Source organism: Rhinoderma darwinii, chromosome 7 (genome assembly GCF_050947455.1).
Source record: "Rhinoderma darwinii isolate aRhiDar2 chromosome 7, aRhiDar2.hap1, whole genome shotgun sequence".
NCBI classification, from domain to species: domain Eukaryota; kingdom Metazoa; phylum Chordata; class Amphibia; order Anura; family Rhinodermatidae; genus Rhinoderma; species Rhinoderma darwinii.
In genome coordinates this window covers 46,433,430-46,569,778 of record NC_134693.1, presented here as the reverse complement: position 1 = coordinate 46,569,778, position 136,349 = coordinate 46,433,430, and the positions used below count along the sequence as shown (strand labels likewise).

General features: G+C 43.0%; 1 protein-coding gene across 5 annotated transcripts; it reads left to right on the top strand.

Moving 5' to 3' along the window:
- The first annotated feature begins 55,439 nt into the window (after positions 1 to 55,439).
- LOC142657851 (carboxyl-terminal PDZ ligand of neuronal nitric oxide synthase protein-like) lies at positions 55,440 to 124,077 on the top strand. Of its 5 annotated transcripts, none has more exons than XM_075833316.1 (12): positions 55,440 to 55,765; positions 68,948 to 69,019; positions 90,513 to 90,605; positions 96,299 to 96,357; positions 97,204 to 97,312; positions 106,178 to 106,334; positions 106,622 to 106,785; positions 107,109 to 107,255; positions 107,352 to 107,517; positions 108,144 to 108,284; positions 121,526 to 121,826; positions 122,774 to 124,077. In XM_075833316.1, exons 1-12 carry the CDS (start codon positions 55,661 to 55,663, stop codon positions 123,282 to 123,284), a joined length of 2,025 nt encoding a protein of 674 aa, XP_075689431.1. In that variant the 5' UTR covers positions 55,440 to 55,660; the 3' UTR covers positions 123,285 to 124,077. The 5 variants fall into 5 exon arrangements, with proteins under 5 accessions (XP_075689431.1, XP_075689430.1, XP_075689429.1 ...); XM_075833315.1 differs by having other exon boundaries at positions 90,513 to 90,623; positions 106,622 to 106,779; XM_075833314.1 differs by having other exon boundaries at positions 90,513 to 90,623.
- The last annotated feature ends 12,272 nt before the right edge of the window (positions 124,078 to 136,349 follow it).

Sequence of the window (136,349 nt, the reverse complement as noted above, 5' to 3'; positions counted from 1 at the left end):
AACGAAAAGCTATGCCAGCATCGCTATTTTTTTGGTCACCACCCCTCCCAAGATGTAGAATAAAAAGTGATCAAAAAATCACATTTACCCCAAAATAGTGCCAATAAAAACTACAACCCGTCCCACAAAAAACAAGACCTCCCACAGCTTTTTTGACTAAAAATGTTACGGTTCTTATAGAAACGTAATTTATTGTGCAAATGCTGCAAAACGTAAAAAAAACTATATACATATGGTATCGCCGTAATCATACTGACCCGCAGAATAAAGTAAAACGTAATTTATTGCGCACAGTGAACGGCGTAATAATTTAAAACACCAAAATCGCAGTTTTTTTTGTTTTCTTAGCTCTAAAAAAAAATATGTAATAAGTGATTAAGAAGTTGTATGTACCATAAAATGAAACCAATAAAGGCTACAGCTCGTCCCGCCAAAAATAAGCCCTCACACCGCTCAATCGACCAAAAAATAAAAAAGTTCTGCCTCTCAGAATGGGATAATACAAAACAATAAAAAAAAATTAACAAATAGTCTTTTCTTTGTAATAGTAGTAAAATATAAAAAAACCTATATAAATTTGGTATCACCATAATTGTATTGAGACGCAGAATAAAACTAAAATTGTCGTGAAAGACGTAAAAAAGACGTAAAAAAAAAATGGTGTCAATAGAAACTACAACTCCTTCCGCAAACAATAAGCCCTCACACCGCTCTATTGATGGAAAAATAAAAAAAGTTATGGCTCCTGGAAGGCGGGGAGTGAAAAACGAAAATGAAAGCAAAAAAGGATCAGTCCTGAAAGGGTTAATTAATTTCTAATTAAAAAAACATTTATGACCACATGTGGGGTATTGCCGTACTTGGGAGAAATTTCTTTACAAATGTTGGGGTGCTTTTTCTCTTTTATGCCTTGTGAAAATTAAAAAATGCAACATTTTAGTGGACAAAAATGTTGATATTCATTTTCACGGCCTAATTCCACTAAATTCTACAAAAAAACCTTTAGGGTCAAAATGCTAACTATACTCCTAAAAATTTCCTTGAGGGGTGTAGTTTCCAAAATGGGGTCACTTTTGGGGGGTTTCCACTGTTTTGGTCCCTCCAGGGCTTTGCAAACGCGACATGGCACTGAAAACCAATCCAGCAAAATCTGCACTCCAAAATCAAAAAGGTGCTCCTTCCCTTCTGAGACCTGCTGTGCGTCCAAACATCAGTTTATGACCACATATTGGGTATTGCTGTAATCGGGAGAAATTTCTTTACAAATGTTGGGGTGCTTTTTCTCCTTTTATTCCTTGTGAAAATGAAAAAATTCTATGTGTTCGCAGAAAAAAAAAGGTGATTTTTCATCTTCACTGACTAATTCCACTAAATTCTGCAAGAAAACTGTGGGGTCAAAATGCTAACTATACCGCTAGAAAAATGCCTTGAGGGGTGTAGTTTCCAAATGGGGTCACTTTTGTGGGGTTTCGATTGTTTAGGCACCACAAGACCTCTTCAAACCTGATATGGTGCCTAAAATATATTCCTAAAAAAAGGAGGCCCCAAAATCCACTAGGTGCTTCTGAGGCCTGTGCTTCAGTCCATTAGGATACTAGGGCCACATGTGGGATATTTCTAAAAACTGCAGAATCTGGGCAATAAATATTGAGTTGCGTTTCTCCGGTACAATCTTTTGTGTTACAGAATTTTTTTTATTACAAATGAATTACAGCAAAACAAAATTTAATTTTGTAAATTTCACCTCTACTTTGCCTTAATTCCTGTGAAACGCCTAAAGGGTTAAAATACTTTCTGAATGCGGTTTTGAATACTTTGAGGTGCAGTTTTCAAAATGGGGTGATTTATGGGGTCTATCTAATCTATAAGGCCCTCAAAACAGAACTGAACTGGTCCATGAAAAAATAGCCTTTTGAAACTTTCTTGAAAATATGAGAAATTGCTGCTAAAGTTCTAAGCCTTGTAACGTCCTAGAAAAATAAAAGGACATGAAAAAAACGATGCAAACATAAAGTAAACATATGGAAAATGTTAACTAGTAACTATATTGTGTGGTATTACTATTTTTGAAAAATGCTAATTTTTGCTAAAATTTGAAGTTTTTCCACAAATAAATATTGAATTTATCGACCAAAGTTTTTCACTAACATGAAGTACAATATGTCACAAGAAAACAGTCTCAGAATCGCTTTGATAGGTAAAAGCATTCTGAAGTTATTACCACATAAAGCGACACATGTCAGATTTGAAAAAATCATCTGTGTCCACGAGGCCAAAACTGTGTCCTAACGGGGTTAATACCAGGGACGTAACTAGGAAAGACTGGGCCCCATAGCAACCTTTTGACTGGGCCCCCCTCCTCCCCTGGGTATCACACAACCCCCCCTTGTAGAAAGTGCCTCCCTATAGATTCCGCCACACAGCGCCCCCTATAGATAGCACCATACAGCCCCCTGTAGATAAGGCATATCAGCCTTCCCCCTGTAGATAACGTCATACAGCAATCCCCCTGTAGATAACGCTATACAGCCCTCCCCTGTAGATAACGCCATACAGCCCTCCCCTTTAGATAATGCCATACAGCCCCCTGTAGATAACGCTATACAGCCCTCCCCTGTAGATAATGTCATACAGCAATACAGCAATCCCCCTGTAGATAACGCCATACAGCCCTCCCCCTGTAGATAACACCATACAACCCTCCCCCTGTAGATAACGCCATACAGCCCTCCCCCTGTAGATAACGCCATACAGCCCTCCCCCTGTCGATAACGCCAGATAGCCCTCCCCCTGTCGATAACGGCAGACAGCCCTCCCTTGTCGATAACGCCAGACAACCCTCCCTTGTCGATAAAGCCAGACAACCCTCCCTTGTCGATAACGCCATACAGCCCTCCCTTGTCGATAACGCCATACAGCCCTCCCTTGTCGATAACGCCATACAGCCCTCCCCCTGTAGATAACGCCATACAGCCCTCCCTTGTAGATAACGCCATACAGCCCTCCCTTGTCGATACCGCCATACAGCCCTCCCTTGTCGATAACGCCATACAGCCCTCCCTTGTCGATAATGCCATACAGCCCTCCCTTGTCGAAAACGCAATACAGCCCTCCCTTGTCGATAACGCCATACAGCCCTCCCTTGTCGATAACGCCATACAGCCCTCCCCCTGTAGATAACGCCATACAGCCCTCCCTTGTAGATAACGCCATACAGCCCTCCCTTGTCGATACCGCCATACAGCCCTCCCTTGTCGATAACGCCATACAGCCCTCCCTTGTCGATAACGCCATACAGCCCTCCCTTGTCGAAAACGCAATACAGCCCTCCCTTGTCGATAACGCCATACAGCCCTCCCTTGTCGATAACGCCATACAGCCCTCCATTGTCGATAACGCCATACAGCCCTCCCTTGTCGATAACGCCATACAGCCCTCTCTTGTAGATAACGCCATACAGCCCCCTGTAGATAACGCCATATAGCCCACCTGTAGATAACACCATACAGCCCCCCCCCCCCCCCGTAGATAACCCCAGACAGACCAAAACCCCCCTGTAGGTAACGCCATGCAGCCCCCAACCCCCCCCCCCCCCTATTGCTCAGTAGGGACATACTATGAGAGTTCTTTTTATACTCTTTGTGGCATTTTTAAATGTAATGCAGTAAAATACAATTGTGTCATGTCTTTGGAGAGAAATAAATGAAGAAAAACAATTTGAGTAACGTCTAGGAGGAAAAATTAGGATCTGAAATGAAAGACACAAACAACATTATGTACTCCGTAAATCCAAGGGCTGTATGGGATGAATGAAGCTTTATGCTTTACTGCATTGCAAATGTAATAGATTTAGAAGTCAATCAAGCTTTTCTTGGTAGCAGTCAGTGTTGTACAAAAGATAAAGCCGTCCACAGTGTCATTGCTGCTGCCTCAAAATATTTATGAAAACCACAATAGATAAGCTCCCCACCATTTATTACTAAGCACGGTGGAAAAGTTAATCCTGTGGTGTTTATATTCTAGTATAAACCACATGACTGTCTCTGTAAATCATGGCTAACCATGGGAATAGACATAAATTAAGGCAAGTGAGTTAGCTGGAAAGTCCTTATATAGGAAATCTATATATGCAACCAACCTTAAAGGCTATGTACACCTTTGAATGGATTTTTTAAAATGAAATTAACGTTTTTTTGTGTTCTTAAGTACTTTTTTAAATGACTTTTATAAAAATAAATTTGACTTTTTACGATACAGCTATACAGGATACATAGAAACTGTATCGTTCTCTCTCAGTTGATTTGGCTCGACTGAGAGTGGGTCCTGTGTGTCTGACACACAGGATCCACCTAATATCGATCACATCTAAGTTGATGAACTGTAAAATTTGGTGGAGGAGGGATAATGGTGTGGGGCTGTTTTTCAGTGTTTTGGACTAGGCCCCTAATACCAGTAAAGGGTAATGTAAATGCTACAGCATACAAGGAGCTTTAAGACAATTGTATGCTTCCAACTTTGTGGGGCAACCGTTTGGGGAAGACCCTTTCCTGTTCCAGCATGACTGTACCCCTGTGCACAAAGTGAGTTCCATACACACTATTTGACAACTTTGGTGGAGGAACTCGAGTGGCTTGCACCCTCAACCCCAGCATCAAAAAACTTTGGAATGAATTGGAATGCCGATTCTCGTCCAACATCAGTACCTTACCTCACAAAACCTTTTTGGGCTAAATGGGCACAAATTCCCACAGACACACTACAAAATCTTGTAGAAAGCCTTCCCAGAATGCTGTCGTAGCTGTAACTCCCATGATTTTCAGAACGGGATGTCAACCAAGCTCATATACTGTAGGTGTGATTGTCAGATGTCCACGTACTTTTGTCCAGATAGTGTATGTTAGCTACATCTTTCATTTCTCTCTGTATGATTCTTCTTCCTCCTACGTCTTAAGATGATATCGTCCTTGCAAATGGTTTTACATTCCTGCTCTCTGCCACAAGCAAATGTTGGTATAAAATCATTAGAAGACATTTGTTGGTATAATTTGCTACTAACATCTACCTCTTGGTCCTGATATATGAAATAAAAGCAGAAAGCAGCTCCGTTCAGCCATGCTAGGTCCATATGTTAATGTTTGCTTGCTTGCCGAGCAGCTGTCCAGAAACACTGCAAATAGAATAATAAAACGTTATGTGTCCCAGCAATATTTCTGCATAAATAAAGCTCATAAAAAATTTTTTTCATCATATGTAGTAACTAATTAGCAGCATTGTATTATGGATTATTAAATACTCCCGCTAAAGGAATCTAGGACAGCTGCAGCAGGAAAACCACTTGAAATTACGTTTATTGCAGATTTTCTGGAACCCATTGGTAGTCTGCAGACCATTTATGGAGGTCTGTAGTTTGATTATAGGCTCCAAGGACAAACATAGGGAATTGGGTTTTTCTCGAGCTACCCTCCCTTCTGTAAATTGGGATACACTTGCTTGCAGGTGGTACACTTTAAATACACAATGGGGCAATGTACTAGTTCAAAATGACATCACATCATGTTGTATCCCAAAACCATAGCATTGCTGAGCAGAAGTAATGTAATGGGCAATGATATTGTGGGCAGAACAACTCAAGACACTCTCACACCATTATGGCAGCATCGCTTTACAGTGATGTTACCATTAAGGCTGTAGGACTCATTTGTCGTGATCTGCTTTTACACCGTGAGATTCCTTCTTCAAAACTCATATAAGTATGTCAAATTTGTGTTCGAAGCATTGGCCTCAATCACAAGGGGCATCAAAAGCGGCATAATCATTGGATTTAGCAGCAGTGCACCGATGTGATCTACTTATTACATATTAAGGATGTATTTACAGCAGCCGGTGTCATCTATTTGTCAGAATAATAGCAAAATCTCAGAAAACAAATGCACAAAACAGGCACGTGTAATAACACCATAAACACACCTGATAAACCCAATGATCTCAGGGGGGAGAGACCAGCGGTTGCAAATAATCACATTTCACTATGCAAAGTGGTATGTATAATCCCAATTACTGAACTTGGGTACCTTGCAGATCTTATGAAATACAGAAATGTTTTTTTGTTTTCTCTTCTTACTGAATCTAATATTAAAGCAAATAGTTTTCTTTCATTTGCTGCCTAATAATATAATAGTCTAATACATGTCAAGACTATTGGTACAATTATTTTAACTAAAGAGTACAGCAAGAGCAGCTTTAGAAAGAACCATTAAAAGCTTTTGTATTTCAAAATTATTTTATCTTTTTTAAAAGTAGATAATTATATTTGCCTAGTACTTGTAGCAAAATAAGCTTTGGGGAGCACTCCAAGTGAAGAGGTTAAAAGGTTTGCAGATCTGAATTTACTGCCAATGTATTATTGGCTTGCATGCACCTGCTTGCCCCCTTGTCTGTATTATACTCTCCTATGGGACATCTGGTAATTGTGTCAGAGTCAGAACATGAGTTCATGCAAGTGCAATAATGAACGCATATGTTCAATGTATCATCTGATAAACTGAGGGTATACAATGATCAGCCATAACACTGAAACCATCTGCTTAATGTTGTGTTGTGTAGATCCCCCCTCGTTCTGACAAAACAGTTCTTATCCTTCGAAGCACAAAGGCTTGATCGGAATGAGTTCCGGGAAATTTAGAGGCCAAATCATCGCTTTGAGCTCTTTGTCATCTTCCTCAAACCATTCCTGAACAATTTTTGCTTTGCGGCAGGGCGCATGATCCTGCTGAAAGAAGCCACTGTCATTAAGGAGTACCATTGCCATGAAATGGTGTACTTGGTCTACAACAATGTTTAGGTAGGTGGTACATGTAAAAATAACATCCACATGAATGTCAGAACCCAAGGCTTCCCAGCAGAACATTGCTCAGAGAATCACACTACCTCTCTCTTCTTCCCATCCTGGTGCCATCTCTTCCCCAGGTAAGAAACGCACATGCACCCGGCCATCCACATTATGTAAAAGAAAATGTGATTAATCAGACCAAACCACCTTCTTCCATTGCCCCATGGTCCAGTTCTGATGCACTTGTGCCCATTGTAGGTGCTTTCAGTGGTAGACAGGGACAGCATGAGCATTCTGACTGATCTGTGGCTACGCAAGCACCAGAGCGTTACGCTGATATTTATTGTGTGTTCTGACACCTTTCTATCATAGCCAGCATTAACTTTTTCAGCAAATTCTGCTACATTAGCTCTACTGTGGCATTGATCTGGACAAACTATCCTTCATTTCCCACATGCATCAATGAGCCTTTGGCGCTCTGACCCTGTCACCAGTTAACCAGTTGTCCTTCCTTGAACCTTTTGGTAGGAACTAAATACTGTATACTGCGAACAGACCACAGGACCTGCCATTTACGAGATTCTCTGACCTAGTCGTGTAGCCATAACAATACTACAGATTATTTATTTATTAATATCACACTACAGAAGGCTGAATATGTGCCACATCCCATAATTAATTCTGAAATATTTAGGGCCTGTTCACACAGAGTTATTTTGGCACTGATTTTGGCGCAGAAACCGCAATGGAATCAGCGCCAAAAACGTCTGAAACCGCCTCCCATTGATTTCAATGGGAGGCGGAGGCGCTGTTCTTTCTTGCATGTTCTTGGGAGACATGTTCTTTCTTGCCACGGTTCCGCATCTAACCTCCCATTGAAATCAATGGGAGGCAGAGAAAGTATTTTTGGCAGTTTTTTTCCCTCAGTGGCCGCAGGGGGAAAAATGCTGTGAAAGCCGTGGCAAGAAAGTGCAGGTAGGTCAAAATCTGCCTCAAAATTCCCGAAGGAGTTTTGAGGCAGATTTTTTTCTGCCTGCAAATTCCTCCATGTGAACTAGGCCTTACAATAAAGTTCCACATTTGCAGACATTTTAATGTCTACAATAGGGTTTTTTTTTGTCTTTAGCAATTCTCAAACAATTTTGTAATTAGAATTGCTCCTTCTACAAAGATGCAATGAAATAAAACCCTGCAAGGGTTATTATCAGAATACAGGTGGTCATTCATCTAGAGGTTATAATCTTTATGTACTGCAGACACAGCTTGTAGTAATCCCGCAGAATCCTGCTTCCCTGGTGTTCATCATTGGATCTAGAGGCCACACTTGATACCCTAAATTTGCAGAGATTCAGACTGCAGAGGGTCCTGTTATAGGACAGAACATGGTCTCCTTGATTTCCAACTACTAGTTTTATGAAAGCGGGGTGCTTGCCATTCATAGAGCACCTCTCTCATGGATCGCCAGAATATCCCTCATCAGTGTGTCAACCTACCAGTAATTGTGAGCCTTGGAATCAGTAACCCAGTCCCTTGCATGAAATCTATTAGACACTAGGCACAATAGAAAGGAGTTGGCACTACTCATCAGTCTTTTAAGTATGTATCAGTCCTATGAAGCAAAGATTGGAGCAGGAGTTACAGCAAAAAAGATTGAACAATCTGTGAACAGCATGTAGTGAGAGATGAAATTACGGCACTCACCCGTTTGGTTTGTATTCTTCCTTTAATGTGGCATCAAGAAAAAACTTAAAAGTGTACAAGTGAGGACATAGCAGATTGCAGTTTACAGCCTGTTTCGCGCTAAGCGTAGCGCTTCTTCTGACCTCCAGAAGAAATCCAGAAAACAATGGAGGAATCACAGTTTTTTCCAATTTCAGCCTGCAAAGAATTATTTTTTCCGTTTCCCATTACATTATATGGCACTTTAAATGGTACCAATAGAAACTACAACACCTCCCGCAAAAAATAAGCCCTCACACCACCACAAAAATAAAAAAAGGTATGGCTCTTGGAAGATGGAGATGAAAATGAAAATGAAAAAGCAAAAAATAACTCAGTCCTGAAAGGGTTGAGGCGGCAATGGCCTCCCTTGTCTACAGGGTCCCTGTGCAGCTGAACAGGTTACACATACTGTATTGTATTTCCACCCTAGAATCCTGATGTAAAACATATAACTGGGCCTTCCTCCATGGACATAACCATAAACCCACAACCATATGTGATATTGTTATTTCTTACAAGACATGAAGTATTCATCAGTCAAATTCACAGCGAGGTAGCTCTGCCTAGACTGAGAACATTACTAGCAAAATGGCAAACCATTTGCTGCAGTGTATATAAAACAGAGACATGCAGCTCCACTCTGTCAACTTTTTGCATTTAAAAGCAACTCATTTTTGTCAAGGTTCTCTTTAAACTACCCACCTACAGGAAAAGAACATCTCTTGTAAATAAGTTTCCTTTTTGGTCTCTAGATGGACTGAAATGGTTCCTGCATATCCCTAAACTAACTGTGAAATATCCCTACCTTCCTCACAAATCTTTGGATGGAGGACATTCCTGCTCTGACTTGGACTGTTGCTGAACCTCTTCCTAACGATGGACCTTGTCACAAATCTGGGGTATATGGACCCACTGGGCCACTCCGCCGTAGCAGAGTAGCAGCTGGCCAAACAAGAGTCAAAGATAGACTTTAGGACAAGAGTACCTGGATAGAAGACGTGGCAGACACTTGACTTGGCAGATGATTGACTTGACTGACACTTGGTATGGCTGACACTTGACTTGGCAGACACTTGATACAGAAGTAGCGTAGCTGTCTAGGCTCATGGGTCGGCCGGTGCATTGGGCACAGATGGTGAACTCGACTCCGACACTAGACTTCGCACAGGAACTAAACACAATTACGGGATACAGGATATGGGACAACAGATGACAGGATACAGCAAAGGAACCACCATGGTTAGACACAACAATGCTCAAGCAAGGATGAAGAGCACAGAGTCCTTTTTAAATTCCAGGGTGCGTTGGGATTGGGTAGGGACAATTTTACTGGTCTCTAGGGGAAGCAGTGGAGAGCTGCAGCCGCGTGTGTTGGTGTCTCCAGGGAGGGAGATGCCAGCAAGCACTGAGTGTCCTGCGGTCGCAGGTGCCGGTGAGTGGGACATGCCAGCGGTCAGTGACCACAGGCACAACAGACCTCACAGGCCTGATCGAGCCTCTGATGCACCCTCTAAGAAGAAAACCCATCTAAAGGCACACATACCCCCCCTTATAATTGACCTTTTCTGGCATTCCATTTTTTAGATTTACCCTCATTGCTATGTCTAGGTTTTCTCCATACACTTTAAAGTCAAATCAATGAGAAAAAAGTAAACTTTATGATCAAAGAAACATAATGTATTTTATTGTCCACAGAAAAACCCTCATCTCAGATTGTACATCCTGATTCCTTGGTGATAAGGTGCAATATGTCTTTGTTTACACTATATAGCGCAGTAGTGGTCTAACAAATTCAATATTGGATCTACTGGGTTAAGCGATCTACTATGATACCAGGGACATATGGGGCCCGGAGTAAGCACATGCAAATTTTTTGCATGCCCTATTTTCAGATGCCAATGCCCTCATAATAGCCCCTGTTCAACCAAGGTTTCTTCATACATGATCATGCTACTCCTTCCCTCTGGCCTGCTTTGTGCTAGAATGTATATTACTTTCTAGAGAGTAAGTGATCCATACGAGATAATAGCTCTGGTTAAAGCTCACGAGTACCTATATAATTTGACAATGTGCATTTCACTAGAAAAAGGTGGTAACAGGTACACTAAAATGCAAACCTTTGAGGATGTAATTTTGTTATTACTTCTGTGTAGAAGACAGCGGCAAAATAGCCTTGTGGTCTTCCATTAAGATCTACTGGTCCCCACTACTGGTATATCACGATTTACTATTTGGCCACTACTGATGGAGAGCATCAACTATACTTTAATAAAGTCAATCTTCCTTTACATTTTATGAATTACACATTTTCCTTCTGAGTTCTTCAAGATGAAAATTATTTATGCTGAGTCGACGGCCACCAAGGAATTCCATTATGGAGCATATGTGCCCTCTATTGTAATTTTATTCTTTTAGTGCCACCACATCTGTCTGATTTGGTCACTGGCTTTGGGCCTAGTTTTGGTAGTAAGAAACCAGTTTTTCTGGTAGATCCAGTCACTAATCGGATGGATCCTGCCTAAATACTAATTAAAATTTACAGACATTTTGAGTCAAACTGAATTATTTTAGAAAATATGCAAAGTAACCTTTATAACTTCAGGTTCTGTGGTGATGTTTATTAGGGTCCTTATATGTATGTAGAGCTGTTTCAGCTGTCCCTAAATATGAATTGAAATAAAGGGGACAAGGTAGTCAGGAATTAATTTATTAGGCGACTATGAAGTGACTAGCAATGACTCCCCAAGACAAGATCCCGTTCTCATTTTCAATTAATGGGTACTAATTGCTTCAATTAAATGGTGCTCCAAACTGCTCACCAGGGTCCACAATATCAGACCATGATTTGTAATGATCATAAGATCTAGAGTCCCATGTAGCCTCTAGTATATACCTATAGTCATAGCTAAAGGCTTATAGACCCTGATACAAAACGTCACCTTACAAGATAGATAAAATTGAAGCATAATACAGTGAAACTTCTCCAAAAGACCACCTCTTTGAAAAGTCCACCCATTAATTCAGACCTCATTTCCTATGACAGATTGTCAGTACAATCGTATATTATGCATATTGCCCATTTTTTTTGAGAGGACCACCCCGCTAAAGACACATTTTCAATGCAATTTTGGGAGGTCGTCTCAAAAATGGTTTTACTGTAGCTGGACGAAGCCTTGGTCTAGGCCAGATGGAAAAGACTGTGAAAGTGAACAAATACAAATATGAACAAATACGATCAGAGAAGATGTCAAACTCTGAGTCATTGGATTTTATTGTTGTTTATGGTCTGACTGATCAGGACTGTATTTAACTGTATATACCACTATATGATAATAATTGGTCATGTTAAGGCGGCATTATTTTTATATTGAGGTATGCTCTATATACAGTCTGTATGATGGCATACTTGCCAACTGTCCCGAATTTGGCAGGAGGTGCAACTGACGTCACTGCCCTTAAATGGACCGTGAAGTCAGGGCTCTCTCTATGAGCGGGATTCGGACGCTCCAGGGGTAGCCCATGACTTCACTGTCCATATGAGGGCAGTGATGTCAGGGCCACCTCCTGCAGCGGAATCACCGATCAGAGCATTGCTGACGCCTGGCTGGGGATTCCGCTCATAGAGAGAGCCACTGACGACGTCATTGTCCATATATGGACAATGACGATAGGGGCTCCTCCTGGATCTACAGGGGGACTATGTGGTACTATCTACAGGGGGAGTATGTGTGGCACTATCTAGAGGGGGAGTATGTGTGGCACCATCTACAGGGGAAGTAGGTGTGGCACCATCTACAGGGGAGAATGTGTGGCACCATCTACAGGGGAGTATGTGTGGCACCATCTACAGGGGGACTGTGTGTGGCACCATCTGCAGGGGGCTGTGTGTGGCACCATCTACAGGGGGGCTGCGTTGGCACTATCTACAAGGGGGCTGCATGTGGCACCATCTACAGGTGGAGCTGTGTGTGGCACCATGTACAGGGGGCTGTGCGTGGCACCATCTACAGAGGGGGGGTGGCACCATCTACAGAGGGTGTGTGGGGCTTCATCTACAGTGGGCATTATGGTATTATCTACAGGGAGCAGTGTGTGGCAATATCTACAGGGAGCAGTGTGCGGCATCATCTACTGGGGCAGTGTGGAGCATCATCTATAAGGGGCACTGAGCTTGGAACTATCTACGATGGTTTTTACGCTACCAGTAGTTATCAGCACATATTACCTAGCCCTAGTGATAAAGTGAGACATCACCTGCCTGTAAACAATCAGATAACCAGAGACATACCCTCCACCTAAGTAGTTGTCAGCATTACTAGTGCAGAAATTTTGTTAGTTTTTTTGTTGCAGAAATTCTGGAAAGCCAACCCCCACTGGCCACACCCACCTGATAAACCCCACCCCCATAAGACACAGCCCTCAAAGACGCCACACCCTTTCCCTGGAAAGAATTTTCAAATGTTGGCAACTATCTGATGGGGCACATTGCCTTATTCAATAGAAATGACAATGACGTGCATTGTATGCATGTCATATGTATGGGAATGGTCACAGCACTTGTAAAAAGCCCTCAATTATTAAATCAGCATGGGGCATAAAGATTCAATGGATATGCTCACTTCTGATTGGACTGGGCCCCATGGTGGAAGACTTGGTAGTGGATTGAGAGGGCAAATATCCAATTAAAATTTAAGATGGATTTAAATGGAGTAATTTAAATCTCTATCCACATGCCCTATTTGGGCATATGGACATGGTAGAGGTTTAGTCCCCTGCTTGGGACCCCCCTCTATGAGCCAGTGTGGCTCAACCATAAAAAGGGGAAAGAAGAGAGAACAAGTTCTATGTATTTCTATGAAGCCAGTTTGAATCTAAATCATAACTCCATAGCTGGTAAAATGGCTTCTGTAACTTAGACACTACCTGACCACAGCAAGATACAGCAAAGGGTAGGGGCATAACTTGCTAGCATAGGTAGAAATACACATCACCATTACTGGAAGGGTTCTCAGCACTGCTAAGTTTTGAAAGTAAAGACATAAAGTCCAGGACTTGTATAAGGCATAAAGAGCATTACCAACACTAGTACATGACTCTATATAACATTACAATAAAACATACATGGCCATCTTGTTTCAAATTCCCCCTTTCTTTTGAAATACTGTTTAATGTACATGTGTCCGAAATTGAGGTCAGCATATGCAAACGCTTCTCATCCTGAGGAACAGACAGTAGGTCAGATAAAAGAACAAACACAGCTATTCCGAAATGCATTGTACCAAAGGTGATATTTATATGAGCCAATGTAAATATCTCTTTTCGGCATGACTGAATGAATGACATTGTTTAAACTTATTATATATAAAGTAATAATGTACAATCTGACTTAAAAATAGACATATATATATATATATATATCTACGTGAAATCATAGCCATAGAATTTTGTGAATAAAGTTTTTACACAATTTGGTTGATGATTTTATTTTATAAAACTATAGGATATATCAGTTTGGATACTTGTTTTAGGCAATCCTAGAAATCTGCTTGGACTAGGAATTCAATTTAAGTGAGTGAAGGTCCAGTTAGGCAAAAATCCTAAGGTTAAACATTACAAAGGCCCCATGCACACGACCGTATTTTTCATATATCCGCAAATACTGTCATCCGTAAATCTTCTGCATATACAGAGAGGTGTCCGTAAATACGGCCTGTAATGCATTCGTGTTTACGGATCCACAAAAGAAACAGGGGGGAATGTTTGGTAATCCCCTGGTGTCGCATAGCAACGCTTCCGTAATTACGGATGGCAATGGATCCACATCCGTAGCCGTCCATAATTACGGAAGCGCCCATAGACTTCTATGGGGAGTCCATGCCGTAATTACGGACAAAAAGAAACATGTTCCATAATTTCTACGGCACAGACACCCATCCATAAAAATACGGAAAGGTGTCCATAGTCCATAGAAATTGATGGGTCCGTAATTATGGACGAAAAATACGGTCTTACTGAGGTAATAGAAAGACAGTTGTGTTCCTTTTGGAGGGGAACAATTTTGTATTGCATGTATGGAGACCTTAACAACGACTTGGGAATACGTTAATAAGGAATAGGTTAATGGGTAGTCTGAGATAGCTGAGTTAAATTACTTTGAAGCAGCTTTTGGAAGGTACTCATTCTCCTTGTAGAGATCCATCTAATATCCAGCTGGGAGTCTTAAGGCAACGGCTCCTTCACACACGGACGGCACACGGATGCCTACCGTGTGCCTTCAGTTTTTTTGACGGCCCCATTGACTTGCATGGGCCTCACGGTCACGGAATCTTGGACCAAAGTAGGACATGCTCTACTTTGGATCGCAACGGGACCGTCAAAAAAACTGAAGTGTGCATGGCCACATTTAAATGAATGGGTCAGGGTGCTAGCCGTCAGAAATGCTGAAGAAATACTGAAGTGTGCACTTAGCCTAAGGGTATGTTCACACGAGGGCGTCCGTTACGGCTGAAATTACGGGGATGTTTCAGCCTGAAAACATCCCCGTAATTTCAGCCGTACCGGCATGTGCAGGCGCTTGAACGCCGCGTCCATTATGGCCGTAATTAGCGCTGCTATTCATTGGAGTCAATGAATAACGGCTCCAATTACGGCCAAAGAAGTGACAGGTCACTTCTTTGACGCGGGCGCCTATTTACGCGACGTCATTTGACAGCGGCGCGTAAATATACGCCTCGTGTGAACAGACAAACGTCTGCCCATTGCTTTCAATGGGCAGATGTTTGTCAGCGCTATTGAGGCGCTATTTTCAGATGTAATTCGGGGCAAAAACGCCCGAATTACGTCCGTAAATAGGCCATGTGAACATACCCTAAGGGTGATGCTCCCTGAGCTGCTTCAAAGGTATCTCACTCAGCCAACTAGCACTCTAGACTGTACTAATGAGGAGCAACAACTTTAAAACAGTTCAGTCTAGAGATGGGTGTCTCAGGCTTGGCTATTAACCAAAGGCTCCATAAAGGGTTGGACATTGACTTACAGGATAGTCACCTATAGGTGGCACTAGAGAGAGAGTTGTTTTTTTCCTTCTGGAGGTGAGCTATTTTTTATTCTTTTTCCCAGGGAGTATTGCTCTTTAGACTCCCTATCAGCTGGATCTCTGCAAGGAGAATTAGTACGTTCTAAGGGCTGTTTCAAAAGCATCTCACTCAACTAACTAGAACGCTACTCTGTACTGATGAGGAGCAACAACTCAGAAACAGTGCTGTCTACAAATGGGTGTCTCTGGTTTGGCTATAAAGGAGGTTTTCTCACAATTTACATTTATCACCTGACCACAGGATAGGTGTTAAATATCTGATCGACGTGGGTCCCACCACTAGCACTACGATCCCAATTGTGCAATGGAAGGACAGTCAAGCATGTGCTGAGCCTCTCCATTCAAAGTCTATGGGGTTTACAGAAAGACAGTTTTCTTACGTTTGGAGGAGAGTTGTATTGCATACTTTTTCCCAGGGAGCATTGTTCATAAGACTCTCTACCACAGGGGTCTCAAACTCGGCCGGGTAAGTGGGCCACATATAGAAAAAATGGGAAGTTGACGGGCCGCATTACTTTCAAATTTGATACAATACAAAATTATTGTTAATCAAATAGTTATTTGAATTACTATAACACTACATTACTATAATAATAATAATAATAATACATTACTATAATAATACCGCTAGGTTTAAAATTTTTAGATATTTCTCCACATGCTTATTTCAACAATCCAGTTTTCCAGTTTAAATTTCGCTAAATGCAGTCCCGCGGTTCAGTTAGCAGCGTTTGGCAGACACACATGCCAAGATTGGGCAGCCCCTTTTTAGATAGTGCCACAGTGCCCTCTGTGGATCCTGCCGCAGTGCCCTCTTTGGATGCTGCCGCAGTGCCCTCTGTGGATGCTGCCGCAGTGCCCTCTGTGGATGCTGCCGCAGTGCCCTCTGTAGATGCTGCCGCAGTGCCCTCTGTAGATGCTGCCGCAGTGCCCTCTGTAGATGCTGCCGCAGTGCCCTCTGTAGATGCTGCCGCAGTGCCCTCTGTAGATGCTGCCACAGTGCCCTCTGTAGATAATGCCACAGTGCCCTCTGTAGATAATACAACACACCCCTAGATAATGCCACAGTGCCCTCTGTAGATAATGCAACACACCCCTAGATAATGCCACAGTGCCCTCTGTAGCTAATGCCACAGTGCCCTCTGTAGATAATGCAACACACCCCTAGATAATGCCACAGTGACCTCTGTACATACTGCCACAGTGCCCTCTGTAGATGCTGCCACAGAGTCCTCTGTAGATGCTGCCACAGTGCCCTTTGTAGATAATGCCACAGTGCCCTCTGTAGATAATACATCACACCCCTAGATAATGCCACAGTGCTCTCTGTAGATAACGCAACACACCCCTAGATAATGCCACAGTGTCCTCTGTACATACTGCCACAGTGCCCTCTGTAGATGCTGCCAGAGTGCCCTCCGTAGATGCTGCCAGTGTCCTCTGTAGATGCTGCCACATTGTCCTCTGTAGATGCTGCCACAGTGCCCTCTGTAGATGCTGCCGTAGTGCCCTCTGTAGATAATACATCACACCCCTAGATAATGCCACAGTGCCCTCTGTAGATAATGCAACACACCCCTAGATAATGCCACAGTGCGCTCTGTAGCTAATGCCACAGTGCCCTCTGTAGATAATGCATCACACCCCTAGATAATGCCACAGTGTCCTCTGTACATACTGCCATAGTGCCCTCTGTAGATGCTGCCAGAGTGCCCTCCGTAGATGCTGCCATAGTGTCCTCTGTAGATGCTGCCAGAGTGCCCTCTGTAGATGCTGCCACAGTGCCCTCTGTAGATGCTGCCACAGTGCCCTCTGTAGATGCTGCCACAGTGCCCTCCGTGGATGCTGCCACAGTGCCCTCCGCGGATGCTGCCACAGTGCCCTCCGCAGATGCTGCCACAGTGCCCTTTGCAGATACTGCCACAGTGATGTCAGGGGCAACCCCAGAGCTGGAGTCCCGGGCAGAGCGCTAGTAGGCTCTTCCTGGGACTCCAGCTGTGCTCCTGACATCACTGGGATTCCTGCTCTGGGGAAGCCCCTGACATCATTGTCGATGTATGGACACCGATGTCAGGGAATTCCACCGAGTCCCGGAGCAGAGCCGATACTAGCGCTCTGCCCGAGTCTCCGCTCTGGGGAAGACCCTGACACACTGTCCATATATGGACAGCAATGTCAGGGAATTCCACAGAGTCCCGGAGCAGAGCCTGTACTAGCACTCTGCACGGGACTCCAGCTCTGGGGAAGCCCCAGACATCGTGTGTCCAAACATGGACACCGATGTCAGGGAATTCCACAGAGTCCCGGAGCAGAGCCAATACTAGCGCTCTGCCCGGGTCTCCGCTCTGGGGAAGACCCTGACACACTGTCCATATATGGACAGTGATGTCAGGGAATTCCACAGAGTCCCGGAGCAGAGCCTATACTAGCGCTCTGCCCAGGACTCCGCTCTGGGGAAGACCCTGACACACTGTCCATATATGGACAGCAATGTCAGGAAATTCCACAGAGTCCCGGAGCAGAGCCTGTACTAGCACTCTGCACGGGACTCCAGCTCTGGGGAAGCCCCAGACATCGTGTGTCCAAACATGGACACCGATGTCAGGGAATTCCACAGAGTCCCGGAGCAGAGCCAATACTAGCACTCTGCCCGGGTCTCCGCTCTGGGGAAGACCCTGACACACTGTCCATATATGGACAGTGATGTCAGGGAATTCCACAGAGTCCCGGAGCAGGGCCTATACTAGCGCTCTGCCCGGGACTCCGCTCTGGGGAAGACCCTGACACACTGTCCATATATGGACAGCGATGTCAGGGAATTCCACAGAGTCCCGGAGCAGAGCCTGTACTAGCGCTCTGCACGGGACTCCGGCTCTGGGGAAGCCCCAGACATCGCTGTTCATATGTGGACAGCGATGTTAGGGAATTCCAAAGTCTCGGAGCAAAGCCTATAGTAGCGGCTCTGTGTCCTGCGGGCCGCAGATGACAGCCCCAGGGGTCGCATGCGCCCCGCGGGCCGCGTGCTTGAGACCCCTGCTCTACCAACTGGATCACTGCAAAGACAATCAGTACCTTCTGAGAGCTGAGAAAATGGAATGTCTGCATTTTATTATTCTCCAAAAGGTCTGAGCCTTGTTGTTTTTTCTAAAATGAAAAGGCTTGCTTAACATTTTCAAATTAGAATTGCAACACTTTCAAATAACATCTGACCATATGAATACTGTATATAGCTATTTCCACTGCTTCGTATCAATACAATGGCGTTCCCTACAGGGGGGGGGCTGTATGGCGTTCCCTGCAGGGGGGGCTGTATGGCGTTCCCTACAGGGGGGGCTGTATGGCGTTCCCTGCAGGGGGGCTGTATGGTGTTCCCTGCAGGGGGGGGCTGTATGGCGTTCCCTACAGGGGGGCTGTATGGCGTTCCCTACAGGGGGGGCTGTATGGCGTTCCCTGCAGGGGGGGCTGTATGGCGTTCCCTGCAGGGGGGGCTGTATGGCGTTCCCTGCAGGGGGGGCTGTATGGCGTTCCCTACAGGGGGGGCTGTATGGCGTTCCCTGCAGGGGGGGCTGTATGGCGTTCCCTGCAGGGGGGGCTGTATGGCGTTCCCTGCAGGGGGGGCTGTATGGCGTTCCCTACAGGGGGGGCTGTATGGCGTTCCCTGCATGCGGGCTGCATGGCGTTCCCTACAGACCCCCCGTGTAGGGAACACCATACAGACCCCCTGTAGATAACGCCATACAGTCCCCCCTGTAGATAACGCCATACAGCCCCCTGTAGATAACGCCATACAGCCCCCCCTGTAGATAACGCCATACAGTCCCCCCTGTAGATAACGCCATACAGTCCCCCCTGTAGATAACGCCATACAGTCCCCCCTGTAGATAATGCCATACAGCCCCCCCCTGTAGGGAACGCCATACAGCCCCCTCTGTAGATAACGCCATACAGCCCGCTCTGTAGATATCTACAAAGGGGGCTGTATGGCGATATCTACAGGGGGGCTGTATGGCGCCATCTACAGGGGGGGCTGTATGGCGTTATCTACAGGGGAGCTGTATGGCGCTATCTACAGGGGGGCTGTATGGCGCTATCTACAGGGGGGCTGTATGGCGCCATCTACAGGGGGGCTGTATGGCGCCATCTACAGGGGGGGCTGTATGGCGTTATCTACAGAGGGGCTGTATGGTGTTATCTACAGGAGAGATGTATGGCGCTATCTACAGGGGGGCTGTATGGCGCTATCTACATGGGGCTGTATGGCGTTATCTACAGAAGGGGGCTGTAAAAAAGGCACTATCTACAAGGGGGGGGGGTTTGTGTGACACCCAGGGGAGGGGGGCCCCAGTCAAAAGTTTGCCATGGGGCCCAGTCTTTCCTAGTTACGCCCCTGACACTGACGGTCCTTCTTGGCTTACTTATCATACTTCAGATATTTTATATATTCACATGGTTGATTTCTTCCTTAAATATGTTCATTAGACAAATGAATAAATCATGTAAATTATATGATTGCTTCTTGCTTCAAAATTTTGCTTCTAAAATTAGTGACTTGTTGGCTCACTTTTAGCGTCAGATTAGAAATCTATCCCATATCTCTTGTTTGGGGTGCTCTGTTCCATAATTTATGAGTGATCAGTAAGGCCTCATTTACACGAACGACATGTTCTAAATTTCTGCGTTTTTCGCGCATCACGCACCCATTGAAGTCAATGGGTGCGTGAAAACCACGCAGGTCGCACGGAAGCACTTCCGTGTGAACTGCGTGATTCGCGCAAGAGCTGTCAAACTCTGAATGTAAACAGAAAAGCACCACGTGCTTTTCTGTGTACTAACATCCAAACGGAGTGTCTTAGAGATGAGCGAACCGAACCGAACTTCACCGGGTTCGGCCGAACTCGTTTTGACCGAACCCGGCAAAAAATGTTCCGGTACGCGACGTCAGGAGACAGTCACTGTCCAGGGTGCTGAAAGAGTTCAACTGGTTCAGCACCCTGGACAGTGACTTCCGATCACAATATACATGAACGTGTAAAAAAAAAAAAGTAGTTTTGACTTACCGATAACTCCCGGCTTCTTCCTCCAGTCTGACCTCCCGGGATGACGATTCAGTCCAAGTGACAGCTGCAGCCAATCACAGGCCAAGCACAGGCTGCAGCGGTCACATGGACTGCCGCGTCATCCAGGGAGGTGGGGCCGGATGTCAAGAGAGGGACGCGTCACCAAGGCAACGGCCGGGAGACCGGACTGGAGGAAGCAGGACGTTCTTGGTAAGTATGAACGTCTTTTTTTTATTCATAGGTTGATGTATATTGTGATCGGAATTCACTGTCGAGGGTGCTGAAAGAGCTACTGCCGATCAGTTAACTCTTTCAGCACCCTGGACAGTGACTGACGTCGCCTAGCCTCATCTCTATGATGGCGGCTGCGCAAAAATCACGCAGCCGTGCATCATACACTGATGACACATGGAGCTGTCAAGTGCCTTTTGCGCACGCAAAACGCTGCATTTTTTTTGCGTGCGCAAAACTCATACGCTCGTGTAAATTAGGCCTAAGTCTTGGTCCAGTCCATGCAGACACGGCAAGTGTCACACAATTGGTTGGCAGGACATCCTAAGCCTCCTAACAGCGCATTCCAGTCACACTGAGTTTTTTTGCAGGCAGAAAAATCAGCTGTTTTTTTTAAGTGGCCAGAGGCAGGGCTTCATAGGAGTACAAAGATGGCGGACCTGGGGGACTTCATCAGGCTCCCAGGCTGTCATGCCAACCAACGGCACACCCCGATCTCGCCCGAGGGGGCGTTGGTACGTTACAGGCGGTCGCCCCACTGTTTTTAGTCATTTAAATGCCACGATCGCTATTGAATGCGTAATTTAACGGGTTAAACAAGAGGGATCGCTCTCAAACTGGATCCCGCTCGTTACCCGGAAGTGTCGGCTGTAACACATAGCCGACACACTCGCTCTATGGAGCGGGCTCAGCCCGTGAGCCCGCTCCATATTCCCCCACCAGGCGTGCGCCGTATATATACGGCGGATGTCGGGAAGGGGTTAACAGTGTTGGCCACCTCCCCTACCACTGCTTGCTCTTCAGCACCATGCTGCAGCCACAGGCTCTAGAACAGATACAGCCTAGTCCGGTTCTCACCAGTCCACATATGACGCCTCAGTTCCAGTTCTTTCCTCAGACTCAGCGCTTCTCTAGTCCGGTTCATCGCAGGAACAGAAATGTCAAAACGCTGACTGCCCCAAAAGCCACCACAGTCTCCTGTCTTCTCTTCACTACACACAGTTCAGGTCACTCCTAGCTCTCTCCCATAACTGAACCCAGTTTGGTGGACTCATCGCTATTTTATAGACACAGCATCACCCACAAATGTGATGATTTCTGTCATCACCCTGTTATAAAGAGCCTAACAATTGCAGACAACAAGCCAGTATCTGCCTCACATTAATTTATATCAACGCCAACATCAAACGTTGTGATACAGACAACCCTTCTTCTCCAGCTTTGTTTCCTCCCATCGTTGTCAGATCTTGGCTGGATCATCCAGGATACAAATGGCACCTACAGTGGTGGGGGAGGGAATACAACACGGCCACAACTCCAAAATAAAATACAGCAATAAAAGGACACTGAAAGATATAGTACCAAATAAATCAGTACAAGACGCCCTGAATACAACAAATCAATACACTGGCACCATATACTTGGGAATACAATCTTCATGTGTTAGGGTATGTTCACACGGCAGCGTCCGTTTCGGCTGAAATTACGGAGCTGTTTTCAGGAGAAAACAGCACCATAATTTCAGCCGTAATGGCATCTGCAGGCGTCTTTCGCTGCGTCCATTACGGACGTAATTGGAGCTGTTTTTCCATGGAGTCCATGGAAAACGGCTCCATTTACGTCTGAAGAAGTGACAGGCACTTCTTTGACGCGGGTGTCTTTTTTACGCGCCGCCTTTTGACAGCGGCGCGTAAAAAAAATGACTGACGGCACAGAACATCGTAAGACCCATTCAAATGAATGGGCAGATGTTTGCCAACGCTTTTGAGCCGCATTTTCGGACATAATTCTGGGCTAAAACGCCCGAATTCCATCCGTAAATAGTGTGTGTGAACCCAGCCTAACAGGAAAACTTGGAGTGGGGAAGCCAAAGCGGATATTGCCAACAGTTCTTGCAAGGCTGTGTCTTCTTTGCTTAAATTGATATATACTTTGTTCTTATAACCATGCCTTGTATGAGGGGAGCCTAATAAAATAATGCCAAAATTCTTTTATATAGTCTCATGGGCTTTGAGTTGAATGTTTTAAAACTGTGAATATGGAGAAAATTCCAGAGTAAGGGTATGTTCACACGCAATGTTTTCAGACATAATTCGGGTGTTTTACGCCTCAAATTACGCCTGAAAAAATGGCTCCATTACGCCTACAAACATCTGCCCATTGCTTTCAATGGGTTTTACAATGTTCTGTTCCCACGAGGTGTAATTTTACCCGTCGCTGTCAAAATACGGCACGTAAAAAGACGCCCGCGAAAAAGAAGTGCATGTCACTTCTTGGGACGTTTTTGGAGCCGTTTTTCATTGACTCCGCTCCAATAACGGCCGTAAAATCCGCAGCGAAAAACGCGAGTTGCTACAAAAAGGTCTGAAAATCAGCTCCGTATTTTCAGACATATTTTGCTAAGCCATGTGAACATACCCTAAGAAATCGTACGAGATTTAACAAGAAACATAACAGAAGTAAAATTATATATGTCTGCATATGAAATTTGTGCTTAGAACATGTTGTTCAGTACAAAAATATTCGCAGTGATTATAGTTACCCAAACATTTTTTTCCATCCTGAAACACTTTGTCCTCTTTTTTTTTTTTATCACCAATGTACTTGTACAGCAAATACCTGAGGAAATGAAAAAGGCTCCTAATTGGCATTGCCCAATGCCTTCTGCAAATATCTAATGAACAAAGTATCATTATGACAGATGCTGAAGTTTCTCGGCACCCTGTAGAGAGCTTTTCTGCAGATCATTTCTGTTTATCTGAACGTGCTGCTGCTCAGTTATTCTGTACTGGACCATCGCTGGCTCAGCAACTGACTTAACCCGTTAGGAATTTGAAGAAATATTCTGATTCAGGTGACTAGCTTTACAGATCTGAACTACAATGAAGCAACGTGATTGAATGACTAGTAAAATATGTATCTCACAGAATATCTATCTATCTATCTATCTATCTATCTATCTCCGTATGTCTAGTTATCTATATGTTTTATATTAATATATGATGGGAAAAAATAAGCAAAAATATCATGTCTCCAGTTAAAGGGGGTCTGTTAGAATCAAGATACAGTGTATCTGTCAAGGGACAGAGGTAAATGAAACCATTGACATCTTAACCCCTTAGAGCACTTAGCCCCTTAAGGGGAGATTCACACGAGCGTTGCGTTTTTGCGCGCGCAAACAACGCGGCGTTTTGCGAGCGCAAAAACCATTTGACAGCTGCGTGTGTCATGCGTGTCTGATGCGTGGCTGCGTGATTTTCGCGCAGCCGGCATCATAGAGATGAGGCTTGTCGACGCCCGTCACTGTCCAAGGTGCTGAAAGAGCTAACTCTTTCAGCACCCTCGACAGTGAATGCCGAACACAACAGCGAAAAACCTGTAAAAAAAAAAGAAAAAGTTCCTACTTACCGAGAACTTCCCGGCCGTTGCCTTGGTGACGCGTCCTTGGTGACGCGTCCTTGGTGACGCGCCTCTCTTGACATCGGGCCCCACCTCCCTGGATGACGCGGCAGTCCAAGTGACCGCTGCAGCCTGTGATTGGCTGCAGCCTGTGCTTGGCCTGTGATTGGCTGGAGCTGTCACTTGAACTGAAGTGTCATCCCGGGAGGTCGGACTGCAGGAAGGAGACAGGAGTAATCGGTAAGTTAGAACTTCGGTTTTTTTACAGGTTCATGTATTTTGGGATCGCAAGTCACTGTCCATGGTGCTGAAACAGTTTAACTCTTTCAGCACCATGCACAGTGAATCTCTCCCGACGTCGCGGACCGGAAATTTTTTTGCCGGGTTCGGCCAAAACGAGTTTGGCCGAACCCGGTGAAGTTTGCCTCGGTTGTCGGGGTTCGCTCCTCGCAAAGACACTCCGTTTGGATGCTTGGAAACAGAAAAGCACGTGGTGCTTTTCTGTTTTCATTCATCCTTTTCACTGCTGTTGCGCGAATCACGCTCGTCCCACGGAAGTGCTTCCGTGTGGTGCGCGTGATTTTCACGCACCCATTGACTTCAATGGGTGCGTGATGCGCGAAATACGCAGAGTTATTGAACCTGTCGCGCTTTTTGCGCAGCAGACAAACGCTGCGCAAAAAGCACGGACTGTCTGTACTGCCCCATAGACTTGTATTGGTCCATGCGTGCCGCGTGAAAACCACGCGGCCCGCACGGACCGAATACACGCTCGTGTGAATCCCCCCTAAAAGGCACGGTCTAGAGCGATCATGGCACCTACGTGGTTTTACAGGAGTAGGTGGCTCCCTCTGCAAGCCCATTAGTGCCTCCAAGATGCAATCACCAATAGGTTGCCATGGCAGCTGGGGGCCTAACAACGACGGTAAAATAAAAAAAGCTATGCGGCTACACAAAAGCAAATTATTTAAAAAACAAAAAAAGCCTTCAGGGTATGTTCACACGCCCTATTTACAGACGTAATTCAGGGGTTTTACGCCTCGAATTACGGCCGAAAAAACAGCTCCAAACCGTCTGCAAACATCTGCCCATTGAATTCAATGGGTCTTACGGTCTTCTGTGCAGATGGGCTTTTTTTTTACACGTAAAAAGACGCATGCCACTTCTTGGGACGTAATTGGAGCCGTTTTTCATTGACTACAAAGAAAACCAGCTCCAATTACGTCCGTAAAAGACGCTGCGAAAAACGCGTGCACTTGTCAAAACATCTGAAATTCAGGGCTTGTTTTCACCTGAAAACAGCTCCGTAATTTCAGACGTAATTGGCTTTGCCGTGTTAACATACCCTAATAGGTAAAACAATAAAAAACGTGGTTTCGCCATAGTTGTACCAACCAATAAAATAACACGTTAACACTTTATTTTATGTCACTTATACCCAATAAACAGCAATACTTATAAAAGATATTCAACACATGGTATGTTAATGAAATGGTGGCGTTAAAAAAATACAAGTAATCCCGCAAAAAGACAAGCCCTCATACAGACTTGTCAACTGAAAAAAAAAAAAAGTTATGTTATGTGGTGATGAAGAAAACAAAAAAAAAATCACTAAGTACTTAAAGTGTAAACAAGGCCGCAACCACCAGGGGTCCACCCTTTTAAAACGGTTTATTTTACATCCAACATTTAGAGTTGATTAATTTCATTTAAAAAAAAATGGGTTAAATCAGTGGCAGGTCAGTGTACATTGAACTGCTTCTCAAGGGACAGCAAATTGCTTCCACTTCTATCAGTGTATCAGTTAGCAGAGCAGGGAATGCCTATCTCCATTCTATTCTCTAATCACAAATAGTAATGTTATTTTTTATTCCAGTGCTTCCAAATCTTTGAATCTTTCCACTGGCTTTACCACATTGCGAGGGCAACCGGCATTGCCTGTCACTGCTTTCTACATCCGACTCCTAACAGAGGCTGCGTCGGCTTTAGGGTTGCCAACTTCCTCTTCAGAAATTTCTGGACAACTGAGCTAAAAATCACGGACAGATCAAAATTTTTACGGACACATTACAAAATCATTGCTTGTGCAGTGTGCAGTGTTCTAGAAGTAACTCACCAGTCACAGCTCCGCTTGTAGCTTTCCCCCCCTGCTAACTTAGGTGATGTTTTCTCTGATTAGTCGTTCACTTTCCCTTTTTTTCTCCATCCGGCCCAGACCACTGTGACGACTTATTCCAGCCACGACTTGTCTCTGCAGAATTTGACACACGGACATGTTGGTTTCTCGCTTTTTCAGCTGATTCCCCACCAATACCCCATCCTCTAAACAGACTCGTAATCCAGTGGTCAAGATGGTAATAATGATCTCTCAGTGCTCGACACAATAAAAGTGCCCCATGGGTAACCGTGCCCCCTTTGTGCCCCCTGTAGATAGCGCCACACACAGCCCCTCCTTATAAACAGTGCCACACAGCTCCCCCTTGTAGATAGCGCCACACAGCTCCCCCCTTGTAAATAGCGCTGCACAGCTTCCCCCTTGTAAATAGCGCCACACAGTTCCCCCTTCTAAATACCAGCATTGTGAGAAACTAGACATGGACCGCACAATCCACAGTATATACGTTGATCTGAGCCGCAAGGCATAATTTAGAAACATGAACATGAGGTTCTTTGTAAACATTTTGATCAAACTGTATAAGCCCACTTGCCACTTCACGGCGACCTCTTTAAAGTGGGTCCCTACTCTAGCGGTTGCAGCACCGCATGGCGGCTACCGCCACCGCAGCACCGCTCCTTCAGAGGGAGCAACCCAGGGGCCCAAAAGCACCCATGCCTTCAGACCGTGCCAAGCCTCCTTGGCTCTGGGCCACGTCCCCCCACAAGTGCAGCACTACAGCAACAGACACCACCATACAGCACCACAACATGTGAACAGATGGAATGAGCTCACCTTGCCATGCGCCCCCAGTGGCCAACTGAGAGCACAAGCAAGAGCAGGAACACTTATGAGGTCATTCTGGAATTAAAATCAGCTGGGTATTTTTTCAAATGCGTGGAGTGCTGGTACCAAGTAAAACAAAGGAAATGAGGAGGATAGACTATACAATATCAGCATTGTGAGAAACTAGACATGGACCGCACAATCCACAGTATATACGTTGATCTGAGCCGCTAGGCATAATTTAGAAACATGAACATGAGGTTCTTTGTAAACATTTTGATCAAACTGTATAAGCCCACTTGCCACTTCACGGCACACAGCTCCCCCCTTGTAGATAGCGCCACACAGCTCCTCCCCTTGTAAATAGCGCCATACAGCTCCCCCCCTTGTAAATAGCGCCACACAGCTCCCCCTTGTAAATAGCGCCGCACAGCTCCCCCTTGTAGATAGCGCAAACACGGCTCCCCCCTTGTAAATAGCGCCACACAGCTCCCCCCTTGTAGATAGCACCACACAGCTCCCCGTGTAGATAGCGCCACACAGCTCCCCCTTGTAGATAGCGCCACACAGCTCCCCCCTTGTAGATAGAGCCACACAGCTCCCCCTTGTAGATAGATAGCGCCACACAGCTCCCCCCTTGTAGATAGTGCCACACAGCTCCCCTTGTAGATAGCGCCACACAGCCCCTTTGTAAATAGCGCCAATCCCCCCTTGCTCTTAGTGCCAAACTCCCCTTTCTCTTGGTGCCACACACATTTTCTCTTAGTGCCACACACCCCCTTCTCTTATCACCATACTCCCCCTTGCTCTTAGTGCCACACTCTCCCCCTTGCTCTTAGTGCCACTCTCCCCTCCCTTGCTCTTAGTGCCACTCTCCCCCTTGCTCTTAGTGCCACACTCCCCCCTTTTCTTAGCGCCACACTCCCCCCTTGCTCTTAGTGCCACACTTCCCCCTTGGTCTTAGTGCCACACTCCCCCCTTGCTCTTAGTGCCACACTCTCCGCCTTGCTCTTAGTGCCACACACTCCCTCTTGCTCTTAGTGTCACATTGCAAACAGAGTCAAGCGGTAGCCTACTGTTACCACTCTCAATCTTTGCCTAACGTGACTCACCGTAGGAGGAGACGAGGACGTCATGCGGCGCAACGACTGAGGTGACAGGTCCACTTCTGACTGGGGTCGGTGACGGCCTGAGAGTGGACCAGTCCAGTCACCTGACCTGAGTAACCTGACCTCATGACGCTGAGGTGAGGTCAGATGACAGGTCAGGTGACTGGATTGGTCCACTCACTGACCTCACATTGGCCGTCACCGACCTCACTTGGCAGCGGCCTGAATATTTCCAGATTCCGCGGATTCAAGCGGAATCTGAAAATATGCCTGGCCGCAGCCTATTCTTCCTTTGCATTGTGTATGTACATTTCAGCGCAAAGTTCCGAAGAATGAGGCAAAAATCTCGGACGGTGTCTTTTTCTGCCGGACGCTACGGACGGCAGAAAATAACACCCATTTTTGCGGCCTGTCCATAAATTTACGGCGGTTGGCAACCCTGGTCGGCTTGTCATGGCAATCTGTGATCCTTGATGACGTATATTTAAGGCCTTATTCACACGAACGTGTAATTCGTTTTAACGTCCGTCACACAGACCTATGCAATTCAATGGGGCTATTCAGACATGCAGTGTTTTTCATGCAGCGTGCATCCGTTGCGTGAAACTCACTGCATGTTCCATTCTTGTGCGTTGTTTGCGCATCACGGACCCATTGAAGTCAATGGGTGCGTGAAAATCATGGACAGCACATGGACACACAAAATAAATAAAGAAATGTGTTCATGAAAAATCATCAACAACTGATGCCACACGGAACACACACGGATGCCACACGGAACTGCAACACATGACAAAACGGATGCAAAACTGATATGTTCGTGTGAATCAGGCCTTAGAGGACGACATAAATCCTGATGTGCAACTCCTCTGCAGCCTGTCACCAGCCAACTTTTCTATTCTGTTTTAAATACCCACTCTGGTTCTGATTCTGGTCTGCCCTTTTAAACAGGACACTGCTTCTTAGTTGAACCAGCACCAATCTGAACATGGCACAGTCCAATATACAGGTATGTATTCACAGGCATACCTAGAGGACAGAGGGGACCATAGCAGAGATCAAATTTGGCACCCCATTGAAGTGCCAAGTTTTGTAACCCAGGACAGAAAAGCCTGGTGTTTGTTTCCACTCCCACAACCTATTCATGAGCCTTGGGCGGATTTCCTACCTGTTGCTTGGATTTTCGCCACCTAATAGGAATGAATCAACCATGGCTGAGCCCCTTCTCCACAAAGACCCCATATCCATTGTCTGTGAGAGCTAAAGGAACTGACATAGGTATTAATTAAAGAGGCTCTGTCACCAGATTTTGCAACCCCTATCTGCTATTGCAGCAGATCGGCACTGCAATGTAGATTACAGTAACGTTTTTATTTTTAAAAAACGAGCATTTTTGGCCAAGTTATGGCCATTTTTGTATTTATGCAAATGAGGCTTGCCAAAGTACAACTGGGCGTGTTGAAAAGTAAAAGTACAACTGGGCGTGTTGAAAAGTAAAAGTACAACTGGGCGTGTATTATGTGCGTACATCGGGGCGTGTTTACTACTTTTACTAGCTGGGCTTTCTGACGAGAAGTATCATCCACTTCTCTTCAGAACGCCCAGCTTCTGGCAGTGCAGACACAGCCGTGTTCTCGAGAGATCACGCTGTGACGTCACTCACTTCCTGCCCCAGGTCCTGCATCGTGTCAGACGAGCGAGGAGACATCGGCACCAGAGGCTACAGATGATTCTGCAGCAGCATCGGCGTTTGCAGGTAAATCGATGTAGCTACTTACCTGCAAACGCTGATGCTGCTGCAGAATCAACTGTAGCCTCTGGTGCCGATGTGGCCGACACGATGCAGGACCTGTGAGTGACGTCACAGATCTGCACTGCCAGAAGCTGGGCGTTCTGAAGAGAAGTGGATGATACTTCTCATCAGAACGCCCAGCTAGTAAAAGTAGTAAACACGCCCCGATGTACGCACATAATACACGCCCAGTTGTACTTTTACTTTTCAACACGCCCAGTTGTACTTTTACTTTAAACCCGCCCACTTGGACTTTTGCAAGCCTCATTTGCATAAATACAAAAATGGCCATAACTTGGCCAAAAATGCTCGTTTTTTAAAAATAAAAACGTTACTGTAATCTACATTGCAGCGCCGATCTGCTGCAATAGCAGATAGGGGTTGCAAAATCTGGTGACAGTGCCTCTTTAAACTGTTGAGTGGCTCTCATAAGCATATACCGTACGTATACTATAATAATTATAAATATATACTATAAATTATAAAATTCTTTAATTGCTTTAATATTTAACCCCTTCCCGCAAAATCACGTACAGTTACGTCATGGGAGATGGACTGTTCCCGCATCTTGACGTAACTGTACGTCATGGAGATGAAGCTGGCTCAGGAGCCGAGCCAGCGACATCACCGCCGGGTGACAGCTGTATGTTACAGCTGGCACCCTGAGGTATCGGCCAGGACCGGAGCTAGCCTCCGATCCGACCGATTAACCCCTCACATGCTGCGTTGAATAGCGATCGCAGCATGTGAGGAGTTTATAGCCACCGGCGCCCCAGCAACATGATCGCTGGGTTGCCGGTGGCTGCAAAGGCGATCGGAGAGCTAATGCTTACCTCCCGGTCCGCCAGCAACGGAATCCTCCTATGCCCCGTCGTCGGCGGGGCCCAGGAGGCTTCCGGTACCATCGGCAAGATGGCGCCGGCTCAGCTTCCGGCTCAGAAGCTGAGCCGGCGTCATCAGCAGTGGGTGTCCGCTGTATGTTACAGCGGACACCCCGATCTATGGCCAGGAACCGGAGCTAGCTCCGATTCCTGGCATTAACCCCTTCGATGCAGCGATCCATTGTGATCGCTGCATCCTAGAGGTTTGTAGCAAATCGGCAGCCTTGCCACGCGATGGCAAGGCTGGCGACTGCTACCATGGCAACAGGAGCCCTAACAATGGACTCCTGTCTGCCATTACGTAAGCTGATTAGGCCCCGCCCAGAGGCGGAGCCTGATCGGCTTGCTGTCAGTGAACAACTGACAGTTCTAATACATTGCACTACATAGGTAGTGCAATGTATTAGAACATCAAACAAACTGTTGGACCTTCAAGTCCCCTAGTGGGACTAAAGAAAAGTGTCAAAAAAAGTGTCAAAAAAGTAAAAATAAAAGTTGTAAAAAATACAATAAAAGTTTCAAATAATAACACAAAACACAATCGCCCTTTTTCCCTTATCAAGTCATTTATTATTGAAAAAAATAATAAAGCCATACATATTTGGTATCGCTGCGACCGTAACGACCTGAACTATAAAAATATTATGTTATTTATTCCGCACAGTGAACGCCGTAAAAAAAATAACTAAAAAATACTGACATAATTGCTATTTTTTGGTCACTTTGTCTTCCAAAAATTGAAATGAAAAGTGATCAAAAAGTCGCATGTACCTAAAAATGGTATCTATAAAAACTATAACTCGTCTCGCTAAAAACAAGCCCTCATACAGCTCCGCCGACGAAAAATTTAAAACCGTTATGGCTCTCACAACTTGGCGACAGAAAAAATCCATTCTCTTTACAAAAGTTATTTTATTGTGCAAAAAGTTGTAAAACATAAAAAGTGCTATCAATTGGGTATCACCGGAATCGGACTGACCCGCAGAATAAAGGTAACATGTAATTTATAACACGTGGCGAACGCTGTATAAAAAGAACTAAAAAAATATGCCAGAATTGCTGTTTTTTGGTCACCTTGCCTCCCAAAAAAAAAAGGATAACAAGTGATTAAAAAGTCGCGTGTACCCCAAAATGGTACCAATAAAAACTACAGCTCGTCCCGCAAAAAAAAACAGCCCTCATACCACTACGTCTATGAAAAAATAAAATTAGTTAAGGCACCAATAAGCCAGGAAATAAAAATATGCAGTTGTGCAGCCCGAGGGGAACATTTCTTCTGTTTCAAGTGGCGAATTATCAAGGCCCCTAAAATTAGGGATCCAGGAAGGGGAGGGCCCAAACATATCTGCTGGAAGCGAGGGTGCCCGTATTATACCAGGACAACACTTCCCAGCAAAATTCCCCAAACTGCAAAGGTGCCGAGTGCGGACCAAAAGGGGGATAAGTAAAGACCATTTATTAGTGCGACACCGGCCTGTGCAGAAAGGATTGTGTCACAGCATAACACACATCTATGGATTATTTTATTGTTTTTTTTTACCCCACTATACCACCTGACTATGCCCCTTATATACTCCGCCCGCCTTACATGTACCCCCACATTATAAACGGAAACACCAGTAAGACTCCAAACAAAACTACTACAAGCAAAATCCACGCTCCAAAAGCCAAATGGCTCTACCTCCCTTCTGAACCCTACAGTGTGCCCAAACAGCAGTTTACTTCCACATATATGGCATCGCCATACCCGGGAGAACCCTTTTAATAATTTTTGGGGTGTGTGTCTCCAGTGGCACAAGCTGGATATTGGCATATCTATTGAAAAACCATTTTCACTCTGCAACATCACGTGCACACCAATTTCTGCCAATCACCTGTGGGGTTAATATGCTCACTACACCCCTAGGTGAATACCTTGAGGGGTGTAGTTTCCAAAATGGGGTCACTTCTGGGGGGGATCCACTGTTTTGGTCCCACAGGGACTTTGCAAATGCGACATAGCGCCCAGAAACCAATCCAGCAAAATCTGTACTCCAAAAGCCAAATGGCGCTCCTTCCCTTCTGTGCCCTACTCTGTGCCTAAACAGCAGTTTATGACCACATATGTGGTATTGTCATACACAGGAGAAGTTGCTTTACAAGTGTTGTGGTGCTCTTTTACATTTATTTGTTGAGAATATGAAACATTTTCAGCTAAAACTACGTCTTATTGAAGAAAAAGGATTTTTTTTATTTTCACTGCCCAATTCTAATAAAATCTATGAAACACCTGTGGGGTCAAAATGCTCACTACACCCCTAGATGAACTCCTCAAGGGGTGTAGTTTTGTGAATGGAATCACTTTTGGGGAGTTTCCACTGTACTGACACCTTAGGAGCTTTGCAAAAGTGACATGGTGTCAAGAAACCAATCCAGCAAAATCTGTGCTCCAAAAGCCAAATGGCACTCCTTCTCTTCTGATCCTTGCCGTGTGCCCAAACAGCAGTTTATGACCACAAATGGGGTATTGCCATACTCCAGAGAAGTTGCTTTACAAATGTTGGGGTTCTTTTATTCCTTTATTTGTTGAGAAAATGAAAAATTTGGAGCTAAAGCTACGTCTTATTGGAAAAAAAGGATTTTTTTTATCTTCACTGCCCAATTCTAATAAAATCTATGAAACCCCTGTGGGTTCAAAATGCTCACTACACCCCTAGATGAATTCTTCAAGGGGTGTAGTTTCCTAAATGGAGTCACTTTTTTGGTGTTTTCACTGTTTTGGTCCCTTAGGGGCTTTGCAAATGCGACGTGGTCTCCGCAAACCATTCCTGCTAAATTTGAGCTCCAAAAGCCAAATGGCGCTCTTTCCCTTCTAAGCTCCGCCGTGTGTCCAAAAAGCCATTTATGACCACATGCGGGGTATTGTTTTACTCGGGAGAAATTGCTTTACAAAAGTAGTGGTGCATTTTCTCCTTTTAGTCCTTGTGGAAATTAGAAAAAATTAGCTAAACCTACATTTTCTTTGAAAGAATGTAGATTTTCATTTTCACGGCCTACTTCCAATAATTTCTGCAAAAAACCTGCGGGGTCAAAATGCTCACTATACCCCTAGATAATTTCCTCAAGGGGTGTAGTTTGAAAAATGGGGTCACTTTTGGGGGATTTCCACTGTTTTGGTGCCGCAAGAGCCTTTCAGATCCGACATGGAGCCTAAAATATTTTCTAATAAAAAGGAGGCCCCAAAATCCTCTAGGTGTTCCTTTGCTTCTGAGGCCGGTGCTTCAGTCCATTACCGCACTAGGGCCACATGTGGGGTATTTCTAAAAACTGCAGAATCTGGGCAATAGATATTGAGTTGCGTTTCTCTGGTAAAACTTTCTGTGTTACAAAAAAAATAGATGAAAAATGAATTTCTGCAAAAAAATAAATAAATTTGAACATTTCACATCTAGTTTGCCTTAATTCCTGTGAAACATCTAAAGGGTTAAGAAACTTTCTAAATGCTGTTTTGAATACTTTGAGGGGTGAAGTTTTTAAAATGGGGTGACTTATCGAGGGTTTCTAATATATAAGGCCCTAAAATCCACTTCACATCTGAACTGGCCCCTGTAAAAATAGCCTTTTGAAATTTTCTTGAAAATGTGAGAAATTGCTGCTAAAGTTCTAAGCCTTGTGATGTCATAGAAAAATAAAAGGATGTTCAAAAAACAATGCCAATCTAAAGTAGACATATGGGTGATGTTAATTAGCAACAATTTTGTGTGGTATTACCATCTGTCTTACAAGCTGATACATATAAATTTAGAAAAATGCAAATTTTTGCAATTTTTCGCTACATTTTGGTGTTTTTCACAATTAAATACTTAATGTATCGAGCAAATTTTGCCAGTAACATAAAGTCCAATGTGTCACGAGAAAACAATCTCAGAATCGCTTGGATAGGTAAAAGCATTCCGGAGTTATTACCACATAAAGTGAAACATGTCAGATTTGAAAAAATCGGCTGTGTCCTGAAGGCCAAAACAGGCTGTGTCCTTAAGGGGTTAAAAAGGTCATTAAAAAATGCTGCCTTTCTGTACTAATATAAGCTCCTCATTTACAGTAAATAACAGTGAACAGGTGTTCGTATAATGGCGAAGAACTCGATGCATACGCGCTTGCACCATGTGTATCTGTTTTATGTCACGTTTTGTCTAAGTAGTGATTCAATACTGAATGTTAGTTAGAAATGCCCTGTTAATGTAACATTTCAGTTTGGAACACAATGCATTAGGAAACATTGTCTAGGAAAGTAGAAGCCCCATTTCTGTGCGTTTTTTACGTCCGTTTTTGGAGCTGTTTTCTATAGAGTCTAAGAAAAACGGTTCCAAAAACGTCCTAAGAAGTGACCTGCACTTCTTTTTCGCGGCCGTTTTGAAAAACGGCCCATCGGAACAGAATGGCGTTTTCCCATTGCAATCAATAGGCAGATGTTTGGAGGCGTTCTGCTTCCAATTTCTGTCCGATTTTCGGGCGTTTACAGCCAAAAAAACGTCCGAAAATAGGCCGTGTGAACATACTCTCACAGTGTTTTTCCTCGAACAGGGGGCATTATTTCCATCCAGGACACTACTGTATAAATGGTAAGTTTTTGTAGAGGGTGGGGAATAGGTGGGGAGGATACTAGAAAAGCATGGAGACAAAGATATTTGTGTTGGAAAATCTGCAGAGGCGGATCGTGGCTGGAAGACATCGTCATGGCTTTTGGGCTGGATGAAGAAAAAAGGGAAAGTGAACGACTCCAATATGAGAAGACATCACCAGTGAGTGACTATACAGTATTCCTGTACTGTAATCACTTATATGGTCTGCAGAGCGCCTGTATAGGACTGGTATCTGCCACTATATGGTCACTATATACTGGTAATATTGATCTTTGGTTTTCTACTCATGTTTTACTGCACAGTCAAAAGTGGTTGCATTATTTCTATATAGCTTAAGGTTGGGCCCCAAAAACACACATCTTCATACGTCCATGTGAATCCAGCCTTTAGGATGCAGAATTTAAAGTTGTAATTATAGTGGGGTTTATTTTCAATTTAATTTGTTTAATGTAATTAAACATGTTTTTTCACATGAACATATTTGTTTTAATTTACTGGATTGACTGAATGTGACTATGTTTTTGGTACAATATTATAAAATTTGGGGCCCCACTTGTAATTTTGCCCAGGGCCACACTTTGCCTAAAACCGGCCCTGCTCATAGTAAATCTTAGTCAATCAGTCACGCTCAGGGAAACTAAATTACCACAAAGCAGTGTTTTTACTACAAAGGAAGAGATTTATTAAAGACTGGCGTTTCATTCTTAAATCGATGTGCGTTGGGGTAAGATGCGGTAAACTTATTGAGGCATCTTAATAAATTTGGCACCTCTTGGGCTATTCTAACTACAGAAATTGAAATTCATTCCCGCTTTGAGGAGGTGTAGATTTGTGCTATAGTTTTTGGCAACTTCTGTCACAATTAATCTGGTGGTCAGATGGTGGCCCAACCGCCAACTGGTTAACCCTGCCCACTTTTCTCACCACTTTCAAAATTGTCGAGAGGTGAAAAAAGTTGCACATTTTAGCACAACTATGGCGTGCTCCAAAATTAAGCATTTTTTTATGCCAGAAAAAATCCATAAAGTTGTTAATAAATTCCCACTAAAGTTCCCAACAACTATTTGACCTATTTATCATAAGGAACTGTCTACTTAAGTTTTCTCACAAAGAAAACTCCTTTTAAAAAAAAATCCTGGTGATCAGCTGTGATCTCCGGGGAAATATGAGTCTAGCAATACATTTTCCATTCAATCCATGTAATGGTTCACTGGATAGGTAAAGGTAAAGGCTGCAATACCCCTTTAAGGGTCACATTATTTATAGTACCAAACAGAAATAAGTAAAAAAAATAAAAAAAGTTCTTTGCTTTTTCCCTTTGTAATAATTTAGTTTCACCAATAACATTTACTCGAAAATGTAAAGGTGTTTTTCGACTTATTCAAAAACGTGGCGAAGGAAGAAGGGATGCATTAAAAAAAAAGCATTACTCACCTCGTAGATCTCCTGGTTTTCCAGCGCCGCCACTCTGCTCCTTCATGCCGCTGTTTATTGACATGGTTGCAGTGATGACGTGCCTGTATACCCACGTGATCGCTGCAGCCAATCACTGGTCTCAGTGGGTATACGGCACAGAAACGCTGAGGCCAATGATTGGCTGTAACGATCAAGTGGGTATACAGGCACGTCATAACTGCAACCATTTTGATAAAGAGCAGCGGGGAGGACCGGAGTGGCGGTGCTGAAATGCCAGGGATCTGTGATGTGAGTAAGGCTTCTTTTTTTTTTTAATGCTGCTCTCCTACCTTGGCCACTTTTTTGAATAAATCAGAAAACCCCTTTAATTCTCCAATTCTCCTGTATCCATGTCATGCAGAATGTTTTACAGCCCCATGGAAACTTTATTTATTTTTTTTACACTTTTATTTGTTTTATCATTTTTCACTACTAGGTCTCCAGGTAAAAGCGGAAACATGATCTGTGTGTACCCTCCGTGTCCCTATACTGTTACCAGTGATTTGTGTACAGTACAGGGATATGCTGGCAGGGGCGTAACTAGAAAAGACTGGGCCCCATGGCAAACTCTTGACTGCCCCCCCCACCCAGGTGCCACAAGCAGTCCCCCTTATAGATAGTGCCCCCTGTAGAATCTGCCAGACAGCCCCCCTGTAGGCAGTGTTATACAGCCCCGCATATAAACAGTGTCACACCCCACTTGTAGATAGTGCCCCCACCTCCCCCTTGTAGTGTCATACAGCCCCCTGTAAATATCGCCATAAAGCTCCCACTGTATATAGTGCCACACAACCCCCTCCCTTGTATATAGTGCCACACAGCCCCCCCCCCCCTTAGTAGATAGTGCTGCACAGCCCCATTAGTAGATAGTGGCACACACAGACCCCTGTATATTGCACCTTACATAGCCCCCTGTAGATAGGGCCGCAGCCGCCCCCTTGTAAATAGTCCCATACAGCCCCCCTAGTAGATAGTGCCACACAGCCCCCCCTTAGTATTGCCACACGGCCCCTTGTATATAGTGCCACACAGCTCCCCCATGTGTACAGTGCCACAGAGCTCCCCCTTGTGTATAGTGCCACACAGCTCCCCCATGTGTATAGTGCCACACAGCTCCCCCTTGTGTATAGTGCCACACAGCTCCCCCTTGTGTATAGTGCCACACAGCTCCCTTGTGTATAGTGCCACACAGCCCCCCTTGTGTATAGTTCCACACAGCCCCCCCCCTTGTATATAGTGCCACACGGCAATGGCGCATCCGAGAACGATGTATCGGCCAGGGAGATGTCAATCAAACATGGAAAGGTGGCTTTGGAGACAGGACTATGTGACTCTTCAGGATAGCGGCACCGCCCCATTAACCTTTAATAAGTAATTAGCATATAGTGTGCGCCGTTTTAAAAGTTGATTTTATAGATTTTGCTGCATCTGAAGAAAACATACATTTGGAAATATTGTCAGGCCATGTATTACCGCATGGTGGCGGTTCAAGGGATTAAAACTACTAGACAGGTTCCCATCAAATATACAATGAATTGAGAACAATTCCATCTGCCCTGCAATTTTGTTATTATAAATATATCCTATATAATTACAGCTCCAGAACCAAGCTCATACATATACAGAACCACAACCAAGCTCAGTGCATAAATACAGCACTAGAACTAAGCTCTGACATATATACAGCACCAGAACAAAGCTCAGTACATATATACAGCACGAGAACAAGCTCAGTACATAAATACAGCACTAGAACCAAGCTCATACATATATACAGCACCAGAACCAACCTCAGTACATAAATACAGCACTAGAACCAAGCTCATACATATATACAGCACCAGACCAAACCTCAGTACATAAATACAGCACTAGAACCAAGCTCAGTGCATATATACAATACCAGAAGAAAGATCAGTACATAAATACAGCCCCAGAACAAAGCTCAGTAGATAAATACAGCACCAGAACAAAGCTCAGTACATATATACATCCCCAGAACTAAGATCAGTACATATATACATCATCACAACCAAGCTCAGTACATAAATACAGCACCAGAATAAAGCTCAGTACATATATACATCCCCAGAACCAAGCTCAGTATATAAATACAGCACCAGAACCAAACTCAGTACATATATACATCCCCAGAACCAAGCTCCTTACATATATACAGCAACAGAATAAATCTCATACATATATACAGCACCAGAACAAAGCTCTTTACTTAAATACAGCATCAGAACCAAGATCAGTATATATATACAACACCAGAACAAATACAGCTCAATTTAGTGCAACCCCTGTCGTATATGTTTGCACAGCGTAAAACTACAGCGCCCAGCATAGCCCGAACAATAGTAAGGATATGCTGGGAGATGCTGTTTAAAAAATATCATACCACCCATCATCTTGCTGCAGATCATACAGTGACTACAGTACTGATTAGAGGCAGAATAAACATTTACATTAAGTGACTCACCGGTGACGTCTCAGATTCTAGTTCTTTTCTTCTCCCTCTGGTCCAGACCTCTATGATGGATTTCTCCCGGCCACGACCCATTTCTGCAGTTTTCCACTCAGATGTCCTCAGCTTCTCACTTTTAAAACATTTCTGCACCTATAAACTAAGTTAAAATTCTCAACATCTCTAAATATAAAGCGCCATACACTACACCTCTAACTACAATAGCGCCATACACTGTGTCCCTGATTATAATAGTACCGTACACTGTGTCCCACACACTCACCGTGCCCCCTGTAGATAGTGCCCCCATAGAGCCTCTGTAGATGGTGCCCTACATAGAAGCCTCTGTAGATAGTGTCCCACATACAGCTCTCTGTAGATAGTGCCCACATATGGACTCCAGAGCTGCAAGGCAATAGTGCTAACCACTGAGCCACCGTGCTGCCCTACATATAGCTTCCCATATAGATAGTGCTCCACGTATAGCCCACCTATGTAGATAGTACCTCAGATATAGCTCTTCCTGTATATAGTGTCCCACATATAGCCCACCCCTGTAGACAGTGCCCTACATATAGCCCCCCTGTAGCTGGTGCGCCACAGGTAACCCACCCCTGTATATAGTGTCCCACATATAGCCCACTCCTATAGATAGTGCCCTACAAATAGCTCCCCTATAGAGTGCTCTACATATAGCCCACCTCTGTATATAGTGTCCCACATATAGCGCCCCTGTATATAGTGCCCCACATATACACTTCCCCTGTAGATAGTGCCCCACATCCCCACATATAGACACCCCTGTATATAGTGCCCCACATCCCGACATATAGACCCCCTGTATATAGTGGCCCACATCCCCACATATAGCCCCCCCTGTATATAGTGGCCACATCCCCACATATAGACCCCCCTGTATATAGTGGACCACATCCCCACATATAGACTGCCCCTGTATATAGTGGCCCACATCCCCACATATAGACCCCCCCCCTGTAGATAGAGCCCCCACTGTATATAACACCACTCAGTTTTAGTAGAAAAAAAAGAAAAAATGACATACTCATCCTGATCCCGTTCCCGCGCTTTCCGGTGGCAATGCAGATCCGCTCTCTTCTGAGCAGGTCGTTCAAAGGCGCTGATTAGCAGGGCAGAATGACTTGCCCAGTCAATCAGCGCCTTTCAAGCAAGGAAGTGGCGCGATGACATAATTGAAACTGAAGCTGAGCACCTCCAAACATCTGCCCATTGATTTCAATGGGAAAAATCGCGTTGTGTTCAGACGGGGCGGGTTTTTTTAAAAACGCCCCATCTGAACATAATGCTATTTTTCCCATTGAAATCAATGGGCAGATTTTTGGAGGTGTTCAGCTTCAGTTTATTTCAAACATTTTTTGAGGCGTTTACGCCCCAAAAGAAGTCTGAAAACACTGCGGTCTGTAGCTTGTGTAATGCCAAAGCAGTAACTAGGCTTTCTTTCACCCAAGCAAAGGTTAAGTTCCGTGCCCAAGGCAAAGTGACCTGTTGGCGCCCCCTGGAACCAAGCACCCAGGACACATTCCCCTGTAGCCCCTACCCCTAGCTCACACACCTTCAGAGGGATCACTAATCAGGTTTGTAATACAAACTTGTATGAAATATAGGGTAATAATGATTGGAACATTTAATTGGTTATGCTTACATAGTCTCAGAAAACCATCGCTTAACTTTGAAGGATTTTGATCATCTTAATAAGGCCTTGTTCACATCATGTTAATGGACCACGTTTGGCGTATATGCCGTGAAAAGCCCATTTTTGGCGAATATACCAGCTACATTCCTCATGACATTTATGTAATTTGTTGTGTTAAGTCACCATCTAGTGGCAAGGTCTAGATAATGCATTTTTTCCACTGCGTGTCCTGCCTGGGTTCAGATGCTGTCTTAGTGTGGTGTTTCGTTAAAACTGTGCTACAAAGCTGCACGCGTTTCACAACAAATTCTTACGGTTTTCACAGGGGAAACACGTTAAAGACATGCAATTCACCAGTAAAAAACATTCTGCTATCATTTAACTCTGTATCTATCTGCAGGAGATTTGGAGCTCTTTATTAGAGAAATGTAACATCTTAAATAATTAAAGGGGTTGTCTCTTCAGGACTATCAATGGCCCGCCCTGGTGGAACTGGCGCATAAAAGCATTTGAATGGCTGCCACATTATGCTACAAATATGGTTGGTCGTGGCTTTCCCCAGCCATAACAGCTGATCACTGGGGCGTTGAGAAGTCGCCTTCTATTTAATCCCTTCCCGACATCTGCCATGTATATACGGCGGAGGTCGGGTGAAGGAGTATGAAGCCGGTTCACGGGCTGATCCCACTCCATAGAACGGGCGTGTTGGCTGTGCGTAACATCAGACACTTCGTTTAACCCCTTAGATGCTGCAATCAATAGCGACCGTGGCATCTAAGCCATTAGATACAGGGGACAACCCGCTCTGACGTGCCATCAGCCAACCCGCAACACGGTGCGGGGTGCCGATGGTTGGCTTAGCAGACTAAGGGCCTAATGAATGTTCCCTGGTCAGCCATTTATGTACTTAAATGAAGTTATGGGTGTTGGAAGGTGAGGAGGAAAAACCTAAAGTAAAAATCCAAATGACTGCGGCGGGAAGAGGTTAAAAAGGGATTTGTCTTTATGAGAACCCCTTTAATTAGCTCAAAATTTGAACTGATACAAAATGGTGTTTAAGGGAAGACTTTAAATGTATGGTAATAAATAAGCACTATGAATGTGAGCACTATGCCAAGTATTATATAGTAACACTGTGGGAAATATGCCAGGTATTATTGGGTACTTAGTTAGGCTGGTGTTATGAAGGCACTATGGCTGAATACTCTCTAGCTCAGGGGAGCACAATTTTTGGGGTTTGAGGCTCAGATTGTACCACCCGTACCAAAAAGGGCTGCAATGCAACTTAGAGGGGTACTATTGTTTTCGGTAAAACCACAGATACCATGACAGAAACCCAACGGAACCCATTAAACTTAATGGGTTCCGTCGGGCGTCTGGTGTTTGTCATGTAACGGAACTGTTGCTTCTGGTATTTTCCAACGCAGGTGTGAAGTGGCCCTAAGACATATCGAAAGTATATGTCATAAATGTCTGATAGGTAGGGGTTCCATTTCTGGGACTTTCACTTATTGGGAGAATGGGGATCCCCTCTCCCCAGTTTGGCACTCTAGAGGAAGAGTTAAGGTGGGCACGCATAAGCACGGTCATTTCGACTGTAGTTTATGGGAGTTACTTCCATAAACTACAATGGAGAGATAGGCATTCATGTTTAGCCACCTCTCCACCTCATCTCTTGCTCTCTGAACATAAAGGAGTCACAAAATATGGGGAGCCAGAAATGGCTCTGGGCCGCACAGAAGGGCTTCACTGGCCACATGGGGGGCTCTAGCTGGTATGATGTGGGCAATTTGGCTATTGCATAATGACTGCTGTTATATGAACACTACGATTATGCACATAGTGGCTGGAGTTGTATGAACAATATAGCAGTGGCAGCGAGCGATAATGACGAGTAGTGCAGCCGTGAAGGGTGGAGTAGAGCATGGCCTATTAGATAAGACACTGGGAGAACACTACAGCAGGGGGGCTTATAGCCAACAAGGACCTGTGTCTACGCCCAGGGGTAGGGGTAGCTAAATACCGGCTTCCTGACCAATGAGCATTAGCCCTAGGGACAACAAACATGGTAGAGCAAGCCCCAATTAACCTCTTAGTGACCAGTCTATTTTAGGCCCTAATGACCAAACTATTTTATTTTTATTTTTTTTCGTTTTTCTATAGTCACAATCAAAGAGCTATAACATTTTATTTTTCCGTCGACATAGCTGTATGAGGACTTGTTTTTTGCGGGATTAGTTGTACTTTTTAATGGCACCATTTTGGGGTACATATAATTTTCTGATTAACTTTTATTAACTTTTTTTCGGGGGAATAGAACAAATCCCTGAAATTCCGCCATTGTTTTATGCGGTTTAAATGCACACCGTTCACTGTGTGGAGTAAATAACATGTTCTCTTTATTCTATGCATCGGTACAATTGCGACGATACCACATGTGTATAGGTTTTTTTTTAATGTTTTACGACTTTTGCACAATGAAAACACTTTTGAACTAAAATTATTTGTTTTTGCATCGTCTCTTTCCTAGAGCCGTAATTTTTTATTTTTTTCATCAATGTAGTGATATGAGGGCTTGTTTTTGCGGGACAAGACGTAGTTTTGATTGGTACTGTTTTGGGATACATGGGATTTATTGATTAACTTTTATTATGAATTTTTGGGGGGCAATGGAAAAAAAGAGCAATTTTTTTACTGTCATTAGTATTAATAATTTTTATTTCACATTTATTATTTCTTTTATTAGTCCCACTAAGTGACTTTACTATGCAATCTTTAGATCGCTGCTATAATGCTTTGGTATACTTAGTATAGCAAAGCATTATTGCCTGTCAGTGTAAAACTCACAGGCAATCTATTGGGACCTATTAGACCTGGGGGCTTTTATCAGGGCCCCGGCTGCCATGGCACCCCATTGGAGGCCCACGATTGCATTTGCGGGCCGCAGATGGGTAACAGAGGGAGCTCCCACCCTCTGTAAAAAAGCTAAATGCCGCGGTCACTATTGACAGCGGCATTTAACAGGTTAAAGTAAACTTCGATCGCGGCCCTTGGAGCAGGATTCCAGCTGTCATCAGACAGTCGAGCCCCGACTCCAGCCTACACGGGACACTCGTGTAGGAATTAGACCGGACCGCCGTGAAAAGGCGACGGACTAGCCTAAGGCCCCCTTAGTGACCGCCGTGAAAAGGCTTATTGGTGGTCACTAAGGAGTTAAAATAAATATTGTAAATAAAAACACAGAGACCAGTACATTTTGGATTAAAAATTGGCCGCAATGTTTATTAACCCCTTAAGAACACGGCCTTTTGACCTTGAGGACAGAACAATTTTTTTATATTTCCCTCTTTGCATCCCGACGCTCATAACTTTTTTATTTTTTGATCTAGTTGTATGAGACTTTGTTTTTTGCGAGACGAGTTGCACTTTATGTAGGTATCATTTGATACAAATACATTATCGTCTAATTTATATACATTTTTATTTTGGCGAAAATGCAGGAAAAAAAAAGCAGTTCCGCTGCAGTTTTAATATTTATTTTTTTACAATACACCGATCATAATAAATAATGAAAGTTTATTTACTGTAAAAAATTTATATTTCTGTGTATTTTTTTTACTTTTTTTTAATTGTTTTTTACATTAATTGAACTTTTTTTTTAATCCCATAAAGAGATTTTTAATTTTGATCTAGATTTTTTAACTGTAATGTACTGGCATATATCTATATGCCAGTACATTAGCCTGTGTACTGATTGTACACAGGCAGTTGTTAGGACATACCTCAGTATGCCCTAACAACAGGGAATATATTCAGACAGCCCTGGGGTTCTTCAATGGACCCTGGGCTGTCTGGCCATACAAGTTATGGGCTTTGATCTCGTCACAGGGAGTTTCTGTGACGTGATCGAAGGGCAGTCCCCCCTCCTCTGAACGCCGCGGTCAGCTTTGATCGCGGCATTCAAGGGGTTAACAGAGGAGAGAAGAGGTTTCTCTTCTCTCCGACGATAGAGCGGGGCTGTGGCTGTGTATTACAGCCGTTGCCCTGCTCCTGATCGCGCAGGGGCACTTGCTGTCACTCAGGACGAGAATGCTTGTCCTAATGCGCGAAGTACCCGCCGTTCAAGACGAGCATTCTCGTCCTGTGTCAGCAACCAGTTAATGGTAACCTAAAAATATAAATATCAATAATTTCATAATAAATATAACAAATAACTGTTAAAAGAATCAAACATAAATGACCAAGTCCTCCGACTATACCCCATCTACAAAACATTGCAACAAGTTCAGAATTCATTAAAATAAGGGAGGATGGGCAGGGCGCTAGTCCTGAAGATCTTGGAAAAAATTGGCACTCGAACAGGTCTTATAACGGAGGAATCTTCCCGCCACAAACACTGAACCACCAACCAGAAAAATTCTAGGACTGCACAAGCCACAGTCGGAACATTCTAGAACCTGCTCGTATGTTCCATACAACTGACCTGTTATTGACCTCATAAGGTAAGAACCACTGTCAGAATAAAAATGGGGGGGGGGGACAAACCAAAGATACCGAACCAAAGACAATATAAAACGTTAACAATAACTCAATTGATTCTAATAATAATAATGATGAGACTGTGCTACCATGTGTCCCCCAAGCAAATGCTCTGTGGGGCCCCCGACATTAGCCCCAGTAACAAGAAAAGCCAGTCACATCTGGGAAAGACCAAGAGCGTTACTCCCAACCATCTATAAAGGAACATGCATAAGCCCTAGAGGAGAGTTTAGACAGGTGGAGTAGCGTCTAGTAGCATGCTGAGACAGATTGGTTAGAGCTGGGTAAGTGTATGTTCACACGCAGTGGTTTCAGACATAATTCGGCCATTTTACGCCTTGAATTACGCCTTAAAAAACGCCCCTAATACGCCTACAAACATCTGCCCATTGCCTGCAATGGGTTTTACGATGTTCTGTTCCCACGAGCCTTTATTTTCCGCGTCGCTGTCAAAATACTGCACGTAAAATGACGGCTCATCAAAAGAAGTGCAGGACACTTCTTGGGACGTTTTCGGAGGCGTTTTTCATTGACTCCATTGACAAACAGCTCCAAAAACAGCTGTAAAAAACGCGAGTTGTTAAAAAAACTTCTGAAAATCAGGAGCTGTTTTCGCCTGAAAACAGCTCCGTATTTTGAGACGTTTCTGGTCACTGCGTGTGAACATAGCCTAAAGGATTTAAGGACTTTATATATAGTTTAGCAACCACTAAGTCTTAAGGTCACAGGACCAGTTTGAGACTGAGTTTGAAGACTGTGACCCTGTGCGGCGACTGGATTATTTAAAGGACCAGTACATTTATTATTTTTAAATAGTTTGGATTTATCGATTGTGTTAATATCACCAGAGATTGTGCAGGCTTGGACCCAGATTTGTATGAATCACATTTGAGCATTTTATATTACATCTACAATACTGCTAACACCATTACATATGGATTACTGCTATGACCATAATGTATGCACTATGGATGTCATTATTTGGATGGGTTCACAAAAATATTTGCTGTTTTAAAAAGAAAAAAAAAGATCCTTTGACAGATCCCAGTAATTTGTATGGGGTGAAAACTGATACTAATGGGGTGCTCCAAGCATATCATAGTAGTCATAGTCAGATCATCAGAAGTAGATTTGCTTAGCTGTTATGGGAGTGGCTAATATTGAGAAATTAAAGGCTATGTAAACCATTTTTTGTTTAAATAAAAATGTCAGTCACTGTGTTTGGTGCAACTTTCAAATTAGTTTTTATTAAAAAATCTTTTAACTTTTTGAGATACAGCTGCTCTGTATCCTGTATACAGAGCTGCTGTATTTTTCTCTAAGACCTGAATCCGTCAGTTCAGCGGACTTGACGTGTTCAGTGTTAGCGGGTACTGCATCTCTCTGACATGCAGGATCTACACATATTCTATCACATCTAAGTTATGAACTTAGATGTGATGGATAACAGGTGGATCCTGCGTGTCAGAGAGATGCAGCACCCGCTAACACTGAACACATCAGTCCCGCGGACCTGACGGGTACAAGATTCCGCGAACGATACAGCTGCTCTGTATACAGGATATAGAGCAGCTGTATCTAAAAAAGTAAAAATTATTTTTAATAAAAACGAATTTGAAAGTTTCACCTAACATACAGGTTGACCTTTTTATTGAAATAAAAATCACTTTCAAAGGTTTACATAGCCTTTAAGTTTATTACCATATATACATTGATACAGCTAGTGGCTCAGGATTGTAGGATTAGGATGGTGGAATAACACATTAAGGGTATGTTCACACGAGGTCATTACGTCCGTAATTGACGGACGTATTTCGGCCGCAAGTACCGCACCGAACACAGTGCAGGGAGCCAGGCTCCTAGCATCATAGTTATGTACGATGCTAGGAGTCCCTGCCTCGCTGCAGGACAACTGTCCCGTACTGAAGGAGTCCCCTGCCTCGCTGCAGGACAACTGTCCCATACTGTAATCATGTTTTCCGTATGAGACAGTTGTTCCTATATTCATTTGATAGAGGAAAAACTAGTAACATCCGGTGTGGAAAACAAATTCAAAAGCTGACGGAGGCACAGAACACATTTGCTAGATGGCTCCAGAGGTTTATTTCAATAGGCACAGTGTAATGTCTCATCTTACTAGCAGAAGAAACTTTTAAGTTTATCTCCCTTGTTAACAGCTAGTCATAGCGGCTACTCACAAAGAGAACCCCATCATCAGCTGTTAACGGATCATCTGAGTTGGAGTTAATGTCACGAGAATAAAATAGTTGCACCTTTAAGGCCATGTTCAGATGTGGCGGAATTTTTCCGCTGCAAATGTTGCTGCAGATTCGGGGCAATTACGCAACGGATCTGCACCAACATTTGCCTATTTGACAGGTAATTCAGACGTTGCAGAAATCACAGTGGACTTGCCACAGATTTCAGTTTTTGCATTGCAAAGGCTGAAATACGCAGTGAAATTCCGCTTCTTCTCCGCAATGTAATGAGCATGTTGCGGAGGGAAAAATCTGCAGGCTACTTTCCGCACAGTTATTTTCTGCAACGTCTGAACTAAGTTTCCTAAAAATGTATAGAAAGAAATCTAAAAAACGGCTGCTGCAGAATTCCACTGCGGACTGACAGCAGCGGAATTCAACAGCAATTCTGCCACGTCTGAATGTGCCCTAACTGTTGCATATCCAAGTCCTTTAGTAGGATTTTTTTTTTTTTTAAGTAAAAAAGTTATTTAATCACATTTTTAAAATATTTCAATATAATAAAAAAAAACACCCTCCCTTTTACATAAAATAATGTAAAAAAAAAACAAATAAATAAAAATTGGCCGGGAATTGATGGGAGGGATGCTGAATCTTCTTTCTTTAGATGCCAAATATCTTGTAGTCTCTTCTAAAAAAAATAGAAAACCTTTGTTTCTGCTGCCTAATGATTGGTATGGGAGCAGTGAAGCATGAATATTAACACAGCAAATTCTTACTTAGATTAGACATAATGAATATTTATACTTGATCACTAACGTCGCAGTGTTTTACGTTTTGCCACCCCACAGGCATTTTCTACATTTCAGACATCTGACACGTTTATGGACAGAAACCTGAAAATCCTGTAAGAGCACTGATATAGTGAGGGCAGCTGCAAACAGTGCGATATTATGTAAGCTTGTGAGGGATTTATTCTATTTACTCTAATTTCATGGATTTCCAGTTAGGGCGTCAGGACATATCTATATGTCACAAACATTGGATATGTCACATACACTCTGTCTACACATATTTACCATAAGCTTCACACTCGATTTCTGTAAAGTTTAATAAGGAACATTTAAAGAGGACCTGCCACCTCTCCTGACAAGTCTGCTTAAAGAGGCTCTGTCACCAGATTTTGCAACCCCTATCTGCTATTGCAGCAGATAGGCGCTGCAATGTAGATTACAGTAACGTTTTTATTTTTAAAAAACGAGCATTTTTGGCCAAGTTATGACCAGAACGCCCAGCTTCTGGCAGTGCAGACACACAGCGTGTTCTCGAGAGATCACGCTGTGTCGTCACTCACAGGTCCTGCATCGTGTCAGACGAGCGAGGACACATCGGCACCAGAGGCTACAGTTGATTCTGCAGCAGCATCAGCGTTTGCAGGTAAGTAGCTACATCGACTTACCTGCAAACGCCGATGCTGCTGCAGAATCAACTGTAGCCTCTGGTGCCGATGTGTCCTCGCTCGTCCGACACGATGCAGGACCTGTGAGTGACGACACAGCGTGATCTCTCGAGAACACGCTGTGTGTCTGCACTGCCAGAAGCTGGGCGTTCTGAAGAGAAGTGGATGATACTTCTCGTCAGAATGCCCAGCTAGTAAAAGTAGTAAAAACGCCCCGATGTACGCACATAATACACGCCCAGTTGTACTTTTACTTTAAACACGCCCAGTTGTACTTTTGCAAACCTCATTTGCATAAATACAAAAATGGTCATAACTTGGCCAAAAATGCTCGTTTTTTAAAAATAAAAACGTTACTGTAATCTACATTGCAGCGCCTATTTGCTGCAATAGCAGATAGGGGTTGCAAAATCTGGTGACAGAGCCTCTTTAAGTAAATAATTATATTCCTCATGAAATAACAATTCTAGAGCATCTTTTCTTAGAACTTTACGTTGTGCATTCCTCTGTTTTTCCTCCTATAAATTTATGAAAAAATTGACAGCTGGGTGTTACCATCTGGGGGGTGTCCCTACACAGACAGACAATGTCCAATCAGAGTGAGAAGGTGTAGGAACACGCCCCTATAAGGGGAATGGTAACACCCAGTTGTCAATTTATTTATACTGTTTTATGAAGAATAACAGAGGAACGGCACAATGCAGAGTTCTAAGACAATATGTTCCAGAATTGTTATTTTATAGGCAATGAAATTATTTCCTAAAGTAAACATTTAAAGAGGGGTAACGGGTCCTCTTTAAATAAAAGTAGCTCCCTTAAAGGGTATGTCTCGTGCATTTTAGGGCCCTCTGCTGGCATGTTCCAGAGGTTAGAGCTCTTTGCTGGCATGTTCCAGAGGTTAGAGCCCTCTGCTGGCATGTTTCAGAGGTTAGAGCCCTCTGCTGGCATGTTCCAGAGATTAGAACCCTCTGCTGGCATGTTCCAGAGGTTAGGGCCCTCTGCTGTCATGTTTCAGAGGTTAGAGCCCCCTGCTGGCATGTTCCAGAGGTTAGGGCCCTCTGCTGGCATGTTCCAGAGGTTAGGGCCCTCTGCTGGCATGTTCCAGAGGTTAGAGCCCTCTGCTGGCATATTCCAGAAGTTAGAGCCCTTTGCTGGCATGTTCCAGAGGTTAGAGCCCTCTGCTGGCATGTTCCAGAAGTTAGAGCCCTCTGCTGGCATGTTCCAGAGGTTAGAGCCCTCTGCTGGCATGTTCCAGAGGTTACAGCTCTTTGCTGGCATGTTCCAGAGGTTAGAGCCTTTTGCTGGCATGTTCCAGAGGTTAGAGCTCTCTGCTGGCATGTTCCAGAGGTTAGAGCCCTCTGCTGGCATGTTACAGAAGTTAGAGCCCTCTGCTGGCATGTTCCAGAGGTTAGAGCCCTCTGCTGGCATGTTCCAGGGGTTAGGGCCCTCTGCTGGCATGTTCCAGAGGTTAGAGCTCTTTGCTGGCATGTTCCAGAGGTTAGAGCCCTCTGCTGGCATGTTCCAGAGTTTAGAGCCCTCTGCTGGCATATTCCGGAAGTTAGAGCCCTTTGCTGGCATGTTCCAGAGGTTAGAGCTCTCTTCTGGCATGTTCCAGAGGTTAGAGCCCTCTGCTGGCATGTTCCAGAAGTTAGAGCCCTCTGCTGTCATGTTCCAGAGGTTAGAGCCCTCTGCTGGCATGTTCCAGAGGTTAGAGCCCTCTTCTGGCATGTTCCAGAGGTTAGGGCCCTCTGCTGGCATGTTCCAGAGGTTAGAGCTTTTTGCTGGCATGTTCCAGAGGTTAGAGCCCTCTGCTGGCATGTTCCAGAGATTAGAGCCCTCTGCTGACATATTCCGGAAGTTAAAGCCCTTTGCTGGCATGTTCGAGAGGTTAGAGTCCTCTGCTGGCATGCTCCAGAAGTTAGAGCCCTCTGCTGGCATGTTCCAGAAGTTAGAGCCCTCTGCTGGCATGTTCCAGATTTTAAAGCCCTCTGCTGGCATGTTCCAGAGGTTAGGGCCCCCTGCTGGCATGTTCCAGAGGTTAGGGCCCTCTGCTGTCATGTTCCAGAGGTTAGAGCTCTTTGCTGGCATGTTCCAGAGGTTAGAGCCCTCTGCTGGCATATTCCGGAAGTTAGAGCCCTCTACTGGCATGTTCCAGAGGTTAGAGCCCTCTGCTGGCATGTTCCAGAGGTTAGGGCCCTCTGCTGGCATGTTCCAGAGGTTAGGGCCCTCTGCTGGCATGTTCCAGAGGTTACAGCTCTTTGCTGGCATGTTCCAGAGGTTAGAGCCCTTTGCTGGCATGTTCCAGAGGTTAGAGCTCTCTGCTGGCATGTTCCAGAGGTTAGAGCCCTCTGCTCGCATGTTACAGAAGTTAGAGCCCTCTGCTGGCATGTTCCAGAGGTTAGAGCCCTCTGCTGGCATGTTCCAGGGGTTAGGGCCCTCTGCTGGCATGTTCCAGAGGTTAGAGCCCTTTGCTGGCATGTTCCAGAGGTTACAGCTCTCTGCTGGCATGTTCCAGAGGTTAGAGCCCACTGCTGGCATGTTACAGAAGTTAGAGCCCTCTGCTGGCATGTTCCAGAGGTTAGAGCCCTCTGCTGGCATGTTCCAGGCGTTAGGGCCCTCTGCTGGCATGTTCCAGAGGTTAGAGCCCTTTGCTGGCATGTTCCAGAGGTTACAGCTCTCTGCTGGCATGTTCCAGAGGTTACAGCCCACTGCTGGCATGTTACAGAAGTTAGAGCCCTCTGCTGGCATGTTCCAGAGGTTAGAGCCCTCTGCTGGCATGTTCCAGGGGTTAGGGCCCTCTGCTGGCATGTTCCAGAGGTTAGAGCTCTTTGCTGGCATGTTCCAGAGGTTAGAGCCCTCTGCTGGCATGTTCCAGAGGTTAGAGCCCTCTGCTGGCATATTCCGGAAGTTAGAGCCCTTTGCTGGCATGTTCCAGAGGTTACAGCCCTCTGCTGGCATATTCCGGAAGTTAGAGCCCTTTGCTGGCATGTCCCAGAGGTTAGAGCTCTCTGCTGGCATGTTCCAGAGGTTAGAGCCCTCTGCTGGCATGTTCCAGAAGTTAGAGCCCTCTGCTGTCATGTTCCAGAGGTTAGAGCCCTCTGCTGGCATGTTCCAGAGGTTAGGGCCCTCTGCTGGCATGTTCCAGAGGTTAGAGCCCTCTGCTGGCATGTTCCAGAGGTTAGAGCCCTCTGCTGGCATGTTCCAGAGGTTAGAGCCCTCTGCTGGCATATTCCGGAAGTTAGAGCCCTTTGCTGGCATGTTCCAGAGGTTAGAGCCCACTGCTGGCATGTTCCAGAGGTTAAAGCCCTCTGCTGGCATGTTCCAGAGGTTAGAGCCCTCTGCTGGCATGTTCCAGAGGTTAGAGCCCTCTGCTGGCATGTCCCAGATGTTAGAGCCCTTTGCTGGCATGTCCCAGAAATTAGAGTGCTCGGCATGTTTGAGTCCTCCGCTGTTAGAGTGCTTGGCTGGCATATCCCAGAAATTAGAGTGCTCAGCTGGCATTTCCCAGATGATTGAGTGCTCGTCTGGCGTGACGCAGATGTTAGGACATGGCTTAAGGCTTTCACTTGCTGAGATCATAAACACGTTATTAGAGACAGTTTAATTATAGTTTTAGGACTGTTAGAATTTCCTATTGACATAATGAAGAATAAAACGAGTGCAATGTAAAAGTGGAGGAGTTTTTAACCCCTACTTGACATGTGATGTGATGTATACCTACGTCAGAGCCGGGTAGGGGAAGTATGGAGCAGGCTCATGTGCTGAGCCCACTCCATACAATGTGGGTGTCGGCTGTATATTACACTTCACAGTAACGAGCGGGATCGTCCTCGAGCGCGATCCTGCTCGTTTAACCCATTAACTTCCGCCATCAATAGCGACCATGGCATATAAATCCTTAGAAAAAGGGGGTGAGCCCCTCTAACAGTTCATCAATCCACCCGCGATGCGATCGCGGGGTGCCGATGGTTGCTATGGCAGGCTGGGGGCCTAATGAAGGCCCCCAGGTCTGTCATCTTTGTGCTCTTATTCAGCCCTGCATCTGGCATTATATATAGTGCAAGTGATTCAACGATAGCTTGTTCAAGTCCCCTAGGGGGACTAATAAAAAAAGTAAAAATCTGTTTTTTTTATGTACAAAAAAAATATTAAACGTAAAAAAAAAAACTTTTCCCATTTCACCCCTAAAGAATTGTAACAAATTAAATAAACATAATTGGTATCGCCGCATCCGTAAAAGTCTGAACTATTACAATATATCATTATTTAACCTGCACGGTGTACGCCGTAAAAAAGAAAAAATAAAAAAAAATGCCAGAATCGCTGTTTTTTGGTCACCTCATCTCCCACAAAAAAATGAAATAAAAAGTGATCAAAAACTCACATGTACCCCAAAATGGTACCATTAAAAAACGACAGCATATCCCGCAAAAAATATGCCCTCATGCTGCTTAATCGACGGAAAAATAATTTGGTGACACTAAATTTTCACATTATTTTTCACAGTTAGGCCCCATGCACACGACCGTATTTTTGTCCACCCGTAAATACTGGCGTAAATACGGGTCCTTGGTCACACGTATTCGACCCGTTTTGCACCAGTATTTACGTTTTTTTGGAAAAGTAGTAAAATATAGAAAAATACAATATAATCATATTGATCCGCAGAATAAAGTTAACATGTCGTTTTAATTGCACGATGCATCGCTGTTTTTTTTTACATTTTCTACCCCACAAATAAAAAATGTTCCAGTTTCCTAGTACATTGCGGTATATCATACAAGAAATGGTGCCATGAAAAACTACGTCCCGCAAAAATCAAACCCTATAGGACTATATAGACGGTAAAATAAAAAAGTTATGGCTTTTGGAATGTGTGGAGGAAAAAATGTAATTGAAAATCTGAAAAATGGCTGCGGCAGGAAGAGGTTAATAGCAACCAATGCTTATTGGATCTTTTTATCTATGCAGCACTATGTAATGGGGCAAATGCTCTTATTAACCCCTTCACGACTGCCATACGGCTATATATGTTGCCCCATGCAGTTAGCACGTATACAGACATTTGCAGCCTGCACCGGGGTTTAATGATATTATCGTTTAAAGAAGTGCATATCAGAAACTGAAAATTTGACCTGGACACAGGGGCATCAATGACCCATGGTCATGAAAGGGTTAATATACAGAATAATGCCTCTATTGTGTGTTTTGTTAAAAGATAGGGGGGATAGTTACATTTAATTTATCGGCTAAACAGTATCTACTGAATAATAACAAGCAGAAATCTTTAAAACCGGAAGAAATGAATACAGAAATTATATTGGAAAATTGTGTTAGTTTTAATTTGATCAAAAATAACATTAATTTGCTGAAACAGAACAACCCCGAATTCGTCCGAATTCACACAGACGCATTAATTTCAATGGGGCCGTTCACACGGCCCTTGTTTCAATGGACCCTGTGAAGGGTCAGTTGAAAATAGAACATGTCCTATTTTGTTTGATAGACTCAAGTCTATGGGGATCCATGAAAACGGGACCCGCATGGGGGCAACTCGGATGTAAAAAACTGACGTTTTTATCTGCAAATCTCAAACATTTCTGCAAAAAAAATCTGACATGTGTGAATAGGCCTTTAGTCTGTGAAACAGTTGAATGCTACGTGTAACATAATCACACACATGCACCAGTCCCTTTATTAGGACATTATACTATATAGCATTCCAGCACATGCAGGAGCAGCAGAGAAGCTGAATGGAAAGTTGACCGTTTCTGGAGAAGTTCCAGCAATCATTAACCAGCTCCACACAAGCTGCAATCCACTTGTCAATGCTCATTTATTATCAGCAGCTACATAATGGCATTGTACGTGTAAGGGGCCGGCTCAGCACGCCCTCTAGCGGCTGATCCCAGCAAGAAACCGGCTCACCACGCCCTCTAGTGGTGGAGTCAGGGCGGGGAAAGCAGACACAGAACGTAATGTTTCCATGTAATCTCTTCCATACCAGCCCACAGTGGGAAGTTCTTACACAGCCATTCACCCAGCACCGGTGGGAAATCGTCCTCCCAGCTATAGGATTGTGCTTCCTCTTCCCTGGGATCCTCCCTCCTCTCCAGCCCTGGTATCGCTGCTGATCCACTGCCTGTGCCCTGCATGGGATCCTGCCAGGAAATCTCGGGCTCGACAAAATGCCAGCCAAAAGCAGGTACAATCTGGTGGATGATGGGCACGACCTGCGGATCCCGCTGCACAATGAGGATGCCTTCCAGCATGGTATTTGCTTTGAGGCCAAGGTGAGAGCTGATTTACATTATATATACTATACACTGGGTGATGGGCACAAGCTGGTGGGTTATACAGAGGGCACCAGGCTGGTATACTATGTCCTGGGCTGAATGAAGGTCGCACTACTTCTAGACCAGTCTGCTGCATGTTGCCTGGTGACAGGTGCTGGGTCTTCGGTGGCCACACACGTAAAGGTTTTGTGGTTTCCTCATCCACGTTGATGAATGGCGATTTTTGCGTTGTTAGTGGCAACGACATTTAAAGGGAAAATATGGGTTACATTTTTTTTAATTAAATCCTCGTCTATGTAAAAATAAATTCAGATTGGTCAATCTTTTCCTGAAGTGGGGTACACCTTTGGCCCTGTATTGGTGCGTATAGACTTCATCAGAAAATGTGACCGCCTGGATAAGAACCGCACGCGGTATGGATTATACCAGCAAATCAACAGGTGGCTCTGATCCTGCTGCGATGTGAGATCTTCAGACCACCGACACCACGGTGAAGGGGTCCCACCCTACAGACCGCGCCGAGACCCCTGTAAGTTGTGCCGTATTCCCACAAGTCATTTGAAATACATAGAACATATGGAGCTATATACAGACACGGCATCAATGCTTTTTATTCCATATTTACATCTTCACTGTCGTCCAGGTTTTCTCTAATATTGCAGCTACAAATAAATACAGACGTAACACCGGTATAATAATGTTACAGATGTAGCACCAATATAATATGTTATATTACAGATGTAACACTGGGCTATAATATATAATGTTATTGTAGATGTAATACAAGGATATCATATTATATAATATTACAGATGTAACACGGGGATATAATATATAATGTTATTGCAGATGTAATACGGGGATATAATATATAATGTTATATTGCAGATGTAACACAGGGATATAATGGTAAAATGCTGCGTGTTATTACAACCTGCAATAGATCGTGCTGGATAAGTTACCCAACATTGGGACTTTCCGGTTACACTTGTGTGAATGAGCCCCTGTAGTGATGATCTTGGCACAAGACGTCTATCCATCTGAAGTCATTTTTATATATAATTATCCTTGATGACATAATGGGGCATATTATATGGAAAGGGACGTGGGTAGGTAGCAGCATGTAATGTAATGTGTTTATTAAATGCATACACTGCAGGTGAAATGGCGCAAGCAACAACAACTAGCTACAATTTGAGAACTGGGACGCGGACTGAGAATGAAGTATTAATAATCTCTAATGCACTTAAAGCTGCCCATACACATTGTTCATCTGTGTCGAGGTCTCCCAATGTGGCAAACGTGGTTGGTGTATGTTTTCAATATGCTTGATCCCCCTAAAGGGGTTTTCCCAAAATCATAAATTATCACCTACCCACAGGTGATAATTTCCTTATCGCGGGACGCCCCATTGCTGGGATCCACACCGATCATGAGAACAGGGGTTCCACATGTGCTCAACAGCAGTGAGGAGCAGCTTGAATGGTGCGGTGGTTGACCATGCGCCCACCGCTCCATATACTGTCTGTGAGAATGATGGAAACAGCCGAGCGATATACTTGGCTGTTTCCATCGTTCCCATAGACTTTAAAGAGGCTCTGTCACCAGATTATAAGTGCCCTATCTCCTACATAGTCTGATCGGCGCTGTAATGTAGATAACAGTGGTTTTTATTTTGAAAACCAATAATTTTTGAGCAAGTTATGAGCAATTTTAGATTTATTCTAATTAGTTTCTTAATGACCAACTGGGCGTGTTTTTACTTTTTATCAACTGGGCGTTGTACAATCAGCGTCCTCAGAGTATTTTTATTAATGTGAAAGCTCCCAGACTCAAAAGTAAAAAGAGCTACTTTCCTCCGTTCAACTCCTAATATCGTTATTATTAATATCCACAGAGCGGTCTGTAATAGATTTAGGGGACTGTACATTAGCAGCAGTCACGTTGTGTTGTATGCGAGACAATCATTTGTAGACTGTATGGCAATGTTCCCTGTGGCTATTATAGACGCACTGTGCCACAGTAATCCATTCTGAATGCTGATGCCACGTTACCACCTGGTACCTCCTCAGTGCTGGTGACCCCATTATCTTGTAGTATAGAAGGGGATATTTAATTTTTACTGTATATGATGAATTAAAGTTAGGGTATGTTCACACGGCAGCCTCCGTTACGGCTGAAATTACAAAGCTGTTTTCAGGAGAAAACCGCTCCGGAATTTCAGACGTAATGGCATGTGCAGGCGCTTTTAGCTGCGTCCATTACGGACCTAATTGGAGCTGTTTTTCCATGGAGTCAAGGGAAAACCGCTCCAATTGCGTCTCAAGAAGTGACAGGTACTTCTTTGACGCGGGAGTCTTTTTTACGCGCCGTCTTTTGACAGCGGCGTGTAAAAAAATGACCGTCGGCACAGAACATCGTAAAACCCATTCAAATGAATGGGCAGATGTTTGCTGCCGCTTTGGAGCCGTATTTTCGGACGTAATTCGGGGCTAAAACGCCCGAATTACGTCCGTAAATAGGGTGTGTGAACCCAGCCTTAAACTCAACGGCTTCTGTAGAAATGCTGCGTACATTAAACTCTATGGATGTATTTCGAATAAACAGAAAAATTGCATAGTTAGTGTATGTGTGTAGGCCATGTTCACACAACACCGTTTCATTTCTATGTTTAACAGAAAGGTATAATTTTGCTTACTTGGCTCTTATTTGTAGGGGGGGGGGGGATGGGTGATCGGGCTATGTCCGTGAAAGGCCATAGTCTTACTAGACCTAGAGTTTTTTCCTGTAAAGGTAACCCCAGCGATAATATACGGACTTCCAGTCATCACTAGAATTTGTCAGCATTGCTGCGATCTCTATTCCCATGTATGTAACGGAAGAAACCGGTGTCAAAATGGACTCCACAGTGCTCCTGCCCAGCGATGACCTATGCAGAAGGCGCACAAGCAAAACTGTTGCCTTGCATTCATTGAACTGTGATTCAACTTACGTTATTAAGGTGCCCATACTCCAATGAAATGCAGAGGTATCTGGCAGCAGCTTTTTCCCCTTTAAAAACACATGCACACTCGGCCAAAGAAAGGTGTCTGGAGCGTGTGTCTCAAGGTGTGCTAAAACTTAGGCCCCATTCACATCACGTTTTGGCTTTTCGTTGGATGTATACAGTGGGATACGTTGCCCGGGTACGGCCCTGGGAAAACTCCTGGTGTCACTGTCCATATATGGACAGTGACGTCAGGAGCTTTCCCAGGGCCTGAGTCCTGGGGCAGAGCATCAGCTAGCGCTCTGCGTGTGGACTCTGGAATTGCTCCTGTTGGAAGCTCTGCAAAGGCTTATTCCCCTGCCTAAGCGTTAGCAATGGTTTTGAGGGGAATTCTGGTCCTGGAGAAGCCACTGCCATCACTGTCCAAATGTGGACGCTGGTGTTGCGAGCTCCCACGTGTAACGTATACTTGTGACGGATACCATGCAGTGACATCCATCAACCATAGGCTCCCATGTTAAAAAAAAAACTTTATTTGTGAGATCTCTCATGATGGAATTACGTGGTCTACTACGCCATTCAATCCTTCAAAAAAAGGTATACCGATGTATATCACGCTTTTGGTCTCCGTCGGGACAATAAATCTCTATGAACACGTTTTATCGTGTATGCGGGAGCTTTACCGACGTACACCATAAATGTAGGGCAATAACATGATGTGAATGGGACCAGCTACGTTAGTTTGTTGAAAATTCCACATATAACCTGTTTTTTCATGTGTTTATATCCTGGGCTGCCAAGCATATTAATTTCTTTTGAGCTCGAGTAGTAGAAAAGCTTCTTCATCCGGCACTGGCATTACTACTAAAATATACCTCCAAGCATTAGTCAGTTTTTTAGTCCCTCCTTGTATAGGCTGTCAGAGAAGGCCCCTTTCACAATGTGTTATTGCCTTCCGTCGGAGGTACAGTATATGTCGGGAGGACTCCCAACGTATACCTTCGGAAGACTGCAACGCATCCCACTGTATAGGTAATAGGTATACAGTAGGATATGTCACCTAAAAAAGCCCTGACACCGTCCAGGCAGAGTGCTGGACCTGAAGTCACTGTATTTATATGGAAAGTGATGTTAGTAGCTACCCAAGGGCTAGTCCCCTGGCAGATCGCTTCCTGGTTTTTGAGAGTCTGGCTGCGTTTTTTTTTTTTTGTTTTTTTTAATCCCCCCCCCACCCCGGGAATCTATCTCACTGGAACTTTCCTGGGGTGGCTCTAGTGTCATAACTGTCCATACATGGACAGTTGTGTCACTGTGGTAAGCCGAGGGGACATACAAAACCACACGGATGAGAATGGACTGGGGCAGTGGTGCTGCTTGCAGCCCTGTGAAGGAAACTCCAGTGGCCTAACTGTCCATATATGGACAGTTACATCACTGGAGCTTCCCGACTAATACATTTAACATATTCCTGTGACATATGCCGTGCAGTGGCATCCTTTACCCATAGACCCCCATCTTAAAAAGAAAAAAAAAATTGCACGATATAATGTTTTTTTGCGGGATCCAGCCAGATGAAATATCTTAGTCTGCTACGCTTTTTCATCCTTCCAAAAAAAGGTATACTGATGTTTACGAGCCATACGGAGGCCAAAAGGACAATCTTTTGGTCTCCATCAGAATAATGGATCCCTATGGGCATATTTATCGTGTACATCGGGTGCTTTCCCAACCTACACGATCAACAGAGGGCAGAAAAGTGATCTGCAAGAAGCCTAAGAAAAGCTTAAATGCCATCTGGGCATCCCCTTACAATTCAGCTGTTCTGGAGATCATCTGATCGCCGCAGGTCTTGCTTCCCTAACGCCTAAAGATTGACCGTTATTGTTGGGTAAAGCTCTGAGTATCCATTTCCAGCGCTGCAGGAGTAATGTATTATTGCATACAGTATGTGGTTACATTGACTCCTCCAGAGTGGGAGCATCTCTTGGCAAGTGGAGGACCCCCTCTATGATGTCCTTACCACAAAGGTTTTCATCCATTCTGCCATTAAAAATAAAAAAAAAATCCTAAGGATAGTTTCAGACGTCATGGATTTTTTTAAGCACCGAAAATCGGCAACAATTTACTGCACAATACATGTGGATGGAGTTATCGAAACACCATCTACATGTAACGTAAATAAGCAGAGATCAGGGCATGTTTCACATTTTTAAATCCACAGCATGCCACTCCTTTGCGGAAATGCAAAGGGTGAAATCCGCAAAATTCGCATTCAGGGTAGCAACACATTAGGCGGATATGCTGCGTAAAAGTACACATCGAACACGCAGGGAATTCCTTCCAAAAAAAACTGACCATATTGTGGCGCAATTTTTCGGGCAGCATGTCCATTACAGAAATCCTGCAGCAATAAGAAAAAAAAACTTTATTTATCCCGGCCAAAGTCATGGCGACGTGTCCCTCTCTTCTGAGACTAAGAAGACTAAGCAAAGGTTTTACCAATTTATTGAACATGATTTGTAATGATTTATCTCATGATGACGACCCTTATCCACATGCCCAATTTGACATATTGACGTCCGAGAGGCCTGTTGGACCAGGGGTGTCCATGCAATACGTGGATGGCCATGTAATGCTAAATTTTCCCTGCATAGACAAAGCTTTCCCTGGTTTCATTTAAAAAATGGGTTGCCTTGAGGAGGGAACCCCATTAAAAGACATCTGTCACTAGTACATACAAATTTTAAAGGAATTGTCCAGTTTTGGCAAATTAATGTTATTTTTTTTGCATAATTAAAGTTATACAATTTTTCAATATACTTTCGATATAAATTCCTCATGGTTAAGATATCTGCTTGCTGTTATTCAATAGGAACCTTCATTGTTTACTTCCAGTGGATACAATTCTGTCCATGGTCACGTGATGATCACACAGGTGCTGGGATATAAGACACAGAGCTGATACACACACTGTAACGAGCCGTGCACCTGTGTAACTAGCACATGACCATGGACGGAATTTTATCCACTGGAAGTAAACAATGAAGGTTCCTACTGAGTAACAACAAGCAGAGATCTTGAAAACTGTCAGGAATTAATACAGAAAGTGTATTTGAAAATTGTATAACATTTCATTATACAAAAAATAACATTAATTTGCTGAAACCGGACAACCCCTTTAACGTAAATATACCATATGTATGTATGTCTGGTAATAGGGTGGGGCAATCAATCTAAAAAAACTAACCTGAAAATTCAGCGCAATTAACCAACGTTTTTCGATGCAATTTTTATTTTTTTCTGGTTTCAACTGTATCTGCGTCCTCAGGGAGCATTATACTTTGGGGCAATATACAGTAGTAAACAGCAGGCTCGGGATAAATATTCAATGACATAGCATGCAAATAGGGGGGGGGGGTGGCATGCAATAATCGTTCATTAATCGAGATCACATGTTCATTTAATTTAGATCATAATCGCCCAGCCCTAGGTGGTACCCCCATTGTTGTCTTCATTATAAACTATGGCAGTTACAGAAACAGTCAAGGTTTCCATAACTGCCATAGACTATAATGACGATATCCGTGCACGGACTCCAATGCTTTCTCCTCCCCTTTGCAGCTGGCGCCAACTGGCTTCTCATGCAGACTGGAGGACACGGGACCCCCATCGTCCCGATAGCCCATCATATAACACAATATACATTGCATTGCCTCTATCTCAGTTTGTAATCTGAGACCATACAGGGTGGGTTCACACAGAGTTTTTTGCAGGGTGAAAGTTCTGCCTCCAAATTCCGTTTGGAATCGCGGCGTTTCTTGTCCATGGCCATTGAGCGCCGCGGGCAAAAAACGCAGCGAAATACGCTTTCTCTGCCTCCCATTGATGTCAATGGGAGGTCAGAGACGTAAACGCCCGAAGATCGGCCATGACGCTTTTTCCCCCGAGAGGGTTTTTCCACTCGCAGGAAAAAAACGCCTCTGCCTCCCATTGAAATCAATGGGAGGCATTTTCAGCCATTTTTTTTTGTGCGTTTTCCAACACGGTTTCCGCGTCAAAAAGTGTGTTAAAAATTAGTGCGCACGAGTCTGTCTCTATTTCAAGTTTAAGGTAAAACTGTACATGTTCTAATTAGATTATCACATGGATTTTGCAGCACAGTTATTTTGTTGGGTTAACTCCGTACATGAGTCATTGGAAGTCCCTAACATCCTGTCTGACGTATTACACGTGACTCCATTGTGCAGGTCGGCTCACTGTCGTTCAGATTATTCTTTCACCTTATTACTTGCACATAGTGCTTTTCACATGAGCCTTTGAAGATCAGAATTACCTGACCGTAATAATCCACGTTTCTTCTGGCGAGATAAAGAATAGGGATCCTTTATGTGATATTGTATAGTGCGAGTCCTATAAATAGTGTTTTATCTTGAAGTATTAATCTGGACTTTAACCCAAGGGAATGTGTATAGTAGTTGTCAATTGACCGTACTAAGGCATTTTTTTTCACATACTTATACCGATTTAGTGGAAATTTGTTTATCAACTAAAACAAAGACTAGGTGAATGTTGGGTCATACCCATGCCATCCTTCTACAAGGGTTTTTAATTTCCAGGCCGCAACCCTGAATGTTATTACCTGAATGTTCCCTGGGCTATAGAAAATTTCCAATAATAACATTGCATTATGGAATTATAATTTATGCCATTCCCAGGTATATTAGGGGATGGCACTTTTACTTCCAATAAATACCACAGGCAAAACTGAAAATTCACATCTGCCATGAGTGTTTGGTCATCCCACACCCCACACAAATCTTACCACTGACCTCTGTATGTGAGGCATTACCCCCATTACCTCCTGTAGTGTGTTATACAGGAAACTGTACTTTAGAAAGCCGAGATTAACAAAAACTGAAGGGAGTGGGACTGTAGCAGGAACAGGCTAGATGCCCATATCCTGCCGTTCTCGGAACCGGGTGGTACCAATAAAGACCTCTCGATAAAATTGAATTTGTGTTCACTTTGCCTGCAGCTTGAGAACTGTGGAAACTTACAAATCTCTCTGAACAGCCAAAAGCGGTCATAGTGGGAATTGACCTTCAGGTGACTCTGCTGCTAATGTGACCTGTTATTACCAGGGCAACTTGGCAGCCATTATTCATTTCTTTAGTGTCATTGAAATCAATGGTCTCTCTGGGTCCTCCACTGGGAGGGAAACTTTTTATGGTAAGTCTCCACTCTGGCTGATAGGATCTCAAACCAGGGCACGCACACTTTTACCTCAGTAGGTGCTTGAGAAGGGGTGGCCTAAACATGATAACCCATTTAATATGGTTCCGCTCCTAGTAAAGCATTTCAGGGGATCACAGGTAACTGATGCGATTTGAGCGATTTGATCGTTCTTGAATCTTTCAGAGAAGACCTTTTTGTTTTCACTGGCTGTATAACTTTGCTTGAAGTAATAATATCGTCTTGCTGGTAAGCAATATCCGGCTTTGGCTAGGGCTGCCTGTATTTAGTAAACAGCAAGGCCCGAGGTTGTGGTATTTTTTTATTAGGATATTGCTGGCTCTGAACGTCTTCTTTTTATTTTTTTCCTCATCTTATAGTGGCAGCAGGAGACTTTTCTAAATCCTTCATGGTCTGGTTCATAAGTGAATGATGGGTTTTTTCATCTGAAATAAAATATCTTTAGAACAATTACAGAGCTTGTGATCAAGGTGGGGTTTTGGTATTCTCACACACTGCTCTATAACCTTCTCCTGTTTTCTGTGACCTCCATGTAACTGCTTTTAGAGTTGTTTTTAATCTGGTCTCTCAGTCAGTCCATACATAATATTGGGACTCCGTTAAAAGGACTAGTTACAGATATGTACAGGTAAGGCCCCATGCACACGAAAGTGCTTTTGCGGCCGCAATTCTCCCGAAAATCCACGGGAGAATTGCGGCCCCATTAATTTCTATGGGGCCATGCACACGACCAGAGTTATTACGGTCTGTGCATGGCCCGGGAAACCGTACCGCAGAAAGAACGGACATGTCTTATTACAGCCGTCTTCTGCGGTCCGGGCTCATTGAAAATAATGGCCGCAGCCATGTGCATAGCCCGCGATTTGCGGCTGACAGTCCGCTGCCGGCCGACCCGAAAATCACATCCGTGCACATGGCTACCGTCGTGTGCACGAGGCCATAGGCTTTGTTCACATCTGCATTGCGGTTTCTGCTTATAATGGAAAGCACGATGCGGAGTCGGATCTGTTGTACAACGGATATCACTGGCTCCTGATGGACTCCATTGACTTCCATTAGGCTCGGTGGTGTTCGTCGTTTTGATTAAAAAAATACCCCTAGCATGCAGCAGAATTTTTCCTGTTAAATCTATGTGACAGAGGCTACGACCAGAACCTCCGACGCAGATGTGAATAGAGCCTAATAAAAAATTTCTACCTCTGAGCTGGACATGTCCCATGAGCCAGGTAGTCTGGCTGGCCATACATTTTAAATAGCTGTCAGCCTTGTTCGGCCGACAGCGATTACCCTTGACTTCACCATAGACACGCTCTGTGTAGTCTGCCGTGGATTTTAGTCTATGGGACGTAGCCATCCCCGCCCCTCTCCATTGGATAGTTAAAAAAAAACAATTCTGCTCCTCTACTCTACTCTTCTTCCCTCATCACTCCAGCGTGGCTTATGCAATGTACTAACGCTGGGCAGCGTCCGGACGTTCTATGTGACACAGCACCGATGACGAGTGCTACGTCGCATATAAGGCCCATGCTGGAATGATGGGGAGAAGAGGAGTGTTACGGTGAGTGTGTTTTTAAAATGTTATGGCCAATGTGAGAGGAATGGATGATGCATGGCTGCGGTGGTTCGTTGCGCCACGATTGTGACGCATGGCCCGGCCGAAGGTTAATTAAGAGGCTTAATAGTAAGGAAAGTTGTCGTAAACTGCGACCCATTTATTAAGACTGGTGTATGAAACGTCAGTCCCAATAAATTGCCCCCAAAGGGGTAGGATATTTTATTTTCCACAGCCTTTAAAAACATGATGGCAGTTCAAGCTGCTGCCCAGTTATGTATTTATTTTTTGCTTACGTAGCTCTGGCATATTCGGCATTGCTGTACAGAGATTGTCATCATTTACATCAGTCCATGTCCACAATAGCGCGCACAATCTTATTTCCCTAGTTCAGACACATACACTGAAGGGCCCATTTCATAGGAAGCCAATTAACCTATCAGTAGGTTATGAGAGAACTAGAGTACCCCGGAGGAAACCCACACAGACACGGGGAGAACATGTAAACTCATGTACAATGAAATTTTCTTGTGCATATATTCGGATAAATAACACACAAGTAAATACTGAAATGTTGTGTGAGAACATGAAATAGTGTACTCCAATTGCTTGACTAGAAACAGTGGTGGAGTAATAGTGATATGTTGAAGGGTTCCCATAGGCCACCGTGTTAGGGTATGTTCACACGCAGAGTCAAAAACGTCTCAAAATACGGAGCTGTTTTCATGGGAAAACAGCCCCAGATTTTCAGATGTTTTTTGAGCAACTCGCGTATTTCGCTGCGTTTTCTACGGCCGTTTTTGGAGCTGTTTTCATTGGAGTCTATGAGAAACCGGCTCCAATTCCATCCCTAGAGGTGTCCTGCACTTCTTTTGACGAGGCTGAAATTTTACGCGCCGTCTTTTGACAGCGACACGTAAAATGACAGGTCGTCGGCACAGTACAGCATAAAGCCCATTGAAAGTAATGGGCAGATGTTTGTCGGCATAATGGAGCCGTTTTTTCAGACGTAATTAGAGGCGTAAAACGCCTCCATTACGTCTGAAAATAGGTAGTGTGAACCCAGCCTTACATTCGAGAACAAAGGAGCTCTAGGCTGGAATTGATACACAATAAGGTTATCATACTAGACACGCAATAGGCAACCCCTAGGCTACATTCACACGAGCATGTACGATTTACCTGCGTAAAAAATGCAGCCTATTTTATGTCAGTGTGCGTAGAGTATCGGCATCCGTGTGCTTTGCTTGTGGCGTGCGTTTTTCACTTCCATGCAAGCACTTTGTGGCGTCCGCGTTTTTCACGCACCCGTAGACTTCAATGGGCAACAAGGTGTGCAAAAACGCACCAATATAGGACATGTAGTGAGTTTCACGCAACAGACACTTGAAACGTGAAAACTTGCGCATGTCTCAATAGCCCCATTGAAATTCATGGGTCCGTGTGATGTCAGTTATTTCAATGGACAGCACACGGACGAGGATTCCGCTCGTCTGAATGAGCCCTAAAAAAAGGGCCTTTCAGGGTGCAGTAAAGGGGCATTTAGATTTCAGCAAGTAAAGAAAAGTTATAACATTTTCAATATACTTTGTGCATGACTTCCTAAGGCTATATTCACACGACCGTGAAAAAAAAATGGCCATTAAAAACTGATCAGCTGGCTGTTTAAAACCAACAAATTACATCCATCAGTTTTGTTTTTTTGTCCAAACCCCATGAAAACACCACAGTGCCCATGTACATAGTGCTGCAATGACCCTGTAGATAGTGCCCACATAGTGCCACAGTGCCCACATATAAAGTGACAGTGCCCACATACAAAGTGCCAGTGCTCTCACAGTGCCCATGTAGATAGCACAACCGTGTCCCCTGTAGATAGTCACACCCCCATATAGTGCCACAGTGCCCATGTAGATAGCACCAACCCCACTTTGTAGATGGCACCACCTCCACCTCAGAAAGCACCCCCTGTAGATAGCGGCACCATAGCTCCCTGTAGGAGCGGAATCCCTCTGGCCGGGGATTTCACTCCTATAGGGAGCCCCTAATGTCTCTGTCCTTATATGGACAGTGACGCCAGGGGCTTCTCCAGTAGCGAAATCCCCTGATCAGAGCGCCGGCCGGGGATTCCGCTCTGGCAGGAGATTCCAGAGGTAGCCACTGACGTCACTGTCCATTTATGGACATTAACTCCAGGGCATCTCCAGTAGTGGAATCCCCTGGCCAGAGCGTCGGCCGGGGATTCCGTTCCTTCAAGGAGCTACAAAGGCGCTATCTGAAGGGGGGGGTCAGAGGGAGACAGGAGTCCCCGGACAGATATTTCGCAATGCTCTGGCCAGAGACTCCACAGTTGAAAGCCCGATATCACTGTCCATATATGGATAGTAATGTCAAGGGCTTTCCCGGGCTCAGCGCTCAAAGTTGCGCTGCTGTGTGTGGGGAATTCTCGGCCAGGATCAGTTTTTACCGGATTTACAAGGATTTATTCATAAAAAAACGGCCGGTAGAAACGGATTCATTGACTTCTATGGGAACCGTGTGAATACACCCATAGAACTCTATTGTTCTGAAAACGGCCGTGTGATGGCTGTTACGAAGACGGCCGCCGCACTGCTGTTTTTCACTGTCATGTGAATGTAGCCTTAAGTAAAGCCCTGTTTGCATCACGTCTGAGCCTTCAGTCAGAGGTATACGTCTGGAGTATTGCCTGACGTATACCTCTGACTGAAGGCTCTGCTCTGAGGTATGCCACCGTGTAAGCATATAGTGGCATACCATGCGGAATAAGTTATTTACGGGATGCCCCTGCATAAAAAAAGCGTTTTTATACAGCAAAACAAAAATTACAAATTATATTAGCCCGACAGAGTCCAAATAATAGAACTTCTTTCTCTGTTTACATTGGAAGAGGTGCTGCCGACAATCTGTGATTTTAATGCCCGCATAAAAGATTCGATCAGCTGACAAACAAGTGGTTGCTCTTTTGTCGGCTGATCGCTGGGAATGTTACACTGACCGATGATTGGCAACAAGCTTTTGCATGAGCACTCGTTCGCCTGATGAGCCTGTGTAAAAGGACCTTTAAGTTTTACTGTTCCCCGTTTGACCTTTTGTATTTTAGATTATGGGTAGTGACCTTGTGATTTCTTTTTGTAGCAGTATTCAGAGACTCTGTTCTTCTATTGTCTTTAATTTTCCTTTTGTGAATGTCTAATATTTCTTGTATTTTTGCTGTATGAGCCAAGTCCTCTGTAAACACTTCACTGGCTGGAGAACAATAGGAATGTGTGTGTGAGTGTGTGTGTATCCTTCAGTTCAAAACAAGCGTGTTCACATTTTATGCAGAATATGTACATCTGGAAACTGAACTGAAATCTTTGTATTCCAGTACATCGGGAGCTTGGATGTGCCGCGTCCGAACAGCAGAGTGGAGATTGTGGCAGCCATGAGACGAATACGGGTATGTAGGCTATGGTTGTTTCGTATATAAACCCCTCAGTGACCAGCCTGTTTTAGGCCTTAAAGAGGCTCTGTCACCAGATTCTCAAATCCCTATCTCCTATTCCATGTGATCGGCGCTGCAATGTAGATCACAGTAACGTGTTGTTTTGTTGTTTTTTTTAAACGTTCATTTTTGGCCAAGTTATGAGCTATTTTATATATATGCAAATGAGGTTTGAAATGGACAACTGGGCGTTTTTTTTTTCGTTATGTCCAACTGGGCGTGTATTGTGTTTTTAACTGGGCGTGTTTACGTGTATGACGCTGACCAATCAGTGACCAGTCAGCATCATACACTCCTCTCCATTGATTTACACAGCAGCGATCTGCAGCCACATACACAGAGATTAACGTTACTGCAGTGTCCTGATAATGAATACACATGATCATCCAGCCTGGACGTCATGTGTACTCAGAATCCTGACACTTCTGAATCTTTTCTGTGAGATTTGCAGCAAGGGAAACAAAATCTCGTTTATCTCCGAAATCTCGCGAGATTTTGTTTCCCGTGCTAGAAATCTCAAAGAAAAGATTCAGAAGTGTCAGGATTCTGAATACACATGACGTCCAGGCTGGATTTCATGTGTATTCATTATCAGGACAATGCAGTAAAGTTAATCTCTGTTTATGTGGCTGCACATCGCTGCTGTGTAAATCAATGGAGATGAGTGTATGATGCTGACTGGTCACTGATTGGTCAGCGTCATACACGTAAACACGCCCAGTTAAAAACACAATACACGCCCAGTTGGACATAACGAAAAAAAAACGCCCAGTTGTCCATTTCAAACCTCATTTGCATATATATAAAATAGCTCATAACTTGGCCAAAAATGAACGTTTTTAAAAAAAAAACAAAAAAACGTTACTGTTCTCTACATTGCAGCGCCGATCACATGCAATAGGAGATAGGGATTTCAGAATCTGGTGACAGAGCCTCTTTAATGACAAAGCTATTTTTTGTGTTATTCCATCGTCCCATTCAAAGAGCTATAACTTTTTTTTATTTTTGCATTGACATAGCTGTATAAGGACTTGTTGTTTGCGGGAAAATTTGTATTTTTTTAATGGCACCATTTTGGGGTACATATCAATTATAGATGAACTTTTATTAAAACATTTTTTTGGGGGGGGGATAGAAAAAAAACAGCAATTTCGCCACTTTTTCTTTTTGCGTCCTAAATTTACGCCGTTTACCTTGTGGTATAATTTTAGCGGGTCATTACAAATGCAACGATACCAAATGTATATAGTTTTTCTTATGTTTTACTACTTTTACACAGTAAAAACTCTTTTTTTTTTTCTTTCTCAAAATTAGTTGTTGTTGTATCGCCGTATTTTAAGATCCATAACTTTTTATTTTTCCACCGATTTCAGCTTTATGATGCCTTTTTTTTGCGGCACGAGTTTTTTTATTTGGTATCATTTTGGCGTACATGCAACTTTTTGATCACTTTTTATCAAATTTATTTTTTTAAGGCAGGATGAACAGAAAACAGCAAATTGCTTTTTATTTTATTTTTTACGGTCTTCGCCTTGCGGGTTAAATAATGTAACCGCTTTATAGTTGGGGGTCGTTATGGAGGCGGCGGTACCAAACGTGTAATTTTCTTTCATAATAAAGCATTATATAAGGGGAAAATTATTTTTTTAATTGGAATTTTTTTTTTTTACTTGGTATTTTTATTTATTACAAACTTTTTTTTATAGTCCCACTAGGGGACTTTACTCTGCGATCATTTAATCACTATTAAAATACACTGCAATACTGTATTGGAGTGTGTTATGCCTGTCAGCTTAACAGGCATTCACTAGAGCTCTTTGTTAGGCCCCCAGCTGCCATAGAAACCATTGGCACTCCCCTCCCTGTAAAACCGCTCAGATGCGACGGTCGCTATTGACCGCTGGGGTTCACCGGGTGGGATCGATGCGGATTTGAATCCTGCCTGCACACGACCGTATTTTTAAATCTGTAATTATGGACCCATTCATTTCTATTGGCCAAAGACTCCTTTCAGTATTTTTATGGATGGGTGTTGAAAAAATATAGAACTTGTCCTATTCTTGTCCGTAATTCCAGCACGGACTCTCTTATAGAAGCCTGTGGGCGCTTCTGTAAATACGACTGCTACGTATGTGCATCCGTAATTAGGGACGGTTTACAGAAGTGTTGCTATGCAACATGTTGGTGACCTCATTTGCAGCCTCCCCCCCTTCTTTTTTTTTTTTTTTTTTTTTTTACGGATCCTTCTATACGGATCAATTATGGATGCATTAAGGACAGTATTTCCAAATACCGTTCCGTATATACGGATAAAATACGTATTTACGGATAGACCAAAAAAATGGTCATGTGCATTGGGGCCCACGATTGCGTGCACGGCTGTCTGCTGACGGGCGCCCCCATTTTCGGGCCATGTCCCCATACAAAGTATGGGAGCACGGCCCAAAAAACAGACCTGCTCCATAATTCCTGGCACTGTTCTACGGTGCGGACACCCATCCGTAGAGATACGGAAAGGTGTCCGCGGCCAATAGAACTAAATGGGTCTGTAAAACCGCAGACCGTGTTAGGGTCCGGTTTTATGGTCGTGTGCATGGGACCTTAAACATTAGTCTGTCTTCTTAAAGTAAATCACCATGTTTGGGCTACTTTCCCTAAGCATGAAGAACTAGAAACGAATGCCTTTACATATAACTTAGGCTCTGTTCACATCTGCGTTAGGGTCCCGTTCTGACGTTCCGTCGGAGCTTTCCGTCAGAATGGGACCCTGAGCAGACACAAACTGACACGAACGGAAACCAGGGGTTTCCGTTTCCATCACCATTGATTTCAATGATAACGGACCCGGTGCCCGTGGTTTCCGTTCGTCTCTGTTCACCGGACCCGTCGTTTTGCCAGAAGCAATAGTGTGGTCTACTACCTCTGGTTTGTGTCTGTTCAGGGTCCCGTTCTGACAGAAGGCTCCGACGGAACGTCAGAACGGGACCCCAACGCAGATGTGAACAGAGCCTTCTAAGTATTTGCAAAATGTCTTAATTGTTTTTAACCTGGGAGCTCGATAAAGTTTGCTGAGCACTTCACCCGACAGTGTGTTGGTTGAGTGACCTTTCTCTTATTAGGGTGGGTTTAGATGTGGCAGAGTTTTTCCAAAGTGGGTTTTGCTACAAATCTGTGGGAATATCTTCATGTGCTACATGCAGATTTTGCCATGGATTTCACCCATTAAAAAGGGTGAAAATCTGCAACAATTCTGCAACATAATGGGCATGTTGAGGATTTCAAAATCTGCATTGACTGTGTGGATAGGGTTTTTAAACTTATCTAGTGTAAGTTTTCAAGGACTATTTGTGCAAATCATCATAAAAAATCTGCTACTTCTGAACGTGGCCTTATCCCACATTTAGCAAGGTTGGGGCAGGAGAATAAATGCTGGCCTGTGTAGTCGCACTGTCTACTTGGAGGTTGGTTCACATTCTTTCTGGGGTCCAAAACAGGGACCTTGATCCTCTTTCATAGGGCCCTATGCAGCTATTTTTTCCTGCTGATTGTATTGTATCTAACTCATAGGAGCTATGTAATGCACAATGTTGTGAAGGATATATATTTATACACACTGCTTGAAGGTTCACACATTGTACATTTTCATGACACATGCTTTCTAAGGCTTAAAACATTAGAGTGCCAGTCTAATAGGTTAGATGACATAAGTGTAAGATTTGGCCATATACATAAGTGAGCATGTATGAGCTCTGACATGGTACCATTTGACAAAATGGTAGATGATCCTATCAGAAAAAAATTAAAGGTGGCCTATAAAAAATTGACTGCAATAAGTGAACCCAGTCTTACTATTCTGACCATGTAAGTTGTATCTGGAGATTTATGTCTACATTCTGTAAAGGATCAGGATCATTATTACTCATTAGATACACTCCATGTGTACAGAGTTTGGTGGTATATTACCAATTTAATTTATATATTTATTTTGTTTTTCAATTCAGCCGATATGCTGTATTGAAACAAATCCAGGGAAGCAAATTCATTGCGGCTTCTTTCTGGCCCCTAAATAAAATGCAGAGAAGTCCAGCCTGGCGCAGGAAGTATGCACGGACTAGAGTGGTGGCATCTGTGGCACTGTACAGGGAAGTCTTTGTGGCAATGCTGCATATTGTACTACATTACATTTTGCAGCTCTGCATTACTTTAAAGGGAACCTGTCACCAGCATTTCACCTACTGAACTTTACTTATCCCTCACTGGTCGCTGCTGTCAAAAGTTCATTGCCGTTATCCGCTCTCCTAAACTCCTCCTCCGACTGTAAATAACGGTCTGCAAACATGTTGCGCCTTTTATTGTAATAATCCGGTGTCCCTCTGTGCGCACACCCCAGAAAAGGACATCCATGCACAAGCGCAGGATTTTGTGTGCTGGGGGAAGGCGAGGAGCTGTCAATTAAAAGTAAGGAGGCGGGGTTATCTCTGAAAGAATTGAGGAATGAAGATTTGACTCTTTTATTCTCATTAGCATACGGTGCGGGAACACTAAACAACTGAATACTAAAGCTACAGAGCCGACTAAGAAGACAATTATAGGTTATATAGAAATGATTTTTCACCCACTTCCACCAGGTATTGCTGGTTTAATAGGTGAAATGCTGGGGACATGTTCCCTTTAAATAGGGGGTCATGCATTTTATTTCCCATTTTCAAATGTTGGAGCGTATGCTATTGGGAATAACAGCGCTACCGTACATCTATCAGAAACTAAGGTTTTATCTTATGCATGTAAAATACAGAAAAAGATTTTCCTAGTACAAAGTACAAGCAATTAAACGGAGTAAGGCATGTGTTTTACATGGTGCAGCGTACTGAAGTTTGAATTTTAATGTTGCGTTTCTCCGGGGGGTACAAGTACAGTAACAAGAGATGTTCTGCTCTTGGCTATCTGTTACAGACTGCGCTAGCTTCTTATCCAGTCTCTGGGGGCTGTGAGGGTTTTTTTATTTTTTTAAACTAATCTGAAGAGATGTTTGTATGGCCGTGTAGCTTGAAATCCCCTAGATGTTCTACATTTTAGACCAGACAATAATGGAATGGAAATGTGCAGGGAGATTACAGATCATACTGGATGTTAATCCTCCATCATTTTGTAATGGAGCTTTGCTTGTGCGGGGGGGTGGGGAGAAGGAGCTCTATTCGTCTCAGCTGCATGTTTACCACTGCATGCCATATGGATTGATGTGTACATAAGCATAGCAACAAGATAAAAGTGTACCTCCTATATACACAAAAATATAACTAGTAAGAACGAAGGCAGCACATTCTGCCGTATACTTTATTATTTATTCTTTGGTCGTACACCTGTAGGAAATCTGGATAAACACTTTGCAACAATTTAGTAAAAGTGGACTGCACAATGATTTTTGTATTTATTTTTGGACTGTATGGGAAATTTTCTTTCCTAAATGCCCTAATCCGCTTTGCTCCCATATCCTTGTATAACTAGCTAGATTTACTATTCAAATGTCTTTATTCTCCTTTTAGGTGTGGTATTCATTTTTAAACCAGTTGTGGACTTGGGGCTTTATGGAGAATGTTCTCAGATACCGTATTTGAATTGGCGTTTTTCCCTGTATTTATGTTTAGCAACACCTTGTGGGCTGTAAAGCTGAATTCAGACAACCGTGGTATATGTTCGTGTGACGGCCGTTAAAACAACGGCCATCACACAGACACATGTAATTCAATGAGGCCGTTCAAACGGCCGTTGTTTCAACAGACTGTGTGAAGGGTCCGTTGAAAAATAGAACATCCTACTTTCTTCCGTTTTCACAGATCCCTCGTTAGACTCCAGTCTATGGAGATCTGTGAAAATGGGACCTGCACAGGGGCTACTCGGACGTGAAAAACGGCAGTTTTTCACGTCCCGAGTTTCCCCACGTTCATCTGAATTCAGCCTTCGTGTGATAAACAAATACAAAAATGTTTACTTTATTACTATTTTATCTAACCTGTATGATACAATTGCATTGAGGATGTAATTATATGAACAGGACAATATACTATCAGAAAAGTGCAGTGAAGGGCTCATTCAAACGAGCGTGTTTCTCGTCCGTGTGCTATGCATTGAAATAACTGACTGCACGCGGACCCATGCAAGTCAATAGGGCTATTCAGACATGCACAACTTATCATGCAGCGAGTGCACGTTGCGTGAAACTCACCATGTCCTATATTGGTCAGTTTTTGCGGACACTGTCACCCATTGAAGTCTATGGGTGCATGAAAAACACGGACGACATCCGTGTGCTGTCTGTGTTTCACGCATCAGTTGCTAAAGAAATGCAGAGATATAAGAAAAGGAAAAAAAAGTGATGTGACGGACGTGAAAAACGTATGCCACACGCAAAGCACACTGATGTCTCACGGACATGAAATCAGGAAATATGGTCTGTTTTTTTGCGCACGCAAATCTGACACGTGTGAACGTAGCCTTAGATATGCCATATCTGTTCCCTGTATTGTATCTTAAATTCTTCATCTGTCCCATAATTCTGGTTTTCACCCTGTTTGACGACTAGGTTAGCGGCCATCTAAATCTGTAAGCAAAATATAGGCTGCTGTTTACTGTAGCCTGTATACCGTTTATGGCTGCGGTGATTCAGTCTGTGTTCACTAAAAGCTTCCCAGCTCTATTTATTGGAATGCCCTCATTTGTAAAAATTACCTCTACTAGACATACTGAAATACATGGTCATTTTATCATATTGTGCAGAGGATTCAGGAGTGCCCCCGACCACTTCGTGAGCATTGTTCTTTATCTTCCAATGTCTTCGCAGTCAATTAAACAAAATAAAAACAATTCTATCTATTTAGGGACAATTTTTTTTTTTTTTAGACCTGATAAGGCTTCGTTCACATCTGCGTCCCGCTCTGACGTTACATCGGAGCTTCCCGTAAGAACGAGACCCTGACTGAAACAAACGGAAACCGTCCATTGCTTCCAATGGTGACGGATCCGGTGCCAATGGTTTCCGTATGTCTCAGTTGTGCAACGGTTTCGTCGTTTTGACAGAATCAAAACTACGGTATTGATTCCATCAAAACGACGGAACCCTTGCACAACTGAGACAAACGGAAACCATTGGGACCAGATCCGTTGACGTTGAAATCAATGGTGATGCAAACGGAAACCTATGGTTTCCGTTTGTTTCAGTGAGGGTCCCGTTCTGACGGGAAGCTCCGATGTAGCGTCAGAACGGTACCCTGAAGCAGATGTGAATGTAGCCTAATATAAAAGTTTGGACTCACAGGTGATGTCTTCCCTGATTGGGATCAATTACTTTCCCTTTTCTTCTCTTTCCGGCCCAGACTATCAGACCAACTATGAATAGTCTATCTAGAATTTGCTGCCAAAACATCTTTGGCTCCTCACTTTTCCTCCTATTCCCCACCATCTACTCAAACTCCCAATTTTATTGCTACCCTCAATTCTCTTCCTGTTTCCTCATAAATTTTGAACTTCAGTAATAAATAATTATGCCACACAGATAGTGGCTCCAAAATAATAGAGCCAGGTAGATAGTGTCCCAGAAAATAAATCTAAACAGATAGTACCCTAGAAAGTAATAGTGCCCTACATTGTGCCTCAGACAGAACTAGCATCACACATGGTATTCGTGCCTAAATAGCCCCCTATGTGACCCACATAGTAGTAACACAGTTTATAGATCTCTTTTTGTGTCTTCAATGATAATGCACCTTTTTTGCCTCCAAAAATAATATACTCACCCCACAACGAGCAGAGCAGCCTCTCTGACCGGCATAGACTGGGCAATATAGTGATGTCATCGCGCCGCCTGTGTCGGAACGCTGACGTCCTGTGTGTGGTAGGCTGCAGGCCTATAGAAATTGCTCTTAGTGTTTGTGTCTGAAATAGTGAAATGAGATTATTCAGGCCCATTGGGGACAAGTATTGATGTGAGTGATAACAATCTCTGTACAGCGCTGCGGAATATGCTGGCGCTGTATAAGCAACCGGACAGAAATTAAATCAATGTTTTCCAGTCAAACTTTCATAACGGAGTAGGTATTCATAAAAAGCAGACATTTTGGATACTTTGTTTGTCTGATCTTCAATGCCCTGTTTGCAGTGTGTGGTCTCTAATTTATTATCCCTCGATTATTGTGTTGGCGGTTTCAAGAGCCTGGTGAGGCATTGTATCTGGAAACTGAAATTGTTGAGACTGTTGTAAGAAGGGAAGGAAGAGGACGGAAAGGGGAGGTTAAAAGTCGAGGTGGGAGGTTAAAGACTTGTACCAGTCTTCAGTATTACAAAGGAATTTAAGGAATTTTTTAGTGTGGGAGGGCAAGGCATGGAATTCACTGACCAGGGTCCATTAAGGGGGAGCAGGTCACTGGGAGAGGAACTAGAGGAGGAATTTTATTAAAGCTGGATAGATAGAACTGCTCCAGATAATGTATTTGCTTGTGAGAGGAGTCTTGTGTTCCAGGGTTGGCTGAGGGCTACTTGCCAGGAGAATAGAAAATGATGCTGATTGATCCGGTATCAGAATCCACGGAATGAATGAAAGTCCTTTTGAATTGAAGGTCATTTTGATTTTTTGTCTTTCTCTCAAGCCCTTTTAAAATCAGGCACTCATTTTGTTAACATAAGATCTGAAAGTCGCTGGCCCACATTTATGAATGCAGCCTCAGTTAGGCCTCGTGCAGACAGCCGTAGCTGTGTGCACGGTCCGTGATACGGCACGGTCGGCCACGGAGTGTCGTCCGAAGGCCGTGCGCAGTCACGGGCCACGCACACAGAAGACCCAGACACAGTAGTAAATGTGCCCCACTGTATCTGCCTAAGTGGAAGTAATTTGATCGTAAAAATTAAGCAATGGGTGTTATATTTTATACTTTATATAGGGGGAAACTACTATAATGTGCCATGTGAAGCTAGCCGTACTAGAAGCCTGTCAATGAGGTTGAATTATTAAAGGAGTTGTCCAGGCACGGGGTGTGTTTTCATACTGATGACCTATCCACAGGATAGACCATGCAGAACAACGGAACCCAGAACGCAGATGTGAACAAATATAGCTTCTGTTACAGATATTTCAGCTGCTGGAAATGATGGATGATTCAGCCAATGAGAACATTGTTATCGCTGCTGGAACAGAGGGTTCCTGCTAACCCCATTCCTGTCCTCAGAATGATTTAAAACCCTTTTCCAGCTTCGGATAAACCACTCAGAATCCTGTTAATGCTGTTGGAGTGGCTTTCTTTTTGTGTGTCTAAAAGACTTGCCATAGACTATAGCAATCTGTGTGCATCGGTGGCATGGTTTGCTGGCGCAGCTTTTTTTCTCCCGGTGTCTGTTGTGTGTTTGGCGGCGCTGAACACAGGAAGAGAGCGGCGCTTCGTTATACGCTTGGTGGGCACTGATCAGGTGAAAGAGCAGTGTTTGTCGCTGCTGAACACTTGGCAAGTACACAACGCAGCACTGCTCTCTCCTGTTTTTTAGCATCGCCAAACGCATAATGAAGCGCTGCTCTCTCCTGGTGATCAGCAGCGCAAGGATGGAGTTCAGTAACCACTCTGTCAAACATAAAGTTAGCAGCTCTCTCTCCTATGTGCACCCCTCCCTAGCTGGTGTTCGGTAGTTGCGGTCTCTCCTATCTGCAGCCCCCAAATCTGATGTTTAGTAGCCAGGGTCTCCAATATGCACCCACCAAGCTGGTGTTCAGTAGTCCCTCTTTCCTGTGTGCAGTGCCTCCAAGCTAGTATTCAGTAACCGCGGTCTCTCCTGTGTGAAGTTCTTCCTAGCTGGTGGTCAGTAGCCACTATCTTTCATATGTGCACCCCCCCCCCCCACCCCCCAGCTGGTGTTCAGTAGCTTCATATGCACCACAGATCGATCATCTTTGCAAAGCAAGTCAGGGACAAGGGTTACACTGAAATGTAAGTTTAACGGATTAATTGTTTTATGTCACATACAAGGTAACAATTTGTCTATGACATTTTATGTTTGCATGGCACACTGAGTACTTCATCATTGTATTGTATTTAGCGGCATGCCATACAAAAAAGGTTGCCTACCTATAGAAATCTCAATGAGTAACTGCAGCGTTCACTGTCCCTGACTTATTGGCATGTTTTGTTGTGATTGATTGTGACTTTCCATAGAAACTGTTCATAGAAATATTATCTGAGATTGTTGAGTTCAAGAAGTTTTCATACATTGTGCAACACTATATGGCAATGTATGTGGGCACCACTACTAAATTTTGAGAAGGTGTTTTAGCTACATCCATTGCAAACAGGTGCATAAAATCATGCACACAGCCATGCAATCTCCATAGACATTGGTAGTAGTATTGGTCGTACTGAAGGATGCCACCTTTGCCACAAGTCCGTGTGTGAAATTTCTGATCTGCTAGATCTTCCCCGGTGAACTTTAAATACTATTATTGTGAAGTGAAAGTGTCTAGGAGTAACCGCTCAGTTACAAAGCATTTGACCACGCCAACGCACAGAGCAGTGTCGAGTACGTGGCACGTAAAGTTGCTTCTCCTCTGTTTGACATCACTAGCTGCAGAGTTCGAGTACCTCTGGAAGTGACATTAGCACAAGAGCTATGTGTCAGAGCTTCATGAAAGGGTCAAGCAGCTGTATACAAGCCTAAGATCACTATGTGCAATACCAAGTGTCGACCAGAGTGGTGTATAGAACGCTACCGCTGGACTCTGAAGCAGTGGAAACGTGTTCTCTGGAGTGATGAATCGCGCTTCGCTATCGGGCAGTCTGATGGGTTTGGCGGATTCCAGGAGAACAGTTTGGGGAAGGCCCTTTTCTGTTCCAGTGTATAAAGCAAGGTCTGTAAAGTCTTGGTTGGGTGAGTTTGGTATGGAAGAACTTAAAGAGGCTCTGTCACCAGATTTTGCAACCCCTATCTGCTATTGCAGCAGATAGGCGCTGCAATGTAGATTACAGTAACGTTTTTATTTTTAAAAAAACGAGCATTTTTGGCCAAGTTATGACCATTTTTGTATTTATGCAAATGAGGCTTGCAAAAGTCCAACTGGGCGTGTTGAAAAGTAAAAGTACAACTGGGCGTGTATTATGTGCGTACATCGGGGCGTTTTTACTACTTTTACTAGCTGGGCGTTCTGACGAGAAGTATCATCCACTTCTCTTCAGAACGCCCAGCTTCTGGCAGATCACGCTGTGACGTCACTTCCCCAGGTCCTGCATCGTGTCAGACGAGCGAGGACACATCGGCACCAGAGGCTACAGTTGATTCTGCAGCAGCATCAGCGTTTGCAGGTAAGTAGCTACATCGACTTACCTGCAAACGCCGATGCTGCTGCAGAATCATCTGTAGCCTCTGGTGCCGATGTGTCCTCGCTCGTCCGACACGATGCAGGACCTGTGAGTGACGTCACAGCGTGATCTCTCGAGAACACGCTGTCTGCACTGCCAGAAGCTGGGCGTTGTGAAGAGAAGTGGATGATACTTCTCGTCAGAACGCCCAGCTAGTAAAAGTAGTAAAAACGCCCCGATGTACGCACATAATATACGCCCAGTTGTACTTTTACTTTTCAACACGCCCAGTTGTACTTTTGCAAGCCTCATTTGCATAAATACAAAAATGGTCATAACTTGGCCAAAAATGCTCGTTTTTAAAAAATAAAAACGTTACTGTAATCTACATTGCAGCGCCTATCTGCTGCAATAGCAGATAGGGGTTGCAAAATCTGGTGACAGAGCCTCTTTAAATGGCCTGCAAAGAGCCCTGACCTCACCCCACCAAACAACTGTGATAAACTAGAAGAGATTGTGAGCCAGGCACTCTCTTCCAATATCCGTGCCTGACCTCACAAATTCCTACAAACACTCTCCCAAGATTTATTTTTTATTTTTTACTATACTGAATAGTGTAGTCAACAACGCTATTCAATACAAAGGAATCCCACAAAAAAATCATAACAAAAAAAAATAAAAATATATATATATATATATATATATATATATATATATATATATATATATTATAATATAATTTTTTTTATTTGCATGCATATCAATTTCATAATATTCCTAATAGGATTGATTTATCAGGGGGCAGACCAATAATAGAACATGGCAGGGACAAGTGAAACAGGTTGGCCGCTGTTGCTCTCCAAATACATCTGTAGATATCCTGCCATGTGCACTGCCTATAATACAAAGTTGAAAAAAGGCTTCAATACTATTTTGTGGTTCTAATCCATTATAAGTCCTTCTATGTAACTGGGTGCAGTAATGGGAACTTCTGAACGTATTGTAAGGCCAGTTTCACAGTGGTGAACCGTTTTAAATGTCAGTTTGGTATACGGAGCGGTATATACAGTGAAGGAAATAAGTATTTGATCCCTTGCTGATTTTGTAAGTTTGCCCACTGTCAAAGACATGAACAGTCTAGAATTTTTAGGCTAGGTTAATTTTACCAGTGAGAGATAGATTATATAAAAAAAGACACAGAAAATCACATAGTCAAAATTAAATATATTTATTTGCATTGTGCACAGAGAAATAAGTATTTGATCCCTTTGCCAAACAAGACTTAATACTTGGTGGCAAAACCCTTGTTGGCAAGCACAGCAGTCAGACTTTTTTGTAGTTGATGATGAGGTTTGCACACATGTTAGATGGAATTTTGGCCCACTCCTCTTTGCAGATCATCTGTAAATCATTAAGATTTCGAGGCTGTCGCTTGGCAACTCGGATCTTCAGCTCCCTCCATAAGTTTTCGATGGGATTAAGGTCTGGATACTGGCTAGGCCACTCCATGACCTTTAATGTGCTTCTTTTTGAGCCACTCCTTTGTTGCCTTGGCTGTATGTTTTGGGTCATTGTCGTGCTGGAAGACCCAGCCACGAGCCATTTTTAATGTCCTGGTGGAGGGAAGGAGGTTGTCACTCAGGATTTGACAGTACATGGCTCCATCCATTCTCCCATTGATGCGGTGAAGTAGTCCTTTGCCCTTAGCAGAGAAACACCCCCAAAACAAAATGTTTCCAACTCCATGCTTGACAGTGGGGACGGTGTTCTTTGGGTCATAGGCAGCATTTCTCTTCCTCCAAACATGGCGAGTAGAGTTAATGCCAAAGAGCTGAATTTTAGTCTCATCTGACCACAGCACCTTCTCCCAATCACTCTCAGAATCATCCAGATGTTCATTTGCAAACTTCAAACGAGCCTGTACATGCGCCTTCTTGAGCAGGGGGACCTTGCGGGCACTGCAGGATTTTAATCCATTACGGCGTAATGTGTTACCAATGGTTTTCTTGGTGACTGTGGTCCCAGCTGCCTTGAGATCATTAACAAGTTCCCCCCGTGTAGTTTTCGGCTGAGCTCTCACCTTCCTCAGGATCAAGGATACCCCACGAGGTGAGATTTTGCATGGAGCCCCAGATCGATGTCGATTGACAGTCATTTTGTATGTCTTCCATTTTCTTACTATTGCACCAACAGTTGTCTCCTTCTCACCCAGCGTCTTACTTATGGTTTTGTAGCCCATTCCAGCCTTGTGCAGGTCTATGATCTTGTCCCTGACATCCTTAGAAAGCTCTTTGGTCTTGCCCATGTTGTAGAGGTTAGAGTCAGACTGATTAATTGAGTCTGTGGACAGGAGTCTTTTATACAGGTGACCATTTAAGACAGCTGTCTTAATGCAGGCACCAAGTTGATTTGGAGCGTGTAACTGGTCTGGAGGAGGCTGAACTCTTAATGGTTGGTAGGGGATCAAATACTTATTTCTCTGTGCACAATGCAAATAAATATATATAATTTTGACAATGTGATTTTTTTTTTTTTATTATTTTTTTTTTTATATATAATCTATCTCTCACTGGTAAAATTAACCTAGCCTAAAAATTCTAGACTGTTCATGACTTTGACAGTGGGCAAACTTACAAAATCAGCAAGGGATCAAATACTTATTTCCTTCACTGTACATCATCAGCTGTGTGCAATATATGTCATACATATGGTATCCATGGAAACCAGCGGAGTGCCCTACTATAGCACCAGAGTGAAGAGCCGTCTTTTACTTTGGAATATTTTAACCCTTCATTCATCTTCATGTTAATGAATTCCATTTACTCGCTCTTCATAAGAAGCTGCAGGCAGTGATTTATACATATAGAGACAGGCTAATGATACCAGATGTAGGTGAAATGTAATCTCGTAGTTATTTGAGATAAAACAAAGCTTGCCATGCACCCCCCCCCCCCCCCGCCCCAACTGTAAAGTGACATGTACTGTACCGCGTGAAGACCACTTAAACATTTTTTTTATTTTTTATTTTTTTTAATATTCCTTTTTTCTCTCATTGATTTTCTCATTTACTAATGTTTCATATAGAAGTCTAATTTGATAAAGAAATCTTTTATTATTGATGCTTTGTTCTCAATAGTCTGGCACACATGCAGCACATCATATTGAGCTTATTTGTTCCTCACACTGCCATACGTCTTTTCTCTATTCACCCTGATCTATCAAATCGTCACTCTATAAAAACATAGCAGAGCTGAGTTTGTAATGTGATTAGCATATATTGTTGGCTTGATATAATTACGCCATTTTTACATAAGACGGCTTGTCAACCCCCAGCTCTATATTAAAGGGGTTGTTTAGTTTCAGCGAATTAATGTTATTTTTGTATAATTAAAAGATATACAATTTTCCAATATACTCGGTTTTCCTCACCATTTTCAAGATCTCTGCTGTTATTCAGGAGGAACATTCATTGTTAACTTCCGGTTAATTCAATCCATGGTCATGTGATGGACACACAGATGCGTGGCTCGTTACAGTATCTGCATCAGCACCTGTGTGTCCATCACATGACCATGGACAGAATTTTATACACTGAAAGTAAACCATATATGTTCCTACTGAATAACAACAAGCAGAGATCTTGAAAACCATGAGGAATTAAAGGGGTTATGTGGGGACCAAAAATTATTAGCAGTGTAGTCCCTGCAGTATGTGAGTACACTCGCTTATATACATTCCGGACCCCCTTTCGCTGATTCAGCAACTTTCATACATCCTTATAGCGCCATCGGGGGACCAGAAGTCTAGTTGCACAGCCTTCTTTGATGACGATACGACTCTTCGTCACGTGACCAACCCCGCTGTACTCTATGTACTTGCTGTAATACTGCTTGTACATAGAGTACAGCGGGGCCGGTCACATGACGAAGAGTCGTATCATCATCAAAGACTGTGCAACTAGACTTTCGGTCCCCTGGCAACGCTATGAAAATTGCAGAATCAGCGCAACGGGGGACCGGAATGTATATTGGCGAGTGTACTCACAATAATTTTTGGTCCTCACATAACCCCTTTAATAGAGACGGTATAAGACAACCCCCTTTACAAGGTTTGTCTGCTGTCTATTCTACTTGTAAAGTGCTAAACCTTTCAAATGTTGGATTTTTATGTAGCAGTTTTTGTGATTATGCAACATATGAAAGTGACAGGTCATAATGATAATTGCTTTATGTAAATAGACATCATGATCGAATCCATTAGATTTAATCTTTATCTCGCCTACATAAAATTTCCACAATCCCATTATAAAGATTCAAACAAGTGTATAAATGGCCAATGGAAGGAAAATCACATTAAGTGGAATAGCAGAGCGATATTATGCTGGGCTGGGAACAGTTCTTTTTTTGCTGTTCCAATTATAGGAATATATGCCTGTATTTTAATTCAGAGTTCAGATTACTGTCTGGAAAATTAATTACCAAATGGTCGGATTGGAGCTAATAGACCTCCTTTATCAAAACTGTCTAAGGGTGTATTCGCACGGGGCAGTCTTGCCGCACGAACGAAACCCGCACTTCAATAAGTTATGTTATCGTGATTTGCTTCAGTTTTGTAGTTGGCGCAGAAAAGTGTGGGATTTTGAAGTACGTTTTATGGCCGCATGGCAAAAAACACGGCAAAACAGCACAATGTGAATACATCCTTAGCCTGGAATTATATGCTTCGGATTTGGTGCACTTTTTTTGCTGTGATGACCTCGCAGTTATCACAGCAATAAAACGCACCAAAACCGCAGCGTGACAAATCCAGCTTAACACAAACATTTGTCTTGTTGACCATAGCAACCAATCACAGTGCAGGTTCAATTTCTTAAACCGCTGTGGAAAAATGAAAGCCGCATTGTGATAGGTTGTTCTAGGTAGTAAGGTCAGTTTTTCTATTAGACAATTTAAATAAATGAGGCCCGAAATTGCTCCGTGTAAAACCAGACTAAGCTTCCAAGTGTGCCGGAGTCTATTTCTCTTCATAGTAATGAATACCACATCTGACGTGTGAACATCTATCTCCCTCTCTCTGTCTCTTCACTTTTTCAGATACCGTATAATATCCTGAGACGAAAATAGCTTTCCAGCTGCCACAATAAAATGGCATTTCATTTTCTATCGTCCCCTGATAGCCAGACATCCTATTACAGTTACAATACTGTATGGCTCCAGCTGCTTCAACCAACCATATTATTATCGGTAATTACTCCATGCAAGCCGTTACATCACGCGTGAGAAAATTCTGATCTGTATTCACTCACAAGGATTTCTTCACAACACATTTTTATTATCTGACATGCAAGAGATTGAGCCTAAATGAAGGTTCTTTGCTTTTACGGAGTGTGGGAGATAAGAGGCCATGTTTGTTGTCTGGCAGTTAGACAGATTCTGCGCGTTCTTCCGCGACTATCCTCTGCCTAAATGCCGGTTTATACCGACAGAATTTTATGATTGCAGTATTCCCCACCTATCGCCATAATAATTACAGCAATTTCATATAGCTGGTCCTTAGATGATTTATGGGGAAACCAACAGAGACTTGTTCGGATGATGTTTAGTGGAGTTGGGACCCTTCTAATTAACGAATCAGAAGCCACATTGCTCTGTAAAGCACCTGAAACCCCTTTAGAGCTAGTTTGAGATTTCCATTAATGAAAATCTCTGGTACAAAAGTTGGGATATTATATTGAAATTTAGGCCTCATGCACACGAACGTGTTTTTGCAGCCGAAATTCACCTGCAAATCTGCGGGTGAATTGCGGTCCCATTCATTTCCATGGGCCCATGCACACGACCGTGGTTTTCACGGTCCGTGCATTGCCCGGGAGCCTGGACTGCAAAAAGATAGGACAAGTCTTCTTACAGCCGCATTTTGTGGTCCATGCTCATTGAAATGAATGTGCACGGCATACGGGTGACACTACGGTCGTGTGCATGAGGCTTAAGAGTGTCGTACCACAGAATGGAGAGATCTGACATAAATCTCTAACAAGGTTTGTATGTCTCATTGTGAACACCATGGCTTCTTCAGTTTGTGACCCGGTGGGAGTCCATGCGCACTGGCTGCACCAACGTGGCTGAACCAATGTGTGGTGTTAGAACATGTATGAAAATAGATTTCGCAATGGATCCAAAATTGACAAGTGTAAACAGGTTTCTATAGTGACCAACCATAATGCCTTAGAGGGGTTGGCTCGCCCCAGACAGAGGTGGCATATCGCTAGGACTCCAGCGATCGCTAGAATGAGGTGGAAATGTCGCTATGAAGCTTGGTCTGCTGTCGGTGCCTTACGTCTTTCTCTAGGCGACCGCATGGAAGGCTGTTGACTATGATTGCAATATGTTACCAATGTCTGAGGTGAACTAACCCCATTAATGTCTGGCGGACTAAACTCTTGTGACAAGTATCCAATATACTAACATAATTCAGACTAAGGGCCTGTTCACATCAGCGTTGGCTTTCCATTCCGGGGTTCCGTCTGAGGTTTCCGTCGGGTGAGCCCCACAACGGAAAGTCAAACTGAAACCACAGCTTCCGTTTCCATCACCATGGATATCAGTGGTGACGGAAACATTGCTAATGGTTTCCATTCGTCACCATTCTGGCAGGTTTCTGTTTTTCTGACGGAACCCCGGAACGGAAAGCCAACGCTGATGTGAACAGGGCCTAAGGCTTCGTTTACATCTGCGTCAGGGCTACGTTCATGGGTTCCGTCTGAGCTTTCGGTCAGGGGAACCAATGAACGGAATCCTGACTGAAAAAAACAGAAACCATAAGTTGATTTCAATGGTGACGGATCAGGTGCAAATTGTTTCTGTTTGTCATCGGTGTTTTGACGGAATGAATACAGCAGTCTACTACAGTGTTCCGTCAAAACGACGGTACCCTTAAACAACTTTAACAAATGGAAAACATTTGCATCGGATCCGTCACCATTGAAATGAATGGTGATGCAAATAGAAACCTATGGTTTCTGTTTGTTTCAGCCACGGTTCCGTTCCTGACGGAAAGCTCAGACAGAACCCATGAACGGAGTCCTGACGCAGATGTGAACTAAGCCCCAAAGGTTTAACTTCTATAGGTTGTTTACTAGGCTTGACTTTTTAATAAATGAGATTATCATGTGTTTATAAATATCTACTTTTCTCCGCATGGAGCATTTTACATTGGACGTGTTCCCAGTCTGTAACCTGAGGGAGATAATGTGATTCTGAATAATGAGTCATAGGAGGCAAATATCCTACTTCCTTCAGTGGAAGGTCAGAATAATTTTTGCAAAGTTTGATTTCCTTCCTTTTTCCTTTCCTCATTGCATTATAATACTTCAAATTCATTTGATTGTATATACTTTAGTGATCTGAGTTTGGGTCAGTAGACTTGCAGGAGCCTGTGTGTTAAATACGTAATACAGTTGCTAAAATGTGGCCATATTACGGCTTTTAAAACTCCACTTAGGAGGTATAAAAGGAGTTGTATCATAATATGGTAAAAGTGCATCAAGAGTTAATGAGTAACGTTTTTCAATATAGATGTATTTTCCATTTACTCCTGTCTTTGTATATATCCACTTACTATTTTCCCTGTGACTCCGTTGTTTATAAGACCTGTTGCCAATGGTTCTGTCCGTTTTAGCGGTGCACTAAGCCGCTTGCGCAGTTACATTGCAGTACCGTGATCTGAGCACCAGAGCTAAGATGTTAGCGCCTTCTCTCGTCGCACACTACAGGAGGACTGTGGAACAGCGCGTGCACGACTCATTGACTGCCCACCGTCATAACGGAAGTGACACCATTTCAGGGGCAGATGAAAACCCCTAAATGCAAGTTTTATTTGGCAAAGAAACGGGGCAGACATGGCAAAAACATAGTTGGCTAATCTTTTTAATAGAGGTTGAGAAGAAAAAAAGGAATGCCAATGCATACGACGCAAACGTATGTTAAAAGGACAATTGGAGCCTATGAATGCGCCTGGCGTATGCTTCGGGAGCATTTCTGGCTCATTTGCCGAACATGGGCTACGTTCACATTTAGGTTTTCCTAACTTGTGTTGGTCTCTCCCTTATTAACAGTATTGTAAGCCGTTAACCTGGTTAATATCTACCTGCTGTACAATGTCTTGGGTTTTTAGATGCTTGACTACATTTTAGCTTTGATCTATTAGGACACCGCTATATAGGAGCCTAAGGTAGTCTGAAATTCATCTGTCTTACAGAGTCAGGTTATTGTGCTGTGTCATCACCCCCTCCCACATGATTTACACTGCAGCTCTGCTTTTTCGGTTTTTGGACCTTTGATGAAGATTCAAGCAATCTCCACCCATTCCACCAACTCATTTAAGAGAATATAGCCACTACTTTTGAAATGCTTTTGTTTCAAGACACAAACTTCAATTTTCATATAGGATCCCCCAACAATAGGCTGATAGGACCCCAAGCAATCGGCTGTAATCTGTGGGGGAATCAGACGGCAAAGGTTCAATTTTCCTGCAGCACCATCAAAGGGGAAATTAAACATTACACAGTTCTCACTGAAATAGATGCGCTGTTCATGTAAATGTTCTGGGTCCTCCGGAATAAGAGAGGCCTTATGTAGCTGCTCTCCGCTCTTGTTTATACATGAGGGTCCTGAACATAGAACCTTTCTCCGCTATTTCAGATTTGTATAACCGGGTTTTTGATAAAGGGACATTCTTTTTCACTTTTGACAACTTTAGGCTGCATGCACACGCTGCGGAATTTGGTGCAGGAAATCTGCATCAAAACCGCAAATAAGCCGGTAATTCCACAGATAATATCCGCACCTCCTAGTGCATTTTTAGTTCAGCTTTTTACATTGATGCGGAAATTGGTGCGGTTTTATGCTGTAGATTTTGTTGTGTTTTTTTTTTTTTTGTTTTTTTTTCTTAAACTATACAGATACAAGTTGCAAGCGTAAATGCAAGATAAATGACATGCTGCAGGTTTTAAAATATGCACCGCAGGTCAAGTTTACATGCGGAAAAAATCTGCAACATGTAGATGAGATTACTTGAAATATCATATATCATTTACTTTGCTGGTAGTGTATTACGCTGCGGATTTGCCGCACAAAGATATATGCGCAGCAAATCCCCACGTAATACGAATCGTGTTAATTTTGCCTTCGGGTTTAAGAGCCTGTATATAGTGAGTTGGATTGGATGTATGTGTAGCACTTTTCATGCACACGACCGTGCTCGTAAATTACGACTCGTAATTACGAGCACGGCCGGCCACGGGCAGCCGGCCGCTTTTGCGAACCGTGCTCCCATTATAAAGTATAGTAGCACGGCCCGTAAAATGAAAAAATAGAACATGTTCTATTTTTTTAAAGGCACGGGCACCTTCCCGTGAGAAAACGGGAAGGTACCCGTGGCTAACAGAAGTCTATGCGCCCGTTATTGCGGGTCGTAATTACGACCCGCAATAACGGGTGTTTTTACGGTCGTGTGCATGCGCAGCAGTTTACTTGTGGCCAAATCATTATGGTGGTGACCTTCAGGACCTGACCATGTATATTTCTGCCTTTTGAGCGTTATTATATAGCCCTTAGGCATACTTTATGGTTACCCTATAGATGCTGTACTGTTCTTAATAGTGGTTGGATGATGGCAGACACATCATTGAGGGCTTTAGGCCACATTAAAAAAATATGGATACCAAGCGCTTGGCTGGAGTTTTTACGAATCCTTCTTTCGTCTTCTTTTTTTTTTTTTTTTTTTTTTTTTTTATAGACCTATTGAATACATATAGGATCTTGTGATACAACCGTTTTTAAAATCGGGATCCTTCTTTATTTAAATTTTTTTGTGAATGTCAAGCACAATTTGGCTTTTTTTACTTGCCATGAATTATTTATTTTTGCAGGACCTTATTCTTTCCGGCTAGATTTGCATTGTATTTCTCTAGCCTCCCCCAGCTAAATGAATGAAATGCCCAAATCTTGTTTGGTTCCCACTATTAGATTATAGTGACCTCTTTCTGAGTGACTTTGTTGCATCTCTTATCTCTATTCTCCGATATTGAAATACTGTATCTTTTTTTTTTTTTTTTTCTGCAGTATGAATTCAAAGCAAAGAACATCAAAAAGAAGAAAGTTAACCTATTGGTGTCTGTAGATGGAGTGAAAGTGGTCCTAAAGAAGAAAAAGAAGGTGACTAACGTATTTTCTGTATGTTCATTTCCATCTTCTTTTTGAAAATAATTAAAGATATTACACTTATTTAAGTGTTCATAGTATGTTTACAGCTGGCTAACAATTATAATTTTTTTTTTTTACTAATAAGCTTATGTATCAAAATAATATCACACAACGCGTCCTTAATGAATCAGTTTTTCAAATTTGCCACAGATTTCTGCTGCAGATTTTACCCTTTGCAATGCAAATCCACATGTAACACAGATTTGAGGCAAAAGCCACCCTTAGGCTGTGTTCACACGGAGTATTTTGACGAGTTTTTTTGACGCGGAAACCGCGTCGCAAAACTCGGCAAAAACGGGCCGAAAATGCCTCCCATTGATTTCAATGGGAGGCGTCGGCGTCTTTTTCCCGCGAGCAGTAAAACTGCCTCGCGGGAAAAAGAAGCGACATGCCCTATCTTCGGGCATTTTCGCCTCTGACCTCCCATTGACTTCAATGGGAGGCAGAGAGAGCGTATTTCGCTGTGTTTTATGCCCGCGGCGCTCAATGGCCGCGGGCGAAAATCGGCGTGAAGGGAGAGGACAATCTGCCTCAAACTTCCAAACTGAATTTTGAGGCAGATATTCCTCCTGCAAAATACTCTGTATGAACATAGCCTAAAAGTGTACCTAACATTTCAGGTGACTTTTCATTCAGAATAAGCTGCCATTGAGGAATAACACTTTCTGGACTTGTATTATTATTTTTTTTGTAAGCAGTTTTCTCCTCTGCGAGCTCTATTTTTGTAATTCTCAGTTGTCTCTGAGCTAGTGGATGGAGCCTAACTGCTATCATATCTTATTTACACAGCACACATAGAAGAGGAGAATCCTGCTGTCCTATCGCTATCATATATAATACAGGGCTGGCCTTAGCATAGATGGCACCCTGTGCAAAATTTTCATTTACAGTATCCTGACACCCGTTAGTGCCGCCCTACACAGTATCATGACCCCCTTTAGTACCCTCCCCACAGTATAATGGCCTCTTGTGACCCCCAGTATAAATAATGCCCACTTATGCCACCCCACACACAATATAATGCCTGGCTGTTTTATGCCCCCACTATCGCACAGTCTAGTTATTCCCACACAGTATACAGCCCCCTTTTGCCCCCTTATGACCCCCACTGTGTAATGTTAAAATAATGTATAAGTAACGGCTCCCTTGCAGGGAACAGAGTGGTGGTTAATTTTACTCGCCACTCATCCAGGTCCTTCTCTGTTCTGGCCACGGTGCTGCACTGTGACACACACGTTGAGTTGTCAAGTTACACGTCATGTGTCTCCATACATCGCTGAAGGAGCACCCGGGCGGATAGGCAGCTGCAGAGTTGCCGGGCCTAGGCGCTTCAGAAATACAAGCAGGGGGAGAGCCAGTGCAGCGACCCCTTCCACCTGCTAGAGTGATGTGCCATGGCACAGGTCGCACACCCAAATGGCCGGCCCTGCATAAATAGAAGCATCAGCAGAATGGAGGATATTATACAGTAATGAGCAGTGTAGCTGAAAATCCAGCACTGGGGTGACATAAATCTTAGCAGGAAGCTGTAGCAGCGTCCGTGTCTTTCTCTCTCTGCCCCCTCCTACTGCTCTCGCCTCCCTTCTCCATAGACTTGTATAGGCAGCGTGTCTGTCTCCCTTTCTCGCTCCCCCTCCCCTCTCCATAGACTTCTATTGGCAGGTAGTGAAGAGACACACCCCACTTTCTGCAGAAGTCAATTCTACTCTGTAGGGACGTATTTTGCTTGTCCCACAGGAGATGGACAGTAGATTACATGAACAAAGACACCTAGTGGTAGTAACCGCACACAGAATAGCAGATGGCAGTTAGGCTCCGCCCACTAGCTTCACAACTACTGTAAATTAGTCATACAATGGCCAAAAATAGTGTTGTTCCCCATGTACACACGTGGCAGTTTATTCTGAAAAGTTAGGTACGCTTTAAGGCCCCATGCACACAACCGTAGAATTCATCTGTAATTACGGTCCGCAATTACCCATTCATTACCTATTAATTTCTATTGACCACGGACACCTATATTTACGGGAAGGTGTCTGGGGCGTAGAAAGTATGGGAGCACAAGCCGAAAATGCGGGTGGCTGTCTGTGGCTGGCCGTGCCTGTGATCGCGGATTGTGATTACAGGCATGACCGTGTGCATGGGGCCTACGGGTGGCTTTTGCCTCAAATCTGTATTTGTGTTACATGTGGATTTGCATTGTAAGGGGCAAAATCTGCAGCAGAATTCCGTGGCAAATTTGAAAAACTGATTCACTTGCATTGTACTGCACTTTGTTGTGGAAATCCGCAACAAATCCTGTCTGAACATGGCCTAAAAGAAAAACCCCTCTATTATCCCTTGACTAGTGTCTCCTTCTCCATTATCTAGCCAAATTTGATGCAGCATAACAGAATAAAACACTCTAAGGCCGGATTCACACGAGCGTGTGCGTTTTGCGCGCGCAAAAAATGCTGCGTTTTGCGCGCGCAAAAGGTCTGCAAAAGCTCCATGTGTCACCAGCATATGATGCGTGGCTGAGTGATTTTCTCGCAGCCGCCATCATTATGACACTGTTTTTATGTTTGTAAACAGAAAAGCACGTGGTGCTTTTCTGTTTTCATTCATTTATTTGACTGCTGTTGCGCGAATCACGCGTGTCCAACGGAAGTGCTTCCATGTACCGAGCGCGATTTGCACGCACCCATTGACTTCAATGGGTGCGTGCAGCGCGAAACACGGCCAAATATAGGACATGTCATGAGTTTCACGCAGCGAACATACGCTGCGTGAAATTCTCTGAACGGGAACCATTCAGTAACATAGGTCCGTGCGACGCGCGTGATTTCCACGCGTGTAGCACGGACGTATTTTACGTTCGTGTGAATAAGCCCTAAGGCTAAGTTCACGCTTGTGGTGTTTAATCCGTTACTCTGACCTTTTTTTTTAGATCAGAATAAGGATAAAAACTGATCAGTTAAAAATTTTTGATGGAGATTGCAGAGTGCAGGACTTTTATTCCGTTCAAAAAAAACGGATGTCTATTGGATGGGTTAGGCTGTGTTCACATCTGCGTTGCCCTTCATTTGAGGGTTTCCGTCTGAGGTTTCCGTCAGGTTAACCCCTCAACTGAAAGGCAAACAAACTTTTTTAACGGAATCAATAGTGCAGTCGGCTGCACTATTGATTCCGCCAAGAACGGAACCCTGTCACAACGGTGAAAAACGGAAACCATTAGCAACGTTTCCGTCACCATTGAGATCAATGGTGAGGGAAATGGAAGCTAATGTTTTAGTTTGCCTTTCCGTTGAGCTTTTAATCCGACGGAACCCCTCAACGGAAGGGCAACGCTGATGTGAACAGGCCCTTATTTTTATCATTGGTGTCCATACAAAACGGATACAAATGGATTGTAATCCCATTTGCATCCATTATTTTGATTTCAATGGGATTTTCAACTGATCTGTTTCTATCCTTATTCTGATCGAAATACTGATCAGAGTAACTGATTATACAACGCAAGTGTGAACTTAGCCTAAGGCCCCATGCACACGACCGTATTTTTGTCCACCCGTAAATACTGGCGTAAATGCGGGTCCTTGATCACACGTATTCGACCCGTATTGCACCAGTATTTACGGATCTGTGCCCGTAAATACGGGTCCGGTGTCACCCGTATTCCGCCCGTGTTTACGGGCACGTTTTTGGCTGCAAAATTACACTGCAGTAATCGGCAGCCCCTTCTCTCTATCAGTGCAGGATAGAGAGAAGGGACAGCCCTTTCCGTAATAAAAGTAAAAGAAATTCATACTTACCCGGCCGTTGTCTTGGTGACGCGTCCCTCTCTTGACATCCAGTCCGACCTCCCTGGATGACGCTGCAGTCCATGTGACCGCTGCAGCCAGTGATTGGCCAGTGATTGGCTGCAGCGGTCACATGGGCTGTAACGTCATCCCAGGAGGCCGCACTGGAGGAAGAAGCAGGGAGTTCTGGGTAAGTATGAACGTCCTTTTTTTTTTTTTTTACAGCTTTATATTGTGATCGGAAGTCACTGTCCAGGGTGCTGAAACAGTTACTGCCGATCGTTTAACACTTTCAGCACCCTGGACAGTGACTATTTACGGACGTCGCCTAGCAACGCTCCCGTGATTACAGGTACACACACGTAGTCACCCGTAATTACGGGAGCCCCATAGACTTCTATGGGCTGCCCGTGCCGTAATTGCGGCCTGAAATAGGACATGTTCTATCTTTTTCAACGGCACGGGCACCTTCCCGTAAGCATACGGGGAGGTACCCGTGGCCAATAGAAGTCTATGGGCCCATAATTACGGCCCGTAATTACGGGAGTTTTTACGGTCGTGTGCATGGGGCCTAGAGTCTCTTTTAAAAAGTAATTTTGGTGGTGTATAATGTATGTCTACCTTTGGTGACCCTGCACTGATGTGCTGTCGACCTTTCACCCCTCACTTTAGAAGTGGAAGCATTCCAGTAACAACATAAGGCTGTTTATGAAAGCCTGCGTGCCTGTAGTCTGGAGTACGCAGACTACAGGCTGATGCAAACAACAGATTAGCACGTTTGTGGGGCAATGATTAGAAATTCCCTGCATATTATCAGAACATTCTCGCTGCAATAATGGGTAATGACTGCAGTAATATTTTGGTATCGGGAACTTGTTATTTAAAGAGGCTCTGTCACCAGATTTTCAAACCCCTATCTCCTATTGCAGCAGATCGGCGCTGCAATGTAGATAACAGGAAAGTTTTGGTTTTTTTCACACGCTGTGTGTCTGTGCACTGCCAGAAGCTGGGTGGTAATGAAGAGAAGTGGATGATGCTGATTCGTCAGCATCATACACTTCTATTCACAACGCCCAGCTAGTAAAACAAGTAAACACGCCCAGATGTACACACACAATACACGCCCCCTTGGACATAACTTTAAACACGCCCAGTTGTACATAAGAAAGGCTCATTTGCATAAATATAAAAATGCTCATAACATGGCCAAAAATGCTCGTTTTTGGAAAAAAAAATCGTTCCTGTTATCTACATTGCAGCGCCGATCTGCTGCAATAAGAGATAGGGGTTTGAAAATCTGGTGATAGAGCCTCTTTAAGCAACAATCCCTTGAATTAGAAAAGCATAGCCATAGGCGCTGAGCCCTTCTTTTTATTGCTTGTTTGGAATTTATATATACACGGTTTTCTTTATGGGTATTGTAATAAGGCTTCTTTCACACTACCGTTAATATACTTCCATCAGAGGAAGAGAGGATCGAAATATTAAACGGAAAGCAACGTTTCCGTTCAAATTACCATTTATTTCAATGGTAATTCTTTTGTTTCAGTTGCTTTGTTTGTCTCCGTTCGCTAGGTTTCCGTTTTTTTTTTTTAACAGAAACAAAAGTTCCTGCAGACTGCACTTTTGCATCCGTTCAAAAAAATGGAAACCTAGCAAACCGAAAGCAACTGAAACAAAATAATTACTATTGAAATCAATAGTAATTCCTAACGTTCTTTCGATCCTCTCTTTCTCTAACGGAAGAGAGGTAAACGTATACTTTATGGTAGTGTGAACTTAGCCTAAGTAGTTATAGGTTAAACTCTATGGCCGTGTGTTCTCTCTTAACATTACTAACTGACTGACCATGTCTTGTTACAGAAGAAGGAGTGGGACTGGGATCAAAGCAAGATGTTGATCATGCAAGATCCTATCTACAGGTTGGTGCCTGCAACACATACAAGAAATTAATGCTGTTTTGGCTCTGGAAAAAAAAAAAACGAGCAATAGTAATTAATGCCAGATGGATTTAGCCAAAGACAGTAATTTATGTGACTTGTACCATGACCGCATTAGGTTCATCCATCAACTACAAAGCAACAGTTCAACAGTACAAAAAACAGATCCTAGGTAATCCAACAGAGGAATTACGATGTTCTGTAAAATGCAACGGGGAATTCTCCTCTGATACGATGATAAAGGAAGTTCTTATTTATATGAATACACGTGTTTCTCATAGCATACTGGTTTATTGACGCTCAAAGAACAATTATACATAGTCATCTTCTATCCAGGACCAGGTTTATTCATTTTACACCAAGCTGACCTTTTTTTTATTATTTGGGGAAGTGGAGGGATAACCACTTTAGGCCGTGATTTGTCTTCGCATACTGTAGTGCGGGTCATTATAAATCTGAATTTACTCGCAACGGACACGTGCTCTGTAAAAAATAGCGAATGTGTGAAGAGCACCATTCAATTACATTGGTCAGTGTGCTGTCCGTTGTTCAAACGGACAGCAGACTCACAACAAATATGTTTGTGTGAATGAGGCCTAAGGCTGGATATTCGGAATATGCTGCAGTTTTGGTGAGTTGTTTTGAACGATTATTGCGATTATAGTAGTTTTTTGGTAATCGTGGAAAAAGCAGAGTGAGAATCCAGCCTAAAGGAAATCTGTCTAATAGAATAAAATTATTTTAATAATGGCGTCCACTTTTATATACACCTACCTTTTTTAATGTGTTGCATCTCTGATTCTTTATCAATTTCTTTCTTTGATGCAGAATATTCTATGTTTCTCATGACTCCCAAGACCTCAAGATCTTTAGTTACATTGCCAGGGATGGGACCAGTAACCTCTTCCGCTGTAATGTATTTAAATCTAAGAAAAAGGTAAGTCTAAAGGAAGGGTTAACCCCTAATTTTATGACTTGGTGCAAAATTGGATACACTGCACTTCACTGTAAAATTTATGGTGTGATTATGCCACATATAATACCATATAACCAGGTAATAATTAGAAAATTTGTGAAAATCCCCGCTATGGGTATGTCGGCATATTTTTTTAAAAAAATTATTATTTTGCTATGCTATTTCATAGTATGTTTATTACAGTAGTGTTAAAAAAAAATAGCAGTGAGTTTAAAAAAGCAAATAAAGCGCAAAATCATTATAATAACTTTTATTTGACTAAATGCAAATACCCTGGAAATACTACACATTCAATTCCAAATCAAACCAATAACATTTGCTTGACATCTGTGTTGCATGGAGTCGCCCCCTTCTGGCACCTCTGAACACGTATTCCAGTCCAGGAAGATTGGACTATATTCCACAGTTCTGCATTTTGGGGTTTTGCCTCATAAATCGCATTTTTACCCCACAAGTTCTCTGGGATTGAGTTCAGGTGATTGGGCTGGCCACTCCATTACCTGTTTCTATGTAACCAAGATGTTTCGCTTACTGGTGTTTTTTGGGTCATTGTCGTGTTGAAACTTCTTCTTCGGCATAGGGCAACATGATCGCAAGTATTTTGATATATTCAAACTGATCCGTGATCCCTTGTATGCAATAAATAGGCCCAACACCATGCTATGAGAAACATCCCCATATCATGATTTTTGCACCACCATGCTGTTCTATCTTCACAGTGTACTGTGGCTTGAATTCAGTGCTCGGGGGTCGTCTAACATACGGTTTGCGGCCACTAGACCCAAAAAGAAAAATTTTACTTTCACCAGTCCACAAAATGTCGCGCCATTTCTCTTTTGGGCCAGTCAATGTGTTCCTTGGCATATTTGAACCAATTCAGGACATGTGTTTTTTTTCAACTACGGGACTTTGCGGGGACTTGGCTTCACTTAATCGTCTTCTGATTGTAGCAGTACTGACTGTGATCTTCTTTGATCTTTCTAGAGGTGATCATTGGCTGAGCCTTTTCCATTTTGGCTATTCTTCGATCCATTCGCACAGTAGTTCCTCGCTTCCTTCTGCGTCTATTAGGTTTTGGTTGCCACTTCAAGGCATTTGAGATCATTTTAGCTGAGCAGCCTATAATTTTCTGCACTTCTCTATGGTTTTCCCCTCTCCAATCGACTTTTTAATCCAAGTATGTTTTTCATCAGGACAATGCCTGGAACTCCCCATTTGTAACTAACCAACCTGTGCATAATTTGCCACCCTCCTACCTTAAATTAGGCCCAAAATGCCACATGTTATGCCACAGAATGAATGACTTCACCAATTTAACTCCTCACTAATATTATTTTGAACAAGCCCCGTTCAATTACTCAGAATGAGCGGCATGGGTTTTACCATAATCCAGCTTTATCACTCATGCACAGGATAGGTGATTAAATATCTGATCGGTGGGCGCCTGGCCCTGGGACCCCCACTGATCTTGAGAACAGGTTTATCTGGCTGTCCCTGTGTTGCCCTCTGTGCTGTAGGGCTGTGTCTAGCAGCCCCATAAATAATGAATGGAACGATCGAGCAGGGATCCCAGTAGTCAGGCCCCCACCGATCAGATATTTATTACCTATCCTGTGGATAAGTGATAAATATTGATTATGGGAAAACCCCTTAAGGGCTTATCTTTACTAGTGATTTTTATTTTATGTTTTATTTTGTACATAAAATTTAGGGAGAAGAGGGTTAAATATTTGGAAATGTACAGAGAATACAGAGTTTAGTTGCTTTTATTTTGAAAGGGTTTTATATCACCACCAGCTGTTTGTACTGAATCAAACCAGAGTAGAAACATTGTAACGTGATGCATCTATATCAAGGGTTGAGAAATGTTTCAATGTTGCAGCCTGCAGGTGTTTTTACTTGCAGCTTTGTGCAGAATTCTTGCCTTCAGACTAATATTTTCTGTAGACAGCAATTTAATATTGTGCAAGTGACCCATCATGTCGGCCTCTTAAAGGGAACCAGTCACCAGCATTTCACCTAGTAAACCAGCAATACCTGGTGAAAGTGGGTGAAAAATAATTTTTATGTAACATCTTCTAAGTAGGCTTTACCTAGTGTTCCTGCGCCGTATGCGCACGATCATCTTCAAGCCTTTCCGAGATTACTCCGCCACCTTTTTTTTTATTTGACCGCTCTTCGCCTCCCTCACAGTACACACAAAATCCTGCGCTTGCGCATCGACGTTCTGGTGCGTGCGCACAGCAGGACACCATAGTGGTGCATTCGCAGTAACTACATTTAAGGCCCGTACAATGCAGGGAAAGGTGTCAGCGCATCATGTATGGTCCATCTCAGACGAGATTTCGGCATTGAGGGCAGGCCAGTTTTCGGCGGTGGGCGGCATAAGAAGGGGAAAGAACGAGTCAGCCGGATTATTACTATAAATGTTTGCAGACCGTTATTTACAGTCTGAGAAGGAGTTAGCAATGAACTTTTGACAGCAGCGGCCAGCGAGGGGTGAGGAGAGTTCAATTGGTGAAATGCTGGTGACTGGTTCCCTTTAAACAATGCCTATAACACTGCTGCTCCCCTTCCCTTTGACTTGTTCATGTTTCATTGAGCAAAAGCATTCAATAAGGTTGAATTTACTTACCTTTTTATCTGCAAAGAAACTCCCTACTTTAATGGCAATTCTTGAAGATTGTAAGCTCTTATGGACAGGAACCTCTTCTCTTGTCTTTTGTTTATTACTACTGTAGCTACCGATGTGTCTAATGCTTCAAAATTCGAATGAAAGCTAGATTTGGGTGATTTACAGATTGTGGTTGGAAGAAATCATTACAAAGTATCCCAAAACTAAGGCTACATTCATGTGAGCGTGACAGATTTACAAGTGTAAAAAACGCACGTAAATCTGTCAGTGTGCAATGCGTTTATGCGTCAGTGCGCTTTGCGTGTTTTTCACGCACTTGCAAGCACTTTTTCAATGTAAATGATGCATGAAACACAGATGTGCGTCCGTGTGCTGTCCGTGGTTTTCACGCCACCATTGACTTCAATGGGCGACTAGGTGCGTGAAAACTAGTGAGTTTCACGCAACGGACACGTGTGAATAGCCCCAATCAATGGGTCCGTGTGCTATGCGTTTCAGCGCACCGCACAAGGATGAGAATCGCGCTCGTCTGAATGACCCCTAAGTCATGGTCCAGCGTTTTTACAAACACAGCTGTTCATATGCCATCGTACATATTATACTCCTGTATTATTATTGAAAATAAAATATAAAAAGGATGACAAATGTCCGAAGTGTTTACGGGATGAAGCTGATCTCATCCATATGTTGTGGCGATGTGCCAAGCTGTATAGGTTCTGGGACCTAGTAATTGACGACCTCAAATCAATTTTTTGGGTTAAGTTGTTCCCAGAAAATACTCTGAAAATCCCAAAATGCATAGAGAACATTGCGATTCCTTCTTTCATCTACATAACTGTACAACGGGCTTTGTATTGTGCCCATAAATTAATAGCAGATTGTTAGATGTCTAAACATGCTCCTACTGTTGTTGAATGGAAACATTATATGAGCAAGATATTGCTCTATGAAACAATGTATTCCACTAAGAGGGAACCTTGCTTGTTTTGTCGGCTAGATGGAAAAACTTCCTCAACATCAGAAAGTGCTATGTGTTTTTTTTTTTTTCCTTTTTGTCTCCTTGCGATGTGGGGTGGGGTGGGGGGGGGTTGGTTAAGAGTTAGGTTATATTTATATGACTGTAATTATTATTTTCTGGATTTTTCTGCTGTTGTTGCTACATTTTCTGCAATAAAAAGTTAAAAAAAATATCAGACTCCGTATAAAAACAGTATGTCCTATTAGTCCAGACCAACCAGTCATAGTTTATATGTCACTTTTCCTGTGTCGCCTAAAAGTTGATTGGTTGCTGTGGACAGCAGGGCACATTGGTTCTGTGGCGTTATTTGTGCCATAAATTGCTGTTATTCTGTTCCAAAATTGCTTCCTTTGGCACCCCATGCCTGCTGTTCTTGTTTATTGTGATAACAGGGTACAAGTAGTCTACACAAGGTCCCCGCAAACTTTATCCCCCATTGAGACATACTGTACTTAGCAGGAGGCATAACTTTCTTAATAACAATGACTAGTGTCACATTGTCAATGATAACCTGTGATTTAGATGTATTTGGCTCAAGGTTTTGTGGTTGTGTTCCTGTTCGGGATAATGTTGCATTTACTGCTGTCCAATAAGAAGAATTTGTATATAGTATAAGGCCGTGTATATTGGGGAATTTACAAAAAAAAAAAGGGGCATCATTTATTACAGGAGTAATGGGTTTTAAAGGGTAACTAAACTCCATTCAATACAAAGTCTAGGAGTCCGTACACGGCTCGCTCAGCTTTCCGTGGAAAGACTATCAGAAATGAAGCCGCACAGCTCTGTCCAGAGCGATTCTGCCACGTTGTTTAAGCAAACGGTGGGGGTCTCCGTGCACGGACCCCCACCAATAAAAACTTCTTACATGTCACTATGACATGTCAAGCATTTTTTGAACGTTTAGAAACCCTTTAAAGAGGCTCTGTCACCAGATTTTGCAACCCCTATCTGCTATTGCAGCAGATAGGCGCTGCAATGTAGATTACAGTAACATTTTTATTTTTAAAAAACGAGCATTTTTGGCCAAGTTATGACCATTTTTGTATTTATGCAAATGAGGCTTGCAAAAGTCCAACTGGGCGTGTATTATGTGCGTACATCGGGGCGTTTTTACTTTTACTAGCTGGGCGTTCTGACGAGAAGTATCATCCACGTCTCTTCAGAACGCCCAGCTTCTGGCAGTGCAGACACATCGTGTTCTCGAGAGATCACGCTGTGTCGTCACTCACAGGTCCTGCATCGTGTCGGATGAGCGAGGACACATCGGCACCAGAGGCTACAGTTGATTCTGCAGCAGCATCAGCGTTTGCAGGCAAGTAGCTACATCGACTTACCTGCTAACGCCGATGCTGCTGCAGAATCAACTGAAGCCTCTGGTGCCGATGTGGCCGACACGATGCAGGACCTGGGGCAGGAAGTGAGTGACGTCACAGATCTGCACTGCCAGAAGCTGGGCGTTCTGAACAGAAGTGGATGATACTTCTCGTCAGAACGCCCAGCTAGTAAAAGTAGTAAACACGCCCCGATGTACGCACATGATACACGCCCACTTGGACTTTTACTTTAAACACGCCCACTTGGACTTTTGCAAGCCTCATTTGCATAAATACAAAAATGGTCATAACTTGGCCAAAAATGCTCGTTTTTTAAAAATAAAAACGTTACTGTAATCTACATTGCAGCGCCGATCTGCTGCAATAGCAGATAGGGGTTGCAAAATCTGGTGACAGAGCCTCTTTAAGTTTGTTTACATTAGGAAAAAAGATAACTTGTAGGGTTTTGTGTTTTTTAATAATGTCATATACTTAACTTTGCAATTCCTCACTGTTCCCACGTACAGGTTTTCTTAGATGTCGTAGTCGTACTCTTAGGTCTGAACAAGGTCGTAAATATAAGTATAACTCCTCTTGCACACGACCGAGTTCAGGCCGTGACAAGCTGTCCATGTGTCAGACGGATTTCCCGGCCCGACCACGGTACAGGTGAACGGGACTCCTGCCATAATTTACATTTGTCATGCTAGGAGTCTCTGCCTCCTCAGGGAACTGCTTTTTCGTATTGAACAAAATTATACAGCATGGAACAGCTGTTCCGAGAGAAAGCCGAGACTCCTAGCATCATACATGTCTATAATCGCAGAAGCCCCGTTCCTCTGTACCGCGGTCGGGCCGGGAAATCCATCCGAGATACAGACCGTTTTTCACGGCCCGAACTTGGTCGTGTGCAAGAGGTGTTCTTATTGTGTCAAGGCAATTACAAATATATACACATTGAACATCTATATTTTGCGGACACTGAAAGGAAACTTTCTACTACCATATCAGACGCAGGTAAATCTACAGTAGCTGTATTTAGTTTACATGACATCTTCGGACTGTGGGTCTCTTATTACTGCTGCCCGTTAGCTGCCAACTCTTTTCATGCTTTTTAATGACCTGCAATAGTTTCTGCTTCCCCTGGCTACTCGAATACAAAGCAATGGCCTCCAGCTGTTCTCCTCACCTCTTTCTTTTTATAAAGATGCCAACTGCTCACTCATGGCTTTTCCGCTGCCATTTCCTGATGTTTACAGTTCAGTATCCAAGAGATCCTCCGTTATTAAAAGGAGAACATTGTGGTCCTCTATTTTATTATTGCCTGTTTCCATGGAGAATTTAATATCTAAAGTCTCCTGGGTCGCAGCTAAAATAAATGTCAATGTTCGCTTTAGTTAGTTTTTTTGCATTGTTCTGTGCAGGGGTTATATATTCGCAGCTACTGCCAGCACGTTATAACTAAATCCCTTTGTGTGTGCGTATGTGTGCTCATATATATCTTTTATTCCTGTAGATGTAGATGAATTTTCTGCTTTTCAAACTTGTATTTGATTATTTAAACAGGTGGAAACTTTTATATTCAGAGGAATGTCCGTTTCCATACTCCTTCAATATGTTTGGATCCGAAGATTAGACTTACTGTAGGACACCCACTTAAAGGGATTTGCCCCAGTAATAAATGTTGTTTCCATATAAATTGGGGTTAAAAATGAATTATTTTTATAATTTACCTATGTTGCAAAAAGGATCCAGTTGTGAGATTTTCCCTTTTACTTCGTTATAATGGCGCCTCTGGTGTTTAATCTGTATAGCGATGTGCACGTCCTCCTACTGAACTGAATGAGGGGCGACGCACATGCTCCGTTCCATTCTCCAAATGCCGCCAGTCAATAGAAAATGCCTTCTCTGCTTGTCAGTAGAGAAGAAGCTTTTATTCAGGAACACCGCTTGTAGTGTGAATGGAGACTCACATAGTAAGAAATACACAGGAGAGCCAGCAGTCTGTTTAGATGAGGAGGGAGCCTGCATACAGCACTGCTCACATACAGCATAGAGCTCTCCCCTCTCCTGCTCATCCTCTCACTGTGTGTAAGCTGCTTGCTCTCCCTCTTCTTCAGTTATATAGGGCTGGGCTCGCCCCCTCTAAAAAGACATGTAATGGGGGGGCATTTGTAAAGTTTCTTCTAGAGAGGAGGCAGAGGCAGTGAAACAGAACAATCTGCCTATAAAAACTGACGGAGGGGAGGAGCTGCAGCAGAAAGGACACGCCCCTGAGCTGCCAGCCTGAATAAAATCTAGCAGAGAAATCAGAGCAACGAATGGGGGGGTCTCTGGATCCAAGTAAATTATAGGGCTTGTTCTAGCTGTGTTAGAAAGAGATAGCCATGCACTATATTATGTCTGATTTTCTTTTCTTTTTTTTCATTATTTGTGGGACAAACCCTGTAAGCGGATTTTATGGAAATATATAGACCTATCTCTACTAACATATGGTTGTGTTCATATCACATGCGTTCAGCGTTTACAATGGGAATACTATATTAGATCATTAGGTCACATCTACCCGAACCCCATCTATTAAAGGGATATTTTAAAATCTGCAGCATGCTCTGTAATATGCACACTGTTTTCGTTTTTTTTTCCACTGCATGTGGGTGTTTGTTTGTTTTTTAAAAGATCTTATTCAGATTCATTGTACTATACTTGTGTGAATGTGGCCTTACATTTTATCATTCACTTCTTCTACAGTTACAAATTGCTGCAAAATCGACTGAATTCAGATGAGTTGCACCAAATAGCAAATAATCATAGTGGGTAGCAATATACATTTAGGAAAAGGTCAGAAGTAGGCACTGTCCTTCTGAAGGTGGAACACTAGGAAGGATCTAGGTAAAGCAGACTCGTGGACACACAACCTCCATAGACTTCAGTGTACACAGTGCATACATATCTTGCGTGTGAATGTAAATTCAGCACTTTCAGTGATGCATCAAATTAGATCTTTCTGAAACCAGGAGATTTCCTTTAATTCTGTTATACCACATCTGAATCAAAGCTTTTTGTGGTTTGCATTTAAACTATTGTTACTAGTTTGAATGGAACTTCATTATACTCCATGTTATTATCTACTTCTAACTAGAATAGACTGGTTGTGATTTTTCTATTTCATATTTTGAACAAAGTGTTAATTGTAGCAGTCACATGGTTATTAGATAAAATGAATTGATAGGTTGTGACGTATATTGCATATTTAAAGGGGACTTGTCACAAGGACAGTAATTTTTACATTGAAGCATCTTCCAAATGTCCTAATAACATTGGTTTTGAGGGTGTAATTGGAAGGGCTGGAAGAAAAACTTCTAATAAGTATATGTAGTGATTTTCCTTTGAGTCTGACCATCCATTAAGTAACCGTTTCACCTGACCCTTTAGAAACAAGTCCTCAAAAGCGCAGGGTGCAACTCATCTGCCCTCCTTATTGGCATTTTGGCACTTGAGGGGCATTTGCACCTACAATGTCAACTTTGACCAGGCTTTGTTCCGAGGTCCTGGTGACAGGTTCCATCTAAGTATGCACCAAGTAAATACTTATTTCATATTCATGTTTTCGGAGAAATACATGAGGAAATCCTACTGGTTAATGTACATTCTGAAATGTTTCTTCAAGTTGTAGGAAATCGACCTCACTAGGTTTAGATTCCTCCTGAAGTTTGATGCTTAAGATGGAGCCATTTTTTAATATAGAAAAAGATCTATAAATATAAGACAATGGACATTACATATGACCGGTATGGACCGTACTCCTTTGCATTCCTTATTTATGTTGTTATAGTGAATTCTCACAATCTTTTTCCTAGAGCCAGGCAATGCGAGTCGTGCGGACTGTGGGCCAAGCATTTGAGGTTTGCCACAAACTAAGTTTGCAGCACACAGAAGAAGGGGGAGATGGACGTGAGGATGATGGAGGAGAGGATGATGAGAGTGATAAGAGCACTGATGACTCTGGTGTGCCAGGTAAAATCGATATCTTGGGTACACTGGTGATGGTATCCGTGCACTATGATAGGTCTCATCTTTGTTAGCAAAGTGGATAATAGTAATCCTCAACATTTACCTATGACTTATCCATGGCAAATGTTGACTGGTGGCAATCCTTCGTTACATTATCAATTTCTTTTATTCTGTGATAATTCAATATTTTTCTGTTTATATATTGTTTGCTTGCATTAAACTGCTACCTATGCCTGTGTTTGCCATGATGGGTGTTCTATGTTGTTCTTTTATTTTTCCGTGTCCCCCAGTAACACATGTGGTCGCCAGTGTGGATCACAATGCCGATGAGACCGATATTGATGCTTTGGACAGTCCTCTGCATGGAGACCAGCGCCCTAAGTTTAGCCGTGGGGTTACAGATTTGGATGCTGTAAAAAGGGAGGGCGACTGTCCTGATGAAAAGAAGGTACATGTAAGATTCCTGATGGGTCATATTGGGGTTATTTACATACCTCTAATACTTTTGCCGATAACACTATTTTATTATCGTTATTTTCGGTTTATGTAGCACCAAGACATTGCGCAAAACTGTAATGAGGTTGTAATCCCTCACATCCGTCCCTGGCTAACCGTGAAGTCACTGTGCTATCCTCACGTTGTCTATTCTTGCTCTATAGCCTATATCCTAGATGTCGTATAGACTAACACCTTTTCCCTCTTTTTTTACATCCAAATTGTGATTATACATTGGTGTAAGTTTTATATGTACTAACCTTTTCTCGTATTCCCCTTTAGGAAAAAGTAATGGCCTCTCCCAAGATGTTGCTCCCATCAGATAGTCACCTACCCCCTGGAAGTCCACTTTCTGTTCATCACCAAATCCAGTTGCTTCAGCAGCAACTTCAGCAACAGCAGCAGCAGACACAGGTTGCTGTAGCCCAGGTGAGAGAAGAAAAAGATATGAGTAGTTCTGCCGCTGTGCGATGTGCACTGCCTGTGTAACGCTTTACCCACTGGAGAATGTCCTGCACTCCACAGGTTCATTTGCTGAAGGACCAATTGTCTGCAGAAGCGGCTGCCAGGCTGGAATCCCAGGCTAGAGTCCACCAGCTGCTCCTGCAGAATAAGGACTTGCTGCAACATATCTCTCTGCTGGTAAAGCAAGTACAGGAACTGGAGTACAAGTTGTCTGGAAAAAATGCCAGTAAGTTCTTCTGGAGGTGGGCAGGTGCGGGTAGTTCTTATTCTCTGTGGCAGAGATTGTTATTTGTATACATTCACTGATTGTGGTTATGAATAGTTTTATATTTTTCAGGTTAATCCAAAGGCAAAAATTGTCTATGTTCAGTTCAGATTAATAGTACATTTTAAGGGCTCATGCACACGAACGTAGTATTTACTGCTCGGACGGCCGCGGAGTGTCATCCGCTGGCCGCCTGCAAATCATGGGCCGTGCACATGGCCGTGTACGTTCATTTCAATGAGCCTGGACCGCAAAATGTGGCCGTAATAAGACATGTCCTATCTTTTTGCGGTCCAGGCTCCCGGGCATTGCACGGACCGTGGCAAACCACGGTCGGGTGCATGGGCCCATAGAAATGAATGGGACCGCAATTCCCCCGCAGATTTGTGGGTGAATTAGGGCCGCAAAGACACGTTCGTGTGCAAGAGGCCTAAGCCTTTAGTTACTAAAGGGATTGGCTGAGCAGGAACACCTGACCTCACGACATATTCTATTTATTTCTGTGTGGGTTACCGAAGGGTCTTCAGAGTTCGATGGTCATGCTATCATGCGTTCCATACTGAAATATAATTTGTTTTTCTTTGCAGTGGGATCTCAGGACAGTCTCCTTGAAATCACATTCCGTTCCAGTGTCCTTCCAGTGCTTTGCGATCCTTCAACACCGAAGCCAGAAGATCTACCACCGTTAACAGAACCCGATCGATCCTTCCAGCTGGGCAGCCCGTTAGGTAGGACAGACTGCTTAGTGAAGGTGCAATGTTATCGCTTTGTTCCAGGCGAGGGGGAAGGAGCAGGTGAACTTCTCGGCAGCCTTGAGCTCTATAGGTTCAGAGAATCTGGAATCTCATCTGAATATGAATCCAACACTGATGAGAGTGAAGAGAGGGAGTCCTGGCAGGATGAGGGTGGGAGACTGGCACACGTTTTGCACAGAGACATGCTGGGGGACAGTCTGGAGGATGAGATTGCTGTGTGAACACAGAGGAAAGAAGCAACAACGTAGATTGAGTTGGTTCAGCCTTGTGTTTGTGACATCAGGGGAGTCTGCTGTATTCGTACTTTGTGATATTCGCACTGTTTGCTATATTTAGGTACTGTGTGTCTCCTAAAAAAGACAGATTTATTTGTACCTCTCACTGATATCATAGTTTCTACTTTAGGCTATGGTGTATTGGGTTATTATACTTAAAGGATATCTACCACAAGGATAGACCCATTTAACATACCCTAATAAAGAGCTTAGTGGGTACATACAGACTTTCTGTAATACTAGATACTACGTGGCTGTCACCACCTCTCAATGAGCCTCCTTGGTCTCGCAGAAGCATCATGAGGACTATCCGGATTCCCTTACTTAGACTTGCTCTAAGCACTCTGTTATTTGTAACCTGCAATGTACCCATTCTAATGAATGGAGGTCAGATTTCACTTTAGTTTTATTGGAGGTTTTTTCCGAACACTATAACAACATACAATGCATTAAAGTCAAAAGGCATTGTCTAGTCACAAAGTGCTTAAAGCAATGATAAAACTCTCATCTTAGGTATATAGATTATTTTGTCTGGGAAGGGTTCTTTTATGAATGTACAAAAGTTCTACATCCACCCATGCTTACTGCCTGAGCCTTGGAGACCCTCCTGTAGTAGTTAGTGACGTTTTTGATGCCACAACTAGGAGTGATTTTACTAAAAAACAGAGAAGTAGAGTCTTTCCTATATACTTCCCTTCCCATTACGATCTGCTGCTGGTTGTGGCTTCAAAACCTGGATAAAAAAACTGCACCAAAATTGCACTGTGGGAATAAGGCCTTCAACTAAATTTTTGCTCATTGTACTGCTGTCTGATCTTGGACTATTCCCCTCCTGCGCTGTCACTACTCGGTTTCCTTTCCATGGTTTTATTTCTGCTGGTACAATGATATGTCAGTAGCTGGTGGTATCTCTACATAAATGAGGTCTGTCATGGCGTCCGACCTCTTTTTAAATTATGGGATCTATTAGAAATCCTTATTGAAGCAAGATAGCGGGTGCTGCGGCTCCCGTTCAGGTGGGCACAATAGAGCTGACTTATAATGATTTTCAGGGCTCTCTCTGCCCAGAAAGAATCACATGGCCGACTCCACGTCACCATGGTAGGTTGAAAGCGGTATGCAGAATTTGTCTGTCAATCTTCCTATTGATTGTATCTTTCGGGTTTGGTTAGATATTGCTGATATGTGCAAAGATCCAAACTGTCCTGAAGTAGCACTTTTCATGTTCAGCAGCTGTCCTCCATATTACTTCATGTTCTCAGTATCCTAGAGGCGTATTCAGATCTTGCAGTTGAAGTGTGGTTAAAACTGCAAAAAAAAAGCACCTGAAAACTCGACATTTTTACAGTGATTTAATGTGTTTTTCTATGAGATTGTGGTAAAAATGCAACCACATCGAAAAATGTATTAATTCGCTGTAAAATCCAATGCGGTTTTAACTAAAGGCCCTTTTACACTGGCCGATAAGCGGCCGGTGCAGCGAGCGCTGATGAACGAGACATCGTTGAACGGCGCTCGTTTGCTCCGGTCACATGGAGCTATGGATGGGAACGAGCGGTCGATACTCTGATCGCCTGTCCCCATACATTATTATCATGTCGGCAGCGAGTCTCCCAGTTTACACCAAGATGTGCTGCCAACATCGAGAATATTTTAGTTTTTTAAAACTATACAACCAGCAGATGATGAAGCATTTGCTCGTTCATCTGCTGATCGCTGCCCTGTTTACACGGGGTACTTATCGGCAACGAGGGTTCGATGAACGCTCGTCTGCCCGATAATCGCCCAGTGTAAAACCCCATTAACCCTTAAACCTTTGCTCCTTTTATCATTTGGTTTCAAAATTGACTTCCGAATCCAACTGATATGGGTAATGATGATCTCTGCCTAATACTAGGACACAATGTTGTATGTTTTTAGGCTGGGTTTTCACAGGGAGTTTTTATTATGCTTCTACAGCGTTTTTGTTGCAATTTGAAGTGCTTCTGAATTGCTTTAAAAAATGCATGCGTTAAAACCATGTGCTTTACCTGTAATGGCCACACAGCGGAAAACCGCATCCTAAAATTATGGTAAAACGCATTTGTTTTTTTTAAAAATGATTTCAAAGCTATTAAAACACCTCAAAACTGCAATAAGGGTGTATACCTACAATGCGGTTTTGCCGTGTTATTTGCCACATTTTCGAGGGCGGTCAGCGGAAAACGTGGCAAGACCGCACAGTGTGAATACACCCTAAAAACACTGTAAACAATATAAAAACACCATTTAGAAACCCAGCCTTATACCTTGTTCAATAACAAGCAAATAGGTGATGGCGGTTCATTGGAGATTAGCCCCATTATTACACAAAAATCATGTCTAGTAAAAATAAATTTTAGGTGCAGAATCTCTTTAAAGTCCTTTTTTTTTCATATTAAAGTCTGATTAATAGTAAAGGCAGGGATGGGGATACATGGTGTGACTGCTGTTTTTCTCACAATGCCAGTCCAGCTTTCATCTGAAGAACAAAGTCATAGTGATTAAGCAGAAGGAAAAGAAGAGGCTTGGTATTACTAAAGCCCTATTACATGGGCCAATGATAGGGCAAAGTATCGTTCGTATGCACGATCGTTCCCAATCATTGCCCGGTGTAAGCAGAGCAACGATAAGCCGATGAACGAGCAAACATTTAATTCTGCTCTTTTATGCAGAATTAAAAATCATCATTGTCGGCAGCATGTGCGCTGCCGACAAATGGCAAAATGTATAGGGAAGAGCGAGTGGAGTAACGCTATACATATTCTATCATTGCTCTGTGTGAAAGGAGAACAGGAGTGCCGATCGGGTCCTATTACATGCCCACGTGTAATCGGACCCTTCCACCACTTTCTCTTTTACTGCCACTTTAATCATGTAAAAATGCATTCCTTAAATGCACACACAGATAGACTAATAAGACACACACTGGGGCCGGTTTCATAGACCTTTTAGTATGTTTTTCAACAGTTTGGCTGGGTTCAGACTTTGTGGTTAAAATGCATTTTTTTGCAGTGTATTGAGGCAAAATGAAGTGCTTTTTCCCCATTCCACTGCAAGAAACAAACGCATTTTGACTGTGATGCTTGAACCCAGCCTAAAGATTGAATCTGCTGAAGATGCTAAATGTAATCCTTTTTCTCAAATGTTTTTATTTGTAACATTTGTTGTGTTCAGCCTTTTAACTGAACCAGAACATTAGCTTGATTACTGTGGTAACTGATACTTCGTCCCTTTACGAACAAAATCTTGTTTTGTACAAATAGTGTTTTTTGTTTTCTGCTGCACTTCTTTACATCATCAGTGGGAGGCGCTAGTTGCCAGCGTGTTTACTTTTTAGGATGATAATGCAGGATCAGAGCTTAGATTGTTGATAGATTATTTTAGTATCAATTTGTTGTAATAAAGTGTCTCCTCTTCACTACCAGAGTGGCACTTAGTGTTCCTCCAGCTATATAAACTACTTTTTATATTTGTACTGAGCTCTCTTATACTTATACAAAGCTCTGATGCCCCATTCCGCTCACACTGATCGTCTTCAGTTCCTTTAGACATAAAGAGGAGGCTCATATGCAGGACCTATTAATATCTATGGGGACCTAAGACGGACCAGTCCCTCTAGTGACGGTCATGGGCCACTAAAATTCTTTTATTTATCTGTCAACGGGAATAGGGCAACCTATTACAAAAAATCTCAGTATAGTCCCCCAGCAATTGATAGGGATGGGGGAGAATATAGAATAATGTACGTGCCAGAAGCTTTCCCTGGCAATGTTCCAGCATCTGTACTCCTGGAGATCAGCTCATTATCTGAGAGCTGTTTTAGGACAACCCCTTTAAGACGTTTCTTCAGTACTTCTGCGTTTAATCCAGTAAATTGCACAGGTGGCGCTCACAACTCCTACATCACATGGGGAACGGTGGTCGGTCAACTGTGCCGTGCAAGGAACCCTGTGAAGAATATGTATCAAAATGAAGGTACATTAGGTCGTCAAATTTGCGGTCTGTACATTAGATCTCTTAAAGTAGCACTGGCCATTTCATGATTTTACTAGTACAGCAAAGTTTTTTTTCAGGGTTTCTAGCTTCAATTTCCAGAAAAATAAAATGTCTGGATGTTTTGCGAAGTACCAACCTCTTATATCACTCCCTATAAGGTGGCAGTGCTAACACTCCGCACCAGCGCAACTTGCCAATTGGCTTAGGCTGGCCGCACACGTTAGAGGATTGTTTAAGAGCTGCTCCGCCAATTTCCCAAGATACATGCCTGTTCAGCTCGGATGCATGTTGTTTCACTAGGAGAATAAGTCTCCTGGTGGTGTTTTATATCTTGGGAAAATAAAGGATCTGAGTGGTTGAAATCTAACCCCTCCGACCATGGTTTACCCCAGACACACACTGGATCATGGGTGCTCATCTAGTTCAGTAAATGTCTGCTTACCAGCCAAGTGAAGGTGCGTGCTGAACACCAACTGTAAACACGTTGTCTTGTTAACGTTTTACAAACTTTGTAGAACTATTTACATAAGGATTTGTTGTTATTTGTGAGTGGAAAAATCGGAGCAAACCCCTAAACGCATTCAGATACCACACCTCTAAAATTTATTCAGACACCAGACCAGACAACAAAAAATGGAAAATCTATACTTACCGCTGCTGGCCATTGTCAGGACCTTGTGGTCCGGGCCCCTGCACTAGCTCCACTCCTGCCGTCATAGATGCATTTGTAGAGACACTGTGCCCTCCTCCAATGCATCTTTGTTGGCAAGTGTGCGGGGTACAGGCTTCTGACGTCTCTGATCCGCACTTGGACTGTGGTCTGCTTATTGAGAACCACTGCACTAGGTTATTGGTGGATCCAGTCAAAATCATCTGCTAGGAAATATCTCATGTGTATGTCCAGCTAGTGATACGACGTGTATAAAGGCTGGTTGAGACCAGCGAGAACAAATAGGCGCTACATAGGGTGAGTACGTCAGATTAGCAATGGCTTTCTCTGTTAGGTATAGTAAACGGAGGCTCACATTTAGGAGTTGTGCATGGATAGGCACAACACTATTGTGGAGCCAGTCGGTTAGGAAGGATGGTGCCGTAATCCCTAGAGCGTCAGGTGCCAACCTCGCCGGGGAGTAAATGCAGATAGATAAAAACAATCGGAACCAGGTGGGATCCACTGTGAAAAAGCGACACCATCCAGGCGCAATACTTCCACGAGTCCAACATGTTTTTGGGGAAAAAAATATAATTTGTCTAAAACAATAGATCATGATAAAATATACATTAAAAAAAGAGAGAGGGTGGGTGTTTCTTTTTCACAGCGGATCCCACCTGGTTCCCATTGTTTTTATCTACCAGCTAGTGATATAGAAGGGCAAACATTTGCTTATGGAATGCCACTTGGTCTGTAGATTTTCTATCCAATGTGAAACCAGTGCTTGAGATGAGAAGTTGTTTTCTTAGGACACATTGGGGTTAATTTATCAACATTTCTACGCCAGTTTTCTGGCGTAGAAAAGTTGCAATTTCCAGTGCAAATTGTGACTTGTTACCACTGAAACCCGACAAATGTATTATAATTTACGCCGGGACCAGACGCGCTGATTACATTAAAGTGCTGCAACACATATAGGGCCCTGAGACTGCTCGGTGTAAGGACATTGTGTGAGCGGTGCTGAAGTGATGAGGGGGCCCAGAATGAGTTTTTTTTTTAAATTTTATGTTTGATGGATGGCGCATGGCCGAGGTCGTTGCGCTACAATTGTGGTGCACGATCCCGGCCGGAATATGCGACACATTTATTAGGAATCTTTCGCCCAAATGTGGTTCAGTATACTCCATGTTTTCTTATGACATGCCAGTCTTAACAAATTACTCCAGTCTCTTTTAGTATCTCTCTTAGCATATTTTTAGATGATCTTTTGCATTCCACCTCCTTTATTATTTACTACATTATTTAGTCCTTTTTTTTTTGTAAATGAAGCTTTTCTATTTATTTCTATACTGCTCAATAGTCGCCTCTCTTAAAAGCTATTGACTATGGTGGTTCTTGTATTGGATGCGGAATGCTTTGTAGCAACCTCTGATATGAAGAGGGGATGGGACAGAAAAGTGACCTAATACGCTTGATTCCGTGTCTGACTTGTAGTGCACAGTGTATACCTGTAGTGGGAGGGGGAGCTAACTGTTGAGTGCATGTGTATTACCTGTCACTTGTTTATTAATTCCCTATCTCCTAACTAATCTAATAGGCACTATGATGCGAACTAGTGTTTTGTTTTTGTTTTTCCCAAAAAATTTATAATTTGCAAAGTTTATGACCATTTTTCTAAATATTCTAATTTTGCTATACTTGCCAAATGAGAGGTCACTCTTTCTTTTCACTCTAGGTGGTGTAATGTTTTCTGTATGACGCTGTGCAATCGTCCTACAGCTCCCCCCCCCCCCCCCTTCCCTGCCCAGCAACACAGTGTGATTATATGCTACCATTCTCAACTGTTTTCAACTGGTGATATCTCCGGTTGTTTCACAGCTAGAATCTCATCTCTCACGTGTCACCAGAACCACTGTTCTAAGTGGTCCACAGCCGGAGATATGGCTATTTGAAGTGATCCCCCTTCCCTCCAGTCTCAGTCTCTCACACTGTGTGAAGCAGCTTCATGCTGATAGGACAGATCAGAGGCTGTGAGGTAGCGCCACCTCAGGAGAATCGCTGGTATTGACACCCACTGCATATTTAGAAAAAAAGTTCATAACTTTTAAAATAAGAAACGTTTAGGGACACAATTTTCACTAGCATTATCAAAGTGACGGCGCCTATTAGATTAGCTAGGAGATAGAGCATTACTAAACTAGTGACTAAGCCTCTTAAGTTTTATATTTGGAATCTCAAATCCATGATAGATCTACTTTTGCTGATTTTGTTCAGTAGCCAAGATTTTTTATTTTTTTAATAAATTTGTATTACATTTATTTATTTCTAATTTTACTTTAACAGCCAATTTCACTTTAGGAAACTGTAGCCCTGTGTTCCCCCCCCCCCCCCTCTTTTATGACAAGTGATGTATAATGCTGTACAGATAGTACTAGTAATGATAAACCAGTGATGCCTCCCAGTCCCAGATCTTAGTACTTGACTCTTTGCTGCCCTCTGGTGTGAAAAACCTGATATACGTGTAAATCCTTGTGCTGGTAATTCTATATAGAAATGCTACATTTCCTTGTCTGTATTAAGTGCACTTACCTCTTCTTTGTTTCATTATAATAAACCTTATATTTCTATCATTTTTCTCTGCCTTCTGTATTCTTTGCTCTTGCTGTAACCATTTCTGACTTTTAGCACATGTCCTTATTTATTTAGCTATGTTGAGAATTTCTTTGCTTTTTAAATAATTGTTATTTTAGCATGACTCCGATACTATTATTTTTTCAGCTCCGTCTACAAAATGCCCTCTCCCTTTTTAAAATAATTTTAACTTGGTAATTTGATTTGCCGCAGTTTATTGCTTCCCATGCTTCATAGACCCCACATGACGAGCAACCTCCTAGATCACGACAATCGCATTGCATAGAATAAACCGTGCCAGCGGAGCACACCAGTGGACTGCATTTAAACTTACTGAAGTGAAGTTTTATTATAATGTTCAACATTTTTACTATTTTATGCACACACATTTTCCGTTCCGGGCTTTCTTTTGCGCTCGCCACCATTTTTATTTTTCCCGTCTGTCCTTTCTCTTCACAGTACAGTGAGCTGGAGCATTAAAGGGGTTTTCCAACCAGTAAAACTTGATGGCCTATCCTCAGGATTGGCCATCAATAGCTGATGGGTCGGACTCCCGCCGATCAGCTATTTTGAAGGGGGTGCAGTACTCGTACGAGCGTAGCTTGCCCTTCATTTTTTTCTTGCTCACTATGAATCGTTGACACACATATAGCGGCAATTCACAGGTATTGCAGCCTTTTCTCTTACTCGAATGGGAGAAAAGGCTGCAACCTCTGAATCGCTGCTAAATGCGTGTCGAAGATTCACAGTGAGCAAGAAGAAAAGGGAGGGGAAGCGGCGCTCGTACAAGTGCTGCACCCCCTTCAAAACAGCTGATCGGCGGGAGTCCAACTCCGACCCATCAGCTATCAATCCTGAGGATAGGCTGTCAATTTTTACTGGCTGGAAAACCCCTTTAATTTTGCTGTGTCTCTTTCCCCAAATGTTTTTTACATTTCTGAAGAAAGACGACAAAGCTGAATCCTTCTCTATGGGCATTACTGACATGTCAATAAGGCATGGATGGGTAATAATGCGAACAATTCTTTCCCTGGCTATTATTGATCTGTTAGTTGGTCACTGGCACATATTGACACAATATACATAACTGGAAAATATCCAATGGATATTCTTCTAAAGGTCAAGACTTCAGAAAATGATTGCTCCGTATTCTATATGTTGGTTTACCATACATGACCTAATAAATGTAGGATCTCCATTGCTCCCTCTCTCTTATGGATATGTTGAATGAATGCAAGATTTCTCTTGGTAAAGACTTTTGAGAGGTCTGGTAATATTCAAGAAATGCTGTGCCTCCTAGGTCTAGTTCACACGGTGGTTTGTGTCAGACAGTAAAAATTTGTCTCAAAACTCCTGTATTTTTTATGCAGATTTAAAAATATAAGCTACTTTTAAGATTTATTTTTTTTATTACATTTTTTTTTTTCTATATGCTTTTCTTGCTTTATGCATTTTTTTTATTTTTTTTTCAGGCTTTTTGTTTTTGTTTTTTTTTGTTTTTACTCCCATACATTTCAATGGAGGTTTTGTGGCTGAAACCACTCCAAGATCGTGCATGGCACTTTTTTTTTTACTTTGGCCCGTGTCAAAATCAGTGCCAAAAAAACTGTGTGAACAAGGCTTTACCCATCCTGCTGTAGTCTTCTCCCGCAGTCTCTCCGTTTGTTCCAGCAGAAAGTTGATGAAAAGTAATGCAAAGAAAATGATAGAGACCCAGACTTTATACAGATCATTTTTGTTACCGTTTGCCTGGGTGGTGGATTTTACTTGATTGGTAAATACCAGTACTGGCCGTGTCCCGAAAATAAATTACGCAATTGAGAAAAAGTAAATATTAATGCCCACCTGTTGCTGGGCATCAGCGAATAAACATGGTGACGGGTGATAGGGCTCATGTTTCTAAGTGACGTAGTATTATGACATCGTGGAGTGTATTTGAATCTCATGCGTTTCGCATTTTAAACCTACAGTAAATAGCCACACTCGGTGAACCGGTTTTGTACTGTTAAACCTGTTTCACAACATTCACAACCCTATAGTGATCTAAATAGAACTATAGGTCGTCTGGATGTTGCTGCTGCATTGTAAATTCCTGATCATAAACTCTGCCCAATGAATATTTAATGGATACAAAACAACAACAAAAAACAGTTTTCCCCCCGACTCCTCTGTATATTATCTGTGCTTTGATCCTTCTTTGTAATTCTAGAGTATGGAGATCCAGCATTTTCCTTTAAAGGGAATGTGTCGCAAATTGAACCTTTTTTTTTTAAGTGTCGTTACTTATTTCTATTACATTTTTTAAGTTTTTTGCTGTATTTTTTTTTTTTTTTCTGTATGGTGGAATGTATTAAAAATTTAATTATTATTTGACATGTTTTCCAATGTTGGCCACCAGGGGGAGCACTTCCCAGAATTACAGCAAGGTGAATAAGGCAAAGAAACCTGACTCACAGCTGCTGTAAATGTGGGAGGGAACCTCACTCCCCCTCTCACAAGCCAGGTAAAGGTGTCTTCAAATTGCTAAGCAGTGTCCGGCATATTGGGTGTGATTCTGCAGCTGGAAGAAGTTATAGGACACACCAAAAGGCTAAGTGTATGTTCACACGCTTACTAAACAAAAGGAAAACCGCTCATGATTTTCAGCCATTTTTTAATCAAACTCGCGTTTTTTAACGGACGTTTTTGGAGCTGTTTTTCTATAAAGTCAATGAAAAACGGCTCCAAAAACGTCCCAAGAAGAGATGTGCACTTCATTTTGGTCGGGCGTCTTTTTACATGCCGTTTTTGGAAAACTACCACGTAAAAAACGCCCTGTCGGAACAGAACGCCGTATTTCCCATTGAAACCAATGGGCAGATGCTTGTAGGCGTTCTGCTTCCGATTTTTCAGCTGAAAACATTGTGTGAACATACCCTTAGGGTATGTGCACACGATAACTGCATTTACGTCTGAAATGACGGAGCTGTTTTCAGGAGAAAACAGCTCCTGCATTTCAGACGTAATTGCTCGTACTCGCGTTTTGCGAGGCGTCAATTACGGCCGTAATTTGGAGCTGTTCTTCATTGAATTCAATGAAAAACGGCTCAAATTCTGTCCCAAGAAGTGTCCTGCACTTCTTTGCCGAGGCTGTTATTTTACGCGCCGTCTTTTGACAGCGACGCATAAAATTACAGGTCGTCGGCATAGTACATCGGCAAACCCATTCAAACGAATGAGCAGATGTTTGCCGACGTATTGGAGCCGTCTTTTCAGGCGTAAATCGAGGCGTAAGACGCCTCGTTTACGCCTGAAAATAGGTCGTATGAGCCCAGCCTTAGAATGATGAAAGTGAAGTGAATGACTTTTCAGTTGACCGGTTCACACGCCGTGTATTTGACATGATTTTTTTTGCACATTTTACGTGCAAAAAAAACACATAAAAAAACGCTTGATTACACTTGAATTTGCGTGTTTGGGGGATTTGTGTGTTTGTGGGGGGGGGGGTTGCTCGCCGCTGATTCTTCAAAACAGCTGATAAGCGGCTATGAAGTATCAGCGGCGCCCGTGCACACTACTCTCTGCCACACACACACGGGAAAAGTCTTAAAGGGGTCGCCAGGAAAACATGGCGCCGCACCTGTCCTCAGGTCGTGTGTGGTATTACAGCTCTGTCCTATTCACTTCAATGGAGGTGAACCGCAATACCAGACACAACCTGAGGACAGGTGCGGCGCTGTGTCTCCAATCCGGACACCCCTTCTGTCCTGAGATGACCCGACGGGGGAGGCAGGTGTCAGCCACCCATCGCCATCACTGCAGACAGAACCACACAACGGCATGAGGGCAGGGCTTGTCCTGAGTGCACGGTCTCTTGTTATGGACAGATTTATAGTCACATGAACCCCGTCTGATGAATCGGTAACCTAGGTCTGATCACATGACAGAGGGGGTCACCAAAAACCCTGTGCACCCTCAGCCCGTCCATCCAGCCCTTTCCTGGTTATATCTGCGTCTGGGAAAGCTGGGTGACCACCATTACCCCTCCTACTGGAGTGTGTTTGGGGATTTGACTAATGAACCTCTCACCTCTCACACTCCAGTGGGAGGGGTAATGGTGGTCACCCAGCTTTCAGAGACCCCTGAACGGTAAATCTCTCTAGTTGCGGGATTAAATCCAACCTGACTGATTTTTTTGGTTTTCTGTGACCGGAGTCATCGGCAAACTTTTGGGCAGTCCCTATAGATGTAAGATGGTTTATTGATTCCATCAAAAAATAATGGGATCTTATATATGACCATTTTTAACCAAAGGGAGTGTATTTCTTACTTTTTCTTTTACTTTGACTGTCCTATAAAATGGTGCGCTTTTCTAATGACCTTTAAACTTACAGAACATTTTCCTCTATGATAAAAATACATAATTGACCAGTAAATGCACGAGGTCCTTGAGTTGTCCTTCTGTTCACCCATTTCTTAGTTATATTGTGCCGAAAAACTGTCTCTTAAGCTCCCGCAAGAGTTGCTGACCAGCTTTCCCATACTTCTAAATGACAAATCTGCCCAGTTCTATAGTAATAAACCCGCTGCGTGTGCACTACCTCTGTAAACATCACTTTCTAAATATATTTTTGGTTTCAAATGTTTTTGTATTTCCTCCTAATTTGCTCTCCGAGTATTCTGAGTAAGGTAAGACTTTCATGTTGCCCTTTGGTGGTCAGTTGTGAAAATATGTGTTTGAGAAAGCTGAAAGGCTAACCCCCTCTGTAACTCGGAGAGCACGTGCTTTCTGTGATTTTCTTGTCATTCATCTATTCAGATGTCCATACACTTCTTTTTGTAGTATTGCTGTTGTGATTGACTGTAGGTGTGCTGTGGCCTTGCTGTCATGTGGTTGTTTTAAGCTGCTCGTTGTCCCTGTATGGGGACTTCCAAACCCCTTGGTCGTTTGACCACTGGAGGAGTCGCCAGGAGAGAAATGGCTCTAGATGTGTTTGGCTGATTTATTTTCCTACCTCCTCCATAGGAGTCAAGGCTCTATCCACATTGGGTTAGGGGCATCAGGGTAAACAGGGAGGCGTGCTGCCGACGCGATAATGTATGCGATTGGAGCATCGACCGCTCGTCCCAATCCACAGCTTTGTGTGACCGGAGCAAATGAGCGCCGATCAACGATGTCTCGTTGATTGGCGCTCGCTGCCCCGCCCGCTTATCGGCCAGTGTAAAAGGGCCTTTAGTGAGGACTATGGATGATGAAGAGCAATATGGAAAATGTAATTCAAACTACTGAGCGATCAAGGAAAGGGGGAAAGGGGGGGAAAAGACACATGGAGCAGAGTGGAGAACATAATAGGCATAAGCTTTTCTGATCTGAACTCGCTTTCTGCTGAAGGTGTGCATGGTGGAGTGGGGCCCCATTCTATGTTTTGCTACGGAACCGATTGTGTCTTGTTAAAGTGCCGTACACGTTAGATTGATGTCAGGTGAACCTGCCGATTTTAGAAAGGTTAGATATGTAGGACTGTATGCACCTTGTGCTAGTATCTAATGTCACTTTGTACACAGCAGAAGACATTTACCATCAGACCATGAGATGCTAAAGTATTCGCTTTTCTGTTCACTTCTATGTAGTAGCCATTAACATTCTGTTTATTTCACAGTTGACCAAAGCATGTTTCAGAACTCAAATGCAACACACATGCCAAACCTACAGCCAAGCTCTTCACTAAGTCAGTTGGCAAAACCCACTCAAGTTAACTCGGATCTGCCAGGGATTGGCATTTTGGCAGGCAGTACCCAGCACTTAAAGAACCTGGGAAAGGCAGTCGGAGCCAAAGTGAATGATTTGCTACGAAGAAAAGAAACTGACCGAGGGGATATTGGTATCACAGAAGTCAACAAGAACGTAGCCTCTGTACTGGCCAATAAAGAGCGGACGCTCAGTCTTGGGGATGAAGAAATGTGAGTCCTAGTCCTTTATTGCATTGATTGTATAGATATAATTAAAATTAAACTCCACTCCAATCCGTCCTAATTTTAAAGATCAAGTCCTGATTTAGACTTTAACGTGAGTGTCCACCTTTTGACACCATATCACTTTTAAATTCAAACTCTTTGCTGGTTCGTTTTTTTTTTTTTAATATATCTTTATAGTAATCTGGGCTCTATTTTTCTGATACAGAGTTCGGAACCTACTTCATAGACATAGAATTGTATTGTTTCTTTTTATCTGCATTCATTTGCCACTAGAGGGCGCTTTCTGCATACTGTTTTATTATTGAGTTCAATTAATCAAGAATATGCAGCAAGCTCCCCCTAGTGGTGGATACAGGTAGCCAGAATGTTAAAGAGGATCTGTCACTAGGTTAGTAATGCCCTATCTCCGAGCTAATCTAATAGGCGCTGTCACACTGATAATACTGGTGGAAATTGTGTGCCAAAAAGTTTTTTATTTTAAAAGTTATGAGCTTTTTTTTTCTAAATATGCAAATGAGGCTATACTAGACAAGTGGGTGTCCACACTCGCGATTCCCCTGAGGTGGAGCTTCCTCACAGCCTCTGACACTGTCCTATCAGCATGAAGCTGCTTCACACAGTGTGGGAGACTGAGGCTGGAAGGAAGGGGGATCAGGTATAGAGAATCCATGTAACATGGATCCTGAATACACTTATGTGCATGAGGTTTGAAATATAGAACAAGACCAGATAAAAATAGATTAAAACTATTCTCCATTCTTACAAAGCAGTTCCTCACACATATGCCTGGAAGCTATTTCACGTTGAACGGTAATTGTTGTATACACATTGTAATTTGTTATGGGCGTGTTTTAGCAGCAGATTTATTTTCATTCCCTTTTATGTCTTTTGCTGAGATTCTGTAATGAATGGTATTCTGTTCACTTTCATAGATCCAAGTTTATTGAGAATTTCCCCCGACTTGAACCTCCTCCACCAGTAATAAAAAAGAGAGTTTCCCGAGCTTTGAAGACCACTCAAGACATGATGATCTCTTCCAACCCTATATTGAGCAGTCCAGAAAAGCGAGCTATTTCTCCTGCAGTTAGCTTGGATTTGGCAATTGATATAACTTCTGAAAATGTCACTGAAATCCTTGATTCTCAAACACCCAAATGCCTGCCAGATACATTGTCCAATGGAAAAGCTGAGGGTGATATTTCGGATCCTACAGAGAAGCAAAATGAAGTCTTTCCTGAAATAGCACTGTCTGTCCCTGACATTATTCACAAGGAGTCTTCTGACACAAATCTCCGGGAATCCTCTCACAACTCTGTCACAACCTGCATCAGTCAGGAAGACCTTATAGAAGGCCAAGACCATCATTCTGAATGGAGTCCTTGGCCAAGAAAATCAACTTTAGATAATGAGGGTCCTCATCCAGACTTACTGTCCTTTGAGTAGAATATTTTTATTGTAAAACTTTTTTTTTAATAGTCTCATCACTGGAAACCGCTTGTATGTGGGATTTACTCGGCCCTGCCCATAGCGGTGCATAGGTAATATTTTCATATGATCAAATATACTGTGATTTTGCTACAAAACGACAGTGAGATGCAATTTCTGCACATTACTAGTATTTAGGCTGTCCAATGACTGTTATATTATTACACGTCAATGTGCTAAACCAATGGGGGGGGGGGATTAATTCCATGTATGCCTTTGTTCACACTGAGTTTCCATGATGAGTTCATGATTTATTGTATATAATAGAATAGGGTAGGTTCACCTCTGAGGGTCAGTCTGTGTGCAAGTTGTCAAACATTTCATGTTCTTAAACCAGCCTAGCCTATCTTCTGTAGTGGTTTTTTTTTTTTTATAACTTTTAGTTCTTTGCACCATTAGATTTGCCTCACATTTGGACTATATAGTAGAAGCCACGTAATGGGGAAGATTTATTAAAAGTAGAGCAGTTGCCCATATCAACCAATCAGATTTCAGCTTTATTTTTCTTAAGAGGCCCTTTTAGAGAATGAAAGCTTAAAGGCAATGTAAACCTTTTGGAGTGTTATTTGTTTGTTTTTACAAGAATGTATTATTTGATTGTAAACCACTTTTAAATTTATTTTTTTTTTAAATTAAAATGAGTTTTTATTTTTGGAGCTACAGCTTCTATGTATCCTGAATACGTAGAAGCTGTATCTTGCCGTCTATCTTTCATGTCAGCAGGACTGCCAGCTTCAGTGAACGCTGGTCTGGCATGCAGGATCCACCTGTTATCGATCACCTCTAAGTTCATGGGGTTAGATGTGGTTGATAACAGGTGGATCCTGCGTGTCAATACAGTTTTATGAAAATGAAGAAAAAATTACTTCAAAGGTTTACATAGCCTGTGATCCTAATTGGTTGCTTTTTCTTTGCAGTAGTTGTCATATCCCCCATTGTCTTTTACAAGACTTGCAGAGGGTGTTTGGGAGAACTTTTGACATCACATTATTCTTCTAAAAACTGATGATCGTATGAAAACATAAAAAAAAAAAATTACAATTCTCTAACCTAAAGCGGCATCCAGAAAACAAGTAGACTTGACCTTCGTGCCTGCCACAGAGGAATGTATATTACTGTCAGGTGTGTATCTGAAGTGATGGCTTCACACTGGGTTAGTCATGGGTTCCTGCTGATTTTCATGATCTAGATAAGCAGAAAAGCATCACGCATTCAACTAGTGAATCAGCCATAACTTTAAAACCACCTGCCTAATATTTTGTAGGTGTTACCAAAACCAGTCAAACCAGTTGAGGCAAGGACTCCACAAGACATCGGAAGATGTCCACACCTTCGTCATGTACTTCAATCCATTCCTACACTGCAAAAACTGTTCATCAGGGCACACAATCCTGCTGAAAGAGGCCACTGCCATTAGGGAATACCATTGTAAAGAAGGGGTGTACTTTGTCTGAAACAATGTTTAGGTAGGTGGTACATGTCAAGGTAACATCCACATGAATGGCAGGACTCAAGGTTTCCCTCCAGAATATTGCTCCGAGTATCACACTTCCTGCGCTGTCTCTTCTTCTGTAGATAAACGACATGCACACCCCTGGCCATCCACATGATGTAAAAGAAAAACGTGATTTATCAAACCAGGCCACCTTCTCCCATTGCTCCATAGTCCAGTACTGAGGCTCACATGCCCATAGTAGACACTTGCAGATAGGGGTCAGCATGGGCAATCTGGCGGGTCTGTAACTACGCAACCCCATACGCAGTAAGCAGAGACACCGTGTCTGTTCTGACACCTTTCTATCATGGACATCGGTAACTTTTTCAGCAATTTGTGTTACAGTAGCGCTTCTGTGGGATCAGACCAGACGGGCTAGCCTTTGTTCCCTATGCGCATCAATGACCCAGTCGTTAGAATCTGACTCTTGTCAAAGTTGCTCAGGTCCTTACACTTGGCTGTTTTTCCTGCTTCCTGATACCTCAACTTGAAGAACTGGCTGTTCACTTGCTGCCTAATATATCTGGCCCTTTGGCAGGCGACGTTGTAACAAAATAATGAATGTTATTCACTTCCGTCAGTGGTTTTAATGTTAGCACGCACGCACACCTTTCCATTCTGAATCCATAAGCATTAAAATGGAGTTGCCCCCCTTCCCCTCCCCCATTGCAGGTAAAGCCTCTTCCACTAGCCTGGGATGACTTTCTACAAGACTTGGAATGTGTCTGTGGTAATTTTTTACTATTCATCTAGAAGATCATTTGTGAGGTCAGACACTGATGTTGGACAAGAGGGCCTGGCTTGCAGTCTCTGTTCTAGTTCATCTCAAAGGTGTTCGATGGGGTTGAGGTCAGAGCTCTGTGCGGACCTTTTAAGTTATTCTACACCAAACTCGCACGACCATGTATTTATGGATCTTGCTTTGTGCACTGTGGCACAGTTATGCTGGAACAGAAAAGGGCCTGCCCAAAACCGTTCCCACGAAGTTGGAAGCATACAATTGTCCAATATGTCTTGGTATGCTGAAGCATTAAGATTTCCCTCCACTGAAGCTGAGGGGCCTAGGCCAACCCCTGAAAAACAACCCCATTATTATCCCTCCACCAAACTTTACAGCTGGCAAAATGCATTCAGGCAGGTAAAGTTCTCCTAGCATTTACCAAACCCAGATTTGTCCATCAGATTGCCAAATAGAGTAGCGTGATTCGTCACTCCAAAGAACATGTTTCCACTGCTGGCGGCGTGCTCTATACCACTCCAACTGGCGCTTGGCATTGTGCTTGGTGATGTAAGGCTGGCATGCAGGTGCTCAGCCATGGAAACCCATGCCCAAAAATAATTTTGTAGTATAAACCCTACATTAAGTTTACGTGCCTGTATATACCAATGTGCCTTTTATACTGCATTGCCTTAGATTTTGTGTGATAATCTCTCGAACTGAATAACGGTTAATGAATTAAGAACAGTTATACATATATACAATTTACACCTTGATGCAAATAAATACATTGTTTTTACTCCTCTTGTACTGATCAGAAGTTATATGCTGTATTATAGGCAAGAGCTGCATTCTGAATTCTACTGGTTGCCACTAGAATCTGTCAGCATTGTAAAACCATCGTTAACCACTTACAGATTTATCCTTACTTACCTTTCCTCATATCTCAATATATCCTGAGATGTGTGGCGTGAGATGACCAGCTTTGGGGACAAAAAAATTATTTTGTGATACTCTGTCACGACAGGTCTGTGTGTGGCCACTCAGTGGTTGTGTCTGTCAAGGGTTTTGCTAGAATGTCATAATATTGTATGGAATTTGTTTCATAAGAAATTGGAGTCCTTAATTAAATTCAATCAAAGGTAAGTGTGGACACTTCTGTAGCTGGATCTTTGCAATGCTGTGCATGCCTGGTGTAAACTATGGGGGAAGGGACATCTATTAAGACTGGCCTGTGGTGCAGCATGTTTATGTTCCTCAACTTGTCTCCTACATTTAGAGAAGTATGGCATATGCTACATCTGGCATTGTTTTCGGGCACTTTTTTTTAATGAAGAGTAGAGGTAAAACCTGGTAAATCTGTTGCATGGAGATTAACTGTGAAGCTCCGACCACTCATTCTAACACTATTTAAAAATGTTGCACATGTTAGAACGAGCCCTGGAGCAACTTTTTCTGTCTATGTAGCCATCTATCTTATATGGTAATTAGACCAAGTACCATATTTTTCAATGTGTTTATGTACAGCAGAAGGCTCCAGTCAAAGTATAGTGGCCGAGCTGCAGTACTGCAACTCTGATCCTATTCACTTGATTCACTTAATTTCTAAAATAATTTGTTGATCTGCCCCTTTTTGTAAGCTACGCCTCCTCTTCCCCAACCATGGCATGGGCAGTGTCAAAGACCCTACGTTTTTTAATGCAAATTGCAACTTTTGGCCCTTTTTGTAACTTTTCCATGCCAGTTTCACCCCCAGAGTGGTATTTTCACGCACCTTTAAATGAAGCTCCTTTGAGCTGTACTTGTCAACTTGTTAACTATCCAGCCACTTGTTGGTTGGGTCACCTGGCTTTCAGAAACCGATACAAAGTATGGCTGTCACCCAGCTTTCCATTAGGGTATGTGCACACGGTGAGAGGCTTTTACGGCTGAAATGACAGACTGTTTTCAGGAGAAAACAGCTGCCTCGTTTCAGCCGTAAAAGCTCCTCCTCGTATTATGCGAGGCGTCTGAGACGCTTGTAATTCTTGAGCTGCTCTTCATTGAGTTCAATGAAGAACGGCTCAAATTACGTTGCAAAGAAGTGCCCTGCACTTCTTTGCCGAGGCAGTCAATTTACGCGTCGTCGTTTGACAGCTGTCAAACGACGACGCGTAAATGACAGGTCGTCTGCACAGTACGTCGGCAAACCCATTCAAATGAATGGGCAGATGTTTGCCGACGTATTGTAGCCCTATTTTCAGGCGTAAAACGAGGCATAATACGCCTCATTTACGCCTGAAAATAGGTCGAGGGGAACCCAGCCTTAGTCAGGCAGATTTGCTGTCCAGCAATCTGTAAAAGCGGAGTGACATTTCCTATAGGAGCTTTTGGGCAGCTTTATTGGTTGTCACAAAGCTCTACCAGAAACAGATGTAACTAATAAACAGCTGAATGGAATTATTATTATTTAATTTACTACTATGTTAATTTGGGGGTGGAGTTGGGTATTAAGCATTTAATTTCATTGCTATTTAATTTAGAATAGTCCCCCTCACTGATTCTTTACTCACGATATCATTGACGTTCTGATGGCAAATATACAAAGAATACATTATTAAACATTACCAGTAATTTGCTTCTGAAAAACAAATCTGGACTTAGTGGAACATTTGAGGTTTTTGTTTTTTATTATTATTCAGTATTCTAGGCGAGAGGAAATTATGTCAATGTTGTCTTTAGTAATTTAACATGCCATGTAATATCGGAGATTCAGACACAGCGAGTGAAGTGAGATATTCAAGTCATTTACACAAACTCCATTTTTTTTTTTTTTTTTAGTGAGTCTTAAAGTAAACCGTCTCGTACGGTACGTATCCGAGATGCGTTCTAGAACTGAGCATGAACGGTAATGTAGAATAATCTGTTATTTTGGTCCTATTTTCCATTTCATGCCAAGAGCAGCTATTGTAGTAAAGTGCAGGGATGGGCAATTCTGCTCACTGACGTTATCGTGAAACTCCCATGATGCTTTGTGGCGATGAGTCTGGTTATTCATTTTGGGAGAGGTCCTGTCTAAAGGTTGCTTATCCCTTCCCATGGTGATTCATCGATGACTCCTTTCAGACATTAAGTCAGAAATATTTGATATTTAGAGTAGTCATATCAGATTTTGTATTTTATTTGGTAGTGGATTACCAAATGTTTGAAGCCTTTTTAAACTCCTGTAGTTAACTGCAATATCCCACGGCCTCGCAAAAACTCGAGCGCTAGGAAGCTGCGATACCAAAAGTTGTTTGATGAGGTCCTCACACCACAGCAGCTTTCCCTTCACCTGCCTGTTACATTCAGGTAACTCCAGTCACTTGTAAAAAAATTTTTTTATACCTGACAAAATAATGGCGCTGCGGAGTACATTCTAAAGGGCTTTTGCACGAGTCTGTACGACTTCCTAGGGAAGCAATGCTTCGATGGGAGAATGTCTCCGTCAATACAGCATCCAATAGAGCGTTTTTGTTTTTTAGTCAACTTTGGACAGAATCCGTATTAAATCTGCGGTCTACAGAGCTACAGTAAAGGCCTCTATGGCAGCCCTATTACTGCTCTGTAACACTCCAATGATAAGCTGGTGATAGATACAGATTCTTGCCCCGATCCAGCATTCTATAATTTATTTTTTTTTGCAATTGGGACACTTTGGGAAAGAGGAAAAGACCAAGTAATAATTTCCAGAATATGAACAGTTATGAAAGATCGTTCATATAATTGGAAAAAAATCACCTTTACAATTGTCCAAGAAAGATACACATTGGGCCTTCTGCTCTAGTGTGAAAACATTACAGAACAATTACCCATATTTTAGTGTTGTAGACTCTTGAGTAGAAGGCTGGGTTCACACCAGCGCTTGGAATTCTGTTGTTCCACTCCGTCAGAGCAGAGCAAGGGAAAAACCAAATGCGCGGGTTCTGTTGCATCTCGGACACCATCGGCGGCCGACGGAACCCATTGACTTTAATCGGTTCCTTCGGGGTGTCTGTGGTTTTACCGGAAACAATAGTCAAGTGTGTTTTTGCAATTTGTTCCGGTATTCTCGGCCGGATCTGCGACGGAGTCCCCTAGTGGAGCCGCCAAAGCAGATGTGAATAAGGTCTAACATGTGAAGTGAGAGCCGACTCTCTGAAAATTCAGTTGTCCCTGCAGTTTACCCAGACTTTTACAAGAGTTTAGCCTCATTCAGAGGGGTGTATTGTACCTGTGTTTATTCCGGATGTAACATCCTAACCTCCCTCATTTCTACTGGACCTAAGTTACACCACCATAGAGATCTAGGCTACTGTAAGTTCGGTTCAGAACTACAGGGGTCCCGGTGTTACATCTCTAATATGGACAGGGTCCCCCTCCCTTCCCTTCTAAACAGCACCACATTTTGTAGCCCGAACAAGGCACTGATCTAAATGTTCATAGCTTACTCTGCTAATAACTACACTAAAGTCCGGTCTAATTCCGATATGACACCATTTATGTATGCACTGTTTCTGTATTGTACCCATCATATCAGCAGCATAGAAGCTGGCACTGTACACGGCACATTGGCAGGACCATGTGGGAAAAATATTTTTATGTAAAACTTTTTCAATATGATATAGAAGGGTAAATAAAACTATAATGCTTGTTTGTCCTTATGAGAGTTATAACATTTATCTACTGATTGACAGTATATGGTGTATTTATGCTTTTATAGAAGGAAGTTCTTTATAATCTTTCATATATGAACCGCTCAATAAATATAAATACAGGCTGTTGGCCTTTGTTGTAACTATTTGTTGAAGGAGAAGAAGAAAAATGATGGCGAAAACTGCATTAGTTTCACTATTTAATATTTGAGAAAAAAAAGGAATGGGACAAAATCCTAGATTGACATTTGCAGAAATGACCATACCGAAAACACAATTGTCAAAAACGCTCCCCGCGTTATGTAACGTTCCCGTCTGGTCCGCAATAGACCCGTACCTGTTCCACCTTCCTGTTGTGAGTCTTTTGAATGTTCCAGATATTGTGTGTGTAAGATTCCTCCAGAGTAAGCAACCACCAGGCCCAAGGCCAGAAAATGTAATTTTCGGTAGTTGTCAAATGTAAAAAATGAACTACCACTCCTGAGGAAGTTCCATACAAAGCTTCTTTGTGCTGTCAACACCCTTCCACCATGATGTTCTTGTGCACAAAAATAAGTTTATACAGGAAGATAGTCATCTAGGGACATGTATTAGGAAATTCAGATATACAGCGAGAGGTGGAGACATATTTATCCCACCTGCCATTTCAGCTACAGAATGAGGCAAATTTGCTTTTCAAAACTAGTGAAAATTTGGTGGAAAAGATCAGGGACTTGTATACTTAGTGGCCACTTTATTAATTACACCTTCCCGATGCTGTGTAGGACCCCCCCCTTTGCCCTCAGAACAGGGTGTATTAGTTGTGGCATGATGTACAAAAAGACAATGATTCAAGTAGTCCCAATACTTGGGTATGGCACTTAAATGATGCTCAGACAATGTTAGGCTGGATTCATCCACTGCGTTTGTTTTTGTTTTTTTTCTTGCTGTTCATCTGTAAAACCATGAATACACACTTAGCATTTGCTTTTTTTTTTTGTAGTCTCCCGAAGGGGAAGATGGAAAAAAAAAAAAAAGCTCTGGTTGTGGTGTCTTGCTCTATAGGGTTGTTTTTTTAATGTACCACATGCACAATTATTTTTTTACATATATATATATAATAGAAAAAAAATGCATTCATCCAGTATTTTGACACTGTTCATTACATTGTAACATCTGGCCGCTACTTCTGGTAATCACTAAAACCAGGTAACGTCTGATTCATGTAAACAATCCCTTATGGGTAAAGGGGCCTCAAACAAACTTTACTGCAAATTGCTGCCTTTTATTTTCAAGGAAGATGTTGAATTACCTCATGTTTAAAGGAAACCTGCTAACAATTAGTATCCTCTTCTCTTAGCCCCACCCGTAACAACCTTTACCCTACTTTGCAGTTGGTTATACAAGTAAAGTCCTGTGCTGGATCATAGGAAGAGGGTGAATGTTTTTGAAGCTTTAACCAAACCTCAAGAACTGGTTACCAGTGAAACGCACCGTCTAGATGTGTTGCAGTGCGTATCTGTATGCTGCGCGTCTTCTGTATCGTATCCGGACATATTTTTCATACTGCTCCACATCATATCATCTAACTATGCAATTGCACGTCATATACCCACAAGCCTAGTGCTATGGGATATGATCAGACTTTGTAGGGAGAGGTAGCGTTTTTTTAGCATATGACTTTAAAGTAGAATTTTTTTTTAAAATGCAATTATTAATACTTAAAGAGGCTCTGTCACCAGATTTTGCAGCCCCTATCTGCTATTGCAGCAGATAGGCGCTGCAATGTAGATTACAGTAACGTTTTTATTTTTAAAAAAACGAGCATTTTTGGCCAAGTTATGACCATTTTTGTATTTATGGAAATGAGGCTTGCAAAAGTCCAAGTGGGCGTGTTTAAAGTAAAAGTCCAAGTGGGCGTGTATTATGTGCGTACATCGGGGCGTGTTTACTACTTTTACTAGCTGGGCGTTCTGATGAGAAGTATCATCCACGTCTCTTCAGAACGCCTAGCTTCTGGCCGTGCAGACACACAGCGTGTTCTCGAGAGATCACGCTGTGTCGTCACTCACTTCCTGCATCGTGTCGGACGAGCGAGGACACATCGGCACCAGAGGCTACAATTGATTCTGCAGCAGCATCGGCGTGTGCAGGTAAGTCGATGTAGCTACTTACCTGCAAACGCTGATGCTGCTGCAGAATCAACTGTAGCCTCTGGTGCCGATGTGGCCGACACGATGCAGGTCCTGGGGCAGGAAGTGAGTGACGTCACAGCGTGATCTCTCGAGAACACGCTGTGTCTGCACTGCCAGAAGCTGGGCGTTCTGAAGAGAAGTGGATGATACTTCTCGTCAGAACGCCCAGCTAGTAAAAGAAGTAAAAACGCCCCGATGTACGCACATAATACACGCCCAGTTGTACTTTTACTGTAAACACGCCCACTTGGACTTTTGCAAGCCTCATTTGCATAAATACAAAAATGGTCATAACTTGGCCAAAAATGCTCGTTTTTTAAAAATAAAAACGTTACTGTAATCTACATTGCAGCGCCGATCTGCTGCAATAGCAGATAGGGGTTGCAAAATCTGGTGACAGAGCCTCTTTAAGATTTGTTCAATACGGAACATTGCACGGTTTTACTCAACAGGCATTATAAATTCCTCATTAAATTAAATGTCACTTTAACACACCAAATACCACACAGATTTTATACAAGTTACTGAAATAACCAAAACTGCATTTACGACCAATTGCTAATAAAGACCAAATGAATAACCAAGAAGGACATTTTCAATGGGAAAAGGGCAGGCTTCATTGGTATTAGATCACTGTAGTTAGTATGTTTAATTCTTAGCTTGTGACCACGTTTTAGTAGGATGTGACACAAAGAAACACGTGTGGCTTCTGATCCACCGATGTACAGTAAAACTTTTACAAGTGATTGGACTTGTCAACAGTTTAGACCATTACGGATCTATAAACCTTATTTTCTAGAACTTGTGAGACTACAAGAACAGAACTTTATACTGAACCCAATAGAAATATGTCCGCATACAAAGTATTGGTCTGCTTGTTTTAACAGCCGCTCATTGTTCGGCTAGCTCGGACTTGACAGGCTGTTCAGATTCAGGAAGCAATATTCTCACCCCATGCCCTGACATCTGCTCTGCAAAGAATGGAGGAAGAGGGGAAAAAAATATATAGGAAACAGGAGATTTATCAAAAAAAAAAAAAAAGTCAGACACAACAGTCCAAATTGTCAGTAAGTCCAGTACGGTGCCTGTATGCCTAATGGTAGTGGGTCACACGGCCCAAAATGGTCCTGCAAAGCCGCACTTGGCTTTACTGTGAATTGTTGGTTTTCAAATGCAGTTTTTGGCTTCATAGTTTACGTAGCCCGACGCTGTAAAACCATCTGGCAATCTACCACTAGATGTACAGGCACCCTAGAGAACACAAGCTTAATACACAAACACCATAGTAGGGGTGCAGTTGTGGCATTCATTTGGTCTAGTGTCTTGGCTTCCTTTTTGGGAGGATCTTTTAGTAACTGCGGCTTAGGTCTACAGCAAGGTATGCCTAAAGCTACCTTTGGGACATTCAATGCTCAGGATACTGCCCAGGCCTTCCCTTATGTTTTACACTTCAACTTTGTGTCCAGGGATTGGCTGCTGCTGTGTTTAAACCGGTCACGGCTGGAGGTTTATGGACTTCTTGCTTTTAGAAGTAAAAACAAAATTGTAGAATAAAAAAAAAAAATTATACTGAACCCGCATACCCATATATTTCCTGAAATAAAACACTTGGCGCATTGTCAAAATGCCACACAGCACTTTGATGCAAAATTGAAGGCGCCCAAGAAGTTTTTCGTTAAAAATGCATGTGTGTGGCTAAAAATCTGACCCAAGAAGAAAAAAAATTCTACACACGGATAAGAACAACATTTCAAGATGTGCAGGGTTCATACAGGTCACTGATGTCCATATGAAAATATCTACACAATTAGCAGAAGTGAATAGAACAAAAAAAAAAACATTTTGGGTTTCCAGTGGTGTGCGATTCCCCCCTCCAGCCTGGAGAGACTGCGTCTCCCCTTTAGGATTAAAGAACGGTTTTGATCAATCTGCGTTCTTCCACTTCAATATGCACAAGAAGAATCAGGCGGTTATATCTTTACGTAGTTCGCATGCTCTAGGACAATCCAATCTTCCCACGTTTGCATATTGCAGTCAAACCACACAGATTGGAGACATAATGACCACCTATATCTCGCACTTGAATAGGAACAACCCTTATGTAAACACTAGATCTGTGTACTGATTCCCAATGCTGAAGACCTATTCTCTCAATTACATCTGCATATCCTGATTAACTCTGTTCTTGTCGGAGGCTTTCAGCAATTGACCCCCAGACATATGGATTATAGAAACCCTATACAGACCCATGGCTACACCATTGATTCTTCATTTTATTATATACAATATGTTCTATCATACATAGTGCTTACCCCAAACAGCCACTGTGCTATCCAAATCATTATTTGTGGAGAAAGCACACAGCATGCCATGTATAAAAACACAACTTCTTCATGAATATGGACAAGTGTCTGGTAAGTCTGACATCTGTGGTATGTAGAATATTTGAAGGTTTTCTAAGGGATAAACTTCAAAAATGACATAGCAGTAAATCTAATAACCAGCATGGATTTATGAAAAGCAGGTTGCATCTTAGGCTGGGTTCACACAAGCATGTTCGGTCCGTAAAGGACGGAACGTATTTCGGCCGCAAGTCCCGGACCGAACACAGTGCAGGGAGCCGGGCTCCTAGCATCATAGTAATGTACGATGCTAGGAGTCCCTGCCTCTCCGTGGAACTACTGTCCCGTACTGAAAACATGATTACAGTACGGGACAGTTGTCCGGCAGCGAGGCAGGGACTCCTAGCGTCGTACAGAACTATGATGCTAGGAGCCCAGCTCCCTGCGGTGTGTTCAGTCCGGGACTTGCGGCCGAAATACGTCCGTCCTTTACGGACCGAACATGCTCGTGTGAATCCAGCCTAACCATCACACTCTATTTCTATGAGTAAAGAAGTGCAAATCAGGATTTTGGTCATGTGGATGATAAAATCGAAGTTTTGCAGAAGCATTTGATACTGTACCACACAACAGACTGTTCTGAAGCTACAGAGGCAGGGACTGGGGGAACATATAGGTACATACATATAATGCAGAGTCCTTCCAGCTCTGTAGGCACCCTGTACTGTCGTATAGTGTCTCCATACAGCACCATATTATGAAGGAATTATTTGTATGAAATCAGAGTCATACAGAGGTACCGTATAGGATGGGCCCATGGACTCCCACGTGCATCAGGATTTACTGGAATACTTCAGAAAATGCAAAGCGGGTTACCTTAAACTCATTGGATTTTACTCAGACTGAAGTCAGATTTCCCAAATCTGAGATAGGCTGGTCAACGAAGGGTTAAGCACATTTTAAACCTTAATGACCAAGCAATTTTTTAAGTTTTTCCATTGTCATATTCCAAGAGCTATAACTTTATTTTTGCGTCGACATAGCTATACAAGGTCTTGTTTTATGCGGGACAAGTTGTATTTTTTTTTTATTAGCACCATTTTGGGGTGCATAGAATTTATTGATTAGCTTTTATAAACTTTTTGGGTTTTTTTTGGGGGGGGGGGTGAAATAGGAAAAAACCCAGAAATTTTGCCACTCTTTTTTTGCGTCCTAAATCTACGCCGTTTACCGTGTGGTATAAATAACACAACTTTATTCAGCAGGTTGTTAAGATTGAAACGATACCAAATTTGTATAGTTTTTGTATGTTTTACACAGTAAAAACGTTTGTTTTTTTTCAAAAGGATTTGTTTTCGTGTCTCCATGTTTGAAGAGCCATAACTGTTTGTTTTTTTCACCGATGCAATTGTAGAAGGGCTTTTTTTTTGCGGGACGACTTGTAGTTTAATCGGTACCATTTTGGAGTAGATGCAACTTTTTATCACATTTTTTTAAGGCAGGATTCACAGAAAACACTAAATTATTCCATTGTTTTTAATTAGATTTTTTACGGCGTTCACCGTGCAGGTTAAATGATGTAATAAGTTTATAGTTGGGGTCGTTACAGACGTGGCGATACCAAATATGTCTAACTTTACTT

Bases quoted from the DNA above. Each gene is read 5' to 3' on its own strand.
- LOC142657851 (XM_075833314.1), top strand. From the start codon at position 55,661: ATGCCAGCCAAAAGCAGGTACAATCTGGTGGATGATGGGCACGACCTG. The intron at 96,358-97,203 runs GTTGGTGCCTGC...TCTTTGATGCAG, and splicing joins ATGCAAGATCCTATCTACAG to AATATTCTATGTTTCTCATG. The intron at 121,827-122,773 runs GTGAGTCCTAGT...TCACTTTCATAG, and splicing joins AGTCTTGGGGATGAAGAAAT to ATCCAAGTTTATTGAGAATT.